A 109,688-nucleotide genomic window follows, 5' to 3' on the forward strand; every position below is an offset into this window, starting at 1 on the left:
ATATAAGAGAACTCTCTGGGTGACTGCAATATTCTAAACATTGGTAGGAGTTTGGTTATATATTGACATTAGTCAAAATGGAGTTAATGCACACACATCATGGGAATCCCATCCCAATTTAACTGATTATAAATTTTATATTGAAATCAAAGCTACAAGCAGGGGAAGTGTACTAATATCTATAATTTACTTATAATTTAGTTCATCAAAATAAAATGCATAAACTAATGGATAGAGGATGAAAAGATGTATAGTTCTGTGATGAAGCCAGTATAGTAAAATATTAGCAGCAGAATCTAGTTGATGGGCATATGTTTTCATTCACTATAAAATGCTTTCACTTTTGTATATGCTTAAAATTTTTCATAATAAATGTTAGGGAGAAAACACTTTGACCCAGCAATTTTATCTCTATGCATTAACATGATCAAAATGGAGATATATGTCCAAAAAAAGGTCTGTGCAAGATTTCATACCTGTTTTATTCATTAGAGCCTAACAAAGGAAACAACTCAAGCTGCAATTCAAAGGTGAAAAGGATGATCTTTTAATTAACTGGTAGTGGATAAAGTGAATACTGTACATGGGGATCAAGGGAATTTTAATTCTTACCTCATAACATACATAAAAGCTACAACAGAAGAATATAGAAATAACGTGAGCGGGGGCTGGGGTTGCAGCTCAGAGGTAGAGTGCTCGCCTAGCATGCGTGAGGCACTGGGTTTGATCCTCAGCACCACATAAAAATAAAATAAAGATATTGTGTCCACCTATAACTAAAAAATAAATATTTAAAACAAAAAAGAAATAATGTGTGGTAGGTCTAAGCAATGTAGTATGGTTTGGATATGAAGCATTCCCCCCCTCAAAGCTCCTCTTAATACAGGAATTCTCAGATTTGAAATGATTGGGTTATAAGAGCTGTAACCTAAAAAGCCCATCTTAGTTTGAATGGACTAATGGGGTGGTAACTGTAGGCAGTTGGGTCATGACTGGAATAGGTGGGGATATGTGGTATGTCCTGGAAGGGTACATCTTCATCTTCCCTGAGGACCCTTTCCTCTCCCTCCCCCCACCCCCTTTCTCTCGCTCCTTCTCTTCTCCTTCTCCTTCTTTCTCCTTTCTGATCCCACCATGAGGAGAGCAGCTTTCCCCCACTGGAATGTTCTCCTGTGATATTGTGCCTCACCTTGGGCCCAGAGCCATGGAGTCAGCCATCTATGGACTGAGACCTCTGAGACCATGAGTCTCAAGTAAACTTTCCTCCTCTAAGTTGTTCTGATTGGGTATTTTGGTCACAGCGATGTCTCAAAAGCTGACTAAAACACTATGTAACTCTAATCAGCAGTCAAAAGTAAAGGACTACTGATACATACAACGAAAAAATCTAATGAACATTTGCTGAAAGAAAGAAACTGAACATAAAAGAAAGAGTCTATGCCAGTATGATTCCATTTATGAGAAGCTCTAAAACAGGCAAAACTAAGGTGAAAAAGAAATCAGAGCAGTGATTGCTGTGGGTCAGGGAGGCTGCTTGGGAACCTGCAGGAGCCTCTAGGCTCTTGACATGGGATCCTTTACATGAGCATATCCATCTGTAAAGCTTGCACAGAGGAGACTTGTGCATTTCAATGTGGGTAAATTCTATCTCAAGACTAAAGAACTATAAGAAAATAACGACTGAGTGGAGGTAAAGAGGCTGTAGATGAAACAAGGGACAGAAAGTCATAAACAGAAATAGCAGAATATTGAGTCTTGTTAATGCTGAGTGATAGGTGTTTGGGAGTTCATTGAACTGTTTATTTTATATGTGTTGAAATTATTTCCAAAATAAGATGCTTTTTCTAAAGATATGATTTATAATTTGTTAGCATCAAGAACGTCGACTATAGGGCAATAATCTAACACAAGATATACAAAAACCTCTCTGCAGGACTGGGGATAGAGCTCAGTGGTAGAGCACTTGCCTATGGGCCTGAGGCCGTGGATTCAAACCCCAGCACCACAAGAAATAAATAAATAAATAAACCTATCTGCAGAAAATTACTTAATATTGAGACAAAATAAACTTAAATGGGGATATATAATGTGGTCATAGATTGGAAGACTGTATTTTAATGGTGTGTATTCAATGTAATTTCAATAAAAATCCAAATTGTTTATTTTCTGATGGAAATTTTGACAAATAAATTCCAGTACATACATTCACATACACACAAATGACCTAAATAGCCAAGATGTGGTTGAAGAAAAACAAAGTTGGAGAACTCGCTCTACCAGATTTCAACACTTAGTAAAATGCCACATTAGTTAGTGCAGCGAGGTATCAGTAGAAGAATAGGAGATTGACAAAGAGAACAGAATAGAGCTCCAATATAGATCCATATGTAGACATCCCTTGATTTAAAATAAATGTACCACCAAAATAAATAAATAAATAAAATGTACCACCACTCCAATGGTAGAAAGAATGATCCTTTAATTGGATGGTTTAGATACAGTGAATGTTGTTTCCGGGAGTAAAGGGTGAGCTTTGATTCTTTCCTTTAATATACATGAAGATAACTTGAGCTAGGTCACAAACCTAAATGTGAAAGGTAAAATAAAGTTTTTAGAAGAAAGCATAGGAGAGTCAGGTGTGGTGGCACACACCCAAATCCCATCAGCTCCTGAGGCTGAGGAAGGAGGATAACAAGTTTGAAGCCAGCTCCGACAAATTAACAAGAACCTGTCTCGAAATAAAATAAAAAATTTGATGTAGCTCAGTGGTAGAGTGTCCCTGGGCTCAGTCCCCAGTACCACCCTCCGACACACACACACACACACACACACACACACACACACACACAGAGCATAGGATAATATTTTCATGAACTCAGGGTAGGTAAATATTTCTTACACAGTATACAAAAAGCTCTATCCATGAGGAAATAAATTGATAAGTTATACTTTATTAAAATTAAGAACTTGTTTAAGGGCTGGGGTTGTGGCTAGTGGTAGAGTGCTCGCCTAGCATGCATGAGGCACTGGGTTTGATCCTCAGCATCACATAAATGTAAAAATAAAGATATTGTTTCCATCTAAAACTAAAAATTTTTTTTAAAAAAGAACTTGTTTAATCAAAAGACATTATTAAGAGAACGAATAGACAAAGCATGGAATGGGAACGGATATTTGCAAAACATATATGCCACAAAGAGCTCATAACTACGAAATATATAAAGGATTTCTAAGGATCATTAAGAAAAAATGAGCCACATTAAAAAAAATAGATTTGGTTAGGAACTTCATTATAAAAACCACATGCAGCTGGCCCAGTGGTACACACCTGTAATCCCAGCAGCTTGGGAGGCTGAGGCAGGAGGATCTGAATTCAAAGCCAACCTCAGCAATTTAGTGAGGCCCTAAGCTACTTAGCAAGACCCTGTCTAAATAAAAAATTAAAATTAAAAAATGGGCTAAGGATGTAACTCAGTGGTTACGTACCCCTGGGTTAAATCTCTAGTACCAAAAGAGAGAGAGAGAGAGAGAGAGAGAGAGAGAGAGAGATGCAAATGGAATGGTCAATAGATAATATGAAAAAGTGCTTTACCTCATTACTCATTAGGGAAATGTGAATTCAACCATAATATGATATTGTTATATACTCAGTAGAGTGGCTAAAATTTAAAATGCTACACGTGTAAAGGTAAACAACAAATAAAAAAATAAAAGTCTGGCAATACCAAATATAGAGGATATAGAGCAACTGGAATTCTCTTACATTGCTTTAGGGTATAAAATAATGCAATCACTTGGAAAAGGTTTTGCATACAAACAGCATAGCCTGGCAATCCCATTCTTAGGTATATACCCAAGAGAATTTGTGCCATGTCCATCAAAAGACATGTTTTTAAAATTATCATAGTAACTTATTCATAATAGCCCCAAACTGAAATAACCCAAATAGCTAATAACAGACAAAAAGGTAAACAAAAGTCATAGCCTTGTTTGTTTTAGAGCAGGGTTTTCACTAACTGGGAGATTTCTGGTTTGCTATATACATCCATCTTGACCTAAGTAGTGGGTATGTACACACATAAAAATCCATTGAGCTGCACACTTAAGCTTCATGCTTCTTATGCACCTTATGCACATTACATCTCAATTTTTAATATTTTCAAAAGCTTCTACCAGATATTATAAAGAATATATTCATGAAATTTTTCTTAAGTAGGACATTAAGCATCAATGATATAGAAAAAATAGAGACTTAAGAATGTAGCAATTAAAAACTTCCTTTATCAAAGGATGACATTAAGAGAATGACAAGGGGCTGGAATTGTAGCTCAGCAGTTGAGCACTTGCCTTGTACATGTGAGGCACTGCATTCGATACCCAGTACCACATATAAATAAGCAAATTTTTAAAAAGGACCATCAACAACTAAAAAAAATTTAAAAAAAAAAGAAAAGAAAAGAAAATGCCACTTGAATCAAAGTGTGAAATATGATATATCAAGAACTATGTAATGTTTTGAACAACCAACAATAAAAATTAATTAAAAAAAAAGAAAAGAAAATGACAAGCCTCAGAGTAGTACAGATATTTGCAATTCATGTAACAGGCAAGGCATCATAACTACATTACATAAAGAGTTAACTAGTGTGTATGTGTGTTGTGTGCGTGTGTGTGCGCGTGCGCACATCTTTCCAGGACAAGGAGAGAAAATGACAGCATACACACCAGATAAGTAAGCAAAAAACTAGAATAAGGGGTTGGGGTTGTGGCTCAGTGGTACAGCACTTGCCTAACATGTGTGAGGCACTAGGTTCAATCCTTAGCACCACATAAAAAAATAAATAAACAAACAAACAAACAAATAAAGGTATTGTGTCCATCTACAACTAAAAAAAAAAAATACTTTAAAAAACTAGAATCAGCACTTTGCAATAGAATATACTAAATGGCCAATAAATATATAAGAAGACGCTTAATTTCCCTAATCATTAGGGAAATGCAAATTGCATTTACACCCACCAAAATTACTAAAATTTAAAAGATCAACAATATTAAGTGTTGATATATGCACAGAGCAGCTGTAATTTTCTTGTACTGCTTGTGGGAATGTAAATTGTGACTATCATTTGTTTTCTGTATTTATTAAAATTCTAAGATCCAGAAAATCCATGCCAAATTTCATACCTAGCAGAAATGTATATACATATAGTGCAAGTGATATGCAAAAGAATGTTCATAGCAGCATTATTTGTAAACAACAAAAAAAGAAGAAATAACCTAAATGTTCATCAGCAATAGAGTGGATAGTTAATTTGAGGTATACTCAACAAAAATCTGCAGAACATCACAAGTTGTATTCATTGCACACAGCAGCTACACATGGCAATCTAGATGGCTCACAAATACAAAATTGAGCCAAAGAAGTGGAACGTGAGAGGGCATACTGTATGATTCTATCTGCAAACAGTTCAAAGCAGACAGACTAACATGCAGAAGTTAGGGGTACCTTCCTATGTAGTAAAAAGAAAAAAGCAGGGACTGAATGTGGTGGCACACACCTATAATCCTAGAAACTCAGGAGGCTCAGGCAGGAGGATCACAAGCTGGAGGCCAGCATCCTCAACTTAGTGAGACCCTGTCTCAAAATAAAAATAAATAGGCATGGCGAGGGGGCTGCAGTTGTAGCTCAGTGGTAGAGCGCTTGCCTAGCATGTGTGAGACACTGGGTTTGATCTTCAACACCACAAATAAATAAATAAATAAATAAAGATATTATGTCCATCTTCAACCAAAAAAAAAATTAAAAATTAAAAAAAAAAGACCTGGGGAGATAGTTCAGTGGTAAAGAACCGCTGGGTTCAATTCCCAGTACCAAAAACAAGAAGGAAAAGCAGGTAAAGGAGAAAAAGGAAAAGAAAGAGAAGGAAGAGAGAGAGAAAAAAAAAAAGAAGGAAAATGGTTTTATAAAAATTAGCATAGAAATACAATAGAAAAAGCCTTTGGGGTGAGAGAGAGAGCTTTTAAAGAGGGGGCAATAGTTCAGTTCTGGGAATGTTCTCTTTTTTGTTTCAAGTGTTGGTTACTTGAATATTTGCTTTATAATTCATGGAGTTGTGAGTTTATAGTTTATGCACTTCTCTGAGTGCTGCATTTCATGATATTAAAAAAGAGAAAGAGGCTTTACAATTATTGAGGGGCAGGGGGAGAACCTATAGGACTCAACCAGGTAAAGAAGAGAGAAGGAAAGCAGGGGTTTTCCAAACTGGGAGGAGAGCATGCCCACAGAACGAGGGGCATGGTGAAGGGAGGATTGTCTAAGGGTCCCCCCTACAACAAAAAAGGGAGCAGTGGGAGATGAAACCAGGGGGTCAATTTGAGGCCAGGTTCTAAAGGACCATGACTAGAACCACCACATGACTATGAAAATTGAGCTGCAATGGGCACACACCCAAGAGGGCAAAGGTGTCTGCCCTGGCACATGCGGCATCTGCCAGAAGAAAAGTCCCTTTCTATTTTGCACAAAGCTCCGTGTCCTGGAAGGGATAGTATCTTCTTGTATTGTCTTTTTCCTACAATTTGGAAGCTTCTTTTTTGGTGAGAGGACATGGGCCTTTACTCCAGGGGCACTGCTAAATGATAATATGTAGTAAAAATCTCCCAAATCAGACTCAAGTCTGTGTAACATTTCCTTCCCTACCCTGCCCAAATTAGAGGGCTCTGGAAGAGGAGTCACTACCCAATCTTTGGCTTCTTTGCCATATGTCTGGAAGGTTTCCCTAAATATCACAGACTGCCTGGCTCCATGCCTCCCTTCAGCACCATTACTGAGGCTGGGCCAAGGCTGGCAAAGGATTCAGCAATTATGGTCATTAGCCGGATGAGGCCATCTCGCAGGTGAGGCAGGTTCCAGCTGCTTCAAAAACAAAAAGGTCAAACAGTTGCCAGAGATTTTACACAGGCAGGCTTCATGGATGTTGGTGTCAAAGGGGCAGTAAAGAGTCTCCAGCCAGATGCCAAAGGCCTGTGGTAGTCCAGGTGGGTTTCCTCCATCCCTCCTCCTGCTCCAAACTAAGTCCATGTTCTTAGATTGGCTGAATACCTTAGAAAACCTCCTCCTACCTTCATTAGGTGAGTAAGAAAACTAAATATAAACAAGCGTCATTCAGTCACGCAGGAAGATGCACTAAAGAAGATAAGCACACAACACTAAGCAGGAAGTCCTATTATGTTGACCACTGGTCTATGAACAGATCAGCACCTGTCAGCTCCCTGCTGCCTGCCCTTCCTACACCTGTGTTCCTCAACTCCCAGCTGCAGGCTCTTTCTGTGCCCCAGGCTCCAAAACAGGGCATAATCATGGGTCCTCAGGCGTATTAAGGTGCTTCAATAATAAGGGAGACTGGCTATTGTCTCTGAGTCATAAAGACCTGAATCTCTTTGCCTGCCTTTCTATCCTAATAACCTGCCAGGCCCCTAGCCCTCCTGGAACATATGGACCTTTCCTAGGTTTCTGGATACTGTCAGTCTGAACTTCCCATTCCCAGGCACTTCACTGGTGAGAACTTCTGCCATTTTTTGCAGGCTCTTCTAGGCAAAAAAAAAAAAAAATGATATCCAAACTGGGCACAGTGGTGCACACCTCTAATCCCAGCGACTCTAGGAGCTAAGGCAAGAGGATTGCAAGTTTTAGACCAGCCTCAGTAATTTAGCGAGGCCTAAACAACTAGTGAGACCCTGTCTCAAAAAAAAAAAAAGGAATTGGGGGCAAGGAGCCAGTGATGTGGCTCAGTGGTTAAATACCCCTTGGTTCAATCCCCAGTACACTCCCTGCCAAAAAAAATGATACCCACCCAGACTTTATCTAGGCTTTTCATCTTAATCCTGACTGAATTAAAGCAAAAATGGCTTTTACACTGAAGCTAAACAATGGAATCCAGCTGCATATTGATATTATCATGTTTTATATCTAACCTCATATTTCAACTATATATTCCATCCCTGTTTTGAAAAGTTCAGATATTGGTATGAAATGCTGAAATTAAGCTGAAATGTTGAGAAAGGAATGTTTTTACATGGACAGGGACATATGTGGCCCCATCCATGCCACACCACCGCTGCTCCCAGAGGCCAACCACTCATTCATAGGGAGCCACCCCCATCACTTGTAAACATCCTCTCTGGTTTCCACAGTCAGGCACCCAATAAGCATATCTAATTGCAGGTTCTTGACACTTTTGACCTGCTCCATTTAGGTAGAGTTAATTGCTCCATACCGAATCATGTCATAAGAAAAACCAGAGGTGATTGTTACTATGGTTCAAAAGCTAGGCCTTCCTAATTTGATGCACTAATACATTTTGCATGACATTGAGGAAAATGAGGCATTAAGAGGCTCAAAATGAAACTCAGTCATATATAATTACCATGTAATGAAAAGAATATAATTTAAAACCATTAAATTAAAAAAAAAATTGTCCACATTTGAAAGTTAAAAAGCTTCCATTAAGGATAAATCCTCTTAAAACATATGGATTATTATGGCCTAGGGGTCTCAGTTAAGCCTCACCTAAGGTGAGTTCAATTTAAAGTTCATCTCAGCTTCAAATTTTATGAAACCTTTGACTTCATTAATATTTTCCATAGCTTCTCTCTCTCATTTTAAGCCCTTTGGGCTTTTTCCCTCTTAAAGTCTTTTTGTACCTCAGATCTTTAGAGCAGTATTTTAATTATATACAATAATTTTCCAGTTCCTATTTTCTATCCCCTCCTCTGTTATTGTCAACTAGACACACCCATTCTGTGAAGAAGAAATCAGTCACTGTTCTGACACTCTGAAGGAAAAATAATCTCAAAAATATACATGTTTTTCTCTCAGCTTAAAAAATTAACTGAAGGAGGCTGGGGTTGTGGCTCAGTGGCAGAGCACTTGCCTAGCACAGGAGGCACTGGGTTCGATTCTCAGCACCACATAAAAATAAATAAATAAAATAAAGGTATTGTGTCCGTCTAAAACTAAAATATATATTTTTTAAAAAAATTAACTGAAGGACTGTGGTGTAACTCAGTGGTAGAGCACATTCTTAGCATGCTCAAAGCCCTGGGTTCCATTCCTAGCACTGAAAAAAAAAAAAAAAAAGAAGAACAGAAAGTAAAACATTTTCTCTCTTCAAGTGATCTTTTGAAGTATGACTCCCCCATGTGATGTTTATACTTATTTGTAAAGAAGGGAGAGCAACCCCACCTGCAGAAATGGAAGCACAGAATCTGCCCTCCCGTCTCACTCCTCCAGTCCTTCTCCTATGGGGAAAAAACCAGTGGGATGGAGAGCCCCATAGAAGGGCCCCTCAGAACTGGGCACATGAGCCAAAATGGTATGAAAAGGTTGAAGGTGGAGATGGAAAAAGAAGATGCACACAGAGGGGCGAAGTCCCAGATAGAGTGGGGAGGGAGGGTCCAAAGCTGGAGTGGAGATGGACTTGGGGATGTGGGGAGATTTGATGTAAAACCCCATGAGAACACTCCTGGGAGCTCAGGTCAAGAAGCAGGATCAGAAGCCTCTGTGCGCTCTCTCTCTCTCTCTCTCTCTCTCTCTCTCTGCTGTTTTTTGCAGGAGCTTTATATTTTTTATGTGCCACAAAAAGTTGCTTTGAATCTGGTAGCACCAGAGGTTTGGTTTAGGGGTACCCGAACGGCTTATTGACACAGAAGCCTGACTGGTACTCTGATAAGGATACAAACAGGCATTCAAGCAGTTCCCCTGCAGCAGGTTTTGGTCAGCCTACTGCTGATACCTATCAGTCAGCACCCCTACTTGACCTGATTCAGCAAAGCATGATGGGTAAAAGCCATGAGCCAGGCCATATGGATTCAGTTCCTGACTCTGACACTTACTGGTTGTATAACTTTGGGCAAATTCCTTAATCATCATGTGACTCAGTTTCCCTCTACGTAAAATTGGGATAATAATAGTACAGGTTCCACAGAGTTGTTGTGAAGATTTGTGTGAGTTAATACATTTGAAGACATTACAACAGGAACAAGAACATAGTAAGCATTCCGTAAATACTAACTACTGTTATTATTTCTACTGTCCTAGTTCAAGGTCCTGGCCTTTGAAATCTCCCGCATGTTTTCTTCTTCTCCAGGATCCTTCAAATTCCTACCCACATCTTTTTATCTCTGGAGAGCAAAAGTCCTCATTTTATCATTTTATCTTGCCCTAGAGTTCCTATCAGGAAGAGCCTGATCACTTTACAAAACAAGTCAGCCCATTTCATAAACTACAAAAGAAAAAAAATCAATAAATTGGGCTTCATCAAAATTAAACTATTCAAAGGATATTGTTAAGAAAATGAGAAATTGAGACATTGTGAGAATGTCTATATCTGACAAGAGACTTGTATCAAGAATACATAATGAGCCAGGCATGGTGGCTAATACTAGGGCTTGGCAGGCTGAGGCAGGAGGATGATGAATTCAGAGCCAGCCTCACTCAGCAACTTAGTGAGGTCCTATGCAACTTAGTGAGACCCTGTCTCAAAATATAAAAAGGGCTGGGGATGGCTCACGTGGTTAAGCACCCCTGGGTTCAATCCTCAGTACCACACACACACACACACACAAAAAGCCCTAGACATAAACTTATCGGATACCTTACAATTCCACTGCCAATAAATTCTACTCAAAACAAATAAAAATATGTCTACATAAGAAAATTTACTCAAATTTCATAGCAATTTTATTCACAATGATCCCAAACTGAAAACAATCCAAACATCTGTCAATGGAGAAATGAGTAAACAAAGCAGTATATTAGTACACGGGATCCTAATCAGGCAAAAAAAGAAAAAAAAAAAGGCATGAACTGCTAGTACATGCAACAACATAGATGCATTTTTAACTTCTTAAAAGCCGGATAATTAATTTCATACCACATAATTCTATTTATGTGAAATTTTTTTAAAAGGCAAAACTAATCTTGTAAGAGCAGAGAAAACAAATTAGTGGCTTACCAGGGGTAGGATTCGGGAACTGACTGCACGAGGGTAGCAGGGGACTTCTTGAGGTAATGGAAATACTCTATATCTTGATCATGCTGGGTTACCTGGGGGGTTTACACTTGTGAAAATTCATTTAACTGTACAACAACAACAAAAAAAAAACCTACATGAAGTGTACACTTAAAATGGGTGTATTTTATTGTATGTAAATTTTATCTCGACAAAATAGCTTTTTAAAACAATCAGTCCCTTTCTTTAGAAACAAAAATAATCTGTTCTTTATGCCTGGGGTAGCAGTTACAGGATAATCAGAGGCAAGAGAGGGAGTCAGTTGTTTCTTCTTAAAACAGACTTCATTTTTTAGAGTATTTTTAGGTTCCCAGCAAAATTGAGCAGAAGGGTCAAAGACTTCCAATTTTCCTTGACCCCCACATAACAACCCATACCCAAGTGGTACCTTTGTAACAATTGATAAATATATGGGCAGATCACTTTCATCCAAAGTCAGTAGTCTACATAAGACTCATATTTGGTGTTAGAATTTTTGTGGGTTTGGACAAATTAGAGTAGCATACAGAGTGTATTCGATGCCCTAAAAATCCTCTGGGCTCTACCTATTCATCTTCTCTTCATTCCTTCCTACCCTCTAATCCCTGTCAATGACTAATCTATACTTTTCCTTTTCCAGAGCATGGTATAGTTGGAATCATACATGGTAATTAGCCTTTTCAAGTTGACTTCTTTTACTCAGTAATATTTGGTTCCCCCCATGTCTTTTTGGGGCTTGATAAATCATTTATTTTTATTATTGCTAAATAGTATCAAGTTGAATGTAACATGGTTTATTTATCCATTCACCTACTAAAAGATATCTTGCTTGCTTCCAAGTGTTGGCAATAATGAATAAGGTTGTTATGAATATTCATGTGCAGGTTTTTGTGTGGACATAGTTTTTAACTTGTTTGGACAAATACGTAGAAGTGCAGTTGCTGGGTTGTATGTTAAGTCTACATTCGTCACATAAGAAATTGCCAAATTCTCTTTCAAAGTAGCTATACCATTTTGCACCCCCATCAAGAGTTCCTATTGCTCTACATTCTCACTGGCAATTGGTGGTGTCAGTAGTTTGGATTTTGGACACTCTAATAGGTTTGTAGTGGTATCTCATTGTTGTTTTCATTGGCAATTCTCCAATGATATATGATATTGACACTCTTTTCATAAGCTTATTTGCCACCTGTTTCTCTTTCGTGAGGTGTCTGTTCAGGTCTTTTTTCAATTTTTAATTACACTGTTCATTTTCTTTCTTTTTTCTTTTTCTTTTTTTTTTTTTTTTTTTAGTTGTTAATGGATCTTTTATTTTATTTATTTTTATTTATTTATATGCAGTGCTGAGGATCGAACCCAGGGCCTCACACATGCCAGGCAAGCACTATACCACTGAGCCACAACTCCAGCCCACACTGTTCATTTCCTTATTGTTGAGTTTTAAGAATCTTTTATATGTTTTAGAAAACAGTTCTTCATCAAATATGTATTGTGCAAATGTTTTCTCCCAGTCTGTAATTTGTCATCTCATTCTCTTAAAGGTGTCTTTCACAGAACAGAACTTTTAAAGATTAAAGAGTCCAGGTTATCAATTATTTCCATGGATCATGCTTTTGGTGATATATCTAAAAAATCATTACCCAACCCAATATCACCTAGGTTTTCTCCTGTTATCTCAAGTTTTATGGTTTTAGTTTTGCATTTTATATTTAGGTTTATGACCTATTTTGAGCTAATTTTTGCGAAGGATGGAAAATCTGTGTCTATCCTCTTGTTTAGTTTGGTTTTGTGCAGGGATTGGACCCAGGGTGTCAATAGCATGAAGCATGTACTCTTCTACTGAGCTACACCCCCATCCCCATATCTATCTCTCTCTCTCTCTCTCTCTCTCTCTCTCTCTCTCTCTATATATATATATATATATATATATATATATATATATAGGCTCTATTCTGTTCCATTGGTCTATTTGTCCTATTTGTCTATTCTTTTACCAACACCACACTGGCTTGATTAGTGACTTTTATAATTAGTCTTAAAGTTGGGTAGTGTAAGTCCTTCAATTTTATTCTTCTTCTTCAATATTGTATTGATTTTTTTGTCTCTTTATATAAGCTTTACAATAGATTTGCCAATAGAAAATAATTTGTAGGAAGTTTTATTGGATTGTATTGAAACTATAGATCAAGTTGGGAAGAACTGATATTTTGCAATTTTGATTTTTCCTGTCACAAATATGGAATACCTCACCATTTATTTCATTCATATATATATATATATATATATATATATATATATATATATATATATTCCATTTATTTAGTTCTTTTGTGTGTATATACACACACGTATACACACACATTCATAGATGTGTGACACACACACATATTTGCGGGGGTGGGGGTCATACTGTACTGTACCCAGAATACTTTACCACTGAGCTACACACACAGCCCTGTTTTGTTTTGCTTTGTTTTGTTTTTCATTTTGAAACAGGGTCTTGCAAAGTTGCTAAATGTCTCACTAAGTTGCTGAGGCTGGCCTCAAACTTGCAAGCCTCCTTCCTCAGGTTCCCATGGTGCTCGGATTACAGGCATGCACCACCATGCCCAGCTCTTCTTTATTTCTTTCATCAGAGACTTTTATTTTTCCTCATGTATATTTTAATCATATTGTTAGATTTGCACATAATTATCATCCAGGGGTTGATAATATAAATGGTATTGTGTTTTTAACTTCAAATTCTACTCGTTCATTAGTGGTATATAGTAAAATGATTGACTTTTTTCGTAATAACCTTTTATCCTTCAACTATAATTGCTTATTAGTTCCAAGAGGAATTTTGTTGATTCTTTCAGATTGTCCACATAGACAATCATGTCATCTGTAAACAAACATAGTTTTATTTCTTCATTTTCAATAGCTATACATTTTATTTCCTTTTCCATTCTTATTACATTAGCTAGGTCTTCTGGTACAATCTTGAAAAGGAGTAATTAGAGGGAATTCCACGTCTTATCCCTGATTTTAGAAGAAAAGTTTCTAGTTTCTTACCATTAATATGATCTTAATTGTGGGGTTATTGTAGATGTTCTTTATCAAGTCAGAGAAATTCTCCTGTATTCCTAGTTGGCTGGGTGTTTTTATTATGAATGGATGTTGAATTTCGTCATGTGTTTTTCTGCATCTATTGATTTGATCATGTGGTTTTTCTTCTTTAGTTTGTTGATGTGATTGAGTATATTAATTGATTACCACTGCTTCTGCCTGCCCCCATACTGGGAATTGACCCCAGGCCCTTGAGCATGCTAGGCAAGTGATCTGCCACTGAGCTACCTCCCAGCTCCTTTTTACTTTTATTTTGGAACTCAGTCTCATTAGGTTGCCTAGGCTGGCCTCCAACTTGTGATCTGCCTCAACCTCAGCTGGGATTACATATATGTATCACCACACCCAGACACATCAATTGATTCTGTAATATTCAATCTTAGTACCCTGGGTAAATCCCACTTGGTCATTGTATTATAATTTTGTTGGTAGTAGTGGTGGTGGTACCAGGAATTGAACCCAGGGGCACTTTATCATTAAGGTACATCCCCAGTTCTTTTTATTTTTTTATTTTAAGACAGGATCTCACTAAATTACTTAAGTTCTTGCTCAATTGCTGAGGCTGGCTTTGAACTTGTGATCCTTCTGTCTCAGCCCCGTGAGTTGCTGGGATTTCAGGCTTGTTCCACAGTGCCCAGCTCTTTTTACACACATTGGATTTTATTTGCTAATATTTTGTTGAGTATTTTTGCATTAATGTTCATGAAAGATGTTGGTGTATAGTTTCTTGTAATGTCTTTGTCTGGTTTTGACATGAAGGCAATACTGACCTCACAGAATGAGTTAGGAAGTGTTTCCTCTGCTTCTATTTTTTGGAAGAGATTGAAGAGAATTGGTATAATTTCTTTCCTAAATGTCTAATAGAATTCACCTATCTGGACCTGAACCTTTATGTTACATAAAGCTGTTAATTGTTGTAATAGATGATAGACCTATTCAGATTGTCTTTTTCTCCTCATGTGAGTTTTGCACATCGTATCTTTCAAAAAAATTCCATTTCACCTAGACTATAAAACCTGTGGGCCATGTTGCTTAAAATATTTTTATAAGTTTTATAGGACTATAATAATCTCCTTTCTTTCACTTCTATTATTTATAATTTGCCTTCTCTCTTTTTTGCTTAGTTTGACTAGAAGCTTTATTGTTTTACTCATATTTTCAAAGAAACAACTTTTGATTTTGTCAAGTTTCTGTGTTGATTTCCTGTTTTTTTATTTCATTGAAATAAAATTCTTTGATTTCTGCTCTAATTTTTATTATTTCTTCCCTTCTGCTTATTTTGGACCTAATTTTGTTCCGATTTTTCTAGTTTCCTAAGGTGGAAGCTTAAATTTTTGACCTTAGCTTTTTTCTTCTTTTTTCACATATGCATCCAATGCATTTTCCTCTAAGCACTGCTTTCACTATATTCCACAAATTTTAGTAAGTTGTATTTGAATTTTTATTTAGTTCAAAATATACTTTCTCTTGAGATTTCCTCTTGATTCACAAGTTATTTATAACTATATTATTTAATCTCTAAGTGTTTGGGGACTTTCAAGCTATAATTCTATTGTTGAATTCTACTTTAATTCCTTTGTGATCTTAAAGCAAATATTGCATGATTTCTATTCTTTTAAATGTTTTGAGATGTGTTTGATGGCCTAGAATTTGGTATATCTTGGTAAATGCTCATAGAAGCTTGAGAAGAATGCAGATTCTACCATTGTAGTCTGTAGATATCAAGTATATCTGGTTAATTTATAATGCTGTTGAGTTCACTTATGTCCTTACTGATTTTCTACTTACTGAGTCTGCCCATTTCTAAAGAGGGATGTTGAAGTGTCCAATCAAAACAACTGATTCATCTTATTCTCCCTACAGTTCCATCAGTTTTGGCCTCATGTATTTTTACTCTCCATTGTTAGGTGCATACTCATGAAGGATTACTATGTTTCCTTGGAGAGGATTATTATGTCCCATTTTACCCCTGCTAACTTTCCTTGCTCTGAAGTCTTCTCCATCTGAAATTAACATAGGAGCTCCTACTTCCTTTTGATTGGCGGTAGCATGGTATATATTTCTCCATTCCTTTAATCTATATATGTGTTCATATTTAAAGTGGGTTTTCTGGGCACAACATATAGTTGGGTCTTGTTTTTTGAACCTATCTAACAAATTCTGTCTTTTAATTGGTATGTTTGGAACATTGGTGTTTCCAGTGATATAATTGAATTAATATCTATCATATTTGTTACTGTTACCTCTGTTCTTTGTTAATATTTATTATTATTTCCCTACTTTTTCTGTTTTAAAATTGAACATTTTATGATCCCATTTTCTCTCCTTTCTTATCATAAAATTTTAGCTTTTAAAACTTTTTAAAAGATTGCCCTAGTGTTTACAACATCATTTTGCAATTAGTCCAAGTTCACTTTCAAATAAGAGTATATACAGCTGGGTGTGGTAGTGCACGCATGTAATCTCACTGACTCAGGAGACTGAGGCAGGAGGATAGCATGCTGGAGGCCAGCCTCAGTAACTTAGTGAGGCCCTAAGCCACTTAGTGAGACCTTCTCAAAATAAAAAATAAAAAGGGCTGGGGATATTGTTCAGGGGTTAAGCACCCCTGTGTTCAATCCCTGGTACCAAAAAGAAAAAGACTATACAGCTTCATGGGAAGTACAAGTACCTTATAATAATAAAATATTCCCAATTCCCCCCTTTTGTCCCACATAGCATTGCTGAAACTCATTCCTCTCAAATGTGTGTGTGCGTGCGTGTGTGTGTGTGTGTGTGTGTGTGTACACAATTACTTGAAGAGGAGAGATGTCTTTCTTAGTCATGGAAAACATTCTGTGTTCCACAAAAGGGCAAATGATACCATCCAAGGAGCATTAAAGATATTTGGAGAAAAGAAGTAAAATTATGGCCAAACATTCATACCCTATTATCCCCTGGATCCTCCTCCCCTGAGAAACTTAGGTTTTGCTGGGGTTAAGTGGCAGCAGAGTTGAGCTCAGAACATAGATAGATCCAAGGTCCTAGAGGCTGAAATCAATCAAGAAATGTCTTCCTGCCTTTGCCAGCATTACTGAAACCCCTAAGAAGAGGAGCTGGGCTCAGGAGCAAAGCCTCGGGGCTCTTTAAGGGCCTTTTTCTCTAGAGGGTATAGAGCTGGTGGTGGAAGAGCCGTCTGCACTGAGAGTCCTATTTCCCATGTCCTTTTCTGCTCAATGCCAAGGGCTCTGTGGGTCCAGCTTTAGATTGTGCTGCAGAGGCTGAGATGGCTTCTGCTCTGCCCTCCCCAACGCTTCACATTTAACCCGTTACCAAGTCCTGTTGATTCCAAGTCCCAAACAACTTCAGGTTTATTCTCTGTGGTCCCTCTTGCCCCCATTCCTCTACATAGTACTATGCTCTTTGTAATTGTCTCCCTACTACTCCTCTTGCTCCTATTTTTTTCCTTCCTATAATCCATTCACTGCAGGCAAGTGTTTTCTGTTTTTAAGTAAATTTGATTATCTAACTTCCTGCTTAAAACTCTTCCAACAGTTTTCATTACTTTTAGGAAAAATCCCAAAATCTTTAATACTCCCCTTTTAAATCTTTGCAGGATCTAGTCCTCATGACCCCTCTGGAACTATCTGATGCCCACTTCTTACTTTTGATACTTTGTTCACTTTAACTCTCTCCTCCAAAACAACCTCTTTCCTGCCTCTGGGTCTTTGCCCGTGGTATTCTTATCCAAGTCATGCTTCAGGTTTGGGTTTAGAAACTACATCCTGCTGTTTTATGTTCATATATTACCCAATATTTTTCCATGTAATATCATATTTTAAGTATATTTGTGTGATTATTTGCTTCATGCCCTAATTAGACTTTGTAAAGGCAATGCCTGTGTCTGATTTGCTCATCACTGGATTCCAGATGCCTGGAATGATGCCTGACATTTAAGAGATCTAAGAAGATATTCTTTAAATGGATTGATGAATGAAGAAAAGTGTGTTTTAAAAGGTGTCTTATTATTAATTAGAAAGGCAAGGCCAACAGATCAAGAAAAGATAGCTTGTTTTACTCAGATCCCAAGAGAATCTGTTCCCATGCCACACCACTGGGAACATTCAGAGAAGAACTGGCGTCAGTCAGAAGCAGAAAGAACACATGGAAAATGTGGGCAAGAGGTTTTATTGTGGTTTCCAAAAGAAGGAACAAAGGAGGTAAGGTAAACAGGCTTAGGACTGGCTAGTTTGAATAATTTCTGCGGCTCTGAGATATAGGAGTTGACCCTAGTTGTCTGGTACCTGGCCTTAGGGTGATTAGGGTAGAGAGTATAAGAGCCCAGTAAAGAAAGAATTCAGAGATTTTGGATTTGGATTGGTTGGTTTGCACTCTCAGCCAGAGGTCAGACCCTGCAGAGCCAGCAAGGCCCCAAGATGTCAAAGAATCAGAATACAAAAATGAAACATGGTTAATATAAGGGATAAGACCCAGTATTTAATGTATATAAATTCCCCTGGAGATTTTCGTCTCCATTTACACACACACACACACACATACACTATACCCAACCATAGGACTCTGAATCAGAGACAGCAGTCCCTGAGCCAGGGTTATTGAAAGAGGTGCTCAAAGTACAGCTCTTCACTTTCTTTCTGAGAGCAGACTGGACACTTCTTCCCTCTATGAGGGATTAGGAACAGTAATCATCCCCAATTGGAGGCTGATATAATTTCCAGCAGGGCTGGGCTTCTATTTGAGAAGGAAGACAAGCAGCCACTCATCTGGAACCAGAGCAGTGGCCCAATCCTATCCTAGTGGAGGGCAGCAAGTCAGCTTCTTGCTCAGAATGTGTTTCTTTGAAGGCCTGTGATTTACCAGAAAGAAGCAAGGTACAGGCAAATATGGGATGCCAGGCATGGGGTGTTAGTCAGAGTTTTTGGTTGCAGACCACAGAACCCGTCCCACCTAGTATAAATAGAAAGGTATTTATTAAGGGACAGATCACAGAACCATTGGAAGCACTAAAGAAACCAACACTGAAGGGAGCCTCCCAGGACTCCCAAACCACAACACAGAAATGTGCAGCCATGGGACCTTCTGGTTCGGTATGATCAAGAAGCTTCAGAAGCAGGAAGCTATCATGGCAGTCACCTCCAGGAAGCCACCTCCTAAATCAGGAAGCCACCAGCAGCCTTCAGCTCTGTACAGCCAATGCCACAATCCTTACCATGTTTCTCTCCTACAGACATCAACATTACGAGCAAGTACATGTGGTTAGTACAAATTAATTCCTATCTTATGCTCTAACTACCAGGGAATCTGGAAATGCCATTTGAAGTTCTCTTCTCAATCAGAATGGGTGTGAGTAAACCAATGCAGGTATCCACCAGTTTCATTGTGGCCTGTGTGTTCCTAAAAGACCAGAACATGTTTGCTTTTTAAAAAATTGTGAATTACTGCTGGGCATGGTAGCACATGCCTGTAATCCCAGCAGGTATGAGGACTGAGAGGCAGGAGGATTGAGAATTCAAAGCAAGCCTCATCAATTTAGCAAAGTCCTAAGCAACTCAGGGAGATCTTGTCTCTAATAAAATATAAAAAAAAAGTTTGGGGATGTGGCTTAGTGGTTAAGCGCCCCTGGGTTCATTCCCCAGTACGAAAAAAAAAATTGTGAATTATTAAACACAATTCTGCCTCTAAATTTTGGTGGCTGTCTCTGCTCCCCGTGGTCCAACTTTCCAGATGCTAAGTGGATGCTTGGATATTTAAAAGCTACTATGTTCTTCCTCCCTCTTGGCATATACCCATGGTTTCTTAGACAAAATATTTGTCCAAACTTCAACTAGAGATTGAGAAGTTGCAGCCATTTTATCTAGAACATAAATAATACTCCCCAGCGACAGGAGCCATTTATTTTTTCCTGGACCAGCTCAGAAGGTTTAGCAAGTAGTCTTGACTTTCTCTTTTCCTTGAAATTCATTAAATAGTAATCTATAATACACACAGGTGACACCTTGTTGATACAGATAAAGACTTAGGATTTATAATCAAGAATTTGAGTTCAAATCCTGACTCTCACATAATTTATATGTGTAATTTAGGTCAAGTCATTCGGCTTGTTAGATATCAGTTTTCTTATCTCCAAAACAGGCAGGCCTGGTAACAAACTGTAGTCAGCCCTCCATATCCATGAGTTCCACATCTATGGATTCAACCAACCACAGGTCAAAAATATAGGCTTTCTTGCTTGTCATTATTTCCTAAACAATGTAGTACAACAACTACTTACATTATATTAGGTATCATAAATAATCTAAAAATTATTTCAAGTATACAGGTGGATATGCCAACACTGGAACACTTCATATAAGAGATTGAGCATCTGAGGATTTTGGTATCTTTAGGGGTCCAGAATCAATCTCCTGAGGATATCAAAGGATGACTATATTTCATAAAGCTGTTGAGAAAAGCAAATAAGAGAATGTATATAAAAATGTTGTATAAGTTAAGAAACTATCGGCCTGAGCTAGTAGACAGGCTACGCTTTATGAACTAACTTGTGATTTATTAGGGCTGTCTAAGCAACATCCCCTGAGCTATCTCTCATGGATTTATTAGGACTATTTGGAGAACTGGGTGAAAAGGACTCTGAGGCTGGGTTCACTGGGAAAAAGTATAATTGTTGGGTAGAAATGCCTGCTATGATTACCAGAGGTATTGAAAGGGCATTGGTAAGGAGGGTATCACAGATGTCATGCGTCTGACATGACCATGCCACACAGGTGGAGTTGTAATGATCTGGAACAGCCTTAAGAAGACAAAGCCATGTCATTAAAGCAGCAGTAGAATACCAGCTCAAAGAGAATGTAACTTGAAGAAACAAGTGACTTACTTTGTTGAAATAGGAGTGGATTTCCCAAACAGCAAACCCCCAAGCAAGGCCTCACTGGCCAGGAATAGAGCTCAACAGTTCGCGTCTTTTCTCTCCTTTGTGAGTTCCATCTCATCTGCCACTTCTCAAGTGTCCATGAATTGCAAAGGCCCAGATCTTCTAAGCTCTATACCTATGCTATACCAAATGCTATTTGTACATTTTTACTTGGTCTATAGGAGCCCAAGTGTCCAGTCATAAGTTAGAAAATACAACTGAGGTAATTTAAGCAGAAAAAAAAAAACTATTTTTAAAAAAATATTAAGTAGTTCATAGACTCTCTGAAAGGATGACTAGGTTACACAGCAAAGAACAATGTCAAGGATTATGCAACAAAACTGCCACCAGTGGACAAAACCACAGAATCCTAGGCCACTAACATTAGTAACATTGATTACTGGAGGCTGCAGCTAGATCATGTCCCTCCAAGTCCCTAAACACTGGAAGGGTGGATGTTGCTGTCTGCCTCAGCTGAACGGACTCTGAGAGGCTGCTGATTCTTTGAGTTTCCCGACCAAAAGTCTGGGAGGAAAGCACCTAAATGACAGAAGCTAAGGGCATGTGTCCATGCCCTGGACTTAAAAAAAAAAAAAAAAAGGTGTGTTTCAGATTTTAAATTTATAGGGAGATATAGGCTCTACTGCACAAAGTCTGGAAGAAGCTCTAGATGCTAGATGCACTTTGAGGTTGAGATGGTACAGGCGGTATGGGTGGAGCCACAGGATAGAAATCTGGGATCCCTAAACATCATGTCATCACGTTGCCATGCTCATGCTCACCCAGAGCACCTGCATTAGACTGTCATTTAGACATAAACAAAAACAAAACAAGATCAAATCAAAACTTCTCTTGTATTAAGTCTCTGTAATTATGGAGTTTATTCCTAAGGGTAACTAGTAGTGTTATCCTAACCAACATAGTGGCCAAAATAATTTGAAATTTCCACATCAATTCCTCCTCAAACAGATATCTCAAATTCATCAGGTCACCCTCTTTATCCCATACTTCTAAACTTGCTCTCTTTCATTTCCCATCTCTCAGGCCCTTGGTCAGCATTTTGGTTGTCACTTTGCATTCCTTTCTCTGCTTCACCCCTGAGGCAGGCCAAGTCATGAAACCACAGACCAAATCTAGTATGTTGTCTCTGTTGACCCCCTCCTCAGCTTTCCCTCTTCTACTGATGTGACCCATTCACTAAGTCTTATCTTGATCTCGCCCTGACTACTGGATCCATCTTTTAATCCATTCTGCTTCAGCTCCAATCCATTCATCCATTCCTGCAGCCATCCATCCACCCATCCATCCATCAACCATGCAACCATCCATCCAGCCACCTATCCATTCAATTTGTATATTTGAATGCATTATGCAGTGTAAATACTATAATAAATTAGTCCTTGACCCAGATGATTGGGGAGACCAACAATAATGAAACAGTCCCACTAACAAATATATAATTAGAGGTACTATGAAAGAAAATTACAAGGTGCTGTGAGAACATGATACGGAAGACCTGAATTGGTGAAGAGGCCAGGGAAACCTTTCCTGAAGATGTGACCTTTGAGCTGAGGGTGAAAGGATGGAAGAGATAACTTGACCAAGGGGCATGGGACTAAGATCCTCTTAGCTGAGGAAACAATGAGAATAAAGGCTCCGACAGGGGCTGGGGATGTGGCTCAAGCGGTAGCGCGCTCGCCTGGCATGCGTGCGGCCCGGGTTCGATCCTCAGCACCACATACAAAACAAAGATGTTGTGTCCGCCGATAACTAAAAAATAAATATTAAAACTCTCTCTCACTCTCTCTTAAAAAAAAAAAAAAAAAAAGGCTCTGACATATTTGGGAAGCCAAAACTCCAATGTGGCAGAGGAGCCAGTCTTTTTTATCATGGTAACCCTAGGACCTAGCAGCCTGTCTGGCACATAATGAGTGTTTCAAACGTTTGCTGAAGGAGAAAATGAATGGAGGGCTGAGTGATGGAGACACATGGACAAGGAGGTAAAACTGTGATTCATAGCACAACCTATTACTAAGAAACAGAGCTGCAGCTTCCATCAGTGTGCTGACTTCATCTTCACCACCTCCTATCCCTACTCCACCCGAGAGCCACAGGTGCTTATGCCATCCTAGCTCTTATCACGCTGTAAGTAATTGGATGGTTATTGTCTCCCTCCTCCCCCATAATGAACACCACAGGCACTCATCTTGTTTACCAATAGAGGCCCTGCACATAGTCCACTGCCTGTACAGAAGAAGCATTGCATATAAATATTTAATGAGATGGTAGACAGAGGAGGCAAACACCAAGCATCAAAGTCAGTAGGGCAGGAGAGGGTGGAGTTGATAGTGAGTAAAATAGGAGTCAGCTGCCAGCGTCAGCCAGCACGGGAGGGGCTGGAAGCCAAGTAGAGCACATACATGCCAGTAGCCTTCTGCAGTTGTGTCTGGAGACAAGCCCAGAGCCTGCAGGTGAGCGAGGAAGCAGGTGCAGGGAACTCAAGGAGGAACCACAGGGTGGGCCCAAGTCAATCAGGGGATGGCATCCTTCTGGCTGCTCTAAGGGCCTGACTACCTCTGGAAGGTCACACTATAGCCTTCAAATGAAAGCCCCCTCCCCCACGCCTGACACTTCACTGCTTCTGCTTCTGCCGCACTCTGGCAGTGTTTGTGTGAGAGTGCACGCGTGCACGCACATATGCTCGTGGGCAAAGTTCCCCTGATACGTGTGCACCCTTATAAGGATGTCCAAATTATTTCTCTCACCCTGTGCACCCTGCCAGTGCTCAGTCCAGTGCCTTGAACCATGGTAGGAGCCAGAAAAAAAAAAAAAAAAATAGCTGGAGGAGAGAACCCGGAACCTGGCAGCAACACAGGCCCATGGAAGATTGTGAGTTGTTTTCTGAATGCTTCCTGTTTGCTTGCTTGAAACCAGACTTCCTACACAGTCTATTCTTGTCCTCTCATTTTGACTTGCCACCTTTCAAAATGATCAGTTTCACATATTTCATTCTGTCCTTTTAGCTCCTAGTTTCTGTAACAGCTAAATTCAATCTTCATGTACTTATTCGCTGAACATTTACCAAGTCCCTATCATATGCTGGACATGAAGTCACCAGACTCTGTGGGATTTCGTGGGAGAGTCTGGAAAGAAAGACAGACAAAAAGTGAACATTCACAATCCAGAGTGATAAGAGAACAAAGACCCCAGGGCTCCTTGAGGAGCGGACATTCAAACCAAAATAATATATTATTTGACCTCATATGTTTTTCACAAATCCATTTCCTCATGTGTGACAGTGACTAATGAACCGGAATCAGAGGTATTTGGGTCAGAGATGCCACTAATTAATTGTTTCTCAAACACCCAGCTGCAGCCTCTGCAGCATTCAAACTTCCAGGGATCAAGCCTGAGGGCTTTGCCTTGGCGCCAGCAATGGCTCACTGCACCTGGTCACTCCTCACTCTTAGCTGGCACCTTGCCAGCCCCAGCTCCCTAGATCCAGGCCACATAAACCTCCTGCCTGCTGACTCAGCCACACCCTGGTTGCTGAGTCAGTTCTGGCGGAAGGGGAAGAAAAGCTTGAGCTCCACAGGAGGGTGGAGACCTACTGCTCTAGTTCGATACTATATACCTAGCAAGGAGCACTGTGCTCCACAGAGCAAGGGATCAATAAGGATGAATAAGGAATGGTCCTGGTTTCTCTATTCAGAAGCCTCTGGCTTAGGCCACATGTCCCCCTCCTCAAGTTTCCTCAGTAGCAATTAAGCCAAGACTCCTGGGACCAGCCTGCAGAACTCATGTTACCTGAAACCTGGCCCACTCTCACTTCCCACTCCTCCAAGACTGTTTAAGGTTGCCCAGGCCCCTTTGGCCAGAACTCAACAGCTCCCTGTGGCCTTTCACCCTGAAGAGTTTTGCCTGGTGGTTGCCAGATTTCCTAGGGCCCAGTGCTGGGGTTTTCACCTCCTGGGCAGATCTCCAGTGTGTTGTCTGCTCCATTACCCATGATTTGAGGATATATGTCCCAGCCTACATCCCCACTGGGAAATCTGCATGCTGATACATCTGAACCTCTCAGTTAGTAACTCCTGTATGTTCCATTCCCACTCCCTCAGAGCCAGTTACAACCTGCCAGGTGAAGAGGTAAAGATGAGGCAGTCTTTTCTCTTCCATAATCTTTTCTCCTTCCAAATCAAAACATTTACCACCAGCTAGCAGCTGGGGTTCTGGAAAGATGTGAGGAGGGCGTAGGAGGAGCAAGGGGTTATTTGCAGACTAACAGCCTCAGAGCTGCAAGGAACTGTCTGGGTCACTGAACCCTGCCTCCCATCCATGTGGGAAAGAATCTTGCTGCACTTTGCAGACAAATGGACCTTTAGCTTTTACTTGAATCTGCCTTGATGGGCGGCTCCCTTCCTTTCAGGTGTTTGGTTGCTGGTTGGGTCTTGCCCATTTTAGGACGTTTTGCCTACATCTATATCTCTATGAAGGAAATAGCTCCTTAGAGTTCGTGTTGTATTCTGAGGTTGAACTCCTAGATTCTGGTGAACCACTGTGGGTGGGAGTAACATCTCCCTCTAAGGATATGACCATTCCCTGGTTTATCAATCAGTATCTCAACAAGTGGTGTACCAAAATGAGGACAATATAAGGAAGATGCATATTTATGAAGGGACTTTTTATCAAGTTGTGGGCAGGATATAGGTGTACCTCAGGGATTGTGCAGTGACCTGCTTTAAGTAGTAATAGAGACTTTACTCCTTCAGCCTGAAGGATAAGGGAGGAGTGCAGAAATGTTACTGGGATGCAGAAAATGGAGTCGTGAACTGTAGACAGCCTATGAGCACCAACTGGGGCTTTCAGAACACTCTCTACCCACAGACTCTCACAACTTAGACCCAGAAACCAATGTTAGGGTGGAACCTCAGTAGGTGCAAGCTCTCCAGGAGTGTTTTCTGGCACAATTATCTGGGAGTACAAGCTGGACACTAGAGCCAGCAGAACAGAAAAGCTAAATTTTATCATTGTATCTGAAGGCTGAGTTTGGGGCTAAGAAAGAACAAAATTTGAGGAGTCAGGATTCAGACAGTCACTGGCTGGGGCAGGAAGCCTGGGAAAAGCATATAGATAGCTCGTGAGAATTCCAGCAGACATGAGTCCTGGCCTCTAACTGTGGTTGGGGCCTATGGGGCTCCCCAAGATTAATTTGCTGTCCTAGAATTCACCTTCTTGAATGACAGACCACTCCTGCTCACCAGGAAACTCCTGTCTCACTGGACTCTCCTGTGTCCTTGTCGGTTCAGATGATGACCCTGATCAACTGAAATGTGTTGTTTGGGCCTGGATCCTTGTTTTGGGAGCCCACCCACTGCTCAAAGATCCAACCCTCATGCTCCTCAAACTGTAGGTGCACAAAAATTCCCTAGGGGCCTTGGGCTTTATGTTGTCATTTCAAATACATGTGGGGTGTAGAACCAGAAAAATGAGAAGTTATACTCCATTTATGTCTGATGTGTCAAAATGCATTCTTCTGTCATGTATAACTAATTGGAACAAATAAAAATATTATAGATAAATAAATCAAGCACACGCGCATGCACACTCACACACTCACACACACACTCACAAATACATGTATGGGGTGAGACTCACTATCCCCTTCTCTTTGCCCATAGCACAACCAGGAAAATCATCTCCTGTTGGGGTGTAGGTTGCCATTGATCTCCTATTAACAATAGATTTGAGGGACTGAAATGTTCCCATGTGGGGCAAAGGCTAGGCTATAGCTAATGAATCCTTCAATATCAGTCTCTGGAATACCCCTCCTCCCTAGGGGTCTGCTGACATCCTTCCTGCCTTCATCTCTCTTGTCTATCTACATGGCAAGGAAAAGAGGACTGACGGACAAGCATCCAACAATTGTTTTCTATATGAAATAGATGAACATATTTTGGCTGCTGAGTGAAAATATTTAAAGGATCAGAAATGTAGTCTCTTGATTGGTTGAAGACTGGTGAAGGTTGGTGAGAAGGAAATGAGATAGCCACTAGGGAAGCCCAGGGGAAGTGTGATGTGATATCTAACATCCCTCTTTTCTTCAGCCTTTTAAACCCTAGTGGGACACCCAGGAAGACTATTAATGGTCTTTTAGGCCTCTCCTCATTGTAGCAAGGGCACTGTCACCTAGTGTCACTGTCATAAGGGTCTCCTATAACTTGAACACTTTGCAATCCATTGGATGACTCACTCATCTGACAAATATTTATTGAAGGCTCATGGGACAAGCACATTATCTGCCTGGTACCCAAAGCACTGGTGGGGTTGCTAGGCACTACAGATAAACTCTACCCACATAGTGCTGAGTGAAGGCTGTGCTTTGAACTGATAAGGGATGAAGGGAGGCAGCTCTGGAAAGAGCAGCTGGATTAAAAGGGCCACCGACAGGAGCTGTGGCTTTGGTATAAGAATATCACCAAACTTCTTCGACCCAATGGGACTAGAACCAATAATAAAGATCCCAATCTCATGCTCTCCCTCTCCCTCTACCTTCTGATCATGTTTCCCATGGACAAAGCACACTGGAGGCCACAGGACAAGGATGCTCAATGAGGAAGTTCATGTGGGTCAACCTCTCAGGACAAGAAAACCCTGTATTTTGCTCATCCATATTGGGTTCCCAGCAACAGACAGGCATCTATCCATCTTGCTTACTGAAAAGGACACACCTTAGCAATGACTGGCTGTAGAGTCTATTGGCCTAAGCCTAGGATCTCAGCAAGTAGTGTACTCTAGTGACATCTGAGGTGTCACTAGAGTAAATAAGTAAAAGAAATGCTTTCTTAAGTAAAATTTTTATTTTAGAATACATCATTTTAAATTTTCTTTTAGAATAAATGTAGATTTATAAAAAAGCATGAAGATTGTACAGAGCTCTCAGCTTCCCCTATTATGAACATCTTATTGTTGTTGTTTTGATACTAGAGATTGAACCCAGGGGCAATCTAAGCCATATGCAGGTGCTTTTTACTTTGAAACAGGATCTCACTAATTTGCTTAGGGCCTCTCTTAGATGTGAGGCTGGCCTTGAACTTGGGATCTTCCTGCCTCAGCTCTCTGAGCCACTGGGATTACAAGCGTATACCACAGGGATGTGTGGGGGTTTTTTTATTGTTTTTTTTTTTTGTTTTTTTTTTTTTGTGGCACTGGGTGTTGAGCCCAGGGTCACTCTACAACTAAGCTATATCCTCCCAAAGTTTTAATTTTTGTTCTTTTTAAGACAGAATCTGACTAAGTTGCTGACACTACCTTGAATTTATAATCCTCCTGCCTCAGCCTCCTGAGTTGCTGGGATTACAGGCTATTTAAAATATTTGTTAAAGCCCAGGGCTGGGGTATAGCTCAGTGTTAGAGTGTGTGCTCTCCATACATGAGGCCTTGAGTTCCATCCTCAGCACAACATAAACACATACACACACACACACACACACACACCACGTAAATAAAAGACCAACTAAATAGTTAGATATAAAATAGATTTATTGAATTCAACACCATGATAATATATATTATATATATATATATATATATATATATATATATATATATATATATATAAAATCAACAACCAGTTTGAAAATATAACAAAAATGAAATTTCATCTATAGTATCATGAAAGTGTAGTATAAGTGAATTGTTAATAAGAAATACAATAGAATGACAATAGAATGTGGTGGAAGAAGCATTATACAACTTCCAAGAAAGATCAAGCTTAAGCACATATATGCCCAAAAGACCACATGGAAAGGGAGGCCCAGATCAAAAACCATCAGAGCTCAACTGTCACCTCAAGAGTCTTCCTTTAATATTTCACTGTTATATTAAGTTAAGGAACCAAAATGCTTGGGAAATTTTATTTAAACTGAATAAACAGTGAAAAGAAGACAGATTTCTTAGTGGGTCATTCAAATACTATGAAGATGTAAATATTTCTCCCTGCTTCCCTAAATTGTTTTCAGTAAATGCAATCCCAATGAGTACCTTGGCAGGATATTTCTTAGAAAACGGAAAAAAATATTCTAAAGTTAACCTGGAGGCATAAGGAGATCAGAATTTCAAATAAAACACAGAAAAAGAAGAGTAAGGAATGGTGGCATGCTATTAAAATGTCCTGGGTGTTGAGTGAAAACACACTATTGAAACAGATGAGAGGGAAAGCTCAGATCCAGAATCCTTATGTGTACAAGTTGATACAAGGTAAAGGAGGCCTCATACAAACCATGGGGAAGGGGAAGATTGGTACGTTTGTTTGAATAATTGGTTAGAGACTTGGAAATGGATCAATTTACACCCATATTTCACACCTAAATGAAAATAACTTTAGAAAACCAAATTTCTGGTCTAATTATGGAAAAAACAAATATATAGACTGACAAATTTCAGTTTAAAATGGTAGATGCTATTGTAGAAAGAAAAATAAAGTGTGTGAAAATTCAGAAGAGAGGAGCCCTAATTTTGACTATAGGTGTTAAGAAAACCTTCACCAAGGAGCATGAATGTATACTGGATTTTAAGAGATGAGTAGGAATTTAGTAGGCATAAGAAGAGAGTACATGCACAAAGATGAGGTCATAAAAAGGATCAATGTCCTAAGTGTAATGAAAGGTAAGAGATGAGCAGAAGCATATCCAGGAGTTGAGGGAGCTGCTTCTTCAACTGTAGTACCCTTTTAATATTTTAAGACAGTTTGTCAACACAATGGTTCTCAAAGTATGGGACATGAACCTTTATGGGTCCTTGAGAACTACTCAGGTGATCTGACATGTCAAAAGTTAGTTTCATGCCAGGCATGGTAGTACACGTATAATACCAGCTACTTAGGAGGTTGAGGCCAGCCTTGGCAATTTAGCAAGACACAATCTCAAATGTAAAAATAGAAGGGCTAAGAATGTAGTTCAGTGGCAGTGCTAGAGTATCTCAATCCCTAGCACCAAAACAAAACAACAATAACAACAAAACATTTTTTATACTTATTTTTTAGTTGCAGTTTGGACACAATACCTTTATTTTATTTATTTTTATGTGGTGCTGAGGATTGAACCCAGGGCCTCGCAGGTACTAGGCAAGCACTCTACTGGTGAGCCACAACCCCAGACCCCCCAAAATCTTTTTCATTATAACATTGCCCTTTTCACTCTTATACTCTCAAGAGTATACAATGGAGTCTCCCAAAGGCTATATGATTTGTGATATTACAACAAACTGAATGCAGAAGTCAGGTGGGCACAGTGGCACATGTCTAGAGCCCCAGGCATGGGAGGAGGATTGCTTGAGCCCAGCCTAGGCAGCACAGCAAGATCAGTCTGGGCAATACAGACTCCATCTCAAATAATTAATAAGTAAAAGTAAAAACTTGCAGAAGCAAATGAGAATCAAGCTGTCTTGGGTTAAACCAATATTGAAGAGATGTGCAAAAAATGTAACACAATGCTGTGTGATATAGTCTGAAAAATTATAGTTATTTTTCATTCTTAAAATGTTCCATATGTTAGCATGTAATAAGTTTGTTATTGTTGTCTTTATAGGAATTTGTATCTTTAAATGGTTCACTTTAATTTCTAATAAAGAAAATATTGACAGATATAAACCCTATAAACAAAAGGCTTTATTTATTTATTTTTGGTTTTCAGTATTTTTTAAGAGTATAAGGGATCCTGCTAAGCTCAGTGGCACACACCCACAATCCCAGCTACTTTGGAGAATTAAGCAGGAAGACTGAAAGTTGAAGGCCAGCCTGGACAACATAGTGAGACTGTCTCAGAATACAAAACAAAAAGGGACCAGGTGTGTTGGTGCACACTTGAAATCCTAGCAGCTCAAGAGGTTAAGGCAGGAGGACTAAAGGTTTAAAGCCAGCTTCAGCAACTTAGTGAGACCCTATCTCAAAATAAAATTGGCTGGGGATGTGGCTTAATGATCCGTGAGTTTAATTCCTGATACAAAAAAAAAAAAAAAAAAAAAACCCAAAACCCCAAAAGGGATGTGAATGAAGCTCAGTGGTAGAGTGCCCCTGAGTTACTGGGATGGGGGTGGGGGGTGGCAGGGAAGGAAGGCCCAATAAGCACATGAAGAGATACTCAACACCATTAGCCATTAGGGAAAGGCAAAGCAAATCCAAATCCACCATACTCACTGGCTCACTGGGGTGGCTATAACAAAGAAGACAGATTATAACAAGTGTTGCCAAGGATTTAGAGATATTGGAACCCTTATTGCTGGAGGGAGCATAAAATGGTAGAGTCCCTAAGGAAAAGGAACAGTCCGGCAGTTCCTCAAATGTTTAAATGGAGATTTACTGTATGACCCCAGAAATTCCACTCAAGAGTAATGAAAATATGTGATTCCATAAAAACCTGGATACAAATATTTATAGCAGCACTATTCAAAGTAGGCAAAAAATGGACAACAACCCAAAAGTCCATACATTGATGAATGGATTATAAAATGTGGTATATCAGTTTGATGAAATATTTTTGCAATATAAAAAAGAATATAGCATTGATGGACACTACTACATGGATGAAACTTGAAACCATTGTTAGGTGAAAGGCAGTCAGTCTGCATATTATAATCCAATATTTATGCAATGCCTACTAGTTGCCTAGGACTGCTAATAATAGGTACAGAATTTCTCTTTGGGGTGATAAAACATTCCAAAATTGATTGTGGCATATTTGTACAACTATGAATATTTTTGCAACTATGAATATACTAAAAACCATTGAATCGTAGTCTTTAGAATTATATGACATATGTGTTAAATCTTGGTAAAACAGTTAAAAATATATTGTAAGAATGAGTTCCTAGCTTTAATAACTGGAATCATGATGTCACCATTAGCCCAAATTGGAACTACAGGAAGCAGAGATGAGAAAAATGAGATTGAGACATATACAGTGGCTGTGATGAACACACACTAAATACCCTAGTCTGGAACTCTGGAAAGAGGATAATAATGCAAATGAGCTATGATTCATTGAGCATTTATTAGGTAGCTGGTGCTATAAGTATCTTGTTTATGTATACTGCCAGGTAGGCTCTATACGTACACTATTTATTGTTTCTGCTCCTTCTCTTCCCTGTGTAAACAAGGAGAGGTGGGCTCTCACTGCTCCATCCTGATACCTACAACTGGCAGAAAGATGGTGTGGAACATTCACTGGATGAAAACAAATATAGTTCTTTTAACCCTCCTAACAACCCTCTGAGATAGATTTATGTTCCTATTTTACATGATTTTTCTAAGACCACAAAGCTTATAAGTGGTAGTGGTCTATGAAGTGTCACAATTTCCCAATTTCTTGGTATGGATTTGAAATGAAGAAAAGCAGTAAAGGTAATATAGACCCAATTTCTGCAGATTTATTACATATGGGAATACCTAATTGTATTGGTGTCAGTATAATACAATAGTAAACAGGACAAAAATCAAAACAAAAATGTTTAAATTTTTTTAATTAAAAAAATACATTTAAAATAAAATCCATAAGAATTTGCTCACATCCTTGCTAGTAAGGAAGAGCTTTCACAAATATTATCATAGAAAACCCCGACAATGCTCCTAATGGGACGGTACCATTACTACTCCAATCAGCCTTTTGCCTTCTACCTAAGCTACGCTCCCCAAATTGACCTCCACCTTACTAAAAGCAACTGAAGGCTTAGTCCTCATTGTACTTGTATCAGAAGCTTTTGACACTTTGATCCTTCACACATTTTCCCTTGGCTTTCAGGTCACCCTTACTCTGTTATTTTTCTCCTACCTCTCAGTTTCCTCCTTTGTTACTTCCTGCACGTCTGTATGAACTTTCAACTTCAGAGCCTCCAAGGCTCAGTCTTTGCTTTTCTCTATGCTCACTTCCTGATTATTCTATTGGTTTTAAGTACCATCTATGTTATAATGACTCTAGAATTTATATCTCCAGCAGACCTCTGCCCTGAACCCCAGTCTCATACATCCAACTACTAACCTGACATTTCCACTTGGCTGTGCTATAACCTCCAATTCAACATGTGCAAAAATAGTCTTTTGATCCCCTTCTTACCCCAATTCTCAGTTGCTCAAGCCAAAATCCCTTATTTTAACCTTTGACTCATCTTTCTGTCACCCCATATCTCATCTATCACCCCATATCTCATATCAGGAAATTTTGTTGACTCTCCTAAATTTCAGCTAGGAATATAGGTGCTTGACTAGAATGTGCAAGGCCCTGGGTTTGATCCCCAGCAGAAGGATTGAGGAACATATATAGATAAAGATAGATGGATAGATAAATAGATAGATAGGGAGATAGGGAGATAGAGAGATAGACAGATATGGAAATGGAAAGAAAGAAAAAAACACACATCCACTTCTCAGTACCTCCCTCATTGTTCCTCTGGTCTAATGCCCCTGGATTCAGACAGAACCTTCCTAATAGGGGTTCCTGCTTCTAAACTTATTGTCCTTTGGACTACTCTAAACATGGCATCCAGAATGATCCCTTAAAACCTAACTCAAACCACCAAAGTGGCTCTTGCTTCACTCATAGTTAAGTGTAATGGTATACAAAATGGCCCACAAGACCCTGAATAATCTGGTCCTCCCTTACTTGCTATCTTCCTTTCCTATTCCTCCCAGGCCCACTTGGCTATAATAACCCCAGCTTCCTTATTGTTCTCTACTTGAGACCTGTGTTCTAACAATTTTCTCAATGTGGAATGTTCCTCACATGACCCTCACCTCTTATGATTCTGCTCAAACCCCTTCCCAGTGAGGCCTGCCCTGACTACATTGCCTAACACTGCAATCTTCCCCCACTCCACCAGCCTTTACCATGCTCTAGTTTTTCTTCTCTCAATTCCACTTTCCACCTTCTAACTCACAACATATACAAATCTTGTAAGTTTATTATTTGAAGTCCTTCCATTAAAAATTAAAACCCTGTAAGGCAATGGTCTTTGTTTTGTTCACTGACATTTCCCAAGTTTGTAGGAAAAAATGAAACCTGGGGAGGTTATGTTATTGTTTAATGTCACTGACTCAAAATGTATCTGAGCAAGAATTTGAACCTCAGAGAAAACCCTAATTTTTTTTTTCCATACAGTTCTATTACCCAATGACCACAAACTAGTGAATGAACCCCTGGCTGCAAAATTATTCCTACTATCAAGCACTATCTATCAATAATCCACCACTTCTTTCCCTTCTCAGTTCTATAATGGCTTCCGGATTACCACTGAGTCAACTACTCAGTCTGTATTTTTTTGTTTGTTTGTTTGTTTTGTTTTGGTACCAGGGATTGAAACCAGGGTCACTCAACCTTTGAGCCATATCCACAGCCCTTTTTTGTACTGTATTTGGAGAGAGGGTCTCACTGAGTTGCTTAGGGCCTTGCTAAGTTAAGTTGCTGAGGCTGGCTTTGAACTTGCAATCCTCCTGCCTCAGCCCCCTGAACTGTTGGGATTACAGGCATACACCACCATGCCAGGCTTCAATTTGGTGTTTTAGACCTGTCATAACTGAATCTAAAACAACCTCTAGTCTCCATTATAATCTTGTCTCCATTATCAGAGATGATATCTTTAGGCAAAATCTTCTTTTGTTGGTTAGCACATTGTTTATATGTGCATACTTTAAATAGAATTTGAATATTTCTTAAAAACACACTTTGAACACCTGTAGGCCCTGGGCAAGCACACTCTACAGTCCTGCTCCCATTTCTTGCCGTAGGTTTAGCTTCAGATGCTTCACACTTTCTAAGCCCTTGAAGCACCTGTTTGTCACCTCACAAAATTAGACAGTGTTTTTCAAACCCAACTTGCATCTTGGGGCCTCTTTAAGTAGGAATTTCCGTCTTTCCCAGCAGGTTTCTTCACTCTTCCTAATCAGAAACTAATACCAACTACTCCTTGAGGGCCTTTCTGACCCCATCTCCCCTTCCACAATAGATGGTTTCTTATCCTAAAGGCCCAGGGCAAGAAGCCTAAACCCTATGCTGGTCTGCGATGTTGAAATCCCACCTCTCAAACTGAGCCCCCACTACTGGAAAACCAGTGAAATACTTCAGGCATAAAATACAAGGGTCATCAAAAAGCTCAGTAATCAAGATAAACTTTTTTTTTTTTTTTAATGGGGTACTGGGGATTTAACCCAGGAGCTCTCTACCATCCTGACTCCTTTTTATTTTTGAGACAGGGTCTCTCTAAATTGCTGAGGGCCTCACTGAGTGGCTGAGGCTAACCTTGAACTTGAGATCCTCCTGCCTCACTTCAAATCCCTGAGTCGCTGGGATTACAGGCGCGTGCCACTTCGGCCGGCTTTAATGAGTCGTGTTTTTTTTTTTTTTAATTAATATTAATGCAAAAAATCCATGACTAAAAAATATCAAGATCTAAAATAAAGGCCCTGCCTCCTGTAAACGGTATTCGAATTTCACCGTAGGATTAAAAGACCTCGAACTAAGTAACCTGTACTTCCTGCTAGTATTGCATGAAGTGCGAACAAAGGCTGAGAAATTTCGAAGGAGCCATTCTTCGGATCACCCCTTGCACCAGAGCAGCACCACGGCCTGCTACACGCACCTGGAACCCGGACCCCGTGCTTTAAGAAAAGGCTGGAATCTGAAGGTTCTTGTGGGGGCGTGTGCAACCGTGCAAGTGTGTGTTACATCTGTGTGCACGCTTCTAATCGCTTCTCTTTCCAAGTCCTGGGTCAGGACAGGACAGAGGTTTGGCCTCTTAATATGCACACAGAACTCGGACTTTGGACTAGCAAAGACAGGGGCAATTTGGTTGCATGTGGGGAATGGAAGCTCAGGATTTCTTCTTTGACTACTGGCAGGTGGATCACAGCTCTTCCTGGCGCTTCAGTATGAGACAGGAACACGCCGCTCATTCTGAGGTACCAGAGGTACCTAACCTATATTACCAGACCATTTTAAGTATCTGCAGGACCCCCTATAACTGTCCGCAGTAAAAGAGCGAGAAACTAAGACAGGAAAGGCCCCCAGAAAGCGCGAAAGAAAGGACAGTGGAGGTGGAAAGGGAGGAGGAGCGTCTCCCCTCGTTCCGTCCCGCCCCTCATCTCGGCTCCGACCAATGGTTGCGTGCTCCGAGATTTAGCCCCGCCCCTCCCCGCCTCCTTCGTCCCGCAGCTCCGCCCCGGCCGGTAATAATTAGGCTGCGGGCGGGGGATGCCGCGTCAGCGCGGGGCACTGGCCAATCCTAGGGCTCTCCTAGGCGGTCACGTCATAGGCCGAACAACCAAACAGAAAAGTTTAATAAACAGCGGACGGAGGGGCCGGAGGCTGCGGGGCGGGAGCGAGCTGGGGTTCGGCGGCCTCACCTGTCCCCATTCACCGGCGGCGACCGGCGGCGGCGGGCAGCGCGTCAGGCGGAGAGAGCCGCCGCCAGGTGAGGAGCACGGCCGCAGACCAGCGGCCCGGCGCTGCCCCTCCCCCGCCCGCTCCCTTCCCCCACCGGCCTGAGGCGCGGCGAGGTCCGCCCCCAGGCCCCTCCCGGCGCGGGCGAGCCGGAAGCGGAGGGCTGCAGGCGGGCGCAGCAGGTGGTGGGCCCGTCGTGGCCGCGCGTTCGCTGGCCCGGGCTCCGTGTTAGCCAGGGACCGGGGCCCGGGTTGGGGCGCGACGGGCTCTCGCGGTCCTGGGCCGGCTTCCCGTCGGTGGGCGCGCCGGGGTCCAGGACCCTACTACTTGCGGGCCTCGGAGGCGCGGACGCCAACCGCCCTGTCCCGATTCCGAGCAGTTGGCGGGTGGGGGTCTGGGACCCCGAGCGTCCTCCGTAGCGCCCCGCCTTCCTCTCAGTCTGAGGTCCTCTTTGGAATGTTTTTCCACCTGCCGGGTTTTAAGAAACCCGTGAGGGGGTTAAACTGGAGCGTGTCAAACTCCCTTCTGTCTGCCGAGGGGTTCGGAAGTTAATCTTTCTTTTCCTTGGTCTTGTTTGGGTTGCTTAGAATTCCGAGTTTTCTTTTTGTTCTTTTGAAATAGTATTTTTCAAGTCTTTAAGTGTAGTTGCGATAAACAATTAACGAAGAATATTGTGTTTCTGATCATTTTAACTTTATTTTAGAATACTCTGCTAACCACACAGTTAAAACTCCTCACTTACCTTCACGACTCCAAAGTTGTTAATTGGCGTGAGGAAGCTGGGACCTGGGGTTACCTACAGACAATGTATATTAAGTTGTTCAGCGGTAAAAACTAAGCAGCCTTAATGGTTTTGATCCTCCGAGAAGAGAAACGAGATTAAATTCCTCTTGACACCAAATTCGGAATTTGATTTTTTTTTTAAATGTAAAATACTATAAACTGTGTATGTGCGTGTGTGAGTTTTCATCCTGTTCCGGGGATTGAATCCAGGGACACTACCACTGAATTACATTGCCAGCCTTGTGTGTTTTCTATTTTGAGACAGGTTCTTGCTAAATTGCTCAGGCTGGTTTGGAACTTGCAGTCCTACTGCCTAAGCCTCCCGAATCGCTAGAAATACAGGCAGGAAAATACCATAAACTTTTAAGATGAGTTATGTAATAATCATGTCGCCAGTTTTAGGGCACTTGCAAAATTAACATATAGTCTCCAGAGCATTAGTAAGAATATTTTGTGGAGTGTACACATTTAAATTTCCAAAACAGGTTTTCTTAAGGGTTTTTTGTTGTTTGTTTGTTTTTGTTGTTTGGGGCTTTTTTTGTTATAAAAATGTTTTTAAAGAAGATAGGGATCACAAATGTACAGGAGGAAAATTTAAGAATTAGTGGATTTATTATCTTCATTGTAGCAATGATTTCCTGCGCAAGTATACATATGTCAATACATCACATTTTACCCTATGCAACTTATTGTATGTCAGATATTTCTTAAAAATTAAGTAATCAAAGCATATTTAATATCACAATTTAATATCACAATTCTTTTCCCTGGTACATGAAACGACATAGTATAGAAAGATATACTAAAAATGCATGACTCCTCCCCTTAAACCAAGAACTGGAACATTACCAAAATTTGCATCTGCTTATGAGTTTCTATCTACCCTGTAACCCTGCTTCTTACTGAAGTAAACATAGTACTTGCATGAATTTTCTGTTTATCATTCTCTTGCTTTTTAAAAAAAGTAGTTTAATCACATACTTGCTGCAAACAATGTGGCCCTTTAGTTTTCTTGTCTTTTAAACTTCAGCATATTAGTATATGACTGTGGTTCATTTATCTCATTGCTTTATAATACTCTTGTTAACTTTCCATAACTCAAGGGCATCTAGATGGTGGTGTTTTTTATTGTGTTTTGCTTTTGACAGCTGTGCTGTATGAATATTTCTTGTTTCCAGTTCGTGTTGCCCAAGTACAAGAGTTTTTCTAGAGTAATAATAAATATAGATTGTATTAGAAACTTTTAGATAATCAGAAGTAGATTAAACACTTAGAAATAAAATGAATTTTAAAAAGGATTCTCTGTTTAAATGAAAGATCATAACCATAGTGATCAGTTCCTAGTTGAACATTTGTATAAGAAACCAATATTCCTGTTCATCTTTATATAATGAATCTTTTCCTTAAAAATTACATTATAAAAAGTCTGGCACAATTTGATATCCTTTTTCATTCAAAAATAATGTAGTAGAAAAAACACTGCATGTTATGTAAAGTAAATTGTTCTGTCTTACTTCCCTTGCCTCAAATCTCAGGCAAGTTACTCTTAAAAAAACTTCTTTACTTTTGCATACTCTTGTAACAAAAGAAACTTCCTTCAAGTATATCTTACCAGATTCTTCTGGACTTTAGTTAAGGGAAACACCTGTCAAATGGCAGAGCCTTTAAGGGAAAGCATTAAGACCAAGGTGCTACTCTATGCAGTCACATTGTGTGTCTTTGGAAAAGAAAGAATATGTGGTATTTCAGGATTTATAATCACATATAAGTATTTTGGAGGTTAGATAATGCCCCAAAGTGTGCTTCTAGTGCAGTCTTTGTCATTCTAAGACACTGCAGAGACAAATGAGAGAGCAATAGTTCCTGAATTTCTTTTTTTATCTATTTATATTTATTTTTTAGTTATAGGTGGACACAGTATCTTTATTTTTATGTGGTGCTGAGGATCAAACCCAGTGCCTCATACATGCTAGGCGAATCACTCTGCCTCTGAGCCACAACCCCAGCCCTCCTTAATTTCTTAATTTCTTGTGTGTGTGTGAGAGAGAAACATGCATGTATAACTTTGAATAACTTGTTTTTATTTGAAGGCATGAGAGTAGAGCATTTTTTATTATATGTAGCTTACAGATAAATATCAAGATGTTTTACTTTGTTTTGGTAGAGCTCTATTGCCCTGCTTTAAAAAACAAAAACAAAAACAAAAACCCTTATTTTTGTATTTGGTTATAAGGGCAGTAATAATTTGTGTGTTCCCTATTTCCACCCCAAGCTTTAGAAGGAATAGAAAGATAACAAAAGCTACTCATAACACCACCATAGATGACCATTTAACATTTTGTCAGGCATTCCCTTGGTCTTTGAATTTTTTATTTCCTAAACTAAAAGTTAATTTGAAACAGTGTTAGGATGTCTATATCTTCAAAACTGATTCCAAATATAATTTGTCTCAATACCATTGTTTTATATAAGATGATAATAGTAGTCATGTAATTGGTATCTTTGCTTTAACTTTTCCCCTGGCTGCTCCTCTGAACAACAATAATTTTAAAATATGTATATTAGATTATCATCTTCCCAGGCTCAAACCCCTTCTGTGGTTTTTAAAAACACAAAATAAAATTCAAACTCTTTATTATGGTTTGTATACACTGGACTGGTTGAGCCAATAAAAATAGTGCAAACTACACATTACAAAAAGAAAGAGGTTAAATATATTTTATTTAACCCAAAAGGCATGTTTTTACATATGATCAATATAAGAAATTATTAATGGAATATTTTACTTTTTTAAAAATTGTTTTTATAATCTGATGTGTAATCCACTTGCAGTACATCTCAGTTCAACTAGCTATGTTTCAACTGCTCAGCAGCTGCATGTGACCAGTGGTTACCAAATTGAACAATGTGACTCCAAAACTATGTTGCCCTGCCTGTTTCTTAGACATCCTTCCTACCATTCTCACTCTAAGTCCTACTTCTTTATCTATCCTGGCCTTTTCAAGATTCTTGAGTATGCCAAACTTTTTCCCTTAAAAATGTTCCTTCTTCCTGGAGCACTCAGTCATATTTCTCTCCAGTAATCACTCCTTCAGAGATGGCTTTCATTGACTACTGATTGCCCTGCTTTCTTTATAGAACCTGTCATCTGAAATAATTATTTGTTTTTTGTCTATTCCCTGTTCAAATGTAAATTACTAGAGGACATGTTTACCACTAAATAATCATGTATTAAAAATACAAATTTTAATTCAGGTACAGAATGGTTCATGCCTGTAATCTCAGCAACTTGGGAGGCTGAGGCAGGAAGATCACAAATTCGAGGCCAGCCTCAGCAATTTAGCAAGAATCTGTCTCAAAAAATAAAAGGGACTGGAAGTTAACTCAGTAGTAGAGCCTTCCTCTTCCCCCCTCCCCTTCCTTCATTCCCTAGTTCTGTTTTTAAGAATTCTTGATTAATACTTTCCTTTTATGGCTTAATAGTTACCCAATTATTGCAGCCCCATTTAAAGAATACTATTTTCTTCTTTCCCTGAAATAAAACCACCTTTTTCTTACAAAAATGCTCATACACTTGGTACTTTTTTGCTTATTTAGTACTACTGAATTCTGCCCTGCCAAACCCCCATTCCCCAAACAGATTCTTGGTTGCTGGAGATCTGACCTAGAACTTCACTCATGTTACTCAGATATACTAATACAGAGCTACTTTATATATGTACACATACACACATTTATGTAATTAATATATTTATGTATTACATATAATTGTATATATTTAATAAGATACATTATTTTAAAAATTCTTGCAGTTAACAGTTTTTATTGTTTCGACAACGTAAGCACCTGATTCATTTTACAGTGTGCTAAGTGCTGAGGATGCAACTTTGAACAAGACAGGGTCTTTGCCTTCATGAAATCTACAGATCAACAAATAATTTTCAGATTTTGCCAAGTGCTAGAAAGCAAAGAAATGGAAGGTACTAATTAGGTGTCCTGAGAATGTCTCTCATAGGATGTAATATTTAAATTGATTTATACTACTAGTGTGTTTGAAAATTTCTTTATCTTCCCCAATCTGTTCAGAACATTTTTAAAAATTTTTGTTATAGATGGAACATAATACCTTAATTTTATTTATTTATTTTTATGTGGTGTTGAGGATTAAACCCCGTGCCTTAACCTGTGCAAGGCAAGTGCTCCCCTGTTGAACTACAACCCCAACCCCAGAACATTTTTAATATTTTTTTTTGGCAAAAAAATTTTTTTTTTTTTTTTTTTTTTTTTTGGTAAAAATTGCTTTACAGTTTTGAACCACACATCCATCTTCCAACTATAGTACTGCCTTCAAAGCTTGTCCTGTGTGGTAAATTTGGAACTATGATTCTGAGTTGTAAGATCAAGAGGGGCTGGAGGAAATTGCCCAGTGTTGAACTGATAGCTCAAAGGGTACACAGAGTACGTGGCTTGATTTAGAACTTAACAGAAAATTGGAATGACTGGACTTTATTGAGGGAGGAGAATGGGACAAACTTTATTGTAAGACTTATTTTGGACACATTTATTATCTTCAAGTGGTAGGACTGCTTCCACCTCTCCTCCACCATCCTGTCCAGTTTATTTGGATTCAGTGATTCAAATGGACTCCTACACATAGTTCATTTTATTTTGCCCCTTTGTACTTTTCTTCACTGTTTCTACTATATTTTCACTTTTCTCTACTTAAGACTTTTGCATATGCTGTTTTTTTTTTTTTTCTTAATTGTGACTTTCTTGAGGAATCTTCCTTAATGCCACAAAATAGGTTAGGTCCTGTTGCTCTATAGTTGTATTGGGCATTTCATAAACATTTGTAACAGTTGAAATTCATTAAGTGTGTGTGATTTGTTTTACTGACTGTTTCTTCCTCCAGAGCTGTTTTACAGTCTGGTAGTTACCAGGCACTTATGACTATTTAATGAATTAAAATTAAAAAAATATTAAAAATTTAGTTTCTCACTGGTATTAGTCCCATATCAGGTGCTCAGTAGCTATATGTGACTTTTGGCTGTTGTACTGAACAGGAAGGATCTGGAGTCTTCCACTATAATAAAAATTAATCTTTGTTTATATAGTTAATGGCTACCATACTTTATTTAAATTAAAATAGTCACATTTTAATCATGAATTGAGGTGTCCTATAAGTATGAACTTGACTTTTAGTACAAAACAGGAATGAAAATATCTCAATTTTTAAAAATAATTATATATTGAAGTTAAAATTTGCATATTTTGAGTTAAATAAAATATATAATTACACTGAATTTAACATATATCTGTAGTTATATTTCTTTTGGACAGTGCTGATCTGATTCTAGAGCAGAAGTTATTTTTTTGTTTTTTAAATTTTTATTTGTAGATGGACCCAATGTCTTTATTTGTTTATTTGTTTTTATGTGACGCTGAGGCTCCAACCCAATGCCTCACACATGCTAGGCAAGTGCTCTGCCAGTGAGCTACAACCCCCACCCCCTCTAGACCAGAAGTTTTTACACAGGTAGAGACTGTTTATTTTGTTGACCATAGTATAACAGCAGATTATACCTAGCACATAGTAGGTTTTCAAATGATTTGGTAAGTGAATAACCTGCCTTTGTTAACCCTGAATGCCATTGTTTAATTGACAAGAGACTCTTACCTATTCAATGTTTACTTTGCAGAATTGTTAGTTTTCTTTGTGACCGATTTTTTAAAAAAAATTGTCAAGACGCTTTCCTTTTAATATATTTTTGTAAAAATTAATCTTCCTTAATCCAGTCTTTTAAATTTTTTTCTTCTGGTTTAGGCAGCTAAGGAGACAGAAGGAAATAAAGAAAAGCCTACCAGTCTATTTTTTGTACATTTTTCTATGTCTAGCAGTTTTACTTAGATATCTGTCATATTATTTGGAACGTGAAAAATATTATTTGAGGATTGTGAATGCTTTTTCCTTTACTTACACTTTTGTCTCATTATTATCCCTGTTTCTTTTCAGTTTGCATTTATTGGTGACCTTGTTTATTCCTTTAGACTGAAAACAAAGGGCCTTACTGTCTCTTTTACAGAGATCTCTTTTCCTATCAGTTTGGTTTATGCTTTCTTATCTGTATGTTGCCTTAATGTTTCCTTTTTATTCAGTGTTGCCTGAATGGACCATAACTACCCTCTCCAACTCCCCAAATACATGTTGTATATTTTTTTCCAATATGGGTTAGAAGATTTACACCAGAAGTTTCCAAGCTCATATACCTTACTCTTGTAGGAGGAGAATATTTGCCATGGAGATATTTTTTTGAATGGTATTTCTTAAAAAATTATCCCTTGGATGGTGGTTTTCAAACTTCATTTTTATTGATCCAGTCATGTTTTGCTGATGTCAGGTTGGTCCTTTCATCAACTACTGCATAAACCACCAGAATGCCCAGGATTAATTTCTTTTGTAGGAAGAACAGTTTGAACTATTTTAGTCCTTTAAAATTCAAAGTTTTTGCCTTACTCTGTATGTATCCCACTGAAAGTTCTTTCTAATAGTCTAGGTATCGATTCTTTGTATAGGGTCTTTTTTATCAAAAATAAAGTGGGACCAAGTTGTTCAGTGGCTTCTTCTAACTTGATTTTAGCTGATATGTTTGGGGAAAATCTCTGGGCTCCTGCAAAGATTATACAATACATTCTTTGAATACTTGATGTTAAAAAAAAAAAAAGTGGTATTGTCACATGCAAGCTGGGAGGGAACTTTTGTGGTATCTTATTGTTCTTATGAAGTAATGTTGTTTCGTACTATACAATTTAAGGTCTTGATATTGCTTTCTTTTATTTAGTTTTGTTGTTTTCTTCTGTTGCTGATTTAGAATTGGAGTAAAACACCCTTAGTTTTCATCTGCAATCCACCTAACATAATTATTACCTCAAAGTTCTTTCAAGTAAGTCCTAGACAATCTGAAATCTCTAAGCCCACATCTCCCATCCTTTTTCTTGGTTATAGATTGAGAGTGGTTATTAGTGTATAATTTTTTATCTGTTTCATGCAAATAATTAACTTTGAAATGAAAAATAGACATCAGAGCAGAGGTTTGTTTGGTTCCCATTGACTCTCTGCTAATTTTATGCTTGCTACATTTTAAGAACAAAACTTTTGCCATCTCTTTCTGTAATCTTTTTTTTTTTTTTTTTTTTGGGCTGTTTTCCTCAAGTTTTAGACTATAACTCAAATTATGTATTCTTTCTGCTGATTGCTTCTGTACCTCTTTTACCTCCTATATGTTATTTTGTAGAGTATGTACACAGCGGGAGGAAAACCTGAACTTGACTCATGAAGTGCTGGGCATTCAAAGCAGTGATTCCTTGCAAAGGATCTTGGGACTAGACCACTGTGAATTGGCTCTTTCAATTTGTCCACTTAAAGGGCATAATAGATTGCGCAGCTGTTTGGGCTTTAGCAGGGTATTGCTACATATTCATGTCAGGTTGCAATTATGTGAATTTTCAGTTTGTTACAAAGACTTCTCTTTGTATTCAAAACAATTTTGTTGATTTTGTGTTTTAATATGTGAGTTTTCTTTCTGAAAAAGATGGTTGCAAGATTTTGAACTTTGAGACTAAATCTAAATTAAAATTATTAAATATATAAACATTAAAAGCATGCTTTAAGAAGCCATGTTAATTTGCTTTAATTTTGCATTTTTATAACAGAACTTTTTTTTTAAGATACAGATGAACACAATACTTTTATTTTATTTATTTTTATGTGGTGCTAAGGGTTGAACCCAGTGCCACTGAGCCACAACCCCAATCTGAGTCAGAATTTTTGATAGAGGTGAAAATTATACTTAACACATTAAATACTTTTGACCAATTAGAAAACAATTAATGTCAGAGTGATGTTTGATTGGGTCAGGCTACTAAATCATAGCAGTTCTAATGAAAACATAAATTTATATCATGAAATGTAGCAAACTAAGTCGTGTATAAAGTCACAGCAAATCTTTTTTGTTTAAAAATCAAAGTACCTGTATGGTATCTCTTTAGAATCTCTGTAGTAAAAATACCATTTACTGTAGCTTATTGAGTAGTTTAAAAGGAATATGTCTTTCAGCTGCACTTCAGGATATCCATGACACCTTGAAGTGGGTACACAGTAGTTTCCATCCTTCTTTTAAAAAACAACCATGAATGTGAAAATACTTTGTGTACAACCAGTGACTTGAAAAATCGCGCTCTATATGTGTAATATGAAATAAATTGCATTCTGCCATCATGTATAACAAATTAAATAAGTTATTTAATAAAAACAACCATTAAGGGGCTGGGGATGTGGCTCAAGCGGTCGCCTGTCATGCATGCGGCCCGGGTTCGATCCTCAGCACCACATACAAACAAAGATGTTGTGTCCGCTGAAAACTAAAAATAAATAAATATTAAAATTCCCCCCCCCCCAAAAAAAAAAAAGAAAGAAAGAAAGAAAAAGCCAACCATTAAGCCTGGCATAGTGGCGCATGTCTATAATCTCAGTGACTGGGGAAACTGAGGCTGGAGGATCACAAGGTCAAAGCCAGCCTCAGCAACTTAATGAGACCCTGTCTGAAAACAAAAAAGGGCTGGGGATATGGCTCCATAGTTAAGTACCCCTACTACATTCAATCCCCAGTTCCAAAAAAAAAGAAAAAGAAAAAAACCTTCCTAAACTTTATACCTGGGCCTGAGGGTATAGCTTGGGTAGAGCACTTACCTAGTATGTACCCTGGGTTTAATCCTCAGCACTGCAGAAATAAATAAATAAATACTCTATACCTGAACTTGTCATTAGAATAAATTGTCTTTTCCTTTTAGAACTCCATTTGTAAGCATTAACCTTAGCAAAACGTACAGTGTCATTTTGTTAAATGTACTAATATAGAAATAATATTTCTGCCTAGTTTTTCTTTCAGTCTTAGATGGAAATTATCAATCTTTGATGTTGTTGAAAATTTTACTGTGTTATATTTATTGAGAGCTTGTCAGTGAATTTGATAACTTAGAAATGAATCTTTTGCATTCAGTATTTTAATGCATATTTTCACTCAAATTATGATCTTTAAGTCTTAGAGAACATACTAATACTCTTAGCAAAATTTTATAATGGGTTTTTGTATCCATTTTAAAATTTTCAGATAAAATGTGAGTTCTATTAATAAGAATCTGTCTTTTTAAAACAACGCAGTCATCTTCATGGCTGTGTAAAAATAAATGATTTAGGTTAAAACTTTTATCACTAAACTTCATGTCAAAGGCTCTTCTGTGGGATTTTTCATTGATGTTATTTAGTTTATTTTTCACCCAGACAAAAGAGAAAGCAAATAGTATATGATGGGAAAACTGAAACATTACTTACTGTTTCTTTAAGAAACCAGCTTATCCAGGGGGTTTTAGTGTGTTTAACCTAACCTGCTAGCAAGGAAAAGTTCTTTAAAATAATGGATATTAGCCGTATCCAATCACAATTATCAGTTTCACTAACAGGGAGGAGATTTTACTCTTCGGCCACTAGAATTGGAGAAGGTGGAGCTTGGTATTCAGGTTTGGTTGCTTTGGAGTACAGCTTCAAGTGAAGTTAATCTGAGGTGAAGCAAACAGAAAATTGTGGAGGTTTTGTTGGTAGGATTTTTGTTCTAATCTCTTAATAATCCTATATTTTGTACTTTTGCTCCTTTATGCTTCTGTGTATGCTAGGTGTTGTTATTTCTATTTTCTGATGCAAACTGAACATTAAAATTAAGCAGGGAAGCAGAACAAAAGGGCTGTTTGGACAGGAAATAGGTGTTCAGAGAATCAAACTTGACTTTCTTTTATCATTATTTTTAGTTCAGAATTAGAGTGACATAAAAAAAAGTCTTTGAATCAAAATCATCTCCAATAACAGGCTTTTCTTTTTGGTTGGATGTTGGAGCAATCAATTTTCTGTTTTTATGAGTGACATCTTATAAAGGTCTATTTGGTGTCATTTTCCTTAAACCTAAGATGTTAAGTTGCTAAAAGACAGATAAGTGTGGCAGGTTTAAACTTGTTTTTAAAGGATTGAAATGCCAGCTGTTTAATTTTCTTTTTTTACCCCTAGAATGTCCTCCTCCTTTTTAACTCCAGTGTATTTTAAATTTAGCAATATGCTGACATTTTTATTATGTTCACAATTTTAGCTTTGGTTTTAAAAAGGTCATTGATATATTTTTATATAGAACAAAGTAAAACTGCTTTCTTCTCCAAATTCTTCATTTCTTTCAAAGGGGGAGATAAGTAATTAGCACCCTTTTGAAACAGGAAGTGGATGGATTTGTATTTTTTAAAAACTATAGGTAAGCTACCAAAACTTGAAAAAGAAAGTATCTACAAATCTGTTGACATTTCTTATTTATGAAATAATTGTATATTTCAGTACCATATTTTTTTCTTGGGAAAAACATATGTTGCCCTTTGCTCTCATAGATAAAGATATGAAAGTTCATTTCAATTATCAGTTCAAACGCCAACTGAGCATTTTCAGCCAGTATCTTTGTATTTACTCTGCTGTTCATTCCTAAGTCAGACAGAGGTTTTTAAATTAATGCTTTTCTACTATCTCTGTTGCTTAAACAAGTCACCCATATACCCACAGTATCATTATGTGGTGGCCTTATTTTCTCCATCTTTCCTTCTATATATTATGGCTTTTCCCCAATAAATGTGAATAAGTACAGTGTGTATATTTTTTCACTAAGCTGTATCCTCTCTTATTAAAATTGTTTTAATTTCAGTAGATACGCAATGAAAGTTGATTTGACCTTAACCTAGTCTTTTGCCTGTTCTATTTTTGGGTTGTTCCTAATTTTTCATAATTTTAAATGGAATTACATTGAATACATTTCTGTAGATATCTTTAAAATATTTCCCCTTTTAAAAAGATTTATTTCTTTTGGAACAAACCCCTAGAGTGTGCTTATCTAGATCAAAGGAAATGAACAATTCACTGGCCAGGTTGCTTTTCAAAAAGGTTATACCAATTTATATTACCATGCTTCATATTTTCTCTAATGGGTAGCCCCTTAAATTTTTTATTATCCTTTGCCTCTGGAGCTCTCTGAGTTATTCATTTAGTTTTTCCATAAACAAATAACCTATTTAAAACTTCATTTTCCAAGATAAAGATGGATCTAAATCCATTTTCTGGATATTAAAATTAGCTGAAGGAAATTGGGGAAATTTTTACCCACTTAAGTGGACAATTACATATCTTTGTTTGGGTATTTTATTTATTACATGTTATTGCTATTAACAAGTACAGGGCTTAATATTTTATCCTGGCTTTGTTGTTAATGCCAGCACTCATTAGTGTGTGCTGCTTCTGGTAAGGATACAACAGAAGAAATATTTCCTTCTAAGAAAATGTATCAGAAACATTTTTAGAGAAGGAGCTGGAATAGTTTCAGTTAACATTACCTGTATCCAAACATGTATGAATAGCCATTGTCACTGTGCATTTCTGAATTTTGGGTTTTTAAAAATACACTTTAGAAACAGAATTTGTATGCATAGTTCTCAGTATTAAATGGTATAATAGCACCTTTACAGTATTTCATAGGTTTTCAGTTAAAGGTAAAAAGATACCTGTACACAAAGTGGTGCTAATCATGTTATTTCTGTTTCTCTGAGAGCATTCTTTGTTTGGCATTAACTCCTGATTATGTATGCTCTTACTAACTATTCTGCCAAATGGAATAGGCCTTAACTGTTTAGCTTATGAACTAGCTAACAAATGTTAGAGAATAAACTTAAACTTAAAGCAAAATTTGAGACAAAAATACTAATTTAATTAATGGGACAATAAAAAGCCATGTGCTAAGCTGCAACTCATTGGTTCGAGCTATAGTTGAATGTGTGTTATCTTAAATGGTCTAGTCATTTTCCAGTTTAAATAACTTAAACTTATTTTCTGTAAATTTATTTTAATTAACTGATAATTTAGTATCTCTAACTTTCATAGGTAATGTTGGTATGTTTTTCACTGTTTGTTTTTAGTGGGAAACAATTTTTTTAAGTCTGTTTTGTTTGTTATGATTGAATAATGATTTTTCCAGATACTTTGGTTTTTTTAACATTTGGAATAGAAGAGAAATTTTAATTAAATTAAAATTAATTAAAAATGTTCTTATTTACATCACAAATATTTCCTTTATTCTGAATTTGAGAAAATGTAATCTATTTTCTTTTTATCAAATCATTGCTACCAGGTAGAGATGAAGATATGTAAATATATTTTAAAATCATGTCATATGACTGTTGATTACATTTTAAGGGATACCCAAGTAAAGATTTACCTACTCTTTTACTCTGGAAAACACTAAAATTTTGAGAAATTATGATCTTTAATGGATTCTCTACTGCAACTCTAATATATTGGCTTGGTTGACAGAAGTAGGGAGAATCCTCTTAGTTCATTGCTTTCAGTGGGAAGAATAAAAATGAGCTTTCTACCTGGAAAAGAGTACTGTTAAATTGACATAGATGTTGGGGCAAGATATGAATAGTGATAGCTCTGTTTTATCCTTCAGAATGGAGGGGAAAAAATGACAGGGGGGATATGGAGTGCAGTCAGAGTATCCATTTTTAGACTGTTCAGGGGAATGTAGTGATACTTTCCCTCTTAATAATATAAGGAAAATTTTTAATAAGCAGTAAGTTGAGAAAACTTGAAAGAACCTAGAGCCAGTGGCTTAGCATTTATAAGGTCTCTTTGTTCTCTGTAATAGGGGAACTGCACAGTTACGAAATGCTTTTCCTGTCTACCTTCTTTATGAAAGTAGGTAAATGTTCGAAGAGGTGACTTTTGTTGATAATGTAAGAGGTGCTTATTTATGAACTGATGTCTGTGAGCCTGTTTGAATGAATTTGGATTTCTGTGTTTGGGTGTTATTGGAAATAATGAACTTAAATCAATTTTGTGGTTAGCAGTGGTTGGGTAGAAGAAAGCAGATCCATCTATTTCTTTGTACATTTTTAAAATTTTTTTAATTGTTCTTTTTAGTTATATATGACAGTAATATTTATTTATCATACATACATGGAGTATACCTTCCTATTTTTGTTGTTGTACATCATGTGGAGTTACATTGATCATGTATTCATATATAAATATAGGAAAGTTATACCTGATTCATTCTACTGTCTTTCCTATTCCCATCCCTTCTCCCTTCCCTCTTCATACATTTTTTTCTTTGTTCCTTAAGCCCATAGGTCCCTTCTCCTTCTTATATTTTTCTGAGCCCTATACTTGATTTCTCGGTAACATTTAGTGCTCTTGACAGCTTTTTCCTTTTTGAAACTTTTCCCATGAGTTTCATGACATTGCTGTGCTTCTTGCTGTTTATGATTCTTGTGTCCTTTGCAAATGTTTCCTCTTTTCAACTATTAAATAATGGAATTAATAGAATTTTTAACACTGCTCACTCTCTACTTTTCTTGGTAGTCACCAGTCCCATATCTTTAATTAAAATCCTATGTGTGGTAATGGTTTCAAGATCTGAATTTGAGACCCATGTTCATCAAACTCACTAAATGTACCATCCAAGTAAGAACCTGGGTGTCATTCTAATTATTTCTTCTTCTTCGCCCCCAATGAGCAATTTTTTTTCTTTTTTAAAGATGGGCATCTGCTATGTTGTCAACTCCCAATCTTCCTGTCTAAGCCTCCCAAGTAGCTGGGATTGCAGGTATGTGCCACCCCGCCCTGCTTTCCTAACATTTATAACTCCAGTATCTCTAGCATCAGTCCACTTCTTTTTTTCACCCGTTAGTGCAGCCACATTATGATTTCTCAATTAGATTATCAAAACAGACACCTAACTGATCTTTGCTTCCCATTTTGACTCTGTATAATACATTATTTACTGTATAGTCATGTCTGGTTTTTCTCTGCTCATAATTCATTAATGATCATTTGTTACCTTTTGAACTTTAACTTAACTGCCTAGGGTGCATAATGACACCAGCTAGTTCTGGGCTAAATGTTCTCTCAGGTAGTCCCAAAAATAACCTTAAGTGCCAAGTTTTGTTGGTAAGTTAACAATGAGACAATTTAAAAAAGCTAACTGATTTGTCCAAAGTTGCCTTTGCTCCTAAGTAGCAAACCTACTTTGAACTGAGGTTTGACAAAATCCCCTTCCCTTAAGGTACTGAGCTATGTATCTTTCTTAGCTGAATTCTGCTTTTTTCCTCATACCATTCTACTTCATCCTTTACCCAGCAATTGACAATTTTTCCTTCCAGAGTGTGCTCAAAATTTGCTAAGTCTAAAAATGCCTTAAGGAAAACAAACGTTTTTTTTAGGTGGACACAATATTTTATTTTTATGTGGTGCTGAGGATCAAACCCAGTGCCTCATGAATGCCAGGTGAGCGCGCTACCACTTGAGCCACATCCCCAACCCAAAACAAACATTTTAAACATGCATTTCTGGGGCTAGGGTTGTGGTTCAATGGCACAGTACTTGCCTACCTAGCATGCGTGAGGCACTGGGTTTGATTCTCAACACTACATATCAGTAAAATAAAATAAAGGTCTATTGACAACTAAAATATTTTTTAAAAATGCATTTCTGACCATTTTTTGGAATACTCCATCCCCAGGTTATTAGAAGTTAGAAGGCGATATAGGAAAAGTAAAGGTAATTTTCCATATGTGATTATGGAAAATTATGAATTTCAAAGCTGATGAATTCCTCACATTTAATAAAAGCTTTTGACCAGATAGACTGTCTTAAGAGGAAGATTAGGCAAAGATTGAAAGCACTTTATCTGAGCTATTTGAAATGCTGATGACCTCCTTAAATGGCTGTTAGCCTGGAACTTGTGTAAAAGGTTCATTTGTGTCCAGGTGTGTAAAGTATCTACCTGTGAACACAAGTTAAATAACAAGCTCAGTAACTTACAGGTAGGGTACAGAAGCTACATACCTATATTCTGTGTATCAAATATTACATCATTAGAAAAGTTAAATAATGTAGCCAACATCACATAAAAAGAAAATTTATGTTAAAAAGTTGATTTAGAATAATTTTTATTTCAAATATTTCACTTCTTTTTATTTTCTCTGCTATCCCTTAACAGTAAAATGTGTAACAACAGCTCATTTAATTTTGAATGTTATAATTTATAACTTGAAAATAATATGTTTTACTTACTTTGATAAAGAAAATGCACGACTGTTTTTTTTTTTCAAAAAAATTTAAATAACTGCTTAAAGTATATAGTGCATCTTCTCAATGAGTACTAAATCTCAGCAGTTATGAAACTTTATAAAATAATTTACTTTTAGTAGGGAAATTGTTCTTTGAAGATTATTAAAAGTGAAAAACTACACTGAAGTGGTTCCATTAATTGCTTGAAATTGTTGCTTCAATACCAAGTTCTTATTGACTTGCATGCACACACCCTAGTCAGATAGCTGTAGTAATCTAGTCAGGTAAATTTACAAAGTGTTGTAAGGTGATCCTTTTCTGAAGGAAGCTCACATTCAGTTTGGTGAAATTGGAGGGGTACGAATATTTACTATTCGATAAATCAGTGTTATATATTACTCAGGTTCAAATTATGGTTGGTTGTAAATTATTGCTATTGAAGTTCAGCAGGGAGAAAGACTACTAAAAGCCAAGGTAATCAGGAAATTGAAAAAGTAAGATCAGAGACGTCCTTGGTAATTTATTATGATATGTCTGAGACTGCCAGTGACAAGGAACTGCCATCATCTTATAATTTTGGATGTAGATCAAAAGCTTAATTTGACTCACCTGAAAAGGAACAATCCTGAAATGATAAAAATGGAGAGAATAATAGAAATTGTAGATACTCCAACCACAATTTTGCTGGTTTAGCAAGTGCTATCTAATTTTCTACTTGTCAAGTACGCTCCCACTTCCTGGGATTCTCAAGGTAGGAAAAGAGGCCTGGTGGATACTCAAGAATGGTGGGAATGGCATAACTTTGAGTAGTAGTGAACTGTGAAGGCTTCTATGGAAAGAAATAGTGAAAACAGTGTTAGGATTAATTTAATAATTGCAACTCATTTATTGAACACTGTATCAGATGCATTAACTTTCATTCACTAATTTTTCCAGTGCTAAAGATTGAACCCAGGGCCTCAAGCATACTAAACAAGCACTCTACTGCTTAGCTCCTAAGTTGTTTTTAACTAGACAGTTCAGTGGCATCAAGTACACTCATATTGTTGTGCAATCATCACTACTATCCATCTCCATAACTTTTGTTTTTAAAGATGGGAACTTGATGTGTTGCTCAGGCTAGCCCCAATTTTATGAGCTCAAGGGATCCTCCTGCCTCAGACTCCCAAGTAGCTAAGACTGCAGGCATACCGCCATGCCTGGCTTCCAGAACTTTTTTTTTTTTAATATTTATTATTTTTTAGTTGTTGTTGAACACAATATCTTTATTTTTATGTGGTGCTGAGGATCGAACCCAGTGCCCCACACATGCTAGGCAAGCCCTCTACCGCTGAGCCACAATCCTAGCCCCCTTCCAGAACTTTTAAAATCATTCCTACCTGAAACTCTGTACCTATAAGTCCCCGTTTCCTCCTCCTCCTGTCCCTGATAACCACCATTCTATTTTCTGTCTGTAAATTTGACCATTGTAGTTACTTCATATAAGTGGAATCATACAATATTTGACCTTTTGTGACTGGTTTATTTTCATTTACATCAATAATTTCAAAATGCATTCATGTTATATAGCATGCATCAGAATTTCATTCCTTTTAAAGACTACATAATTCCCTGGTGTGTGTTTGTGTGTGTGTGTGTGTGTGTGTGTGTGTGTAAGTCTTTGTGTGGTGGATGTTTTATTTCTCTTTGGTAGAGATTAGGAATGGATTGCTGGGTCATGAGATAGGTTTCATATTTAACTTCATAAGAATGTTTTACATTCCCACTGATAGCACATAAAAATTCTGTTTTCTCTTTATGCTCAACAATACTTAGTGTGATCAGTTTTTAAAATTTTAACCTTTCAAGTGGATGTAGAGTTCATTGTGGAGTTAATTTAAATTTCCTGAATGACTAATAACAATTTGTAATGAATGCTAATATTCTCCTTTGCTGGCTACAGCCTCTTGTCATTCCATTTCTCATTCTCATTTACCCATCACATTTACTCTTAAGCTTTTTAAGACCTCAAACTCAAAATCTCTTGCTTCATCCTTTCCTTTCACACCAGTTTCTTTTTCAGTCACTGTTTTCCCCAGTATTCTTGGCTCTTAATCTTTGACCAATTCTTCCATTTGCTCTGCTTCTAAACCTAAGCTATTGAATGCTACCAAAAGAAAATCACATTGATCTATGTTTTTGACACTACTATGAATTTTTCTGTAACTTTTGACTTAATTTCAAGCTTTTATGTAGAAGTTGCATGTACAGTAGTACAAGGAACTCTCTCATGTCCTTTTCCTAGATGCCTAATGGTTGCACTGTCCCATTTGCTTTATTATATTCTGTTCTTTTTCTCTCAGAATGTGTTCACGTACACACACACACACACACACACACACACACACGCACGCATGTTAATTTTTCTTAATCATTGCATGTAAGCTGGAGACTTTTTATCCCTAAGTACTTCAGTATGTATGTCTTTAGAACAAGAACATTATCTTACATGTGAGACTAAAATCAGGGATATAACATTTATGTAATGTATTTTTAAATAAATACATTACATAAATGTTATATTACATGTCCATATTCAGTTTTGTTAGTTGCCCTAACAATATCCTTCATACCTTTTTTTAACTTTACTACAAATGTTATAATTTATAACTTGAGCTTGTACTCAGCCATCCTTTTCCTATGTGGCTATTTTAAGATTTCTTTATTCTTTTTGGTTTAGACCCCTCTTTTTGTCTCATACTTAGTAATAGAGATTACCACGTGAATTTTCTCAACTTGCCACCCCTTCTTTTCCATAATTTACATTTATATATTTTCATTTATATAGTTATCCTGGGTAAGAGTTCTACTTACATGTATAGAAGGCTAGTACTTTCTAATATGATAGGTAGTAGTAGCTATTTAAATTTAATTAAGATTAAGTGACATTAAAAATGGAGCTGCCACTAACTGCATTTTAAGTACTCAGAAGCTAGATGTGATTAATGGCTACAGTATTTGCATATGTCTAGGTTCCTATCCAATATTTGAAGGGTTTTTCTTTATTACCACCTTGATCTTGGTGTTTCTCATCTATATATCCTTATGAGTCACCTCACCCCACATGTACCTTATGCTTCAGTCACAACAAATTATATGCATTTTCTCTAGATATTCTCCTTTTCACTTTTCCATGCCTCTCTGTCTTTTCTCACATCTTCCTGAGAGGCATATTCCAAACTGACAACTTCTTTTCTTCCCTAATCATACAAAATCATAATATCTTAACAAATTTATGATTTGTGCTAAAGTTGTGAGATCCTTAAAGTGTAGGGACCATATATATCTTTTGCTCCTTGTGTCCTGGCATTCCAAATAGATGTTGAATTGAAGCAGTGATATAGTTTTTACCCTCTGGCTGCTTACTCTGGACCGATTATACTTTGTGTAAATCTCCATGGAAAATCCATATCTATCTATGAAAGAAGACTAGTCTTCCCTATAACACTGTCTGAGCTCAGTTTTTCTGTCTCCAGTCCTTTAAGAGTATCACTTGTGGTTCCATGAGCATACTGTGTGGAATTATGGTATCATGTTTTATTCAGCTTGGAATGTCCTTCATTCCCAAAATATTAACCAAGCAAAATTCATCATAAACAAAATAATCCTTCCCTGTGACAAAGCAAATCACTCTGTTCTAGTACTTCACTTGTTTATATTGTGATGTTTCATATTATATTGTAATTTGTTAACTTGTCTTTCTGAGAGTCGTAACCATTCCTTAATCAAGTCATGCAACTCAGAAATTTTTTCAAGATACGTACCCATTAAGCGGCAAAGCAAGATGTACTCTGTATGTGTGTGTATGTGTGTCTGTGTCTGTGTCTGTGTTTGTGTTTCCCCAGTACCTGGCACATACTTATTGCTTAGGAAAGCCTGCTGCTTCATCCATCAGAATCTATAACTCATTTCTTTTTTCTTTTTGGTACTGGGGACTGATTCCAGGGGCACTTAACCACTGAGCCATATCCCCAGCCCTTTTTTGTATTTTATTTAGAGACAGGGTCTCACTGAGTTACTTAGGGCCTCGCTAAGTTGCTGAAGCTGGTTTAGAACTCTTGATCCTCCTACCTTAGCCTCCCGGGCTGCTAGGATTACAGGCATGCACCACCACACACAGCTATATCTCATTTCTTACGTGTTTTAGCTTGCTTAAATGCTTGGGCTTTGAAGACAGACTCTTTGGATTCAAATCCTTGCTTTACTACTGTTATATTTTGGTTATGGTTTGAGTGTAACCCTAAAAGTTCAAGTATGAGAAGCTTAAGTGTCCCCGGTGTGGTAATGTTGAGAAGTGTTGGAAAATCTTCAGGAAGTGGTTTAGCCAAGCATAGTAGTACAAATGTATGATCCAAGCAACTCCAGAGGCTGAGGCAGGAGGATCACAAGTTCAAGCCAGCCTCAGCAACTTAATGAAACTCTGTCACAAAATAAAAAGTTCTGGGGATATAGCTCAGTGGTAAAGCACCCCCTGGATTCTATCCCTAGTACCAAAAAAGAAGTGGTGTTTAGTCAAGGTAGTTAGGTCATTTGGAGGCATTGTCCTCAGAAAGGAGTAATGCTGGTCTGGAGGAGTTGAGTTCCTCCAAGTGTGGGTTATTATAAAGGAGCAAGCCTGTCCCCAGTGTCTATCTCAGGCTTACTGTTTCACCACCTGATCTCTTCTGCTTGGGTTCTGCTGTTGTGTTATTTGTTATGAGGCCCTTGCCAGAGGCCAAACCTGTGGAGTCATTTGATCTTGGACTTTTAGGCTCCAAAACTGTGGAGTCATTTGATCTTGGACTTTTAGGCTCCAAAACTGTGAACCAAATAAACATCTTTTCTTTATAAAGTACCACATCTCAGGTATTTTTTACAGCAACAGAAAACAGATTAATATAACCACTTACTAGCTGTTTGACCCGAGCAATTTCTGTAATCTCGCTAAGCCTCATCAGTTTCCTCATCTCTAAGTGGTTTCTCCTTCTAAGAGATGTTGTGAAGATTAGAGAAGATGGTGTAGTATCTTATTTTTAGCAATCATGAGAGCTCTCAATTCTGTTCTTATCTTATGCTGCTATGACTTAGCTACTATCTTCTGTTAATCCATTCTGCCCTACTGTCACCCCATTGTCTTTTTTACTGGCAGAGTCAATAAGAGATCTGATCGGCAGTTTTGAAAAAAGAGAACCCTGGAGAAAAGTCTGAAGTAGAGTTGTATTTGGGAAACAGTTGCTCAGAGCTGCTAGGTAGAACTTAAGAAACCTGGACTAGTGTGCATAAAAAGACAAATAGCAAGTTGATAGGATTATAAAATACAGTTCCAGGAACTATATATATCTTGGGGACAGTTAGGATTTTCAAATATTTTTATTGGCTTTCTTAACTTTTGGAATGGTTAAGAAATAATCAGCTTTTTTGGCATCTAAAAATTACTGGGTCACACACTTTGAAGCAGCAAAGAAATTTGAAATGTCCCTTTGTTGGAACTCACAAAAAGTTTATGATTTTCCACTAAAATATTCTTTCTTATTAGATCACACATCCTAGGTTTTTATTTAGAAGATGAGGTTGTCTTCATAGGTGTGACCCCATTTGGCAAATAGGAGGAAGCTAAGTCACCAAAGGAAGTACTTGCAAAGAAAGATTTCATTAGTGAGCCAAGCATGTTGTACACTTTATTTATTTACTTATTTTTATTAGTTATGTAGTTGGGTTCTTCCTGACACACTCAAACATGCATGGAAATCTTTTTAAATTCATGATCCTCCTCCACCTCCACTTTCCCTCCTGTTCTTCCTCCCCTCTTCCATTCTCCTTTCTCTACTCAGCTAGACTTCTTTCATGGTCTATTAATTTGTGTTTGATTGGTTCTTTATGTTATCCTATCCTTCTCTTCTCCTTTCCTTTATTTTACTGTAGCTTCTGCATATGAGAGAAAACCTTTGAGTTTCTGAGTTTGGCTAATTTTACCTAGCATGGTGTTCTCCTTTTCCATTCGTTTACCATATGCCATAATTTCATCCTTTTTTATGGCTGAGTAGAACTTCATTTTATGTGTATGTAGTATGCTCTTGTAGTCCCAGTACTTGGGAGGGTGAAGCAAGAGAAGCACCTAAGTATAAAAATTAAGACCAGCCTGGGCAACGTTAAGATAAGACCTTGTGTAAAAAGTGGGTGGGAGGAGAGAGAGGAAAAAGAAAGATTGTATTAGTATTATATTGTCTTTTTAGTTTAGAACAGGTATATAGTTTACCACTTTTGTTAGGTGATTTTGTATTAGAGAATGGAATGGGGAAGAGGAGAATGTAGGATGTAAATGAGAAGGAGTACTGCAAGAACCATTGATGAATGTAGATGCTTAAAGGCTAATTTGTCTGTGATTAAACTCTAAACCATGTTTTATTCTAATGTTTTTTCAGAATAATCAAATGTCCCCTTGAAGGCAGTGGATTACTAAGAGTTTTTGTCCATTTGCTTTCACAAAGAGTGCATTCATATAAATTTTTTTTGTTCAACCTCATTTTTAAAAATGCTCTCTTACTGTGAAAATCAAGAGTGAAATATTTTAGAGGAAAGTAACATCAAAAATTACTGATTTGTCATTAATATCCTTGATTTTTATTAATTGATTTTAATAAGAAATAAATCTCAGCTGGGCATAGTGGTGCACATGTGTAATCCCAACTACTTGGGAGATGGAGGCAGGAGGATCACAAGTTCAATGCCAGCTTGAGAAACATAGCAAGACCCTGTCTCAAAATCAAAATTAAAACAAGCTTGGGGGCCATCTCAGTCATGCATGCCTGTAATCCCAGTGGCTCAGGAGGCTGAGAAAGGAGGATCGCAAGTTCAAAGCCAGTAACTGGGTGAAATCCTGTCTCTAAATAAAATATAAAAAAGGGATGATGATGTGGCTCAGTGGTTAAGTGCCCCTGGCTCAATCTCCTATACCAAAAAACAACAACAACAAAAAAGGCATGGAGGTACAGCTCAGTGGTACAGTGTCCCTGGGTTCAATTCACAGTACCAAAAATAAAAGTAAATCAAAGTTTTTACACATATGTTTAATACCTCACTATGACCATTAGTATTAATAGCTGATTACATTCTTGAATTTAAACTTTTGCTTCCTGATAATACAGAGCTCTTATTTCTCATAGTAAGAGCAAATCATTTGCAGTGATTATCCAGTTGACAAATTAGAAGTTGTTTTATATTTTCAATCCTTTAATTCTTTAAACAAAAGCACTACATAATTTAGAGTGTATATTAATAGGGAGAGGGAGAGAACAATATCCTGACTTGGTAGTTGTGGTCATTTGATTCAAATTTAAGGTACCTCTTAGAGAGAGAGAGAGAGAGAGAGAGAGAGAGAGAGAGAGAGTGAGTGTGTGTGTGTGTGTGTAAAAGAGAGAATAATTTTAAGAGGACAAACATTTTATACTAACCAGAACTCTTGCATATTAAATGAATCAGGTAGTTTTTTAGAGAAAGGGGAAAGTGTTGATTATCAGGAATAGGTAGAATAATTTTGTACTGCAGATAAAATATTTTGTATGCTGCCTGTCATTTGTTAGACCTAGCTTCTTGGACAGTTAAAATAAAAAAAGATGAAAGGGTGTTAAATAACATTCAAAGTACATAGAATTAGGTAGTAGGATAATTGAGCCCTAGGGTTTCTGAAAGATGTTAGCCACAGCTGGGCTTTTTATTCTACTTTTTTTTTTTTTTTTTTGGTAGTGTCTTGGTGTCTCCCAGGGACCTCCCACAATCTAGGCAAGTGCTCTACCACTAAGCCACATCCCTGTGCAACTGAGCATTTTTAAAAGATCAAACTCTCAAGAGGTCTAATTATTTTATAATTTAAACTGGTATAGTCAGAATGTTTTCTTAATGGCATTCCATCTTTCCGAAGGAAATCTTTATTTCATTTACATATTCTACCTTGAAGTCAAACATTTATATGTTGCATATGCTACCTATTTTATGAAAAAAGGAAGAAATAACTGAAAAACTTACAAAATTTGGTTCTATATGAGAGATCTTGGCAGAGAACTAATTTGGTCTCTTGTTAGAGTATCCTTTATAAGGTATGTGGGTCAGATTCTCACCCTCTGGAAACAGTCAAGTCAAAGAGAATGAAGCTACAAGATTATTCTTTCAGAAATAGTTTTTCTGGGTTGGGGTTGTAGCTCAGTAGAGTGTTTGCCTAGCATGTATAAGGCACTGGTTTTGATTCTCAACACTGCATATAAATAAATAGATGTCCATCATCAACTAAAAAGAATAGTTTTTATTTTAATCTGTTATATATGACAACAGAATGCATTACAATTCATATTACACATATAGAGCACAATTTTTTATATCTATGCTTGCATATAAAGTATAGTCACACCATTCGTGTCTTCATACATGTATTTAGGGTAATGATATTCATCTCATTCCACCATCTTTTTTAACCCCCATGCCCCCTCCCTTCCCTTCCCACCTCTCTGCCTTATCTAGAGTTTGTCTAATCCTCCCACGCTCCCCCTCCCAACCCCATTATGAATCAGCCTCCTTATATCAGAAAAAACAGTTAGCATTTGGTTTTTTGGGATTGGCTAACTTCACTTACCTGCAAATGCCAAGATTTTATTCTCTTTTATTACTTAGTAATAATTCATTGTGTATATATACCACATTTTCTTTATCCATTCATTGATACCGCTGTGTCCCTGTAGTATTCGGTTTTTAAGTCCTTTGGGTATAAACCGAGGAGTGGGATAGCTGGGTCAAACTAAAAAGAATATTAAAAAAAAAAAAAAAAAATAGTTGTCATCCCCATCACCTACCACAGCTTTTCTACTTTTTCTTATCTGTGGTACCAAAACCGGAGTGAGGGCAGTGAGTACTGGCTTTGCCATTTAGATATGGCGGACATTTTTTTCATGAATTGAATGAACTAAGTGATATGGATCTAAGTAGTAAGAATTTCCAAGATTTTAAGAAGTGTGTATTGCATATATGCTTTAAATGTGATTTGCTAAAAATTACGACTCTTTAAACTTCCAAAAATTTTAAAAAGTATGCCAAATACCTAATAGAAATAGTGGTTTTTTGCCTGTTTCTGTCAAATAAATATCATCCACTTTCTCCTAAGTGGCTGATTTCTTGATCTTATTATTTGTAGATTTTTCCTTCTTAGGTAATTCATTGCAGTTTCTTAAAAGTCTGTTTCCATGCCCTTTTTTTGCCTGAAAAACTTCTTTTGTTTGCTGTTTAAGTCCCTCATGTGGGAAGAGGGTTGATGAGCAGAGGGGAGGTCTAAATTGTCTTTATATCAACTTATTTTCCTGCAAACTTCTCTATTTCTCTAGGGGAAATGGCTCAGGCATAGTGGTACCTTTCTTTTCATCTAGTTACTTAGATTTGGCTTTTCTTCCCTTGACTAAGTCATTTGTCATTCTTTTACTCTCCAGGATAATAAATATATTTGTGGTTTAAGGTTACAATTGTCTCATGTTTCATTGAAGATAGAATTCATGTTATTTTTTGTTGTTATTGAGTTTTGAGACACACTTTTTTACTATGCATGCTTGAAATTGGAAGTCCTCGTGTTGTTCTTTCAGTCACAGTGTCTCTCCAGCAGTTCAGAATGAAGCATATAGACTGGACCATCACGATCCCAACAGGAGAGAATCATATTAGTTCAAGACGTACCATCTTGATAAATTCTCTGTATGTACTTTAATCTCCACCTTCTCAAATTTTACTTTAAGTTTAAACTTCAGAATTTGAATATTATTGAATATTAATATAGAGGTTTATTTTAGTTATCATCTGTCTCAAAGATGGAAAGATGAACTCACTTGATGCTTATTAGCTACTTATTAAAGTTAGTACTGACCACCTTTTCTTATGTCAGGCCAACAAAAATATTTGCTAAAATTGCAAAAGGTGGTTTTTCAAAGTTTATAATGGAAAATAACTGCCTTTTGACAGGTTTCTTTTGGGATGCATGATTCAGAATATCAAGAAATAAAGCCCTGTGTGCTAGTGCATGCTTGTAATCCCAACTACTCAGGAGGATGAGGTAGGAGGATCTCAAGCTTGAAGCCAGCCTCAGCAATTTAGTGAGACCCTGTCTCAAAATAGAAATTATAAAAGGGAAGTGAGGTGTAGCTCAGTGTTAGAACATTTGCCTAAGAAAGAAACCAAGAGATGAGGAAGTTTCCAAAGTCAGTTTTCTTGAAATAATTACTAAACTTGGATTTCTGTGTGTAATGGCTAGATTAGTGTCTCTTAAAAACCAAGGATTAATAGGGCCTAAGGAGACTGGGTTCAAGGTTGGAGGTGTGTGCTTTGGCCTAATTTTAATTATCCTTAATTATTCTATAGCTACCATCTTTTTCTTTTCTTTTGGAATTGAACCTCCAGCCCTTTTGATTTTTGAGACAGCAAGTTTCTGGCCTTGAACTTGTGATCCTCCTGCTTCAGCTTCCTGAGTCTTAAGAGATTACAGGAGTGTACCACTATACTTGGCCTTGAAGTTACCACCTTTACAGTAGTTTTAAACCATCTGATTTTCTGCTGTAAATATGTATTTACTGTGTTCTGTGCTAAAAGTGATATTTCCTATTATGTATCCAAGAATCTTAGAAACTCCCGGAACTAGTTAGATAGTACTAATCCTTGGCCCTAGTCTCCAGAAATTGATTCATTTTTTATGGAGTGGGCCACAGAATTTGCAGTTTTCTGATGTTATTAATCATTGGTTTTGAGAACCATTAATCTAGAAGTTATATGGGGGAAATCCTTGTTTAGTAATCTTTTCTGGAAATTATTTTTTTTTTTTTTTTTTTAAGCAGGCCACAAAGCAAGCACAGATTTTTTTTTTTTTTTTAAAGAGTGAGAGAGAGTGAGAAAGAGGGAGAGAGAGAATTTTAATATTTATTTTTTAGTATTTGGCGGACACAACATCTTTGTCTGCATGTGGTGCTGAGGATCGAACCCGGGCCGCACGCATGCCAGGCGAGCGCGCTACCGCTTGAGCCACATCCCCAGCCCCTTTTCTGGAAAATTACATCTTAAAACTTTGTCTCTTGACATTTTGAATTATACTGTCCTTGATTTTTTTTATTCTAGTTGACAGAAAGCCAGGTTTTTGGGTCTTTAACTTCCCAACACTATATTGGGGTCAATGTTGAAACTGGCTGGATTTCAGTCAACAGAGTTAAGACCAATAAATAAGGAGCTATCATAAGGGCACATTATTGATGAAGTAGAAAAGTGGGTGCTAGCTGGCTTCAAAAAGTATGGTAGCTACCAGTTTATTTTGTGACTTTGGTAACTACACCTGGATACAGAAAAGGCTGGTCTTGGAATGACTGATTTAAACTGTCAAGCAGGTCAGTTCTCACTAATACAGGAAACTTAAGTTATCAAGGTGATCTCTGTGTGACGTTAAAACCAGATTAATGCAGACTGAGTTTTATTGACTTCTAAGTGTTTCATAGCTAATATCCTTATACTTTTTTTTCCTAATTAAGGAATAATTGAAAATTGGGTCAAATTGCCAGTGATTTTTTTTATCATTAATACATAGTGAAAATACACATGTACTATGTTGTAATAATGTGAAAAGGAGACTACTTAAATTATACCTTATATACAATTATTATTGATTTGTTTTTCTTAAATAACCTATAGGTGCCATTAAATCCTTTAAGAGAATATAATACAAATTAGAAAATCTTTCCAAACATAAGGACTTGTCATCTGGCATACTATTTTTAGATTGTCATAGATTAACCTACTGCTGACTATTTGATGGTCTGGAAGGAAGAAAGAAGCTAATTTGGACTGGATTAGTATGTTTTACACTGTTAAAGCATTCCCTGATTTATTTTACAAATTAAAGGTGGATAAAACTTGGTAAATTTGATTTTCGCCTAGGTGATTGAATTTCTTATAGTTGATATGCAGGGGTTTCAGGGTTTGTTTTTGTGATGTGGATAAATGCAAGCAAGTATTAATCTATTATATAAGCATTTGAATGCCTAGAACACCTGTTCTAAGCAGGTGTGCCAGAAACTAGAAATACTGTACAATGATGAGCAAGACAGATGGCTCTTTAATTTAGTGTTATTAAATTGTAATAGGCTGAATTAACATGGCTTAATTTCAGCCAGGGAAGTGACTTGTGTATTAACATGTGATTTTTTTTTTATTTTTATTTTTTTTATTTTAGTGTTCAGTTTTCTCCACATGAACCTGTCCCACTTCTAACAGTATTTACTGATTGTTAACTGATTGTTAACTAGGAAAAAAAAAGTCAGTTTGATGATGGTTGGAAACAACTTTTTTAGAACTGAACATGGAATTTTAGACACATCAGTTATTCAGTTTTAACATTTTTATTAGATAAATGATAACACTTTATTTGAATATTCGAAGTTCTAAATAGTAAGAGAGAAGAAAAGACCTAACTTAGACTGATTTTGTATCCTTCAATACTGCATATAATAAGTAATGACTGTGTTTATCCTCAGTATTGTTGTAGCAATATTGATAAACCTATTATGTTGATAGAATTAAGAAAAATTGCTTAAGTTGAAAGGACATTCTTTTTAAAATAGCTATTATTTTGAGCATTTTAATTTTTGGTTAACAAGTAAAACATTTTAAAAGTACTATATTTTTCTTAATTTTAATTTTTTAAAAAATAAAATTGGGCTGGGGTTGTAGCTCAGTGGTAGATGCTTACCTAGCATGTGTAGGGTCCTGGTTTTAATCCCCAGCATTAATTAATTAACTAATTAATTAATTATTTATAAATTTAAAGTGTAATGCACATTAATTATATGTATATCATTTTTAATTATTTTCAGTTTCCTGAAGTCTCTTAGCCTCAAATTTCCCAATTTACTAAGTTATATATTTACATATATATAATATTATTATATATTATATGTTATAGATATTATGTATATTATATTATTATTATATATATAAGTTATGTATTTATTCTTAAATATTGGCAACTAAACTTTTTTGAAAAGAAGGAACTCCTACCCCCACTAGGGATTGAACCCAGGGATGCTCTACTACTGAACTACATCCTCAGATCTTTTTACTTTCTTTTTGAGACAGGGTCTCGCTAAGTTGCTAAGGCTGCCTCAAACTCATGATCCTCATGCCTCAGCCTCCAGAGTCACTGGGTTTTATAGGCTATGCCACTATATCTGGCAAGAAAGACATTTTTAATGTAGATGTTTTTACCAGAGAAATTAAATTCCTTAGGAACATGAATTATTTTCTGATATAAATTTAATGAATGAGCAAGGAATTGCATCTGAAATATAGGGAAGCTGCTTTCTTTCTCATTTCAAAGAATTCAGAAACTTCCAGAAGTGATTCCTAATTGAAGGAATAAGCTATGTTGCCTTTATTTGGAAGATAAGATGCATTTTGTTGGACTGCAATAGACTGCTTAATGTCAGTTATACTTTAAAGTCTAGGATTTGCAAATCATGTTCAGTAGAACTTGTCAGAATTATAAGCTCTCTGACCCCCAACTTTAGTGATAGCTCGAGCTGTGTTTGGTGCTATGCACCTGAGAATTCTCCAGGCTGAGTTTGAGGCTAGCCTGGGCAATATCACAAGACTCTTGTTTCTTAAAAATAAAAAAAGAAAGAAAAAATGGTGATGAACATGTGTAAGTTAGAATTCATGTTTTATGTTTATTATGGACTAATAATAAGTGCCAGACACTATGGCACACATTTATAATCCCAGTGATTTGGGAGGCTGAGACAGGAAGATCACAGGCAGTCTTGAGGCCAGCCTTGAAAATTTAGTGAGACCTTGTCACAAAAAAAAAAAAAAAAGAAAAGAAAATAAGAAAAAAAAAAAAAAAAAAGGCTGGTGATGTCACTCAGTGATAAAGCACTCCTGGGTTTGATTCCCTGAACAGAAGGAAGGAAGAAAACAAACTATTTTAGTATTTAAAATATAATCCAAGTTGATCTTGTTCAAGATATGAAACCTTTTTCAAGATATTAAAATGATATAAAAAGTGGATAAAGAGCTGGACATGGTGGTACACATTTTGTAATCCTAGCAGCTTTGGAGGCCAAGGCAGGAGGATCACAAATTCAATGCCAACTTGGGCAATTTAGCAAAACCTTGTCTTTAAAAATCAAAACAGCGGAGGTTATAGCTCAGCGATAGAAGGTATACTTAGCAATGCGCATGATGGCCCTGGGTTCAATCCCTAGTGTGGGGTGGGGGTGGGGGATGTATGTAGAGAAAAGGTTAAAAAAAAAAAAAAAGAGAGAGAGAGAGAGGGAAAATTGCTTCTTTTCTAGCTAAATGAGGACAATTATTTAGAAAATTATTTTAGGTATTATAAAAATTCAAAACTGCCTGGTGGGAAACTAAAATTTGCAGAATCTGGAATTATCAGTTATTATGGCTTCCCTTGGTATCACACAAACTTAGTAAACCTTTACCTATGTAAGTTGTATGACGAAGTGTGGAGGATTAGGAGAGCTGTGTCCATAGAACCAATGAGGAAGAGGATAAGAAGGAATGGACAACTTATTTGCCATTAATAAAAACATTTAAAATCTGGAAAGATAAAACAATCTTTACCCAGCATAGGCTTAGGTGTCTATGCTTATAAATTTAGAATAATAGTTTGAATCAAATGACTTTTGACTGCTCCTATACTATTTTGCTCTTTTAAAATCAGCTTTGAGGAAAAGTATGCAATTTTAGTTTTGGCTTGCATGGTTTTCTAACAACTGTAGTCATGTAAAACATTTTCATTGCCTCAGAAAGTTTCCTTGTAATTACTTTGGAATAAATCCCATCTTCCCACTCTGGTTCCAGGTCTGTGATTCCCCTATCTGCTCTCTTGTCATAGTTGTGTTTTTGTAACATTTCATGTAAATAGAAACATACATTATATAGTCTTTTGTTTCCTTTTGCTTTCATTTAATGTAATAATTTGGAGATTAACCCATGATGTGTTTAACACATTCCTTTTTACTGCTGATATTATTCCATGTGTGGCTATATCATTATTTGTTTGCCCATTTACCTTTTGATGTATATTTGGGTTTCTAGTTCTTGCTGTTACAAATGAAGTCATTTTGAACATTTCTGTACAAGTCTTTGTATGACTTGTGTAAATGAATACCTAGGAGTGTGAACTTTGTTTTACTTTAAATATAATGTTTCTTAGTTTTGGTAGGGAGGATAGAAAAGTGTGTGTTAAACCCGGGGGAAAGAACTGAATCCACAGATGTTAACTCTTATCTTTAACCCACCCTCACAAAATCTACTACTACCTTTTCCATTAACTATTCCATTCCATTAACTCCTTAAATGGCATTTCTTACTTAAAACTTTTGTTTGCAAAAATGTGCTAGTTTTAAATGGGCTAGTGCAATCTTGACTCTACTTGCAACTCCCTACTCCATAGTATTTCTACCTTATACTCAGCTTTTTCAATCTGGAGCCTTTTTCTTTCTTTCTTTTTTTTTTTTTTTTTTTTTTTTTTTTTTTTTTTTTTGTTTAGTGTTTATTTTTCAATTGTAGTTGGACATGATACCTTTCTTCCCTCCTTTCCTCCCTCCTTTCCTCCCTCCCTCCCTTCCTCCCTCCCTCCCTTGCTTCCTTCCTTCCTTTCTTTCTTTCTTTCACTAAGGATTGAACCCAGGACTCTGATGTGCTAGGTGTGTGCTCTACCACTTGAGCCACATCCCCAGCCCTTCTAGAGCCTTTTTTTATGTTTCTATACTATCTCCTTTATTCTCAGGAATAGGAGTTAATGCCATTTAAGGTAAGGGAAATACAGAAGAAGCTACAGATCAAAATTTGGGATTTGCTAGATGTTCAGCTATATGACAATGTTTTTTTTTTTAAATTTTGCTGTTTAAAATTTATTTAATGATATAAAGAGTAATTAGACCATGTTAATTTGACTAATAATGAAAGCCTAAGCTGTATTTGCTGACTCTTGTGTAGATGTTGTAATTGCCTTGTGCAGTACAGGTATAAACATCAATTCAGAAGATAAGCTCCTTGTCTTCCTAAATATATTATGTATGTATACATACCTGTGTGTTCTATATTTCTTAAATTTTGTATTTTAGATTTAACTTGACCTAAATTTGGGGGTTGAATTGATCACGTTTCATTCAGTATAAGGTTTTTTGTTTGGTTGGCTGTTTTCCAGTATTGGGGATTGAACCCACTGAGCTACATCCCCAACCCTTTTTAACTTTTATTTTGAGACAGGGCCTCAGCCTCCTGAGTGTCTGGGATTATAGGAATGAGCCACCATGCCCAGTAGTATGAGTTATTCTTTTATTACATCATCATCTACCTGCAGCAATCAGAGAATTGCAGTTTAACTTTTGTGAGAAAAATTTGCAAAGCAAATGGTTCTGGCAGGGGTGGAGAGTGAACAACATACTACCTGAGAAAATGGACAATAAGGCAGGGATTGGGATTGGAATAAAACAGTTTGCTTGTTTTGTAATTGGGCATTCTACAAAAACCTATTAAAATGCCTTCTTTAATCAAGGCAGTGTTTGATGCCGTGGATTTATAAAGATTAATCCTACAGATATCCTACCTGAAAGAAGCACATAGCTCAGCAATTAAGCTCACAGCCTAGAATTAGCTAAAGTACCAGCAAATGTAGAATCATAGTTTGCTATCTTTCATCAGGTTTCAGCAATCTATCCAAATTAATATAGGAAGCTAAAATTCATCCCATTCTTCCCAGGTCACATTTTCCCAGCCCTGACTCCTTAACCTCTCTCCTCCTCTGTCAGATTTTACTTTTTTCCAATGTGAATTTTTTTGTGAGAATTTTCTAGTAGAGTGCTTTTTGCGTCTCTCAATGCGTTTAAAAATATATTTTAAAAATTGAGTGTTAGCATAAGATTTGACCATAGCTGTGCTCACACTGTCACAAAGATGGACTCTTAGGTGAGATAATAGGTAGAAGAGAAGATAAATTAAAAAGTGGAAGAAAATGTTGTAACCATTGGAATGGAAGGATAACTCCAAATTGTGTGATGTGTGACCATGAGAATTTCTCGTTTCTTGCATGTTTTCTTTTGTATTCTCTTCTCCCACTTGCCCTCCCCACTTTGATGCTGGTAAATGAACCCAGGACCTCTTACATGCTAAGCAAATACTGTACCACTGAGCTACACCCCAGCCCCTCCCTCCTCTTTTAATTCTACTCTTGTTTTTGCCACTGAAATATTTGTATATTATCCATGTATGTTAGTCTCTCAATGATTAACATTCTGTTATCTTGTCTTTCTTTTCCAGGTGCTCTGTAATGAATGTGTGCTTCCACAACTTTTTATTGGCAGGATAGACTTTTGTTTAGAGTGAGAGGTTTGTTGTAATATTTTCTGTGTACATTATTGATTACTCATTAGCTTTTGCTTTGTTCTGCATTGCTACCTGGCATAACCAGAAATTAACTTAATTTGGAGTTTTCAGCAAGGAGACACATTCCCCTACTCTATTCCCAATTAAAATGGGGCGGGGGGAAGGAGTGCTCTGGTGGAGAAGCTTGTTTTTTTAACAGTGTAGTTTTGAGAAGGTTGCAATAATGTGATAAGGTTGGGAGGCAGACATTGATCTAACTCACATTGGTGAGTCACACCTGTCATCAGTGGAATGTAGTCATATTAGATGTTTTAAACCAGACTACCATTTCTTCTTATTCATTGACTAGATAATCATAAATAGGTTTATACTTCTGTTAGATGACAGTTTGAATGTGGATATAAGATAAGAAATTTGGTTTTGTTATTGTTAGATATTCAGAATATTTGAAAATATTGGGTTCGAATATTTTTCAGGTTTTTATTTTGAAGTAGTTTAAGTTATAGAAAGTTATAATAATAATATAAATAATTGCTACATACCAGAGTAAGATGCACCATTGTTGACATTTTACCATTTGTTGTGTCATTCATTGTTTTTTTCTGAACCATTTGAGAATAAGTTACATGCATCATATCCCTTTACTATGTAAAAGTAATACTCCAATTTTAGATTTTTTTCATATTAATGAAAAAGATTAAATTTTATTAATTAAAGCATTAGATAAGTGTTACATTCTGAACAAACCAGTAACAAAGTGCAATACCAGCTAAAGTTAGTTAAATGTAATCCTCAAGAAAAATGCAAATACCAATAGTTAAAATGTACTCCTCAAGAAAATGTTTTTTCCCCCCAGTGCTGGGGATGGAACCAAGGGCCTCTGCATGATAGGTAGTTAATAAACAGATTCTAAGAACAAGGACATTCTCTTATACAACAATATTATCTTATCAAATTAAGGAAATGTAAACTGATGTTATCCAGTGAGGATTTCACTAGTTTTCCCAATAATGTTATTTAATAAAACTTTTTTTCAGTCCAACTTGGGGTCATTCATTGCTTTTAGTTGTCACATCTCTTTACTGTTCTTTAATCAGGAATATTTCCTCAGTCTTTCTGGTTTTTTAATGACATTGACACTTTTAAAGAGAATGATAAACCACTTATTTGTAGAATTTCCTCAATTTGGTTTCATCAATGTGTTCATGACTGAATTTAGGAAATGTAGTTCTGACAGGAATATTATGTTTTAAGTGTGTGCTTCTCACTGTATCCTTTTAGGAGGCACATTTCCTCTTGTCTCATTATCAGTTAATACTAAATTTGATCTGATCAATGTGATATCTGCAAGTTCCTCCACTTAAAAGTTATTTTTCTTTTTGTAATCAGTAATTTGTGGAGAGGTACTTTGAGACTTGACATTTATCAATCCTCATCAAACTTTTATCCACAAAGTATTTAACATACTTTGGTAATTTTGCCTGAATCAGTTATTACTCTGATGGTATTAATTCAGATATTCCATTGCACAAGCTTCATAGTACTATAGGCAGTAACCTGTTCCTTTTGTTGTATTCCTTAGCATTAGGAAGTGTTGAGTATTTAACCAGAATACATTATTTTGGGTTTGTTTGACAGCTTTATTGAGATACAATTCAGATAGCTCATGTAAGTTCCTTTGTTTATTTATTTGTTTATTTAGCACTGCAAATTAAACTCAGGGGTGCTCGTCCACTGAGCTACAACTCCAGCACTTTTTATTTTTTATTTTGATACCAGGTATCCCTAAGTTGCCCAGAATAACATTATACTTGCTGTCCTCCTGCCTCAACTTCCCAAGTAGCTGGGATTACAGGTGTGCATCACCATGCCTGGCTACAATTGCGTTGAGAACTCTTGTGGCTTGTGAAATAAACCAGCTTTTCTTTTCCTTCTTTAACATCTCTTTAAAATATGTCCCTTTGCCTTTTTTCTATATCACTCATATTGCATGAAGTTGTTTTTAATAAGAGATGGCTTTTCTGAATTTATAATCATTCTGTTATAAAACACTCAGTTATCAGTTTCATATTTAGCATCTGATACCCTATTCCACGTACTAATTCTAGATGTGATTTGATCTATCAATACAACAGATCACTATTTGCCTATAATCTAGCTTGATGCTGAAGTGTGCAGGTTTTAAAGATACATAGATCTGGCCAGGTACCAACTATGTCACTTAACTAGCTCTGTGAACAAACTCTTCACAGTTTGATAATCTGTAAAGAGTTGGTAATTATACCAACTGCTTTTTAGGTGGAGTAAGGATTAAGTGTTCATGTAATTCTTTATATGAAAGATATTATATCATTTTAACAACTTTTATGAGATGTTGAGTTCTTAAATCTTGTTTATATTTGCACAGTTTGAGTAGATTATAAAGAAATGTTTGTTATTTTGAATAAACTCTAAAACATTTGATTACTTTTATAGCACAGCACATGTATAGTATTTTTTTCAGCATTCAATAATACTTTTTAATTATTGAAATTAGAGTGTTTAGATGCTATTTTTCCTGGTGTTTTTTAAAACCATGTTGCTAGTATAAATAGTACATTTACTATGTTCACAAAATCTTAAAGCTTTTCCCAAAATTTACTATAGAAACTAAGGTCAATATAAACACACATATCGAAGTCAATGTACATGTAGGGGAAAAGATATTATATGGTTTTTCTAGGACATTTTTATTGCAGTATACATGTATCTCCTAAAGTTTACTTACAATCATAGGGAAAAATACAGGTGAAAAAGAAAAACTGTTGAAACATCTAAGACAAAAATTCTCCTTGTCTGTAGCTTTCTGATGCAGTTAATTTTGCACTAAAGTTTACATATAGTAATAGTGCTAAAATATTATTTAAAAAGTAGATTGGCTAAGAATATAAACATTAAGGCTATTAAGAATAACCCATGACAAATTTTTTTTCCCCTGACAAATTTTTAAATGGCACCTCATTTTTATTGGGGAGTATAACTTAAAAAAAAGTTAATCCTTTAAGTTAATTAAAATCATTTTACAGTTTACTTTGGAAATATGGACTATCATTGTGACTATATAACATATATTTGTTAATGGCATAGAGAAATTATTTATTTGCTTGTGTATTTAGTTATTTATTTGGTACTGGAAATTAAACCCAGGAGTGTTTTATCACTGAATTACATTCCCAGCCCTTTTTATTTTTTATTTTGAGAAGGTCTCACTAAGTTACTTAGGGCCCCTCTTAGTTGCTAAAGCTAGCCTCAAACTTACGATCCTTCTGCCTCAGCCTCCTGAGTTGCTGGAGTTACTGGCATGTACCACCACACCAGGCTAGAAATAAAGATTTTTATCCTATTGATACTTAAATTTATTTTGTGTATGTGGTTCTGGGGATTGAACATGCTAAGCAAATGTTCTACCATTGAGCTTCGTCCCTAACCCTTACTTCCTAGTATTTAAACCTTTGGGGTTTTTTTGTTTGTTTGTTTATGATTTGTTTTGAAAGTTCAATTTGATTAGGATAAATATTTCTTATGGAAATGTTTATTTTTAGAGAACCCTTCTACCACTTGATTAATCTGAAGCAATAATAGTACTATAGAAATTTGAATTTGTAGGGAAATGTACCTTTATAAACCTTTATGGTAGATATGAAAAATATAGCTCCTTCTGTTAGGAGATATAACAGGGTTATACTTGGGACACTGAGACACTCTACTATTTATAAAGGTGTTATTAATTTTGTTGCTAATTATTCTTTAAAAAACTAGCTAAGGTTTAGGAAAATAGAAAAATGTCTAGTTTTACTTTGTGTGCAAATGATTATAAGAAAAGCTCCTTGCCTACCAACCCTGTGGCTGGATATAAAAAAAAAAAAAAAAAATCCATGGGTTAAAGTTATATTTGTTACATTTTTACATTAGTGTCAAATACCAAATGGAATGTTTTATTTTTTAATTTTAACTCATCCATTTTTATATAGCTTTAATAATGAAAGCACTCCTTAAGATTTTAGATGATTAAAATGTGGTACCTGATAAATTTCAACTGTCTCAATTCTGTTTCATGTTAAATGTGTTACAGGAATGAATCTGAAGTCTGCTGCAGTAAAACACTGAAGGCTTTAAAATGTTTTCTTGCATAAAACTCAAACTTTAAGTAGCTGCTTATGAGAATAGGGAAGGCAGGAAGCTAATGTCTGTCTCAAGATACAGGACAGCTGTTTGCTCATCAACCTCAACTGTGTGAGTAGAGAATTAAGCCTGTAACCATGTAACTGGGCATAGAACTTAATTTTTTTAAAATCTGAAGTGCTTGAAGATATACTTAAGTCAGCATAAGACATTTTTATAGGTCCATTTTTTTTCTGGTGGGCAGGATACTAAGGGTGGGTGGGTGGTAGATTTTTATTTGTAAATTATTTTTTGTATAATATGCAACTAATGTAATTAGTGATCATGCATCTTTTTCAAAATTATTCTCTAAGCATTGAAACCTGTATTATTAATTTTAGCAGAAGATCATCATTCTTTGGATTGCTGTTTTTATCCTTTTTTTTTTTTTTTTTTTTTCAACCAGGGGCACTCTACCTCTACCACTTAGCTATCCCCAACCCTTTTTATTTTTTATTTTTGAGACAGGGCCTTGCTAAGTTGCCTAGCTGGGCTGTATCCTTCTGCTTCAGCCTCTTAAGTAGCAGGGATGGGTGTGTATAAGTATTCATGGATGATTTAAGCCTTTCCAAATGAGTATTTTGACCAGCCAACCATAAAGATATATTTTAGGAATATGAAGTTTGATGTTAATGCAGAAAATTGTTCCTGAAAATAATTTAATAATACAATCAGAGAGAACATATACTTCAAAATAAAGGAACTCTTGTTCCCTAAATGCAATTGAGAGGTTTTTAAACTTGACAATTTTTACTTTTAAAAGTACTTTAAATAATATATATCCTTATTGAAGAAATAGAGGGAAAATTTTTTTCTTTATTACTAAAAGCTATCATCTCAAGAATCCATTTGGGAAGGTGTCTGGGTTTCTCTCCTTTTTTTTTTTTCCTTCTTCCTGGACTTTAGGAATGAGACTCTAAATTGAATTCCATTCCCCTTTAGAGCAGTGCATGGTCTATACAGATGAAATCATTTTTTAAAAAAAAATGTTGTATTAAGCAGAATGATGAGCATGTAAATAATAATTTACAAGATTTTGTTAACTGTTTAGTGAGGCATGGAGTAGAAGGGATGTTATTTGCATGGTGCATTTACACTTAAGTGAAACTCATCTTTACTATCACAAACTTTATCTTTAATATCACAAGTGTGTCAACTGAAAGAAAATAAAAACAGATGCTCTTTAGAATCACTGAATGAGAAGACATTTAGATGCATATTAAGAATGTACATTATATATTGATGTTTTATGAAAGTAGTCAAAGGGTATGTGGCAGCTGCATTGAAAAAGTCAAAGGTTTCTGTTTACCCCATCTTTGCCTCTCTGGATTGGTCAGTAGATACACAATACTATGTGAGTCTCCAGAGGTTATCTAGTTCCTAATCTTTCTGTAACCCTAAAAAAGAAATATTGTAATCTTCTTGTTTAATGATGGCAAGCCTCACTTTAATGAAGTTTTTTAAGGTCTGTAATATGAGATTTAACTCTCTGTTCACAGACATTTGGCATTTCACTTGTAAAGCCAAGTTTAATTTTGTGCTGCTGTTTTGCTTATAGTACTTACCAATATTCTTCCCTCTCTTTTTTAAATAGTGTCAAAAATAAATAATATTAAAGCCTTTGGAGCATATTCATGAAACTTTGATTTTAAAATGAGATTAGACAGGATATACAATGGAAAAGTGAAAAGCTTTTATAGCTTTGGGACATTTGGGAGAAAATTGTATGATAGTAAATTGGTACCAAATTTCCCTTTTCTCCTTTTATCTCTTTTGAGATGATTCCTGTGTTCTATATTACTTTTCTATCAAGGGTGTGGAGGAAAATGCTATGAAGGTAGCTAACTGGGATAGAAGTACTTGTGAGAGTGTGTGAGCACGAATATGTAAAACTCTTCCACTTTGACCCCTCTTGTCCTGTCCTACCGTGTACCTTAACACATAACTTAGACTTCTCATTCCTGGGCCCATTTCTATGACAGAATTTTACCTGTTTTTATAAATGAATTTTAGCTTCTTTTTCTGTTGTTTCCGCAGGATGACTAAAGTGGAGTTCCTAAGCTGTGGTAAAGCTCAGGACATGGTTAAGTCAGGCTGCCTGGTTTCGGACCCTAGGTGTTCCTTTTAACAGCCAGATGATATTGAGCAAATCATGTAAAACTTACTATGCCTCAGTTTTCTCATCTGTAAAATAAATACAGTAATAATTTACTACCTGATAGGGTTGTTGTAAATTTGTAAGCATCAACACTCACAAATTATGATTAATATTGTTAAACCTATTTTCTTTTAAGAGGAGGAGAATACTAGATTGCATTTTATAAGTCCTCGAAGCAACAGATTATAATTAAGGCTTCAGGATTAAGAATCTGGAAATCACAAAGTAGGGTATTCTCAATTAAAGCATCTTGAGAAACTTCCTCAGCACAGTAGAAATTTTACTCCTCTGCACTCCTGTTCTCTATTTGATACATGCATTAGTCCTATTTCACATCCTCCCTAGCCATGGGTGGCTAAATGGCTACTGTGTTGGACACTAGATAAAGTATATACATTAAGCATGATGTTTCTGTTGTCTGGAACATGAAAAATGGACTCTTGTATTGGCTCTAACTCAAAAGTACTTTCTTCAGGAATTTTGGAGAAAGGTCTATTTTCTCTGGGTTTTAATAAGGTGATTTTTAGGCAGTTTGTAAAATTCATTGTAATGTAGTTAAAGTTATTTTAAGTTAAGTATTATTAACAGATATATTGCATGTATTGATATCTGTCAGTGACTGCTTTTTGTATTAAAGTGAGCAGTTTGTGTGCTTTATGAAAATAAAAATTGTAATATTTAGATGTCAGAGTTCTTTCTAATCTAGAAGTACCTTTGAAAGTTGGTCATGTTTTGTGTGATGTATTAGAATCTTTCTAGAATGTTGAAATTTCAGTTAGAGGTTGTAATTGTAAGAGAATCTTACCTGTTTTGAATGATCCCATTAAGGGCTAAAAATAGTAAATTTCACCATGATAATTCACTTTATGTTTAGAACTTTGTACATATTAAGGAAGTTACCAAGAGTAGAAACATGGTCTTATGTTCTCGAAGAAATTGCTGTTTACTAGATTTTAATCAGGAACCAGAACACATGGGAACAGAAATCCATTTTAACTGAAGAAAGAAAAAGGGGAAGTTATTAAAAAGAGTTATTAAAAGAGTGGAATTCTGTCTTTTCCCTGCTGCAGTCCCTGATTGTAGGTGCTTCATTGGGGCAGGTATTCACTAGGTCTAATTAACTTTTCTAGAGGGATTATCTCTGGTTCCAAAAGAACATCAAGAGCAAATAGGGTTGTTGTAAACTTGAGTAAGCATCAACACTTACAAACTTCTAATGGATTGTATTAGAAGGGAATGTTAGCAAGGAGGCAATGAGTAATTTTAACTTCTTAAGTTGTTAAAAAGAGGGGTGTGTGTGTGTGTGTGTGTGTGTGTGTAAGAGAGAGAGAGAGAGAGAGAGAGAGAGAGAGAGAGAGAGAATATGACCACTCTCCTATAGATTTGATAAGGGATTAGTTTATAATAATAATGATGAATTGACATTTTCAATGAGTGCTTACTAATATAATTGTGTAGTATCCTGATCCTATTTTTTAATTTAGGGGGAAAAGTTTGAAGAATTTAGTGAGATAAATTAGTGACCTTTGGGTACTCAAGAGTATCTCAATTCAGAGGTGGGGTGGCTGCTTTAGTCACTGACCTCTAGTGACCTTGTTGTATTCTAAAAGGTTCATGAAAATATATGGACTCTACTTTAAGACTGGCTTACTGTTAATTGTTACTGGTGTGCTCTTTCTGTGGGGATTTCAGGGGTTGGGGGGACTGGTGATTGAACTCAGGAACACTTGACCACTGAGCCAAATCCCCAGCCCTGTTTTGTATTTTATTTACAGACAGGGTCTCACTGAGTTGCTTAACACCTTGCCATTGCTAAGGCTGGCTTTGAACTCAATCCTCCTGTCTCAGTCTCCTGAGCCACTGGGATTACAGGTGTGCACCACTGCACCCGGCATGGATTTGCTCTTAATCAAGGACTTACAATAGAGTTTGAATTTTGAACTTGTTTCAAATTAAATCTCTTGTGGAAAGCTGGTTTGTGAAAATACTAAAAACGAATGTATTACTTGAAGCAGAGATTTGTGGCCCAGTTTACCCAGTTTCTCCCCTCCTTTATGAAGGATTTGCCTAAATGATGTATGTAAGTGTGTGCATATCCTTAGATGCTTTAAGATTTTATTTGTAAGTCTTGCTCCTTGTAAAGTGTTACCTGAAGTTGGCCATGATACTGTTGGTTTATATGGAAAAGTGGTACCAGAAACAACACTAGAAATTCATATTTTACCTTACAGATATTGTAGACCATATCCATATTGTATTCTACCAATGAACTCTTAGGTGAAGTGTTGTTCTGCTACTTAGGTCAAGATTTAATTGTATTCCTCCTAAATAATTGATTTTGTTGTTCTTAGAATATTGTGCCTTCTAACCAGTCATATCTGTCTTTGTGTTAGATGCTAAGAGGAATAATGTCAGCTGAATAGCTTCTAATTATCAAATAGGCCCCTATGGGCATATTACATTTTGCTTATTGACAATATTTCTAATACCTTTTTTTAACCATTTTCCCTTGGATTGACCATTTTTACTGACTTTTGATGTTGTCATGCAGCATGCATTTTAAAGTCACTTTGAATTCTTTGCAGAACAATATGAGGTATATAAAAATGATAGTATGTTGTAGAGGCACTTGTTGAGCTCTTCTTCCTGTTTTAGGTGATGGGATTTCCTCTTGCCTGCAGGTTTAAATGTAGAATCCTTATCATGGATACTGAACTTTCATGATGTGGCTTTATTCCGTTTCTAGGATCATTTCTTAACCATACTATATTCCAAGCACACAGAATTCTCCTCAGACTATATTTACATGTCACCTAACGACTGGGATATGTTCTGAGAAATGAGTTTTTGACACTTTCACCATTCGTCATGAGCAAAATGTACTCACACAAACTAAGATGGCTAAGACTTCAACAGGTGATAAAATTTTATGCAACCACCCGTTATACTTGGAGTTGGTCATTGACCAAAAATCATTATATAGTGTATAGCTGTACTTGCTTTCATCCTTTTACAATTATAAATGCTGAGTATGAGCATTTAGAAAAATTTTTGCTGGCAGTTGTTCAGAGTAATTGATGTATCATTTTATAAACTTTTGAGAAGAGGATGTTAGTAATCATTCCCTCATACTTCATCAAGAAAGTGGTATCATCTCAGATGAAAGTGAGACGTTTTCAGAAAACTCCTAATAAGTGATAACTATCTTTGTGGTAAAGAGGCTTTTTATGTACCTGCCCTTGATGAGCAATGGGTAAATAAGGAATCTTGGATTTATGATTGCAACTATTAGTAAATACTTGACAGTTTGCTACTTTCTCTCTAATTATAAACTGCATATGTTTGACTTTTCAGCCACCTAAATCTATACTAAACTTCGTATTGCTATTTGTCATAATGTGTTTTCTGCCAATACTGCCCCCACTTGATCTTACTCAAATTCCTATGAATTAGAAAAGGCAGGTATCACACCTATCCTCATATGAGAAACTTGAGGCTGACCATTTATTTATAGTAAGTGATAGAATTGAAACCAACTTTTAGTCCTTTATTTTTTTCACTGTGCCATATATCAAGTTGACCCTATGTGTATGAAAGTTGTTTTGTAATGACTTACACTTATGCCTCTTTTCAAGATGTTTATTATCCATTTCCCAAAGTATTATATTTTAACTAATAAAAGAGAAGTCAAGTTCTGGAATATCTTGCAGTCATTTTGAAGTCCTTTCAAAAATATTGCTATGAAGTTAGAGTGCTGTATTTCAAACTTTGTAATTTGGTGTTTCTTAGCAGTTTAGCATTTTATATTTTTGTTATTTGTGATTTTGGAATTACATAGTTACCTGTACAGGTACATGAAATCAGACATTAATTTCTGTTCTAGTACCTACATTGATCCTTTTTTTTTTTTGAGCTAGGGATTGAATCAAGAGCCTGGCACATGCTGAGCACGCATATACTCTACCACTGTGCTACATTCCCAGGCCCCTACATTGATCCTAGAGAGCAGAACTATGTGTCATAAACTTCTTTTATAGTGCCTTGCAGAGCAGTAGACATCACAAAGAAGTCTATTGAGACATCCTTGAACAAAGAGCTCTGTAATAAAAGACAGTAAAACTGGCTAACAGCCATGGAATTTTGTTGTTTTTCCTGATATTTTTAACCAAACTAATTTTGAAATCTTTCGTTTATTCGCCCAGTGTTTGAGTACCTTCTACATGCCTGGCACTGATCATAGAGGAGGAATTGCCAAAACCTGTGGTCTGCTAACCAAATCTTTTCAGTTACATTTTATTGTAAATAGAAGTTTTATTGGAACACAGCTACATCCATTTCTCCACAATTGTCTGGCTTCTTTTTCACTACCAAGGTGGATTTGAGCAATTGTAACAGAGCCAGTACGGCCCACAAAATCTAAAATACTTACTGTTTGGTGCTTTAGGAAAGGAAAAATTTACAGACCTAATCTAGAATGCTGCAGTTACAACTCTTTCAAACTAGATAATTGTTTTTTTGTGTTAAATTTGGTGTTTTTGTTTTATATTATAGTCTCTCTGGCCTTAACAGACTTCTTATTTATTCATTAGTCATATTTCAATTCACAAAAGATGACATTTATTATTATAAGTAACTGATAGTTACTTATTGAGAAGTAAACAACTATTTATTTCCTCACTAGGCTTTTTCTCTGAAATGGGAGAATGATTTAGTAGCTGTGAGCCTAGAGTCTGTACAAAGGTAGACTTCAATTTGTGGTACATAGATGGGAAACTAGAATGAGGAAGGGTTTTTTTTTACTCTGGGGTACCAAGATCCCAGAGTAGATCAAAGAGGTAAAGCAGAGTGTTATCTGTATCAGGATTTTAAAAAATTAATAATTTTGTTTCATCAAGAATATGCCTGTATGAAACTTTCTGTGAGGGTATGGTAATAAAGAATATAATGACTACTAGTATAGTTTAGTGCTCTGCCTTCATCCATGCTAAGGTTCCAACTCTTTTTTTTTTTTACCCTCTTGTTTTAGCATAAATACCAACAAAATGAAAAAGATAAAGTTCTTGCTATTATGAAAAACACTGTGACCTCCTGGATCTCTGAAAGGATCTTAAGAATCCCTGGGGGGTCCAGAGAGACCTCTGGAGTTGACTTAGAGGGTACACTCCAGCCAGACTGCTCCTGTTAAATCCCAGCTCTATCATTTACTAGCTGAATGACCTTGAACAGTTTCCTCAACTACTCGACCTGAATTTTCTTGTTTTTGAAATAAAGATGGTGATAATATTAACATCATAGGATTATTATGAAGAAACTGATATTTATAAAGTGCTTTTAGAATAGGGCTTGGTACACAAGGCACTATGTAAATATTGTGTTTTATTGTTGTTGTTACGTGTTGGGGATTGAACTGAGCCTCCTGTATCCTAGGCAAGCACTTTACCACTGAGCCACATTCCCAGCCCTGTAAATAAGTTAAGTCAATTATTTCTGTTGAAAGTTTTTACTGAATTTCAAGGGAGCAAGAAGAGATTTAAATTTGGAGAATGACAGTATTGAACTAAAAAATCGTGAGAGAGAGAATCATTTACAAATGTTGGAAACCAAGTAGGAGATTTGCCTTAAAGGGTAGAAGAAAGATTCCTTAGAATGGTTAGGACAAGGAGGTGAAGCATTGTTGAACGGCTGCATGAAAGCCATGGTTATGTGGCTTACAAGCTTTAAGGTCAAAGAAGAAGAAATTAAAGAGAAGGTTATGTGTATAATCTTATGTATTACAGATCTTATGTTGAGTTGAGTTGTGTTTGGTGTTTTTGAGAAGAAATTTTAATGAATGTCCATGGATATGGAAGCCAGTGGGAAATTTTGAGTGGGTTTCCATCCTTTTTTGCAAAAGATATTAAGTGGCCTTGTGTAGGTAAAAACTATGTCTTATTCTTCAAGGTAAGCAATACAGAACCAAGGGCAGTTTTGAGAACATAAAATTGACTTACAACTTAAATTTCACTCATAAAATTACTCTTTGAGGGCTGGGGACATAGTTCAGTTGGTAGAGTGCTTACCTCGCATGCACAAGGCCCTGGGTTTAATCCCCAGCACCACCAAAAAAAAAAAAAAAAAAAAAAAAAAAAAAATTACTTTTTGTTATATGCTAAATTAGGCAGATTGCTAAATGAACCCATTTCTAAATGAATTCAATTGGAAAAAATGCTCAAAAGCTTAGAGCATGGGGCTAGGCATCTTTGTCCAGTGTACAAACTGTATAACCATATGTTATTCCAACAGATCCTACTAGCAGGGTCTACTCTCTTAATAGCAAATCCAGTTTCTTTAATTTTATTTTTGTGGTACTGGGGATCAAACTCAGAGGCACTTTACCAATGAGCTATATCCCTAGCCCTTTTCATTTTTTTTGTTTTGAGACAGGGTCACACTTAAGTTGCCAAGGATGGCCTCAAACTTGTGATCCTCCTGCCTCAGCCTCCCAAGTAGCCAGGATTAAAGGTAAATGCACTACCATGCCCAGCCAAATTCCATTTCTTTAAAATGATTCTTTTAGTTTCTTGCCTGTTAGTGGCAGTGTGCTGGCAAGGTGACAGAGCAGTTTCAGTCATGCATTCAACAAATATTAAGTGCCTGACATTTGCCAAGCCTTATTTTAAGCACCAGTGAACAAAATTGTCAAAAACCCCTTTCATTATGAAGGTAATGTTTTAGAGGGAAGACAGAATAAGTTTAATAGTAAATTAAGATAAAGGCATTAAAGAATAGTAATACTGAGAAGGCTAAGTACAGTGGGGGTAATTTTAAGTAGGGTATTGAGAGAAGGTCTACCTGAAAAGGTGATGAGCAAAGACTTAAGGGGAATGGAGAGAGTTTAGTCATAAAAATTTTGGAGAATAGAAGGAATCAAGTACAAATGTCTTGAGATAGGAACATACTTGGCATGTGTTTAATAGAGACAACTAAAAGCGGGAGGGGTGCTGCAGATTGTGAGGATCCCTTTAGTCATGGTTAAGAGTTGCTTTTACCCTATGTGAGTTTGGAAACCATTGGAGGATTTTGAATAAGCAACCAATGTGATTTGGTTTATATTTTACTCCGAATCACTGGCTGCTCCATTGAAAATAGACTATTGGAAGGCAAGCACAGAAGCAGAGAAATATACCAGTAACTATATTAGTCATCACTTGCTGCATAACAGATTAGTGCCTGGAAGCAACTAAGTTTAAGTTTAAAACAAACATTTTGTTAAATGTTTTTAAAGATGCTTAATCTCTTCCTTTCCTCTCCCTTTATCTTTCTTCCTTCCTCTTCTTCTTTTCCCTGATTAAATTCAGTAGAAATCTAAATTAACGTATTAAGTTGTTTTTTAAGTAAAATTTAGTAAACTAGTGGGGTGTGGTGGTACCTGCCTATAATCCCAGTGATTCCAGACATTCAGAAGACGGAGGCAAAAGGATCACAGAGTTTGAGTCTGGGCAACTTAACAAGACACTTTTCTCAAAATAAAAAGGGCTGGGGATGTGGCTCTGTGGTAGAGCACCACTGGGTTGAATCCCTGTTACAGCCTGCCCGTCCTCCCCACCCCCCTTGCTCCCAAGATGAACTTAATCTAAAATTTGTGTGGAAGTACAAAGAGCCAAGAATAAGAATAACCAATGAAATCATGAGTAAGAACAATACCAGATATCTGAATCTTGTACTAGATATCCTTAGCAGACAGTTTGATTCTTAGTAATTAATTCTAATATTCCTAAGGATATTTTTAAAACTCTAGTAATTTAAAACAGGATAGACAAATTGATCAGTTAAACAAAACTGAGAACCAAGGAAAAGAGCCATTCATGTGTGATACCTGGGGATGGAAAAAGATGAGAATGGGTTGTAATAGAAAAAGGATGATCTTTTCAGTAAATATTTTTTGGTCAATTACATATCCTATGGGGAAAACAATGAATCTTAAACACCTGTTTTGTTTCATACCAAAAACAAAAACCTGATAGATTATGTATCTAAATATGAAAGATAAAATTTAAAAATTGAGAAGAAAATATAGAATGTCTTTATGACCTTGGAGTAGGCAAACATTTATTTAAAATAACATCTAAAAGCACCATTAAAAAAAAAAGAACATTTGTTAACAAAATCTAAATTAGATTACTTTGACCTAAGACACCAGAAGTGGAAGACATAAGGAGCAAAAGGGAAACAATACAACAAAAAACTTGCATAAAAATCTTTTTTTTTTTTTTTTTGGTGCTGGGGATAGAACCCAGGGCCTCATGCATTCCAGGCAAGTATTCTACCACTGGGCCACATCCCTAGCCCAGAAAACTTCAGGCACTTAACAAAAGAGGATACAGAACACCAAAATGGCTAATAAACATATACAAATGTGCTAGCTGTATTAGACTTAATGGCAGGGAATATCAGTAAGACTACATTGATATATCACTGTTTAGCCACAAGAATATTTAAAATAAAAAGGCAGATATGTTTATTTCTTAGGGCTTTTGTAACATTAATATAAACTGGATGGCTAATTCAAAGAAATGTCTCCCTTGATTCTGGAACCTAGAAGTCAGTATCAAGTGTTACTGTGTGTCTATCTTAAACCACTCCCTCTTCTTTGGCTCTTTATTCAAAAGATACATGTAATTCCACTTAGAGCTCACCTGGATAATCCAGATAAATCCTCTTCTCCAAATTCTAAATAACATCTTTTACTTTATGAAGAAGTACTTACAGGTTCCAGGAATTAGGACATGGACATGTCTTTAAGGCCACCATTCAGCCCAAAATAGCAGATAATGCTAAATACTGGTGAGATGTGGAAGAACCTGAATGCTTATTCGTTGCTAGGAGAGTACAAATTTGTGTAACCACTTTGGAATGAATTAATAATATCCATATAGTGTATGACCCAGTGTTTTTACTGCTAGATGTGTACCGAACCAAATTGTGTATTTTTTCAGCCAGAAGATACATAAAATAACATTCACAATTGAAATATGAACTAGAAATTTCCAAAATTCCCATTAGCACTAGAATAGATTGTGGTTTCTTTGTACAGTAGAATGTGCTGTATAACAATAAGAATGAATAAATTACTATTAGAAAAAAACAGAATGGTTGAATCTCATGAATAATTTGAGAGAAGTCAGACACAAAATGTGTATATGTGGTATCTGCCAATAGGAAAGTGAAATTGGTACTTACTGGAATTAACTTTAGGGTTTCTTATTATGTGACCTAATATGTTGGAAATGATGCATTAATTATTTGCTAGGAAAGAATATGTAGTATCCCCATAGATATTGTCCTCATGTTAGCCAGACTCGCGCCTTTTTGTCTTTCAGCCCAAGCAACAGCAGGAAAGAAAATCTGACATAGGGAACTGGGGACTGCTATACGAGAGAACTACAAAGCATCCTCAGTACAGTAAGAATCCTAATCCAAAGTCCCTATTCTTATAACAGAGTGAGTAGCATTTCTCCCAAGTGTTTTATATCAAGATGTATTTTATTATCTATTTACTTTATGAACTTTCCTAGATTTTTTATTATCTCTGATAAATAGTTTGTTTATCTCAAACTATTATATGGGCAATATGTGTATGTTCTTGGCGCCCCCTTAACCCCAAACATAAAAATTATAGAAGGATGTACCATAAATTGCTCCCTCTGGGATCTCCATTTGCTACAATTACAGAGAATTATCCAATTTAAGTGGTTAATTTTCTGTGATTAAATAAATGCAGAGGGTAGGAGAGGCTTTTCTTACCTCTTCCAGTAGTGATTCAGAGTTTATTTTTCAATAACAATTTTTAAAAAATTTATTATGTGCTGACCAACAAAACATGACTGAGCTAGATTTAATCCAAGTTGGCCAGTTCACAGTTTCTCTGGACTAATTCATCATTGTAAATTATGTTTCCTACAGGAGGAGAAAGCAATGAAATGAAAAAAATATGCATGTCAGGGCTGGGGTTGTGGCTCATCAATAGAGCGCTTGCCTAGCCACGTGCAAGGCCCTGGGTTTGATCCTTAGCACCACATAATAATAAATAAATAAAACAAAGGTATTGCGTCCAACTACAACTGAAAAATAATTTTTAAAAAATGCATGCATTTTATAATTGCCTTAGGCTGTTAGTCATTCTTACTGAATAGCAGTTTCAGTATAGAAGTTACGAATACTGCAGAGTAAAACGATTTTTCATGATGTTTTCCTCTCCTTTTCAATGGAAACTAATCATTTTTTGCTTAACATGAAAACTTTTAACAATAATGAAGTATGATTAGTAAAATATTTTGTAGGATTCATGTTAGGCATAAATGGGATTTGAAGAAGAGACCTAACAGTTTACCTGGTGAGTTGTATACTTAGTACCCCAAGCGGTGGTTCAGGTGAGTTCTTTAGGAAGATAGAGCTGATTTCCTGAAATAGGATTGTTTATAGGCAGAGAGCAAAATGGACAGCATTTACTAAGAAAGGAGCCATATGAGTTAAAAACTTGTTTCTTTTTTGGGGCCTGGGGTAGGTACTGGGGATTGAACTCAGGGGCACTTGACCATTGAGCCACAACCCCAGCCCTATTTTGTATTTTACTTAGAGACAGGGTCTCACTGAATTGCTTAGCGCCTCACTGTTGCTGAGGCTGGCTTTGAACTCGCAATCAATCCTCCTGCCTCAGCCTCACGAGCAGCTGCGTGCACCACTGCACCCGGGTAAAAACTTGTTTCTAAGAATGAGCATGAGTTGGGTGAGAACCAAACATCCTCTACTTTCAGGCAGAGCAGAATAAGAGCTATTATTGAACTTCTTCTATGTGCTAGGCACTACGTTGATGCTTTCTGTATGCATTCTTTAATCTGGTCACATAAATAATTTAAGTGCCCTCTTGGGGATTTGAGGCTAGAGAATTTTAGTAACCTGTCCAAGGTAATAAAACAGCAAAGCTGGAATTCAAACTATTGCCAGCATGACTCCCAGGCCATTCCCTTTTCACACAGTGTACTTTCCAGGGAAATTTGGCTGGTTGGGGTAAATTATGGAGAGCATGTTTGATATATTGACTACTACTCCTGGGGGCAATCATTATAAAATAACAGAAGTAGTATGATGAGAACTGGCCATTCCAGGAGAAGGTTAAATAAGTGGATTGGGAGAAAGGATAGTAAAACAAAGGGAAAAAATAAGTAAAATAACATAGGAGTTATACATACAGCCTCTGGGTTCCATCTTCAGCACAAAACAAGCAAACAAAAAACAACAACAAACAAAAATCTTGTAGGTGTAAAGTGAGAAGACTTAAGAGTTGGAATGGGAAAGAGCATAAAAATTACTAGAACTTGATGACTGAACACTAGGAAATGGAGCAAAGGGAAATAAATTTAATTGACATGTTGCCATTATAATTGAGTTTATTTATTTGTATTCATTCATTGCTATTCTTTTATCAGAATTTTAAGTTGGTAATAAATTTTCTTAGCAGTCTTAAAATATTTAATTTTGAATTTTTCATACTGATAAGAACTTCTTTGGTAAAAAGATGTAAAGCAAAAACAATTTTTCTTGAATGGTTACAGCCACTCAAGTGTGGGTGGTGTACACTTCTAACCCAGTGATTCAAGGCCAGCCCAGGCCACTTAGGGAGAAGCCATCTCAAAAAAATAAAAAAGGCTGGGGGTGTTGCTCAGTGATTAGAGTGCCCCTGGATTCAATCTCCAATACTGGGGTGGTGAAGGGGAGTGGTTACAGCTAATAAAAGCTGTATAATGTCTTAAGGTTAAATAAATAAATTTTAAAAAATAAGACTTCATGAATGCTCAAAGAATTGTAGATTTTTTAGAGATATGGACAGTCATTTTCTCATTTTTAAGTTCAGTAAAAAGATACGGACGTAGCTACTTGCTAGATGTGTGATTTTGGGAAAATTAAGACTTTTGGAGTATCATTTTTCTCATTTTAAAATGGTGCTCAGGCCTGTAATTCCAGCTACTAAGTAGGCTGAGACTGGAGGAGCAAAAACTTGAGGACAGCCTGGGCAATTTGGAGAGATCCTTACTCAAAAAATAACACTAAAAGGTCTGAAGGATGTCACTAGATGGTAGAAGGTTTCTTTGTTTAATTCCCAGTACTTATTGGAGGGAGGGAGAAAAAGGAAAGGATATCAATAGCACCAACATGGAGTGTTCTTGAGAGGATTAAAATAAAAACAGTTTCTGCCCCATAGTAAACTCTGAATAACTACTTTGAGTGTTTCTAGGTTGTTAGAGGGAGTAATGAGTTATGAATTTAATTATGAATGTAATAAAGTATCTGAACTCATTTTATGAATTCACATCCATTCACAGAATTTTTAAAAATTATGCCATGCTGATCCATTTTCTTCTAGTAGAGCATTTGCACTCTGTCTCCTTAGATTTGCAGCTTTAGAATCCCACTGCAGCAGTTATGGAATTGTTCTGCCTTCTCCTTTTTCTCTCTGATCATTTGAATGCCAACTCGTGTGTTCTGCAAGTTGTTTACTTACCAAAAAGTTACACCACCAAGGGCCGTCAGGATTTCCATTTTCTCCATAGCTATTCTATCCATACCGTTATACATTCAGATAAACTAAGTCACCCTTTTATGGCTTTGGATCTTTCAGAATCTTCTTAAAAGGTACTGGTTTTTTGTCCTAAATGATGAATAAACAGGTTAGTTTGAGTTTTTATTTTTATTTTTTTTTTCATGAAATCCTTTGTGCCTTTTGAGTTATAATCATTGTTAATTTGTTGCTATGCAGGGCATTTTGGCTTGGGAAAATTACTAGAGTTACATGGTTTTGAATTTCATTCTTACAAAGCAAGTATTATGGTAGAAAAGCTTTTTGATGGTCTTATTGTACTTTTTATCTTATTTTACTTTTTTAAAAAATATTTATTTTTTAGTTGTAGTTAGACACAATACCTTTATTTTATTTATTTATTTTTATGTAGTGCTGAGGATCAAACCCAGGGCCTGGTACATGCTAGACGAGTATTCTACTGCTGAGCCACAACCCCAGCCCTATCTTATTGTACTTTTTATCTAATGTTTACTTGTGGTTTATATAGAAGTAGAGTATTTATCTATTGCCCATCCCCTCAAGGAGCCCTTTTAGACTTTTTTTCCCCTTAAAAACTTGCCCCTACACCTCCATAAAATTTTCAATCCAAAGATAATACTGTGTATCTATTTATATATAGTGTATATGTCTATGTTTTATATATAAAGAGGAAGGGATATTTTTTGGTGTGCCTCCTTTCCTCAAAAAATTAGTGTTTGCCTCTTGGAGGTGCTACTGCCTATATTGAAAATGCACATTTTTTTGCAGCAATTAATTCTCAAAATTTTTGGTTTCAGGATCTTTCGTTCTCTAAAATTAGTGAATAATACCCTAAAGAGATTGTTTATGAGGAGTGTATCTAGTGTTATCCATCAGGTTATAAATTAAATGGAGAAAAATTTTAAATACTTCTTTACTTTTTAAAAATTAATGGAAAATGTCCCCATCCCCAAAATACACACACTTTTTAGTGATAAGAATGGCATTACTAACACATTTTAGCAACTCTCTTTAAGGTCTGGCTTAATAGCAAGATTCTCATAGTTACCTTTAATTCAATCTGGTACAGTATTATAAGGCAAATCTGGTCTCATATGTAGTTGGAAAAGGAAAAAGTTTTTCATATAATAGAGGTAGTTGTTTGATACTACACTAAAACTTGACAGCTGCTAGTTTTGTAAAGAATAGTTGCATTGTGGAATCTGAAACCACATAAAACCTTTTTGACCTATCCTTGACTTCAAATGGATTTTTGTACCATCACACATTGGATACTTTGAAAATACTACTTTACTGACTTATGCAGATCTTGCATATATTGATTTAATATTGACTAGTTGCATTTCATTAATATCACCACCAATATCACCAGAAACATTCAAAATGTTAAAGACTTGTCTAGCCTTTTTTCATTTGAATGCTTGAATACTGTCCTTGAAAGTGAATATTATCAGTTTTGACAGGTGCACTTCATTTGTTTTCAAGAATATCTCCATATACTGCAGTCCAAATAACTAGTTTAACATTATTTCCATGTGAAAAGGTAATTCAGCCAGCTCACAATATAAAGAGTTGCACAAGTGTTTTTTTCTTCAGTCGTATTTCTCTGTTCAGCAGTAGTGGTTCATGTGTGCATCCCAGTTAGCTACACAAAATATTAACAAGACTCATGTGTTCAAGACAAGATTTAAAGAAATTATTATATATATTTTTGTATCAGTACTGAGGATTGAACTCGGGCACTGTAACACAGAGCTACATCCCCTGTCTTTTTTATTTTTTTATTTTTTGAGACAGAATTTTGCTAAATTGCTGAGGTTGGCGTCAAACTTGGAATAATCCTGCTTCATCCTTCCAAGTAATTGGGATTACAGGCAATCACCACTGTCCCTGTTTAAAATTAATACTTTTTACTGTTGAGTGTAGTGGTAAAGAAGACTACTAGTACAGTTTGATGCCACTGACTTGTTTGGGCTCGTTGATAAGGAAGGCTCCAGCTGTTTTATCCACCTTGCTTTTATACCACTAGTGCACATGTCAGTATGGTGAGAAAGACAACTTGTTATTCTGAAAAGTTTTGAACTTTGTAATCGGTTGTTAACCACACTTTGAATGTGGACTTTGGTGTATCCAGACTACCTGGATTGAAACCCAGCTCCATCACTTATTATTTGCTTCATAATTACCCAGTTATCCTGATAACACAACTAGGTAAACATTATAAAAAAGAAAGCTATAGGGGCTATGGTTGTGGCTCAGTGGTAGAGCACTTGCCTAATATGTGAGGCACTGGGCTCAATCCTCAATACCACATAAAAATGCATAAATAAAGTACAGGTATTATGTCCATCTACAATCAAAAAAAAAAAAAGTAAAAGAAAGCTATAGACCAATATCTTTTAGGAATATGGACCAAAAAAAAATTAAAATATTAGACATTAGCTTTTTTATACCACCATCATTATCTTTTAATTTGATAGTTATTTATAGGGGTGCAGGATAGGGAGGAATCTGAAGTAGCATATGTATAAAAAGATTGTATGAATTCTAAAATGACTTATTCATGGAGTAAGAAAGGTGCTTGTCAAAATTGCAAATTAGGGCTGGAGTTGTAGCTCAGTGATAGAGTGCTTGCCTAGCATGTGTGAGGCCCTGGGTTCTTATCACCACATATAAATAAAATATACATTGACAACTAAAAAAAATTTTAAAAATCTCAAATTATATTCCTACTCTAAAGATCTAAATACTAAACAGTTTTAGGACATTTCTTTTTAAAGGCACATATTAAGCTTATCATTTTTTCCTTTTGTAATCCAGTCAAATGCTTTTATTGTTCTTGGTTCTGAAATTTGCATTAAATACCCATTACCCATCAGCTGTATTTTCAAACAATTTAGGATAAAGGTAAACCTGATAACAGTGAATTGTGAATTCTTTCCTTAAGAGTTTATCAATTCAAGAAAATTTCAGTTGCAAAACATTTTCCTCCTTTGGTTTTTCTCATTCTTCATGATCTTTGAACATAATACTCTCTGCTATATACGTACACCCATTTTGGAGTAACCTTCATTTAGAGGGTGGTTGTTTTTTAATAAGGAAGAGCTTGTTATTACCGTCTGTCATGTTATTCATGCCAAAGAACCAATTGCTGTATGGGAGAAATAGCACATGGGGTTCTTCCATCTGCTATAATTGATTGTTGCCTTCATGTGGTTCCCAAATATTTCCTGAGTCACAGCATCACTTCACTGATGCCTCTGTCACATTAACTTTAATTTTAGTTTTTAAAATTTTAAATACTTAAAAATTAGGCAAATAATATCTTCATTTTCGGGAATCATGAAAGTACAGAAAAGGTATTAATCGGGGAAAAAAAGTCATTAGTTTTGCCATCTGTGGATATGTTCTTACTACCTGTTTTGATGATTGATTGAGGTTCCTTTCATGCTAATTGGAAACATATATATATATGTTTATTTTTGTGGGGAGGGTTACTGGGGATTTAACCCAGGGGCACTCAACCCCTGAGCCACACCCCCAGCCCTTTTTATTTTTTATTTTGAGACCAAGTCTTGCAAAGTTGCTGAGGCTGTCTCAAACTTGTGATCCTCCTGCGTCAGCCTCCTGAGTCACTGGGATTATAGCTGTGCACCTTGCTCAATTGTATATATATTTCATATTGTAGCTTTTCATTCATTTCCAACATTTTCCATCAGAAAATATTCTAAAATATTAATGACTGTATAATTTCTCACTAATATGTATCATGCTTTTTAAAAATCCATTCTAATGTTGAGCATTTAGGTTATTTTCAGTTTATCAATATTGTGAATATCCTGTGAAGCAAATGCCTTGTATATCATTCTTTATTCTTTTTCTGATTATACTCTAGTTATTCTATAGAATTGATCGTTAAAGGAGAATGATTGAGAGCAACATTTGTCTTTTATAGGACTCATGAGGTGAATTGCAACATGCTTTCCAAAATAATTGAACCTATTTCTGATTTCATGAGCATTCTGCCCTATTCTCCATTTCTTCACCAGAATTGATATTATGTTAAATGCTTTCTAAACAGAATAAAGTGTATAAATTAACAAGTGAATTTTGATCCAAAGTTTAAATGTTTAGAGATTAAATAGTGTAACATATAGCAAAACTTACGATGTATTTTTTTCATTACTAAAAGAGTCCAACTGAACTATATTTAAAGAGTTTTTCTTAACTTCAGATAGGTCTTCAAACAGGTCTCTCACAGATTAAAAAAAAAGAAAAGTACAAGTCTGTGCCAGAGTTGCTGATGTAGAAATAAATGATCTGTGATCAAGGAAATAAAAACAAACACAGTTCTCTCTCCTAATGTAGAGTTGATTGGAGATAAAAGTTCAGTGTGCTGTTTGGTTTCTATATTCTATTAACTTTTGCCCTAGGTCTTGGGACAATTGTATAGAGTGGTTGGGAAGGAGGGGTGCATACGTGGGGTTTTGTTCTTTATTGTATAGAAAGCATATTAGGATAATTATGACTGAATTCTTGTGTCTGAGTTCTTTATTCTATATAAATTGCAGGTGTGCAACAGAGGAACATGGCTCAAGAAACGAATCACAGCCAAGTGCCTATGCTTTGTTCCACTGGCTGCGGATTTTATGGAAACCCTCGTACAAATGGCATGTGTTCAGTATGCTATAAAGAACATCTTCAAAGACAGAATAGTAGTAATGGTAGAATAAGCCCACCTGGTAAGTAATTCTGTAATTCAGCATATTATAATTAAAATACACTTGGTAGTCTGTTGTATCCAAGACCATTTTCGCTGTCACATTGTACTTGTATTACCATATTTATCTCAGTAACTTTTCTTTTACACATTGTAATAGTCATGGTGGAAAGTCAGGAATAAGAGTATCCTTACTCTGTAACTAATGTAAAGCCATTCCAAGGTCTTATTTGCTGTGCTACAGAAACTCTTCATACCTTATGAAAACAGAAGCATAACTCAAGTAAATATAGCTAACTTGGAAAGTAAAGTAATGGAGGAATATGGCTATAAGATATAAGAGAACTTTTTTTTTTTTTTTTAAGATCAGTTATTGGGCTGTACATAGTATAGAACCACTAACATGAATTGTGGTCTGTTACAGCAACTTCTGTCAGTAGTCTGTCTGAATCTTTACCAGTTCAGTGCACAGATGGCAGTGTCCCAGAAGCTCAGTCAGCATTAGATTCCACATCTTCATCTATGCAGCCAAGGTAAGGTGGACTTTCCAAATTGTAGTTGAAAAACTTATGAAAAATAAGGAACAAATTCTATTTTTAATCAGTTTTATTAAGGAAACTATGTAAGTTGCTTGAGGATTAACTGTCCTAAAATTATATCTGACAATTAGAAAAAGGTTTTTATTGTTTTCACTTGGGAGTGAGATCTTTTAAGTCTTAGATTTCCTTTTCAAATATCTTTTCCTTTATTCTTCTTCATACTATATCCTGATCCACCCCTGAAGTCCTTTTGAAGACTTTTGAGTCAATTCTTTAAATTATAGTCTTAATCTGAAAGTATTAATACTTTGCATTTTAAAAATATTCTTGTTGGCTGGTTGTGGTGGCACACACCTATAATCCCAGTGACTCTGGAGGCTGAGGCAGGAGGATCACAAATTTGAGGCCAACTTTGGAAACCTAGTGAAACCCTGTCTTTAAGTAAATAAGTAAAAGTCAATAAATAAATAGAGGGCTGGAGAGTGGTAGAGCACCCCTGGGTTCAATCCCTGGTACTCCAAAAAAAAAAAAAAAAAAAGTCTTAGCACAGGTTCTCTTTAATACCATTATTGGGTATTATTTGGTACTTATAAAGAAAAATATGTTACAAAACAAATATAAGTCTGAAGTCAGAGTTAAAAGCCTGCATACAGAAATACTAGTTTCAGTTTTATTCTGTTAGGAATCAGTACGTAAAATTTGTGCTGTTTCTTTTTTGTAATTCATAGTTATTCACTTGTGCTATGCCATAATATCATTTATAATTTTGCATTAGGATTCCGTGAACACATCTTTATCTGCTACTTTTTTTAGTAGTGCATTTACATGGAATTGCTTTGTTTCCAAAACACAAACTTCTAACCCAAATTAGTCTCCTGTTTCAAAGCTCTATGGTTATGGTATAAACAAGTGTGTTGGTGTTCTTAGGGATCTACTTAGGTAAGTTGACTTTTAACTTACTATGTTACTTTAGTTAATATTCATGTGTGGAGATCATTTTTTAAAACTGAAATAATGCTGGGATATGATGGTACACACCTGTAGTCCCAGCACTTGGGAGTCAGAGGTGGGAGGATTGCTTGAGCCCAGGCGTTTAAAACCAGACTGTACAATAGTGAGACCGCATCTCAAAACAAACCAAAAAAAATATATTTTTTCCATTAATAAAATAAAATTTAAAATATTTTTGCTTTTATAGCCCTGTATCAAATCAGTCACTTTTATCAGAATCTGTAGCATCTTCCCAAGTGGACAGTACATCTGTGGACAAAGCAGTACCGGAAACAGAAGATCTGCAAGGTTTGCATATAAACTACTAGCATGTAGTTTATCATTTATTAACTCTTTGAGTATTATACGCCAAACTCTAGCCTAAGCATATGTATTAAAAATTCCTCAAAATATTTATATGCTTTCATTATGAAGAGTATTTTAGGGCTGGGGTTGTAGCTCAGTGGTAGAGTGCTTACCTGGCGTGAATGAGGCACTGGGTTTGATCCTCAGCTAAATAAAGTTTTGGGGTTTTTTTTTTTTTTAAAGAGAATATTCTATATTCTCAAGTAATTAATTGAATGAAATGTTGGGAATTTCACTTACATATAATTATATCAGTATAAATAGAAGATTCAGAATTTGTTTAGTTTGAAAAATATAGGTTAATGACCATGTAAAAGTGTTATTCTCTTTTATTATTTTGGCCATTTGAATTTTTAAAATATTTCTTCTCCAAGCAAAGGAATTTGATTCTTTTGGTTTTTGACTTAGATTATTTGAGAAACTATTCTACTTGGTTGGCAGGCACCCCTCTTTCCCCATCTGTGACTTAGTAGTGCAGTAGTCACATTTAGTTACTTGTATTCACAAGCTGTGGTGCCTCTTGTTCTTTCCATGCTCTTTATATCCCAATTACATGACTCAAGAGTAATATGAGGAGACTTGAAAGTTTGTATGAAGGCTTTTTTAACAGGGAGACACAGTACAGAGGAGAGGTCATTTAGGAGGCTTTTAAATAATCTCTTTTTAATTGTTTATGTTCTCCTAATGTGTTAGCCAAGGGTGGATACTCTGGAAAGGCACCCAAAGATGAGCAGTGTGTCTATGTGGCATGATTTAAAGAGAACAGATGCCTTGACCGGTGACTGTCCATTGTGCATGGTGTTGGGACAATAGTGACAGATATATCAGGCAACATTTGTTAAAGTTTGTTGAATTTTAAATTTAAATAAGTTAGCTAATTCTCCTTGTTTTTATTTCATGCCTAACAAACAAATATAGTATATGCCAACATAAGTAGTCTGATCTGCCTAGTATATTATAAATTTATAAATATGAATCATAAGTGAAAAATTTTTGTTTTTTAGTTAAACAGAAAAATTTAAACCAAGCGTGATGTCACACATCTGTAATCCAAGCAGCTCAGGAGGCTGAGATAGGAGGATCACAATTTTGAGGCCAGCTTCAGTAACTTAGCAAGGCCTTCAGCAACTTAATGAAACCCTGTCACAAAATAAAAAGGGTTGAGGATATTATGTAGCTCAGTGGTAAAGTACCCCTGGGTTAAATCGCCAGCACCAAAAAAGTAATTTATTAAAGAAGGAAAGACAGAGATGGGGGATACTTTGAAAGCAGAAATAGGAAAAATGTCAAGATTCAGTTATTCACTGTATCAGAGAAATAATAAGAGAAGGGGGTCTCAAAGCTCCTGGTTTTATCGTAATGGCAATGGTATGGTTTCTTTAGACAGGGAAGCCAAAAAGTTAGTATGGTTAGAGAAAATTTTAAGAAGTGAGGTGGAAATGATTAAATTTCAAACTTGAGAGAGCTCATTTGGAGGTATAGAGAGAGAAGTTGAGAAGGAAGAAAACAGGTTACTAATCACGAAGATGTTATTATATCCTATGACAGAATCAATTTTAGAATTTTAGCTTTGAAAAAAATTTTAAAGCTTAAGGATGCAATAGTAATTGCTATACAGTTTGACAAAGAATAAAGACTGTAGGTTGGTGCACTAATAATATATGAAGTACTTTTATACCATTCTAGTGTATGGAAAACATAGTTTATTCCAGCTGTCTCTGAGTACAAAGGTGATCATGATGCCATATTAAAAGAAATTGTAGTCTTTTAAAAATTTAGGCTTGTTTTCTTCATGTATAATTTAAAGGACTTTTAAGTTGTATTTAACATTTTTTTTTTGTTTGTTTGTTTGTTTTTTGAGACCATGGATTAAACCCAAGGACACTTAACCACTGAGCCACATCCCTAGGCTTTTCTTGTATCTTATTTAGAAAGAGGGTCTCACTGAGTTGCTTAGGGTCTAAGTTGCTGAAGCTGGCTTTTAATTTGCAATCCTCCTGCCTCTGCCTCTCAAGCAGCTGGGATTATAGGTGTGCACCACCACATCAGGCTAAGTTAAACTTTTAAGTGCCTTTTTTAAAAAAAGTTAGTCATTCATAATTTCAGCATAGCAAATACACAGACAAATCAGAATAATGAGCTTAAGAGATAAATATATTTTATATGCTGAAAACTAATAATAGATATCTAGGTATCAATACACACACATATATGCATGATTTCCCTGTTTGATAACAAATTCAGAGAATGTTTCTTCGTCTATTTTACTAGGTAGCTGAAAAGAAACATAAAAAGTCTCTTTGACTTAGTCAAATGATCATTGGAATGAAAATGGACCCCAGGCACCCGACTAGGCCAGTATTCTTTCCACTAGACAGTTATGCCTGTTGGACTGTGATGTGGATATGTTGGGTTGTTGTTGATACATCCAGTCCCCTCTCGGTTCCCAGGACAGGATCAGCCATTTTGGCAAGCTACCCAGGTATCTGTTCTTTTCACTCCATGTGTCTCCCACAAGGGAAATTTACTTAAACAGGAAGACCATCCCTAATGGAGTGCAGTACATATATGAGTAGCAGCTGTGTGCTTAAACAAGAATTTCCTAACATTTTTTTTTTAATATTTCTTTAGTTGCAGACGGACACAATATCTTTATCTTATTTATTTATTTTTTTGTGGTGCTGAGGATTGAACCCAGTGCTTCACGCGTAAGAGGCAAGTGCTCTACCACTGAGCCATAACCCCAGCCCCAAGAATTTCCTAACATTTTTTTATTGGGGTTTTCAAAACAGCATTTTTTCTCTACAAGTTTTCTGCTTATAATTAGGAAATGCTGCCACCAGGTGGGTGGTACTACTTTCATTTTGGCTTTTTGGCTTCGAAGATTTTTTTCTCAAGTTTAAATGAGAATTCAGCATTTGCACCATGTATGTCATTTAATTATGCTTTTAATTTAAAAAAATAACAGTATCTCGGGTGGTGTCACTTAGGAATGTAGGTCAGATTTCTAGTTCACAAAAACTAGCTTTTATTGTTGTTTAAATACTTTAAAGCATTTTGACATACTCAGAACTACCACATTTGATTGGCTGCCTTATTAAACAGTATGTTTGACTTTGATTTTCCTTTCAGTCCCTCAGATCTTGGGTCATAACTAAAAAGAATGGAATTGGAAGTAGAGGTTCTGTTTTCATATCTTGATAACTTCTCTGAGCCTTGTTTTTTATTATTTTTAAATGAGAGTAATAGCCATGTCCACTGTAATAGGATATTAAAAGTTTATTAAGCAACAAAGGTAAAATGAGCTTTATAGATTGCAAAGGATATTTTAACTTCATATATTATCCAAGTAATTTGGAGTTGTAAGGAGACTTAGAATAAGGATTTAAAAGCTTTCCAACCGTAGAATAAAGTAATATTAAGGTGTTAAGCTATAAATCACTGAGGCATTCTAGGAAAACTATTATTAGTTAAGGTCAAGGCATAGGGAAATGCTACACTGAGTGAAGGGTGAACTGGAATTTTCAGGCTCTTTCCAAATCTGAGAATTCCTGATTTCATACAAAGATGACTTGTTAAATCATCAGTTCACAACAGAGGAGATAATCCCATTAGACTAATTTAGGAAAGGCTGTATGGATTAAAAATCAGGGATTTCTTCTGATTTTGAAGAATGAGTAAGAATAGCCAAAACAAGTCTTGAAAAAGAAAACCAAAGTTGGAGAACTAACAATTCCCAATTTCAAAATTTAAGGTACAGTAATTGAAACTGTGATACTTGTATGGAGATAGTTATATAGATCATTGGAACAGTATTGAAAGTACAGAAATACCCATATTCATGGGCAATTGAGTTTTCAATAATGGTGCTAAGATCATTCAATGGGAAAAGATTTTTTTTTCCAACAAATGATAATGGAACATTCAAAAGAATGAATTAGGCCCATATCTCATATACAGAATAACCCAAAACATATCAAAGACTTAAATAAACATAAGAGCTAAAAAAATAAAAACCCTTAAAACAAATATAAATTTTTGTGACCTTGAATTAGGCAGTGATTTCTTTATGGCACCTAAAACAATAACAACAACAAAAGAAGAGGATACCTTGAGTAATATGTAATCAGTAAAAATAATAAGTATTGTCAAAGTTCTAATAGAAATTGGAACACTTATATACTGGTGGGAATGTGAAATGGTACCAATGTTTGTTTTTAATTTTTTTAGTTGTAAATGGATACAATATCTTCTTATGTATTTATTTTTATGTGGTGCTGAGGACTGTACCCAGTGCTTCACAAACAAGTGAGACAAGCACTTTACCACTGTGCTACAGCCCAAGCCTGTACCAGTGATTTGGAAAACAATCTAGCAGTTCCTCAAAAAGTAAACTTGAGGCACGGTGGTGCACACCTGTAATCCCCAGTGGCTAGGGAGACTGAAGCAGGAGGATCACGAGTTCAAAGCCAGCCTGAGCAAAAGTGAGTGCTAAGCAACTCACGGAAACCCTGTCTCTAGATAAAATATAAAATAAGGCTGGAGTTGTGGCTCAGTTGTCAAGTGCCCCTGAGTTCAAACCCTGGAACCAAAAAAAAAAAAAGAGTAAACTTGAGCTGGGGACATTTCCTGTAATCCCAGGTGCTTGGGAGGCTGAAGCAGGAGGATCATAAGTTGGAGAATAGTCTGAAAAACTTAGAGAGACCCTGATTAGAAAAGGCTGGAGATGTATATAGCTCAATGGTAGAATGCCCCTGGGTTCAGTCCCCAGTACAGTGGGAGGGAGGAAAAAAAGATAAATAAAATTTACCATATGACCAAGCATTTTCATTAAGTCCCAAGAGAATTGAAAATGTGTCCTGGGCTAGAGGCCAGGGTTCAGTCCTCAACACAAAAGAAGGGGGTGTGGGGTGGAGAAAAGCAAGAAAGAAAAACATGTCTACACAAATACTTGTACATGAATGCTAATAGTTAGCATTGTTCATAATAACCTAAAAAAATTAGGAAACAACTCAGATGTCCATCAACAAATGATTGGAGAAACAAAATAAACTATGTCCATATACTGGAATATCATTCAGACAAGGAAGAAAATTCTGATTTATGCCACTCATGGATGAATCTTGAAATATTGTGCTAAATAAAAGAAGCCAGCTACTAAAGGCCACATGCCATCTCCTGCCAATTTATATAGAGTATGCAGAATAGGCCAATCTGTACATGCAGAAAGATTAGGAGTTGCCAGGAGCTGTGGGAAGTAGGGGGTTAATATGTATGAGGTTTGCTTTAAAGTGATTAAAATGTTAAGGAATTAGGCAGGGATAATGATTTTACAATCTTGTTAATATATAAAAACACTGAATTTTATGTATACTTTAAAGGATGAATTTTATAGTATGTGAATTATAATACCCACACATACTCATAAGCCAGCAAACAAGAATTTTGCTGAGGAAAAGTATACAGGTAGGAAAACATGAAATTTAGGAAATAGAAAACAACTTGCTAAAGTGGCTGGTGCAAATAGTGTATGTTAGAACTAAAGCTGGAAAGGTGGTTGTAGTCAGAAAATGGAAAATCACTAATAGTCATTTTAAAGTTTTGGGGTTTTATTTTTTGATTTTTTAATTTTTTTGGTACTGAGGATTGAACTCGGGAGCCTCATGTAGGCTAAGCATGTGCTATACCACTGAACTACAAGATTAATGTACCAGTTTTTATCCCAAATAGCTACTAAGAGAAACTGATCTCCTCTGTAGGGTGCTGTGTACAGTATGTTGACCACTAGCTTCATGTAAGCTATTGAGCTTTCTTTCCTTCTTCCCACCCTCCCTGTTTCTGTTCTTCCTTTCTCTTCTCTGTCTTTTTGATACTGGGATTATTACCCCTGACTACTATTGAGCTCATGAAATGTATCTGATCAAAATAAGATTTTTAGTGCATAATGTGTTAGTTATACTGTATGATGTGTGCACTGGGTTTTGAAGACTTAATACCCCTAAAATGTAAAATATTTAATTAATACTTTTTATATGGATTACATTTTGAAATGATAATGTATTTTATCTCTTTCTACTTTTTATTGTTGTTTCTAGAAAATATTAAATGTATAACACTCATTTCTTTTTGATTCTACTTCTAATACAGGCCTATTTTTTTTTCTTGAATATTGAAATTGTTTCATTTCGTAAAGAAATTTCAAGTTAGGTGTATCCTATAGTTCACTCAGTCTTTATATCCTCATTTTACATGAAAGAAAAATGAGGTTTAAAGAGGAGAAATGCATTTTATCCCAATGGGTTGCTGTAAAAGTGTATTGATTTAAAGTATCTATGGAGCTCTTGCTCTGCCTCAGCACTGAGTGTACAGAGATAATCAGAAGTAGTCACAGTCCTCAAAATACCTCTAATTCTGGACCTGTTAAGGGATGTAGCTCAATGGTAGAACCCTTGCCTTTGCATGATTGAGTTCAATCTCCAGTATTGCAAAATAAAAAAACAAAAAGCTTTGTCTGATTTTTTTTTTTTTTTTTTTTTTTTTGGTGATGCTGGGGATTGAACCCAGGTCCTTGTGCATGCAAGGCAAGCACTCTACCAACTGAGCTATATCCCAGCCCCTCTCTGATTCTTGAATGAGGAAACTTGTCATGACTCTTTGAGGAAAGGATATGTGTATTATAGATAAAGGATATATATTATATTACATAGATATAACATTTACTGCCAAGATAATTATTTACATTAAGATAATGTTTAGGCGTTACCTATTAATACTTTAAGTTCAGCTTTATTTTTACAGTGTGTATATGAATATGCCCCATTCAGAAGTAGTGTTTAGTTTTATATACTTATTATGTATTTGTATACTTTTTTTCTTTTTCTTTTTCTTCTTTTTTTTTTTTACAGGACCCAGAGCAGAGGGCCTTGTTACTCTTGAATGTGATCCTCCATGTGGGTAGTTAAAACTATTTTACCTGCCCATTGTTTTCTGAAATATCTTAACAGTAGTGGCCAGTACAAGTGCCATCCATACATCTTATTTCACAGCCTTTATGCCGTCTCATAGCCTCCTTCCATATAGACCTTTAGGACCAATGGATACAACATAGTCATTTGTCTATTTTAATTATGAATAAATAGTCAGTCTGTTTCCAATTCTCATTTCCAAATGTGAAAACTACCTAGTTCTGAGGAGACTCTCCTTATTTTGGCTTTAGTTTCAATAGGATTATGACCCTGTGACCTTTTGGCCACTGTATATATAGCTCTTAGCGATTGAATTATTTCCTTTTACTAGAATTTGATAAGATATTTTTTCATCTCAAATGCAAACTGAGGAAACAGGGTAATTTCTGGAAAGCATAGACTTCTACAGAGTACTATATCATCTTGCCCATGTTTGGTGTTTAAATTTGAGCTATCAGTCACTAGTTTCAATAAGCTGGAGTTAACTTTCATCTCATGGAAATATACTTTAATATTTATTGTACCTAACTTTGAGCCCTAGCTTATTCACTTTTAGATAGCCTACTAATCTGTAACTTTAAAAGTTGTATGTTTTCCTCAGTTCAAAAGAAACCATTTGAGATGGGTTTAATGGCACACACTTATAATCCTAGCTATTTGGGAACCTGAGGCAGGAGGATCACAAATTCAAGGCCAGCCTGGGCAATACAATAAAACCCCTTCTCAAAAAAAGACAGAAACTATTTGCCTTAAATCTTTAGTGTCAATATTGAGAAATGTCTTTGCTGAGGTATGTAATAATAGCATTTGTATGCATTTCCAAATGCCATTTTTAGTATCAGTAATTAAAACCAGTTTTGTTAAAAATTATAATCTGTGACAATATTACTGCCATTAGAGCATTTTCTCTATTAGTTTATTTGAATAATAATTTTTTGGAAAACAAATTTGCTATTATGTCTGTAGATTTCAAAGACAATAAATATAATAGTCTCATTTCTGATTGCAGGTTAGATTATTTTTGAGTTTTCTCTATATACCTGTTCTAGGTTCTCGGGATAAAACAGTAAAACATGACATTCAGTTCTTGCCCTCATAGAACTCACATTCTAGGGATATTTTGTTACTGAAAATAAATGGTTTTGCATGTTCATATTTTGTTTCAAAAGTAAAATGTTTTTATTACTAGAGCTTTTTCAAGTCTAGCTTTAGTGTGTTTAGGTGGAGTAATTATGCTATGGATTTCTTCATTAATGCATATTTACTTATTAATTTGTAGTTTTATGTCATATTTTGTTAAAATATGAGATAGTATGTTAACATAAGCAGGTTAGAAGCCAAGTGCAGTGGTACACGCCTGTAAGCCCAGCAGTTTGGGAGCTGAGATGGGAGTATCAAGAGTTCAAACCAGCCTCAGCAACATCAAGGCACTAAGCAACTCAGTGAGACCCTGTCTCAAAATACAAAATAGGGCTAGGGATGTTGCTCGGTGGTCAAGTGCCCCTGAGTTCAATCCTCACTACCCAAAAAAAAAGCAAAAAAGTTGGAATCCATTATAGCAAGTGTTTGTGCATCTACATGTAGATCACTGTAAGAGGTGCTGTAGATTCAAATAGGGAGTAAGATTTCGTCCCTCTCCTCAAGGGGGTTACAGTGAAGTTGGACAAACAGGACACATAGATACAAAAGATGAGTACCTCGTAATTCAGTTCAACAGATATTTATTTATTAGTGGTTGGAGGCACTAGAACTCATAAGAAGCTATGTTAATTCAAATGGGCAATTAGTGTGAAAAGTGATGTGGGAGCACAAGATAGGGTGTTCCATTACAAGGTTGTCAGGGAGGCAGCAGAGTAAGAGTTGATTATGTAAGCTTCAAAAAGAAAGACAAATTGGAGTTAGCCAGCTACAAAGAAGTGGCATGGAAAAAAACATGTCACATGAAAAGGACAACTTAGACAAAAGTCCAGAAGTGAGATAATTTGGTAAGTGTAGGGAAACTAATATTTCAGTATGGCTGAAGCATGCTATATCATTGAGGATTGGTGAGATAAGAATGAAGAAAATCATGAAGGACCCCTGGGCCTTACCCTGACCTTTTATGGGAAACCACCAAAGAATTTTAAACACCAGAGAAGAGGGGTCATTAGATTTTCACTAATGGATGCATTGTGGTAATCATAGTTGAAGAAGAGGGCTTATATAGAGTGTCCAGTATGTGCTAAGGGTATTAAGTGTAATTGTAGTGAAAAGCTGCAAAGAACTGAAATGAGGAAAGGGTATTTGATAGCCTTAAAAAAAAAAAGTAAGAGAACCTAGATTGAATGAAGTAAGTGGAAAGCCCTGTTGAACAGTTCGCAGCATATTCCTGGTATACATGGGTTGAGCAGTGGATTCCTGAGGAAGGCTTAATTATTGGAGGAAGTTGAGTACTTGACTCATGGCAAGTCACTGTTTCAAAACAAGAAGTCATGTCTGCAGGGTTTTGTTATAGACTCTGACTTTGGTGACAGCACTCAGAAGAGCCAGAGTGGTTAGGGGCAGGAGTGGAGCACATTAGTTAGGATTTAGGAACACTAATTTTACCTGAATCTTAATGCATCTGATCTTGGTTTCAGTATTTAAATGCATTAATTTATTATCTTATTTTAAACATTTTAAAACTTTTTTGCACTAGTTTATCTTTTTCCTAACATTTTAATTGCTTTTATGTGAAACATTCTGAGGACTGTAAACAAACTTAGTGTTTCACAAGATCTCGTTGAACACTATTTTCTTGTTCTTTGAGAAATTCTGACCCCAAACAATATTAAGAAGTCTGCATATAGCCATTTGTTGCATGTCCCCTTAGGATACCCAGGTAGTGTTTATCAAATACATAAATAGAAAAATTTAAAAATAGTTTGAACCAAAAGAAGAAAATCTATAGTTCATCTTCTAGAGTCACTATTAACATGTCAGTTATATATTCTAGATTATTTTCTACATGTGTATGCACATACACATACATTTATAACCAAAAGGGAGCCATATTTTATAAATATTTTGTAATTTATGACCGTCTTTCCAATCTAATAAATAAGTTATCTTCTGAATATAGATTGGTGGGATAGTTGAGTGAGGACACAACCCAAATATCAAAATCTTACTGAATAATCAAATTTTACTACCCTCCTCTTTTTGTCAGCTTCAGTATCAGATACAGCACAGCAGCCATCTGAAGAGCAAAGCAAATCTCTTGAAAAACCAAAACAAAAAAAGAATCGCTGTTTCATGTGCAGGAAGAAAGTGGGACTTACCGGTAAGGACCTAAACCAAATGGTTTTTAATTATGTTTTTAAATAATACATGTCTTATTATTACTAACTTCAATTAAGATTATTTCTATTCCCAGGAGAGTTTCCATTAAATGTACTTCAGCTTATGAATTTTCTTAAATAAAAATAGCTTTAATTATGCACCTGAAAGTAAAATGAATAGCTTTTCCTTTAAAAATTCATTCCAACTGAATTTGAGAGTATTAGACAAGTAATTCCAGTATGCCAGGTGCTATGAAAAGGCTAACATGTAGTTCTGTCTTCAAGGAGAGGATATTTTAAAGTATGTGGTGAACCATGAAGTGCTTTCTATATGTAAAATGGGGCTAATCATAAGTTGTGGTGCAGGTTCAGTGAGTTGAGACATGTAAGTAATTAACTTAGTGGGTGCCACACAATGTGTAATCAATATATGTTGGCTACTATAACAACATATCAGTACTGTTGAGAGAGGGAGAATAAAATGTTCCAAACTGTTTAGCAAAGAACATTACATTAAGTTCAGTCAGATTGCCATGGGAAGTCAGAAGACAGGAGTACTGCAATTAATTTTTATAAAAGGAGTAAAGACCTGGCAAGGAAAGTATCTTGAAGATAGGCTGTTGCCCCTGGGTCTGGAACCATGAGTAGGAATTATAAATGACGGGAATAGGAACATTTCAGGCAGAAAGAAATATTTGAACCAAATCCCCAAGAAGCAATATAGGGGCCTGTTAGGGACTGTGAATTGGGGAACATAACCATAGTACAGGATCTGTGAAGAAGAAGGGTATTGAATATCGAGACAAGATAGAGCTAAAGATTAAGGTTTTTACTAGGTTTAATTAGAAACTGGTTACAGCTATAAGTATGTTTATTGTTTACCATGGATAGGCATTATGCTGAACACTTTACATAAAATCCTGACTTATGGACTGAGATAAGATATTGAGTAAAAATTATACTTTGGGAAGATTACTTCTGGCTAAGGAATGGATTAGAGACAATGAAGAAAGATTAGAGTCTGATCAGAGATGTCTTAAACTGCCTCATACCTTAGCAAATAATGTATTTATTTAAAGACTACAACATAGATAAGAAATTCTAAAATATATTATCAAATAGGGTCTTTTAAAATCTTGTCCTCTCTCAGACTTCATGATTACAAAGCTGAGACTTCATAATTTCTTTCTTGTCCAATCTGTCAGTCTAACCTAGTGTTGTTTGCTTCATTTCTCTTTCATTATTTGAAGTTACAGAATGTTTCTGAAGTAAAAAATGTGATGAAAGAAATTAATGTCAAATGTCAGTGTTTAAAATATTGATTCCTATGCTCCGTTACAAAAATTCCATCATAACATAAGATCCTAATTTGGGGGAGCAAGACTGTCCACACATGTCAGTCTCTATTTTGATTTCAATTCTTGGGCATTTCCCTAAAAATAAGTGCAATTATTGCATGTTTTCCATATGTTAAGCACCTGATCCATTCCTCATTTAATTCTTACAGTACCTTATTGTTCCAAAATTACAGATGCAGAAACTGAGACCCAGAGAGGCTAAGTAATTTGCCTACGTTAGTAAGTAGATTGATACTTAGGCAACCTAACTCTGGATCCCATGCTTTTAATCACTCCACTCTAGTACAGTTCACATCTCCACCTGAGGTTAGCAAAAGAAGGCTATTTTGAATACTGTGTTCTTTGTTAACAGTTCTCTCAGAGATTTATTTTATCTTTCTTAATTAAATGTTAAGATTGGTTTCTTGAATTGGCTTATTTTTACATTGCAGTATTTGAGTTTTTAAAAAAATATTCCACTTTGCTGGGTGTGTGGTAGCACACAGCGAAAATCCCAGACTCCCAGAAATTAGGGAGACTGAGGTGAGAGGTTCGAAAGTTCAAGGACAGCCTCAGCAAAATAGCAAAGCCCTAAGTAAATAGAAGACTCTCTCAAAAACTGATAAAGGCTGGACCCAGTGGCAAATGCCTGCAATCCCAGCAACCTGGGAGGCTGGAGTAGGAGGATCACAAGTCGGAAGCCAGCATCAGCAATTTAGCAAGGTCCTAAGCAACTTAGTGAGACCCTGTTTCAAAATATAAAGGGTTGGGCATGTAGTTCATTGGTAGACCAACCCTGGGTTCATCCCTAGTACCACAATTTTTTTTTGTTTGTTTGTTTTAATAGTTTAAAAGTAAAATTAGGGGCTGGGATTGTAGCTCATGGTAGAGCACTTGCCTTCCACATGTGAGGCACTGGGTTTGATCCTCAGCACCACATAAAAATAAACAAAATAAAGGTCTACAACTAAAAAAGATATATAAAAAAAGTAAAATTAAAAATTTTAACATTTTCAATTTAGAAAACATATTTTGATAAGGAAGTAACACTGATCATGTCACAAGTGAAGAAACTTGAACTCAGAGAAGTGTTTATGATCTGATCCTAGTACAAACCTATATTTATAGGACCAAGAAGTGGAGCTCTCAGCTAGTGAACTCTGAGAAAGTAGTTCGTGAAACCATTTTTGTAGAATGTTTAGATTACTGCCCTAAATACATGATGCTATTTAATATTATGCCAAAGAACTTAATATTTCACCTTCCATCCTGCTCATTTATGTGTATTAATCCATTTTTAGGGTTTGAATGCCGGTGTGGAAATGTTTACTGTGGTGTGCACCGTTACTCAGATGTACACAATTGCTCTTACAATTACAAAGCTGATGCTGCTGAGAAAATCAGAAAAGAAAATCCAGTAGTTGTTGGTGAAAAGATCCAGAAGATTTGAACTCCTGCTGGAATACAAAATCCTTTGACCATCTGCAAACTAAAAATTGACTTGAGGTTTTTTTTCCTAGTCATTGGGAATGTAGAGCAATGTATCTTGCATAGACCTTTTAATCATGCATGTCATCAGAAGAATAGATTTTTGTTTTTGTTTTGAAAATGACTCTGAACATTTATTTCCATTGCAGTTTCTGTGGCTGAAGAGACTTAAACTTTACAAGTATTATCCTTTTAAGATCATTTTAATTTTAGTTGAGTGCAGAGGGCTTTTATAACAAACGTGGAGAAATTTTGGAGGGCTGTGATTTTTCCAGTATTAAACATGCATGCATTAATCTTGCAGTTTATTTTCTCATTGTGTATGTATATATAGCTTTTCTCTGCAGCACGATTTCTCTTTTGATAATGCCCTATTGGGCACAACTAGTTACCAGTAACTGAATGTATCTTAATCAATATGGCTGCTTCTGTTTTTTCATTAACAAAGGTTATTCATATGTTAGCATATAGTTTCTTTGCACCCACTATTTATGTCTGAATCATTTGTCACAGGAGAGTATGTGCTGATGAGATTCCAAGTTTGTGTGTTTTTAATTTTTTTTTTTTTTTTTTTTTGGCGTGAGGGAAGAAAAAAGCTGTATGCATTTCATTGCTGACTACAGGTTTCTTTCAGATTACGTTCATTGGTCTGTGTGTATACAATATGAAGAATGATCTGAAGTAATTGTGCTGTATTTATGTTTATCCACCAGTCTTTGATTAAATAAAAAGGAAAACCAGAATGCTCTTTTGTATTACTTTTTTTCTTTCTAATAGTTAATCTTATCTTTTTAATCTGTTTTTCTAAGTGTACTACTATTATTTGTCTCATATAGATTTATGGCTAATCTTATGATAAATTTTAATTTTTAATTTTTTTTTGTGGGGGGGGTACTGAGGATTGAACCCAGCCAGGGGCACTAAAACCCACTGAGTCACATCCCCAGCCCTTTTTTAATATTTTATTTAGAGACAGGGTCTCACTGAGTTACTTAGGGCCTCCCTAAATTGCTGAGGCTGGCTTTGAACTCACAATCCTCCTGCCTCAGCCTCCTGAGCCACTGAGATTACAGGCATACTCCACCGCACCTGGCTAAAATCTCAGCATTTTTTCAAAGCCAAGAATTA

General features: G+C 36.2%; 1 protein-coding gene and 1 non-coding gene across 20 annotated transcripts; one reads left to right on the top strand and one right to left on the bottom strand.

Moving 5' to 3' along the window:
- The first annotated feature begins 36,377 nt into the window (after nt 1-36,377).
- Nucleotides 36,378-109,303, top strand: Zfand6 (zinc finger AN1-type containing 6). Of its 19 annotated transcripts, none has more exons than XM_076851238.2 (10): nt 36,378-36,519; nt 50,940-51,007; nt 82,685-82,762; nt 85,621-85,741; nt 93,428-93,598; nt 94,001-94,109; nt 95,314-95,414; nt 102,377-102,421; nt 105,624-105,737; nt 108,374-109,303. In XM_076851238.2, exons 5-10 carry the CDS (start codon nt 93,445-93,447, stop codon nt 108,520-108,522), a joined length of 672 nt encoding a protein of 223 aa, XP_076707353.2. In that variant the 5' UTR covers nt 36,378-36,519; nt 50,940-51,007; nt 82,685-82,762; nt 85,621-85,741; nt 93,428-93,444; the 3' UTR covers nt 108,523-109,303. The 19 variants fall into 19 exon arrangements, with proteins under 19 accessions (XP_076707353.2, XP_076707350.2, XP_076707343.2 ...); XM_076851235.2 differs by lacking the exon at nt 50,940-51,007 and adding an exon at nt 74,015-74,175; XM_076851237.2 differs by lacking the exons at nt 36,378-36,519; nt 50,940-51,007 and adding exons at nt 69,849-69,906; nt 74,015-74,175.
- Nucleotides 102,011-102,082, bottom strand: Trnaa-ugc (transfer RNA alanine (anticodon UGC)). The gene has a single exon. It is a non-coding gene; the product is annotated as a tRNA-Ala (tRNA).
- Nucleotides 109,304-109,688: the final 385 nt, after the last annotated feature.

The sequence above is a fragment of the Callospermophilus lateralis genome, chromosome 3 (assembly GCF_048772815.1).
Source record: "Callospermophilus lateralis isolate mCalLat2 chromosome 3, mCalLat2.hap1, whole genome shotgun sequence".
Lineage (NCBI taxonomy): Eukaryota > Metazoa > Chordata > Mammalia > Rodentia > Sciuridae > Callospermophilus > Callospermophilus lateralis.

Bases quoted from the DNA above. Each gene is read 5' to 3' on its own strand.
- Zfand6 (XM_076851228.2), top strand. From the start codon at position 69,852: ATGTGTGCTTCCACAACTTTTTATTGGCAGGATAGACTTTTGTTTAGA. The intron at 69,907-82,684 runs GTTTGTTGTAAT...GTTTTGAGACAG, and splicing joins ACTTTTGTTTAGAGTGAGAG to GGTCACACTTAAGTTGCCAA. The intron at 95,415-102,376 runs GTTTGCATATAA...TTTTTTTTACAG, and splicing joins GGAAACAGAAGATCTGCAAG to GACCCAGAGCAGAGGGCCTT.